The sequence below is a fragment of the Crassostrea angulata genome, chromosome 6 (assembly GCF_025612915.1).
Source record: "Crassostrea angulata isolate pt1a10 chromosome 6, ASM2561291v2, whole genome shotgun sequence".
NCBI classification, from domain to species: domain Eukaryota; kingdom Metazoa; phylum Mollusca; class Bivalvia; order Ostreida; family Ostreidae; genus Magallana; species Magallana angulata.
Window position 1 is genome coordinate 1767190 of NC_069116.1, and position 144179 is coordinate 1911368.

General features: G+C 33.3%; 10 protein-coding genes and 1 pseudogene across 15 annotated transcripts in view; 3 read left to right on the forward strand and 8 right to left on the reverse strand.

Annotated features, from left to right (window-relative positions):
- Positions 1-307: 307 nt before the first annotated feature.
- LOC128190184 (sigma intracellular receptor 2-like) lies at positions 308-47641 on the forward strand. The gene is made up of 4 exons (XM_052862121.1): positions 308-311; positions 45174-45287; positions 46350-46494; positions 47197-47641. The coding sequence occupies exons 2-4, from the start codon at positions 45177-45179 to the stop codon at positions 47445-47447; spliced, it is 507 nt and encodes a 168-aa protein (XP_052718081.1). The 5' UTR covers positions 308-311; positions 45174-45176; the 3' UTR covers positions 47448-47641.
- Positions 19409-23493, reverse strand: LOC128190182 (uncharacterized). The gene is made up of 7 exons (XM_052862120.1): positions 23357-23493; positions 23174-23232; positions 21331-21465; positions 20205-20316; positions 20009-20067; positions 19772-19907; positions 19409-19531 (listed from the first exon to the last, which is right to left on the reverse strand). Exons 1-6 carry the CDS (start codon positions 23491-23493, stop codon positions 19783-19785), a joined length of 627 nt encoding a protein of 208 aa, XP_052718080.1. The 3' UTR covers positions 19409-19531; positions 19772-19782.
- On the reverse strand, positions 31390-33143 carry LOC128190183 (uncharacterized; annotated as a pseudogene).
- On the reverse strand, positions 37425-42220 carry LOC128190181 (uncharacterized). 2 transcript variants are annotated; one of them, XM_052862119.1, is made up of 7 exons: positions 41852-42220; positions 41668-41720; positions 41180-41308; positions 40797-40908; positions 40310-40462; positions 39707-39859; positions 37425-38995 (listed from the first exon to the last, which is right to left on the reverse strand). In XM_052862119.1, exons 1-7 carry the CDS (start codon positions 41950-41952, stop codon positions 38593-38595), a joined length of 1104 nt encoding a protein of 367 aa, XP_052718079.1. In that variant the 5' UTR covers positions 41953-42220; the 3' UTR covers positions 37425-38592. The 2 variants fall into 2 exon arrangements, with proteins under 2 accessions (XP_052718079.1, XP_052718078.1); XM_052862118.1 differs by having other exon boundaries at positions 40782-40908; positions 41852-42218.
- Positions 42686-44470, reverse strand: LOC128190678 (uncharacterized). The gene is made up of 4 exons (XM_052862810.1): positions 44420-44470; positions 44040-44131; positions 43422-43586; positions 42686-43154 (listed from the first exon to the last, which is right to left on the reverse strand). The coding sequence occupies exons 1-4, from the start codon at positions 44468-44470 to the stop codon at positions 43016-43018; spliced, it is 447 nt and encodes a 148-aa protein (XP_052718770.1). The 3' UTR covers positions 42686-43015.
- A 3584-nt stretch (positions 47642-51225) lies between the features above and the next one.
- LOC128188353 (uncharacterized) lies at positions 51226-53276 on the reverse strand. Its single transcript, XM_052859342.1, has 2 exons — positions 53170-53276; positions 51226-52632 (listed from the first exon to the last, which is right to left on the reverse strand). The coding sequence occupies exon 2, from the start codon at positions 52630-52632 to the stop codon at positions 51943-51945; it is 690 nt and encodes a 229-aa protein (XP_052715302.1). The 5' UTR covers positions 53170-53276; the 3' UTR covers positions 51226-51942.
- A 7767-nt stretch (positions 53277-61043) lies between these two features.
- Positions 61044-74164, forward strand: LOC128190422 (probable 18S rRNA (guanine-N(7))-methyltransferase). The gene is made up of 11 exons (XM_052862464.1): positions 61044-61127; positions 62242-62279; positions 62415-62507; positions 64008-64090; positions 65625-65721; positions 67776-67872; positions 68119-68169; positions 71150-71235; positions 72265-72366; positions 72954-73043; positions 73899-74164. Exons 1-11 carry the CDS (start codon positions 61083-61085, stop codon positions 73951-73953), a joined length of 837 nt encoding a protein of 278 aa, XP_052718424.1. The 5' UTR covers positions 61044-61082; the 3' UTR covers positions 73954-74164.
- Positions 74165-75995: 1831 nt separating this feature from the next.
- LOC128187696 (apoptosis-inducing factor 3-like) lies at positions 75996-103197 on the reverse strand. 4 transcript variants are annotated; one of them, XM_052858127.1, is made up of 18 exons: positions 103040-103197; positions 93766-93887; positions 86663-87366; positions 84987-85186; positions 84478-84697; positions 84259-84385; positions 83876-83988; positions 83514-83600; positions 83113-83204; positions 82714-82844; positions 80238-80353; positions 78894-79029; positions 78732-78808; positions 78365-78482; positions 78061-78159; positions 77416-77491; positions 76575-76679; positions 75996-76405 (listed from the first exon to the last, which is right to left on the reverse strand). In XM_052858127.1, the coding sequence occupies exons 2-18, from the start codon at positions 93797-93799 to the stop codon at positions 76351-76353; spliced, it is 2490 nt and encodes an 829-aa protein (XP_052714087.1). In that variant the 5' UTR covers positions 93800-93887; positions 103040-103197; the 3' UTR covers positions 75996-76350. The 4 variants fall into 4 exon arrangements, with proteins under 4 accessions (XP_052714087.1, XP_052714086.1, XP_052714088.1 ...); XM_052858126.1 differs by lacking the exon at positions 80238-80353 and adding an exon at positions 81622-81737; XM_052858128.1 differs by lacking the exons at positions 80238-80353; positions 103040-103197 and adding exons at positions 81622-81737; positions 98998-99122.
- Positions 103198-103491: 294 nt separating this feature from the next.
- LOC128187695 (integrator complex subunit 2-like) lies at positions 103492-116265 on the reverse strand. Its single transcript, XM_052858125.1, has 21 exons — positions 115897-116265; positions 115546-115684; positions 114859-115075; positions 114407-114537; positions 114007-114201; positions 113436-113602; positions 112958-113083; positions 112798-112869; positions 112587-112701; positions 112384-112452; positions 112169-112303; positions 111593-111899; positions 110968-111094; positions 110502-110635; positions 109908-110109; positions 109464-109592; positions 108277-108502; positions 107228-107338; positions 104567-104674; positions 104267-104372; positions 103492-103871 (listed from the first exon to the last, which is right to left on the reverse strand). Exons 1-21 carry the CDS (start codon positions 116181-116183, stop codon positions 103537-103539), a joined length of 3438 nt encoding a protein of 1145 aa, XP_052714085.1. The 5' UTR covers positions 116184-116265; the 3' UTR covers positions 103492-103536.
- Positions 116229-121129, forward strand: LOC128187697 (mediator of RNA polymerase II transcription subunit 31-like). Its single transcript, XM_052858131.1, has 4 exons — positions 116229-116357; positions 116548-116628; positions 120385-120481; positions 120629-121129. The coding sequence occupies exons 1-4, from the start codon at positions 116318-116320 to the stop codon at positions 120831-120833; spliced, it is 423 nt and encodes a 140-aa protein (XP_052714091.1). The 5' UTR covers positions 116229-116317; the 3' UTR covers positions 120834-121129.
- Positions 121130-138599: 17470 nt separating this feature from the next.
- Positions 138600-144179, reverse strand: part of LOC128187843 (uncharacterized) — a 16058-nt gene continuing 10478 nt past the window's right edge. For both annotated transcript variants that reach the window (XM_052858470.1, XM_052858469.1), the window contains exons 2-3: positions 141495-144179; positions 138600-141406 (exon numbers count right to left, since the gene is read on the reverse strand). The exon at positions 141495-144179 is cut by the window's right edge and continues 2309 nt beyond it. In XM_052858470.1, coding sequence (XP_052714430.1) covers positions 139381-141406; positions 141495-144179 — 4711 coding nt within the window. In that variant the 3' untranslated portion in view covers positions 138600-139380. The remainder of the gene's footprint in view (positions 141407-141494) is intronic.

Sequence of the window (144179 nt, forward strand, 5' to 3'; positions counted from 1 at the left end):
TTAGTGGAATTGATTAGAATCATCAATGCAAACATTTTCTTTTCTACATTGCCTAACAAAATATGTCTCCTTCTCTAGATATATTGCATCAAAGTTTAAGTACTTTGGCCCCTTAAAATCCCTAATTGCGTCATAAATGGGTGTGAAAATGATTTTATCTGATAAATATTGCTACAATCAACAACTTTGCTTCTATATTGCATTACAAAATTTTGATCGTTTTTAAGTTATTTGCAATAGAGTTTACGAGTGTCTAGGCCCCTAATTTAAGGGGCTATCCCCTTTTTCTTGATTTTGTTAGAAAGAACGTTTAATTATCTACTATTTTTGTTATATATGTCTTAACAAAATATCAACTGATAAAAAGATACAGATGAAAACGTATGAAGAATTTGAATGAAAATTCGTACCCAATTTTCGTGCCTAGGCGAGCTCCAAAAAATGGCGCCACTGGCGTAAAACAAAATAATAGTGCACAACTTCAGACTATAGACTACCTATCCTGAAAATTTCATAGTCATATCTCTGATAGTTTCTGAGATCAGCTCTGCACAAAATAGGTCGTAAAAATGTACAAAATGGCCGATAAATCGGTACCGAAAGTGCCGACAGGAAAAGTCTCAAAAACGTATGAAGTTTACATCAAGACTCATCTTCTCTGAAAAAATGGTCGAAATCGGTCGAATAGTTTTCGAGAAATCTCGTGCACAAAATTTGTGGAAAAAAATAATAATAATAACTAGATACGATCTCGTTACGAGTAACGAGTAGGTCTTCCGTTCAATTTTTTAAACGATTCGATCAAAATATCAATGAAATTTCAGAATTCTCCCTCAACCACCTCCTTTTAGATAATGTATACGATTGTCAATATCCTTTAAAATGATTAACAAAGAGTTTTGCTTTTTAACATACAGCACATTAAAGATTTAAGATTATAGTCCCCTAAAATCTCTAATTACGTCATCAATGGGTTTGGAAATGAGTTTTACAAACAGATATTGCTGCTATCAACAACTTTGCTTCTATAATGCATTACAAAATCTTGATCATTTTTAAGGTATGAGTAATAGAGTTTAATTTAAGCGGCCATCCCCTTTTTCTTGATTTTATACGAAAGGTCTCATGAATACTAACTTTTTATTCTTACATCCATCTAAAATTGTTGATCACTTTTGAGATACAAATGATTGAATATTTTAGGGGCCAGCCCTCTAGATCCTTAATGGGGACAGAAATTCGTGTTTTGATAAGTGGAATCACTTTAAATCATTTATTCAAACATTTTCTCTTCTATGATGTCTAACAAAATTTGTATACTTCTCTAGTTATTTTTCGTCAAAGTTTAAGTACTTTGGCCCCTAAAAATCCCTAATTACGTAATAAATGGGCGTGGCAATCATTTTTTCTAATAGATATTGGTACGATCAACAACTTTGCTTCTATAATGCATTACAAAATCTTTATCGTTTTTAAGTTACTTGTAATAGAGTTTACGAGTGCCTTGGCCCCTAAATAAAGGGGCCAACCCCTTTTTCCTGATTTCTTTGAAAAGGTCTTAAGAATACAAATATTTTTTGTTCTTACACCCATCTAAAATTGTTGATCATTTTTGAGATACAAATGATTGAATATTTTAGGGGCCAGCCCTCTAGATCCTTAAAGGGGACAGAAATTAGTGTTTTGATAAGTGGAATCAATTTAAATCATTTATTCAAACATTTTCTCTTCTATGATGTCTTACAAAATATGTATACTTCTCTAGTTATTTTTCGTCAAAGTTTAAGTACTTTGGCCCCTAAAAATCCCTAATTACGTAATAAATGGGCGTGGCAATCATTTTTTCTAATAGATATTGGTACGATCAACAACTTTGCTTCTATAATGCATTACAAAATCTTTATCGTTTTAAAGTTACTTGTAATAGAGTTTAAGAGTGCCTTGGCCCCTAAATAAAGGGGCCAGCCCCTTTTTCTTGATTTTCTTGGAAAGAACTTTTGATTCTCTACCACTTTTGTTATATATATCTTAACAAAATATCAACTGATAAAAAGATATAAATCAAAAGGTGTGAAAATTTTGAATAGAAATTCGTACCCAATTTTCATGCCCAGGCGAGCTCCAAGAAATAGCGCCACTGGCGTAAAACAACATAATAGTGCACAACTTCAAACTATAGACTACCTATCCTGAAAATTTCATAGTCATATCTCTGATAGTTTCTGAGATCAGCTCTGCACAAAAAAGGTCGTAAAAATGTACAAAATGGCCGATAAATCGGTACCGGAAGCGATGACAGGAAAAATCTCAAAAATGTATGAAGTTTAAATCAAGTCCCATCTTCTGTGAAAAAATGGTTGAAATCGGTTGAACAATTTTTGAGAAATCTCGTGCACAAAATTTGGAAAAAAAAAATAATAAGAAACAGTACGAAAACTATAAGGTCTTCCGTTGGAAACGGAAGACCTTAACTAGACTCGATCTCGTTGCGAGCAACGAGGAGGTCTTCCTTCCGATTTTTAGAAGAGGAAATGACCTTGCCTTTTATCTTCATCAACGAAACATATCAGGAAATGCAGATGTGATCTAAAAGAGCGATGGATGAAGGATTATTCACCCCGTTGGATCCCTTATTTAAAGGACCAGCTCCATTTTATTTCATATTAAATAAGAGGTCTTTTGACCTGATAACAGGTCTAATAAAAAGAAACCGAAGAAAAAAAGAGGGTCTGCCTTTGTAAACGGAAGACCCTAATAACAATAAGAATAGAAGGGTCGTCCGCTGAAGACGGAAGACCCTAATAATAAAAGACTGTTTTGGTCTAAATCTTAATTGAAGAATGTTTTTCAACTTGTACTACAGTCCAACGACCCTTTTATGTTGAATATTTTAGTTAGAAAATTAAATAAAAAGGAGAGAAAGAACAAATCTTGGCTCCGGCGAGATTAGAACACACAGCCTTTGCAGGGGTCTCAAAACATGGCCGACGCGAAATAATTCCCGAATTTGTCTTTGAATTTGGGGCGTGTCCGCCCGGGATAGGAGCCGAGTTTTTGTATGAGATGATAAACAACCTGTAAGATGTCTGCCTATTCAGGTATGGTAACAGTGCGAGGTCATTTGAAATATTGATGCTGTGTTTGTGTCTGGAGGGGGGTGAAAAGACCCAAGCTTGATTTTCGTCTTAAATAAATCGAAAATAGAATTTTGAGGTGTGGATCTCGGATTCGGTTAACAACAATTAGGGGAAGTCCTAAAACAATGACTGATGCATTTTACCCTGCTGAGAATATTTTTTTGTGTCGTTTACTATTATGTTTGACTGTTTTATTTGAGCAGGATTGATAAAATCTTTATAAATGTAGAAAGAACGAAATCAGCAACACGTAAATTTATTCCGTAAAAATTTGATGACAGCAATTTCCACAACATTCATAAGTAGTTCACACGCTATCGTAGATACAGACTAAACGGAAAACAAGAAATATACATGCAACAGAAATATTACGCGGCTGCTTACATCCCTTGTACTCTGTAAATTTTAAGTCCCCGTACAGGCTATACTCGCCGTTTGATCTCAGGAATTTCTTCTTAATTATTCAATCCGCTGCATATTTGGCAGACAATAAGAATGGGGTCCGAGGTACATTTACACAAAATGTCATTAGGATTGAGTAAGGGGCTCGGGAGTTAGAATTTTTTTCTACAGTACATGTCAAGCATGCCAATCGAAACTAGAATGCCCAAAAATTCATATCCCTCTTAAAAATGAACGAATAGGTCTGGTCATTAGTACAGTAATCTAGACTTGAACTAGGTTAAAAAAAAGGTTCAAGATGAAAGATCCAGTAAAATCAGGCAAGAAAAACTTAATGATTTTGTGAATAGGAAGGGGGGGGGGTGGTCGGTGGGTGTACTGTGTAAATTTGATTTCCACGAATAGGCAATAAGCGCCGTTTAATCTCAGGAATTTCGTCTTAATTGTTCAATCCGCTGCATATTTCACAAACAATAAGAATGGGGTCCGAGGTTCATTTTCACGAATTTTCATTAGGATGGAGTGAAGGGCTTGGGAGTTAGAATTTTTTTATAGTTCATGTCAAACACGACAATTGAAACTCAAATACCAAAACCTTCATAACTCTTTTATTAATGAACGAATTGGTCTGGTAATTAGTACAGTAATCTAAAATGGTAATTAGTTGAAATTAAAGGCCCAAGATCAAAGATCAAGTAAAATCGGGCCAGAAAAACTAAATGATTTTATGAAATGGGGGGGGGGGGGGTCGGTCGGTGACTTCTATGTTAAACGTAGAATATTAAATTCTAAATATCACATATTACACAATTTCTAAATAAAATACATATGTTAGAACAATGTATAAGCGTTGTTTGAAAGATGTTACTATTGATTTTTTATGTTTATTCTTATGCTCAAACACTCATTAACGGATGGTCAGTTTTCAAACCTTGTCGCAGTCACCCGTTCGTTTGTATAGTTACGTGTATAAACTTTGGAGGTTTTTCTTAATCCCAGACAGGCAACAGATTTGTATCAGTATATAGACATGCACAAAAAAGGAAAAAGTCCACCATCTTTAATAAAAATGACTTTTTAGCGTTGACTTCCAATCAGTATGAAGACAATCATTAAACAATGAATTTCAAATTATTTGAATCCATAGACATTTACCCGTAACTTGAAATAAATACATGTATAATTTTTGGACGCCTATGTACATTTAGCCTCTATCCAATTGACTGCATGTTACCTGAACTAGTTCTTATTCAAATGCTAAAACATTTGTACTTGAGAGAGAGAGAGAGAGAGAGAGAGAGAGAGAGAGAGAGAGAGAGAGATTTTCTAGTTTTTATAGTGTTTAGGGAATCAGTATATCAGCAACGTATGACAATAAACAAATTTATATACATGCATGCGTGTTTCTATATATGTGAATAAATACTAATCAGTCCTCTTTTTAAGTTCATGTAGAATACTTACTTAAACGTGGGTGCATTGCTAAATATTGTGTGTGTCATTGAGATGGCGGCATTTCTTTGATGCCGACAAATAACCCAGCATACTGCAGGGGTACGTCGGCGGCATGTCTTTGATGCCTGCGATGCGACGAGCGTTTGAATTTAACGAACTGCTGACAGAAACAAGCTATCTATTTGTAATGGAAAAAAAGCTGCTAATAAATAAATATAAAACGGAAAACATTAAAATCCATCATTTTAAAGATAAAATTGTTAAACAAACCTCAATTAAGAAAGAAAAAAACGTTCGACATATGGGGACTGAACCCGGGTCGCCTGGGCCCAAGTCCACAACTTTAGCGACTGAGCTACGCGGACTCTCGCTTCAAGACTTTGAAGCCTAAAATCTCGAGAATGCGTGGATCGATTTTAAAACGGATTTCATATTCTGAAGTTATTTATGTGTCTCTATCGCATAGCAACAAAAAAAAATTTCAAAACAAAAAAGTTAAAAAATGACCTTTTTTTTGTTTCCTTCCGGTGACGACCGGAAGTGACGGCGGACGTTCGGATATGCGTAGTACATTGCGGCTGGACACTTTCTACCATCCCTGAAAATTTTAAAGTTCTATCATAAATACTTTTGGAGAAAACTCGTGAACAAGCAAAAACATAAAATCTTCAATATCTCGGGACCGGAAGTGACGACCAAAAAAATCCCACGTACTTTTCTTACAAATTTTGTCATGAACAAGATCTGAAAGTTTTATCAAAATCGGCTGAAGCGTTTTTGAGAAAACGTGGGAGAAAAAAAAAAAGAATAATAACTAGACACGATCTCGTTGCGAGCAACGAAGAGGTCTTCCGTCCGATTTTTAGAAGAGGAAATGACCTTGCCTTTTATCTTCATCAACGAAACATATCAGGAAATGCAGATGTGATCTTAAAGAGCGATGGATGAAGAATTATACACCCCGTTGGATCCCTAATTTGAAGGGCCAGCCCCATTTTATTTCATATTAAATAAGAGATCTTTTGACCTAATAACACGTCTAATAACCTGTTATAAAAAGAAACCGAAGGAAAAAAAGAGGGTCTTCCTTTGTAAACGGAAGACCCTAATAACAATAAGAATTTAAGGGTCTTCCGCTGAAGACGGATGACCCTAATAATAAAAGACTGTTTTTGTCAAAATCTTAATTGAAAAGTGTTTTCAACTTGAACTTTAGTCCAACAACCCTTTTATGTTGAATATTTTAGTAAGAAAATTAAATAAAAAGGAGAGAAAGAAATAGAGAGAAAGAACAAATCTTGGCTCCGGCGAGATTAGAACACACAGTCTTTGCAGGTGTCTCAAAACATGGCTGACGCAAAATAATTCCCGAATTTGTCTTTGAATTTGGGGCGTTTCCGCTCGGGAGAAGAGCTGAGTTTTTGTATGAGATGAAAAACAAAGTGTAAGATGTCTGACTATTCAGGTTTGGTAACAGTGCGAGGTCATTTGAAATATTGATGCGTGTTTGTGTCTGGAGGGGGATGAAAAGACCTGAGCTTGATTTTCGTCGTAAATAAATCGAAAATAAAATTTTGAGGTGTGGATCTCGGATTCGGTCATTACATGTAGTACAGTAATCTAGAATTGAACTAGATTGAAAATAAAGGTTCAAGATGAAAGATCCAGTAAAATCAGGCCAAAAAAACTAAATTGTTTTGTGAATAGGAGAGGGGGGGGGGTCGGTGCGTGACTGTATAAATTTAATTTCCCAGTATAGGCAATAAGCGCCGTTTAATCTCAGGAATTTCGTCTTGATTGTTCAATCCGCTGCATATTAAGCAGAAAATAAGAATGGTGTCCGAGGTTCATTTACACGAATTTTCATTAGGATTGAGTGAAGGGCTTGGGAGTTATGATTTTTTTTACAGTACATGTCAATCACGACAATTGAATCTCAAATGCCAAAAACTTCATAACTCTGTTAATAATGAACGAATTGGTCTGGTAATAAGTACAGTAATCTAAAATGGTACTTAGTTGAAATTAAAGGCCCAAGATCAAAGATCAAGGAAAATCGGGCCAGAAAAACTAAATGATTATATGAATTGAGGAGAGGGGGGGGGGGGGGGGTCGATCGGTGACTTCTATATTAAACGTAAAATATTAAATTCTAAATATCACAAATAACACAATTTCTAAACAAAATACATATGTTAGAACAATGTATAAGCGTTGTTTGAAAGATGTAACTATTGATTTTTTAACATCTGTTTATCTTAGGCTCAAACATTCATAAACTGCTGGTCAGTTTTCAAACCTTGTCGCAGTCACCCGTTCGTCTGTATAGTTACGCGTATAAACTTTGGAGGTTTTTCTTAATCCCATACAGGCAACAGATTTGTATCAGTATAAAGACATGCAAAAAAAGGGAAAAGACCACCATCTTTAATAAAAATGACTTTTTAGCGTTGACTTCCAATCAGTATGAAGACAATCATTAAACAACGAATTTCAAATCATTTGAATCCATAGAAATTATTCCGTAACTTGAAATAAATACATGTATAATTTTTGGACGCTAATGTACATTTAGCCTCTATCCAATTTACTGCATGTTACCTGTACTAGTTCTTATTTAAATGCTAAAACATTGTACTTTAGAGAGAGAGAGAGAGAGAGAGAGAGAGGGAGAGAGAGAGAGAGAGAGAGAGAGAGAGAGAGATTTTCTATTTTTTTTATATAGTGTTTAGGGAATCAGTATATTAGCAACGTATGTCAATAAGCACATTTATATACATGCATGCGGGTATCTATATATGTGAATAAATACTAATCAGTCCTCTTTTTAAGGTAATGTTGAATACTTATTTAAACGTGGGTGCATTGCTAAATATTGTGTGTCATTGAGATGGCGGCATTTCTTTGATGCTGGCAAAGCCACCCAGCGTACTGCAGGGGTACTTTGGCGGCACGTCTTTGATGCCTGCGATGCGACGAGCGTTTGAATTTAGCGAACTGCTGACAGAAACAAGCTATCTATTTGTAATTAAAAAAAGCGGCTATTATTTCTATATATAATAAATATAAAACGAAAAAATTTAAATCCATCATTTTAAAGATAAAATCGTTAAACAAAACAAAATTAGGCATGTCTTTGATACCGGCAATGCGACGAGCGTCTATTTAAAGAGCTGCTGACAGAAAAGAGCTCCATATTTGTACTGAAAAAAGCCGCTATTAAATTTAATTATGACAAAAACAAAACGAAAAACATTCAAATCCATCATTTTAAAGACGAAATCATTAATCAAAACATAAATAAGAGAGAAAAAACATTCGGCACTCAGGGATTGAACCCGGGTCGTCTGAGCACATGTCCAACACTCTAACGACTGAGCTACGCGGACCTTCGCTTCAGGATTTTGGGGTCCAAAATCTCAAGAATGCGTGGATCGATTTTAAAACAAATTTCATATTTAGAAGTTTTGAGGGCGTCTCTATCGAATGAAATAATAAAAAAAATTCAAATCCCAAATATTGAAAAATTAAGGTTTTTCATTTCCTTCCGGTGACGACCGGAAGTGACGGCAGACGTTCGGATATGTGTAGTACACTGCGGCTGGACACTTTCTATCATCCCTGAAAATTTAAAAGTTCTATCTTGAATACTTTTGGAGAAAACTTGTGAACAAGCAAAAACATAAAATCCTTAATATCTCGGGACCGGAAGTGACGACCAAAAAAATCCCACGTATTTTTCTTACAAATTTTGTCATAAACAAGATCTGAAAGTTTTATTAAAATCGGCTGAAGCGTTTTTGAGAAAACGTGGGAGAAAAAAAAAAGAATAATAATAATAGAGGAAAAGAAACAAAGCAATAACAATAAGGTCTTCCGTTGGAAACGGAAGACCTTAATAATAGAGGAAAAGAAACAAAGCAAAAACAATAAGGTCTTCCGTTTCCAACGGAAGACCTTAATTAATGTGACAATCATATCAGCTAAAACGTACCATTTGCAATATGCCTCGCGTATTTGCTCTAAATTGTTGACACTACAATTTCATTCGGTTTAACACGACTCAATGAATAACAGCAATTTGACAACAGTGTAAAGCAATCAAAAAGACGACTTTGTTGATCAATTAAATGAAACTGTGTACAGTTGTTTAGAAAACACTTGTAGATAATTGCTTGTCAATATTGCCAAACTTTCTGTATAATATGCACAGTACAATTAGGAAAAGGAATCAAAAGGAAAAAATATTGAAAATAAATAAATACTAAAATCTTAAACGGCGAATGTATATAGAAAAAACTTAAACAATGAATGTTTGCAGAATTTTCATTGACCATTTATAAATTTAAAAATAATTTTTCTTCGCATAAAAGATGTTATCTACTAACATGGTGCATGCATTTTTTCCCAGTAGTTATACATCCAAACGTTTCATCACATGCGTCAGCATCACAAGTATAGGTTGCAATACACTGTTCTTCATAATATCCCCAGGTACACGTATGTGTACATGAACGTCCAGCACAAGCTAGATTAGAACAAATGGTTATATAACCAAGGATTTCGGGTTTCTATATGTAAAACATTCTCTAAAATATTGCATTGTGCTGAATTTTATTATCTCGGCATAATATATCTTTATAGGAGTCATACATACTGCTGCATATTCTCATAATTGTTTTATTTTTGTAAATACTGTCCAAATCGTCACTACAACACGTTGATAAAAATCTGAAAAAATAATAAAGCCCAGTGAACTTTTAATAAGAATACGTTATTGTGATTGAAAAGTAAAAGCAATCATTAACATAGGTAGATCTTTAACATACACTTTATAGTCACAACCCCAATATTCCTGTTTGTCAGCAAATACAAAGATGATTCCACTAAAACCCACAAACACGTACAGTGCGATAGTCTTCATTTCAAAGAGAAGGAAAAATTTAGTAGTCTCACTTTATCTCATCCTTATTGACATTTGGACGTCTAGAATTCACACTTTAGTTGTAGCTGTGTAGTTCCGTCCTGTTTGATCTCGTAGTTTTCGGTTAATTATTATCAAATTTCACCAAAATACCGATCATTATATAGTTATTGTCTTAAAATATTATGATAAATTTATCGAAGAAAGAATGACAGTGAATCCGGTAGAACAATTCATCTCTTTATCACCCCTAATTGAAAAACAATCTTGAATCATTACACTAAATATGTTTGCATTGTTAAGAGTATCTGTATCTGAAATATTTAAAAATATTCTTTTTTAACTAACATCCTTTATTGAAGTAAACGATCTAATGAATAAAGAAAAAATCAAAATGATTAAATGATAATCTAGTCGTATTCGAAAACATCGATAAAAATGCCTGCAAGTCAGTGCAAGACCTTATAGTATGTTCACGCGTTACCTCTACACTGGATTACGTTAATGCATTGCTATATGGGTCGAGCTCAAGCTCCCTTTTTTTTACTGCAGATAATTCAAAAAACAGCGGCCATGTTTAACAAGGACAAAGAAGCCTGATTATATATATATATATATATATATATATATATATCTATATATCTATATATATATATATATATATATATATATATATATATATATATATATATATATATATATATATATATATATATATATTCCCTTTGCTTGTGTCTTTCCATTAACTGCAACTGGAATTTCGAATCTGGAATAAGTTACTATCTACGGGATTTCACCAACATACCTACAGGACCTTAAAAACTAATATGGAGATTGGCAGTTTGACGTTAGTGCTGCTGCACTGTGGAACGGTCTCCTGGCAAATTCAAAACAACATCTGTGCGGTTTTAAAACGTCACTTAAGAGTAATTTTATTTAGATTAGCTCTTTCCAAATTGACATTGTAACGATTTTTATATATCTGTGTAGATGACTCAATTTTTTAATTTTTCAAAGTAACGAAAGTCTTATCACTGTTTAGACTACTTTTAATCATATATTTTGTCTGTTTATTATAATCTTAGTTATGTGTTTTATAGTAATTTTTGTTATATTTAGCGCTATATAAAGTTTTATAATAACAATAAATGATAAATAACTATATTCTTGCAGAAATTGATACTTTTCAGGTTATGGTTATCTAAAATAGTATACGTTAGCAAACTTTGAAATTCATAAAATCTGTTGAACTTTGCTCCAAAGTGTATTATTTTTTTTAGTAGTATCGACCTTGTGTACATTGGTATAAGTAGTTTCCAAGTTGACATAGCAAAATGTATAAAATCAAAAATACTAAAGAACATTGCAAGTGGTACCTATTCAAAGGTTTGTCTATAATATATTTATATTACAATAAAGAAAAATGACAATAACAAACTGTCAACCATCTCAAAAATCCATAAAACGAAGTACAAATTCAAAGCAGAGGAACAAGGACCTCTACAAAGATAGAAGTAGGTCAGGTGCCTAGGACGAGTAAGCATCCTCTGCTGACCGGTCACATCCGCCGTGTGCTCTTTGTCGTATTCGGGAAAAAACGGAAAAGTCCGTATAGACAATTAGATGATTAATTTTGGTCTAACAATTAGCATGAAAAACGTCAGTCAGCATGCGACCCAGCGAAAGACTGTATTTGCTGACAAGGTCGTTGTATCGATGCAAAAAGGGGAAATGTTGGACAATGTGATAAAACATTATCCGCAACTGGTCTTGTGTTCGTGTTTACATTCTCGTGATTGGATGAAACATGTTTGAATCGTGAAACTAATGACTTGCAGAAAGTAAGGAATCTACAGTATGCAAGACTTAATATATTGTTATCAATTTTTCTGTTTGAAAATATTAATTATAGCTGAACTCTATGCAAGAATTGGTCAATACCCTAACAATAGTTGTACAATTCTATATCGCGAATCTCACGAAGTTCTTTTCCACTGACTTAAAAATAAGGCAATACATGATATATCTCACAAATTTTTAATGTAACTTGGCATGTTTAATTCGTTAGGGATGCAAACAATGAAAATGCTTATTCACTTATATACTGTAATGTTTACGAAAACATAATTAGACAAGACGTGGATTACAAACACTGGTTAGTTGTTTGATTGTTATTTAACATCTTTTGTCCAAAAAAGGAAAAGGACAATCAATTTATGTAAAGCGCAGATTTTAATAAATTGATGTTTTGAAGCAAAATATGGGTGTTTTCCGATGGTTTTTCGACTGGGAAACATTGAGCGCAGGCTTGCTCAAGTACCACCTTTTAGTATAATGTGTATAATTATCTGAAGAAAAACATATGTTAAAATCTTACTTAAGCAGACTTGCGCTCAATACTTCCAAATGCAAAATTTAAAGCAAAAATGAGAATATTTTCATCCGTTTGCAAATTTGCGGGAATATGGTCATAAAGTTGACGTCATAGATAAATAGCCAATGAGCAATGGTGGTTAAAATCAAGATTAAAGTGATAGGCATCCACTGTACAATGATTTATGAAGATTTTATTTTGATACGACACTATTTTTAAAAAATTGGTTAAAATTGGGGGCAGATATTAGACCATACCGCACATAGTCCTTTCTGTTTCACAGTGAATGGATATAAAAGTATACATTTTGTGAATTCAAAGAGAATATTTGCATATACATGAGAGAATTAATAGCTCGTTCACTTCACAGTTATATTAACTGAAGAAGAGGGCGCTAAAATTAGATTAAGCAAATATAAGCAAGAGAAGTTTTAAAGAAATATTCAACAGAATCTTTAGGATTACCATGTCCTTTGGAAATTTCTTCTACTGATGTAGACGTTTTCTCTTGAAAACAATCAATGAATATGTTAAACATTTTATCTAAATAAAGTAAATGAGCAGTATAACTGCGTTTTGATCTGAATCAGACCTATAACTGAATAAAGATTTGTAAAAAATCAAAAACGTTTTATTTTCAAATCATAAACATCTCTTTTTAGAAGCATTTGCGAAGTTAAAATCAAGAATGGATTGCACATATCAACTTTTTTTTTGATGATCAAAAGTATACTTTAACTCTGTTATGCAAGTCGCATGCAATAAATTCAATTTGACGTTAGTACGGATTAGAAAAATAAAAATGTCGAAACAAATTTCGTATTGAATTGAAAACTCAATTGTTTCACATAAAAATGATTAAGCAATTAAAAATTAAAACCATCTGCATCATATTTATAATACACAAATAGAGAAAGAAAACGTAACGAACAGCCTCCGAAAAAAATCTACCAACCTTATGAAGCAGATCGTATATCACAAACATATAAAAACAATAAGTTGTTTTCACTATAAAAGGTCTTTTTTCTAATAAAAACGTATTGGGTTCTGTGCTGAATAATGACGTTAGTTATTCATTGCAACACGGAGATATTTTATGCATCCACTTACCAGTAGACATACATCCAGACACATCATCGCATTGGTCAGCATCACAGGGACAGGATTGACTGCAATGCTCTCCATAATATCCTTGGGGACACTTTGATCTACATAAACGTCCAATACAGGCTATAATATAAAAAAACAACTAATGGTACATTTAATAATTTATTTTTATGAAAAATATAGTTTCGTAAATATTGAGACCAAAACATCTCTGTAAAAGATGTTAATTTAGAATAAATATAAGATAAAAGACCTTGGCATATCTTTACATTGGCCTCATCCCAGTGTGTTCCATTAAGGTCATTACCGCAACACTTTAAGAAAAATCTGATTGCAAAAAGGAAAAATCTAGTGATGACCTTTTTAATATGATTAATTATATCTGGAAACAAAATATAAACGATGAAATTGTACATACGTTTTATAGTTACAACTTTCATCCGCCGGTTCATCAGAAAGAACAAATATATTTACACAAAGACTTACAAACACATACAATGCAATGCTTTTCATTTTCGAAAAGATCTAAAAGGAAGAGCTCGATGGTATTCCTTTCTATTATTCTCTCTGACTTTTGGACTTTTAGAAGTAGACAATTTAAACAGTCAAGTTATTTCCTATTAAGTGTTTTTATTTATTATCAATTAAATGTATATATCTAAATATTTGTAAATAACACTTTTTTTACTTTTACTTAAATAATCTTGTTTTTTCACATTTATTCTATTTTTGTTTTAACTTTTTGACCGGTTTCTCCCATATTAACAATATAAAAAATTGACGGTCTTTAATGTAATAATGATTTCAACTATAGTTATACCCCATGAATTTTTAATCAAACCATCGCTAATTAAAGTTATAACAATACAATACATCAGCTGAACTCAGATTTACATAATTCTCACACATTTTTCATTTGGTTGCAGTTTATTCATGCTTTTAGGGGTTTCAGATGGGTAATCGATATGATAAATTTTTACAGTTGCTGTTGCAAGACTAAATAGAGTATATGCTATGTAAAATATAAAGTAATTAAACTTTATGTAGATACATTTTTAAAACGTGTTCCTCGATATGTATTTGGTATGAAACTTGAGTATGGGGTCTCTAAAGAATGTTGTCCTCATATTCTTGACATTAGATAGCAAACTATACAAAACCTTTAAAAATTCATTATAACGATAAAAAGAGGAATGTGAGGAAAGAAAAGAAACATAACAAACCATTTGATGCACTTCTTTCAATGGATACTTCTGAGTATCGGGTGTTATTTTTTCTCGCTCTGTAATTTACCACTGAAAATATCTTTGTCTTTTATATCTTTTCTTTTTTCAGATATAGGCCACATGAAAACCATCTATCCTTCTGTTTTCAATAAAACAGAAGTGAGAAAAGAACTAGATAGATTGCATGATCAGTATGTACTGGTCCCTGCTAGACAAGGCATGTGCCAACATTGTCTTTGTTTGCAAGGCACATTATATTCATTGCGTTTTTAAAGAACTGGGTTTCAATTCTACGTCTGGTAATTTTACTAACTAAAATTCTTACAGTAGTGAAGGAGAAACTTTAAAAGTACTGTGTAACATTGTACTACAGAGGCGGTGTAAATCAGATGTGGAAACTTTAGAAACTTTGAGGTCACATAATCTTACCAAAATCAATAACATCAAAACATACGATTTATACAACTATTACCCATGACAAATTTAAATCTAAATTTTTATGTCATCGACAGTTGTTTCTTTTTTTAATTATTTTTTAATATTCTTGCCTTGTCATTTGAAATCTTAAACATTATTTTGTTAAAAGCCATTCTAATTACTCACACACTCACACAAGTACTCTAATGTTAACATATTAAAGATGCTTGAATTTTTGATAGACAACATCTATGTAGTTTTTGGAGACCAGGTCTTCCAACAATAAATCGGAATTCCCATGGGCACAAAATGTGCTTCTTTATTGGCTGACTTATTTTCATATTCATACGAAGCAGAATTCATGGAAAAGCATGTGCAAGAAAAGCCGTGGCATTCATCTCCCCATATAGATATATATTGATGATGTTTTATTCATTAACAACTGTTACTTTTACTCTTATGTCAACTCAAAATACCCAAGTGAGCTTGAAATAAAAGATACCATAGATTCCCAAACATCTGTTTTATATCTGGATTTTTACTAGAAAAAGACGTTAATGGTAACCTAACAACACTTTATGATAAACGTTTTTTTTTTATCATCGTCAACTTCCCTTACGTATGTAGCAATATAATCACATCTTTATTGGGTTTATGTCTAAAAGCTTATTCATTTTGCAAGATCATGCTCTGTAAACAATCAATTTATTAAACGAGTCATGCTTCTTACAAACCAAATTGTGTGAACAAGAATATCAAGAACCTCGATTAAAATCATCTTTACGCGAGTTCTTTAGTTGATACATTGACCTTGTCAGCAAGTACAATGTTTCAATAGGATACACGTTGACTGCCGTTTTTCCTACTTGTTAGACATTATTTATACACCGGACAGACTACGGTTTCTTCCGTTTTTCATTATCTTGACAATGAGAACACTGCGGGTGCGACCGGTCGGCAGTGGAAGCTTACTCCTACTAGGCACCTAATCCCACCTCTATCTTTTTAGAGGTATGTGTTGCTCTGCTTTAAATTCGTATTTCGCTTTATGGATTTGTTAGATGGTTGACAGTTTGTTATTGCTTTTTTCACTTTGCATGCAGTTTACAAAGTTTTTACAAAAATATGAGGAAAGCAATAACACGTTAAATCTGTTTTCATGTAAAATGAATAAATGAACTAGGAAGGTGCTAAATATATGGTAAAGCAAATATAGGAGAATGTGGTATTTTTTTAAAAAGATGCTTTTGATAACAATTTACCTGTGTTCTTTTCATTTACGGATGTTAAAGTTTTCTCTGGAAAAATGAATAAATTATGCAGCATTTTTTTTAACAAAGTATTTTTAAGGAGTATGATTATGTTATTTGAACTGTTTATAACATACTGTAAAAAAAGGAATTGTAAAATAAAAAAAACATTTTGAAAATTAATATCTAGAATGGGTTGGATACATCAACGTGTTGTGATAATAAAAAGTATTCCTTTACTTAATGATGCAGAACGCTGTGCAATAAACCCAGTTCGACCTTGGTACATGTCTTGAAATGTGTTGATACATTTGTTGACGACAATAAATGAGGGAAAACCTTTACCTTAACAGATATTTGTTTTTATTTACCAAGCCTACTTAAAAAAAAGCGTCCTGCACCTGTTCAGAAAATTACTCAAGAGGGATAGCCTTAGCGGGTGAGGTAAGGCTGCATAGGGGCAATTTCCTGCAAATGACCTACTTCAAATGCATGAATGAGTTGTTTCATTCATACCGATGTATTTTGTGGAGTTTATCCTATGCACGTGTTCGATGATACATTTAGTGCATATAGTCACTATGATGTCATATTATGACGTCATTATTCTTTACAACTCCGAAAAGTAAACGACATTCGATAAACGGCACTGGTGCCACAAGGGGATACCCAATGACCCATAATATTCCAAACGTTGATGATATAAGTGCAACAATGTTAGCGACTCAATCGGTAAGAGTTTATTATTAAATTTTGACAAGAAATGCAAGGAAAATGCAGAGGATAGTATCTGTTTGTGCTTTTTGTGTTTTTTTTTATCAAATAGATCTTTGTGTAGAAATTTTGTAGCAGTTATATAATAATCTATTTCGTGTTATAGTCTATCCCAAAATATTCCTGCTGCACATTTTCGATAAAAATAGACATATTTGAGAAAGTAAAGCAATTGAAATCGATAAAATGGAATTTTTTAAAGATATTTTTATTGACACATCATTTTTCACTCGAAAAAATTCATAGGAACGAAAACAAATTTCTTATGGAGATTTACAATAGGGAATGTTCACATCTTTTCCCCATTCAAAAGTCATTTGAAATACCCTGCGTAATATTTCAACGTTATTATCCGGGTCCGCTGCATTACATAATCCCGTTAGAAATCACATTTTTAGCCATGTATCGAAATCTGACAAGCTATACGGGTCGTTTCAACCAAAAATCTTGGAAATCGTTTATACTTTTTAATGTACATCATTAAATTATTGAGGTATACATAGCTATCACGTAATTAGGCAAACGTTAAAAAGAGGATATCTTGGGACAGTGTATACATAATATCTAATTTGTTTGCGAATTTTTAATTGCATGACTCTGCGCCAAACCAATAAACTTTTACATTCATTGAATACTATGTCCTTGTGACGTCACCAGGTATGATTTTGTCTACATGTTTTAATGATATACTTCTCATAAAATCATTGATTCAACTTAAACTCTAAATATCTGGCAAGGAAATTGAGAGAATATTGCTTGGCAATGCCGCAACACTCTACGAAATATTCACATTACAGATTCGTGTATTTTTGGGTTTTTTATGTTTCATATATTGAGACAATGAATCTCTCCGCACTTTTAAGATGCTAAATACTATAATTATATGCATATGTACCTTCTCATAATTTTATAATTGTATCATCATAAAGGGTACAACCAAGATTTTAATCAATGCAACATTTTGAAATAATTCTGTGAAAAGGGCAAAATATAGTGATTACTATATATGTTTAATTGTATTTGAAAATAATGAGCAGATTAGTTCAACTGTTGAAATTGTACATTCGCTCGATAGTTACAACCCCTCTCCCTCTGTGCGTCAGCAGTAACAAAGATATGATTCAACAAAACCCTTCAACCATATACGGTGCAATGTTCTTTATTTTTTGAAAAGAAGAATAGAGTCATGCTTTCTCTTATTATTGTTGACTTTTATAATCTTCGAATTAGACAATATTTTAAAGCTGTCTTGATTCGTCTTCTTTGAGCACGTAGTAAGCGATGGTGAAAAATTGAATATAAGAAAAAACAAATCATTATTTAGTTCAATTATTGTCTTAAATGTTTGTTGACGAGAATAACCTGTGAAAATATATACCCAAACAGAGAAGACTTGCTAGAATCTACAATATTAAACATCATTATAACTGACAATTGTTTATTTGTTAACGGTTTCACAAATGTATAACCTATTACATGTATAATACTTGATACAAACAGGTGTTATTATTGCTTATGTAAAATACCATATGCCGGTAATCGAACTTTGTAATTTCAAACATTTTGGATTTTGCTCCATTGTGTATTGCTTGGGTTTCAAGTCAAATCGAAATATTGATTAAAATATCAATCTGACATTCTTGTTGTTCTTGCTGTTTATAATGTAGATTTTGGACCACACGTTAAGTTACATTTGTTATAATTTACAGTTCTTTCTGCTGTTTCCCAAAACAAAAAAATAACTATGTAAATCCGGTGTATATCCACATTATATGTAATGTTACATGTTAATAAATTGGGTTCAATCATTTAAATTTCCACGCGTAAACATGTATAATGCTGTCTATTGCTATATACTGCAATATGCAGGACAGTTTAAGTTTGCATTAACGTTGATGTTGACGGCATGTTCTCTTTCGAATAAAAAAAAATCCCGATAAATCCACTCTTTTCAGGTAATGATTTTAACATAAGAAAACATAGAAGTTGAACTTCATATTTATATAATATATTCAAATGAGTACAAATGCACTTCTCCAGGATTACCTATAATTATCATATATATTTTCAGCAAAACATAATTGAAAATCTTAGAACAAACAGTGTTTAATTACGGTTTCATTTTATTTTGTTAGTCTTTAATTTCATACAACATGTAGTACTTAAGTATGGCAAAAACATTATCTTTATAATAAACAATATATTTTTAAATAGAAAGTAAGAACATAAATTGGATGTAAATTATATTTCAATTAAATCAGTATAATACGTTTTTCAACATTCAAACTCACAATTATGAAACAAACATAATAATGACATTTTCATAATACCTTATTTCCACCAAAAAAAGTATTTTTTTTACGCAAAACAGAACACATGTAATATTAAGCTTCATAGGTCCTACGGAACATATGTTCAGTTTTAGTCATTCACACAGGAAAAATCACCAGCTTCAATCCTGTCCTCTGCAAAAATTAACAATACAGGTCATTGTTTACGAACACCCAAATATCACAACTTAATGAATATGAAAGTATGAGAAAGACAAATGTCGTAATATTATTGTAGTTAACGAATCTTACAAGATATTATTACAATCTTTATAATTTAGGGGAGGGGGGGTCTGAAGGTTAAACATCTAGATTTCTAAAGTCATATAGAATGATTAAAATGCTACAAACAGTCTTCAACGTTTTCACACTTACCTTTTGTTATTTCATTTTTGAAGCATCGTCATATTTACGTATATAACGTCTTTTTGTTCTACAATTAGTTCCGGTGGCGTCATTGGGTGACCAACATCAGAGTATCTAACCAAGGAACTGGCCATCATGCCCTCATCTAAAATTATGTCAACGGCAAAATGGATAAAGCGTTTGAGTTGGACGTTATAATGAGACAGACAGACAGAGAAGTAAATAGAGAGGGTTTGTTTGTAGTACAATTCGTTTTATTCCGTGAACTATTGCCATCACCAAATCTTTTTGATTGCAATCTGCAATGGAAAATTATAATGTTATTGCAATATTTGAAGGTGAAACCACAGATGCACTGTTTCTTTTATTCAGTTTAAATAAACCCATTTGAATAACACATAGTAAAACATTTCGTTTGATCGACTATAAAGTTCTTTCTTACCCGTAAATAACTCTCAAAATTATGATCATCAGCACAACTATGACGATTGCTAGACCAGACAACGCGAGCTGTTTAAACAGTCCTAACGATGGTCTTCCGTCTTTGTCCAAATCTATGAATTATTCATTTGATAACAATATTAGCGGAAACGTACCGACTAAAACATATGCCTCACGTATTTTTACACAAACCGTTTTGTGCAATTGTCCATATTAATATATATATATATATATATATATATATATATATATATATATATATATATATATATATATATATATATATATATATAATATAAAGGGATAACACAGTGAGAAAAACACCTTGAGTTGAAAATTTCATAAAAAATCTCTTTTTAGAAATGTATTTCATTTCATCTACTGCACAATATAGTGTGCATCGTCAAATTGCAAAAGCACGTTAAATAATTATTTACTTACCATCTTAAACTTTAAGTTTGCATTTAAATTAAATTGGTTTTCAAAAGATCGGCCCAAATCATTGTATACATTGTGAATTTTATAGCTATATCTTGAAATTCAGGCTTTAACCACTATCTCTAGAATTTAGCTGTACGTATTAATGCTTGTCAAGATTATGGATAGACCTGGATCATTAGCAGTTTATTTGCAAAAAGGTTTAATAGAGGAACCATGTAAAAAAACATGCATTTGTTTTTACAATTACTTTTTTTAAGCACAAGATACAAATCATGTTTCAAAACTGTTTGTAGGATATGTGTTTTCTTACAGAATTGTAATTATCACATTTCGTACTTAAAAAAATTTAAATTTAAACATTAGTATGAGGAAAAATATTATTAAAATTCCACTACAGTTAATACATAAACACCGTAACTTTCTTATTTAGTTTCCAATTTAAAACAATCATAATTAAAGGGGCACAAAAGACCGAATAATAGAATTACTTTCATTTAAATATTAATTTTAAATTATTTCAAATCATGCCCATATCAAAATAAAGTTTGTTGTAACTCATTTAATTTAATTTTTAAAATCAAAATAGTATTTAATTGCATTGATTAGATCTTTTGAAAATATATTTTAAAGAAATTGCAAATTGATTGTTGCGTTCAAACCGACATCTAATTCATACAGCCACCTACCCGATGCAGCTTCCGGACATCCTAAAGCATTGTCACACATGGTTATATTACAGGAACAGGTTTCCATACACCGTCTTCCATAATACCCCTGAGGACAACTTTGACTGCAATTTATACCAAACCCTCCGACACAGACTGGAATGGAAAATTCGAAATTTTGGGTAGATTAATATCTCTAACTCAGCTTTTATGTGAGAAAAATAACGGTAATGGCAAACGGCAGCCACGTACAGCAATTTGCTATTCAATATCAAGCTGTCACATCCTAAAGTATTAAAGAGGTTCGCTCCTTTGGTTATGGTAGCCATTTTTGGTCACCTCTGCTCTTAAAATTCTGCATCACATGTTAATTCTAGTTGTAAGTCTATATTTTACAATGCAAAAATAGACTATATTAAATAAAATCGTTTTTAAAAAATTACATTTTGACAGAGTTTAGTAAGGGACTTTATTTTGTGCCGGAAGATTTTCAAGAAGGTAATAAACATTTTCCATAACTCGATAGTTTTAGAGTACTGTTACTTTAGCTTCCTAATTCTCAGCGCAGACCAAACTTCTAGATAGTTTGTGTATTACGAAATATTCGGGATGTTCTAAAAACATATTTTTACAATATTTTGATATTTCTATTGATATTTTTGGCATATTTAGTTTATATTTTATAGAAGATAAGAAAAAATTAACTCTAATATTGGCCTAAAAATAGCTTAATTCATACTATATCTCAAATCCTTGAGATGTGGCCCCTACTTGTTTTACTTTTAAATGAGACATTAAATGTATGTCTATGGGTATGCAAAGTTTTAGAAAGATGACATTACTATAATTATTTTAATTTGCGTTCACAGGATGAATCTCTGCCATTCAGTCAACTGAATGTTAACGGAATGGTCTGGAAATGTGACTGAATGGCATAGCTATGCCATTCAGTCACCTTTCAGTTACCTTTCAGTCACATTTCAGTTGACTGAATGGCAGAGATTAATCCTGTGGTTATAATTAGATTACTCCAAAATTATGTAACATCTGTTGTTGTGTTCATTATGAACTGGCCTTTTAAACTACCTGTAAAGCAGGAATTTTTAAACTTTGACTTAGATTTTACTTTTATAGTCACTACATGTGTTCAACTTCATACGGTATCAAAATCATTACTAATTAATAGTTCAAACTATAAATAATTGCTTGATTTCTTCAAATTATGAATTTCTATGTTAAATTTTAGCACAAAATTCAGGAAAGTTATCATTTTTTGTTAGGGGCCCTATATTTCCAAAAAATGGCATGTGACAATGGTCACAAATAAAATAAATGAACATTATAGATCCGCATCTTTATATCCAAGTGGTTTTCGGATTATTGACTTAAGACACCATTTCTTTTACCCTTCAAGATGTGATTCTTTTTTAAAACGTTAAACTGCTTAATCATACAAGCAAAAAACGTCTGTAATGAACAAATGACAATAACAAACCGTGAACCATCTCAAAAATCCATAAAACGAAATACAAATTCAAAACAGAGGAACACGGACCTCCAAAAAGATTGAGGTAGGATCAGGTGCCTTGGAGGAGTGAGCATCCTCGGTCACACCCGCTGTGTGATCTTTGTCGTAATCGGGGGGAAAAATCGGAAAAGTCCGTAGACAATTAAATGTATATAGAGGTCAGTACTTCGATCTTCGCTTTTGCCCCATATTGAATTTATGAACCAATTAAAAACCATGTAAGGTAACTACAAACCATGTTATTAACAAAATCTACACTGTTTTAACAGTAAAGATATTACTGCGTTTATGTTTCACATTGACAGTAAAAAAAACAATGTTTATGCATGTACTTACCAATGCACTGCATTAAAGTATCGTTGTAAACAAAGTCTGTACAGCATTCTGGAATAATTCTGAAAAACATCATTGTTCATTTCACACTAATTTACTCATACTCTAATTTTTTAGGAAATTCTAACAGATAGAATGTGATCAATTTTAGCGTACACAGAATACAACAAATTTATTTTAACGCACGTGCTCCGATTGCAAATTCCGTCATCTAAATCTTCAGCAGAACTACAAATATTTGTAAATAGGTCTGCAATCAGGAGCAGTACAAGACAGATCAAAACCATTTTGGATAAAAGGAAGAACTTTCGAGGTTTGATCATTTTATATCATTATCTCGTTGAACTTTGTTTTATTTAATAATTTCTAATTGTCCGTACCCTTTTCTAGTAAGCCGGTACGTGTCAGCTAACTAGATAATATTTTTTGCAGATTTTAAAACAGTCTGCGATGCATTTTCAAAATTTGAAATTTGCTGCTGCAAAAAGAGGATCTTTTGAGAGTTCTAAATGTAATTTACTTCTGTGCAAAAAAAGACGAAAACATGTGTTACATTTCTTTGATCAGAAAAATTACTTCCCTGTTAATAGCAGATCAAGGCCGACAATTATGCAATTATTCTAAATTTGGATTTCCGCGAATACACGTTTCTTTTAAAAGTTTCTAGTCTGTATACGAAACACAAGAAATATTTATTAAAAAATTATCTATTTTTGGGAGCTGATTTGAATCAACTCTCCTATGCAGTTACTCTGGCAAACCGAAAGTGAAACAGCGTTTGGACCTAAGCACAAATCATCACAGCTGACAAGTTCTTGAAAATAATAGAAAATTTCGATGTAATTTATGCTGAAGCATTGTTTTTCAAGGAAACTTATCTATAAACACTTTGAAAATAGTCAGATTTTATTAAATACGAACAATTCAGATATTTTTGTGGTCTCATGTGTTCCTATGCCAGAGTTTAATAAAGTCTCGTTCAACAAGACGCTCGGCTGTCTCCGTAAATTTCAGACAAGCGGAGAGGTCCTCTTGCTTGTCGCAGATTAACGGAAACAGTCGAGCGTCCGGTTCAACGAGACTAGAGTTCGACATCAATAGTGCTTGGATCCATACGATTTTTAGAATTGTTTCGATTACTAATACATAGATTGAAATCTATCTTTAAATATTACACAACATGATTCATATGGGGTTTCTCGAAATTCTTGTCGGAAAAGTCTAAATATTCATTTAATTAAAAAGTGCGTAATTCAAATACAGACTAGAAACTAATTGCCATGCAAGATAAGTTGATTTTTAAATAAATGATAATCGATAAAATCAACTCCTGTCAGTACGTCAGTACTCTGATTACTCTTGTAATTACGATGTATGATAGAAGCCAAGTTTGTATAGTTTTTTGGGAGAAAAATATGTTCTTGGGTGCTCTTTTTTCAGCCCATGTGCAAATGTTACAATGGAAACTCATTTTATTTCATAAAGGATTTAAGATCCATACAATTAAAAATTGACAAATCTTGAACCATCTCAAAAATCCATAAAACGAAACACAAATTCAAAGCAGAGAAACACGGACCTTAAAATAGATAGAAGTAGGGTCAGGTGCCTAGGAGTAGTGAGCATCCTCTGCTGAACGATCACACCCGCCGGGTGCTATTTGTCAATTGTTCTCAACTATCAAGAACTTTAATGCTAGAAATAAAGAATGCAATAAGCATGATTAATTACCTAATCAAAGGGATTTTGTTGTTTTATTACAAATTAATTATTTTCGTCTATTTTGTATGCGTATTCAGATTTGAAAGTGATCTATTAGACTGCCGGTCAATAGACTGCGATCTATTAGACTGCCGGTCAATAGACTGTGAACTATTGGACCGCCGGTCAATAGACTGCGATCTATTGGACCGGTAACTTATTTTAGGAAAAGTGAAATTGCTGCAAGATTAAAAGATAACTTTATTATGTTTATTTTACTATTGTTCTTAAAATTTATCTTCATGGTTTGAAAACCTTCTGTAATTTATAATTGTAAACACAAAATACTAAACACGGAATAAGTTTAAAAAAATTATTTAATGCCTGAACAGTCAATAGACCCTATTTTTTTCCCTTGGTGCAGGGAACAGCTCAGTATGATCTATTGCCCTCGGTCGTTGGCATCTGGCAATAGATCATACTGAGCTGTTCCCTGCACCTCAGGATAAATATTCGACTCCTCAAGCATTAAATAATTGTATACTGTCTTATTCATGTACTTTTGAATTTTCCTTTTATGCTGAAATACGTGTGTAATGATTCAATGATAGTAACATGCAATTGAATGTTAACCGTTTACGTATTCTTTTTTGTGACTGAATAATAAGTTTATTTTAGTTTTAAGGATTATGTTTACTCAGAATGAAAAAAAAATCCACTGATGATATTGAAAAACCATCTATTGCGTGTTATGGACCTTAATTTTAGTGTTAAATTTCACTTTAAAAAAAATAAGGTCAATGACCTACTTTTAGAGTTAATGGCCATTGAATATTTTTTGAAAAATTAAGAAAAATCACTAAAAATTGTACTCAGTGATTGAGATTTTCTTGATTGTGAAAACAATACAAATGGCTAAACTCTTTTAATAATGAAATATATATGTAGTTTATGAATGGCAGTGACACTAATAAGATTCAAAGCAATAAATTTTCATCGACAATTTTTATGAATATTCCAGTCAGAATTTCCTCTATCAGTTTTCAATTCCCTATCCATTTTTTACTTCGATTAACAAAATTTTATATGAGTTCAATGATCCAAATTTTTAGATATGGTATCTTGCATCGCTTTAAGCATTATTCACCATTTTTGTACCGTGTGCAATACAAAAATGTATATAAAAAAATAAGATAAAACCAAAAGAAATATGCAAACTTATGTTGGATAACGTTACTATTTATCAGATTTTTGTTTACATATTGAAAATAGAATACAAGTAGACAGATGCAGTATGAGCATGTACAAAACAGAATCGCAAAATGTTTTAAACAAATAAGATACAGTGTATAATCGATATAATCCAATGTCATTTTCTGTATTAGCCGAACTTTGAAGCTCCTTCTCAAAACAAATCATTTTTAATTTCACTTTAAAGAGTATAGTTTCTAAATGCTTTAAAGTGTTACTTGAACGTTCATACAAACAAAATATCTTCCTGATAGTCATTCCAAGAGTTCACAAATTCTATATGTATGAAGAATAGATATTACAAAACACTTGTCATAATGAAATTTGTTTTGCATATTAAACAGATTTTCAAATATTTGAGTCTAAAATTCAATAGGATTATCAATTTTTTCATGAATCTGGACTGCTAATCAACTGAAATTTGCTGTATATTATTCCTGGTATTTGATTTCTAGATATTTTTGCGTTATATTACACATTTTGGATTATAATTTTCTTCTTTTTTTCGTAAAGTTATTTATCAAAACTACATTTTATAAAGATGCCTAACCGTTTATATTTTTTTCCTGTGATTTATGTTTACATTAACGTTCTATGACTTAAAGCTAGAACACCGAATAGGATAATAAATAAATACTAGAAAAGAGAGAGAAAATGTTACTTGAAAAGACGTTGAACAAATAATCTCCACCAACATGTGTCAGGGACATTCTGTTATACCTTCTATATATGAGGCTCATTAATAAATCATATGCATGTGTTTGCATGGTTCGCCATTCCTTATTTCATTAAATAATATAAAAAGATAAACCAATTTATACTAAAAACGATATTCAGAACTACGAATAACGTATATTGTTTTCAATAGAACAATCTCTTAAAAATTCATGATCAAATATCATAAACCTCTTTTTAAGAATAATTGTATGATTAATTTTACTCCAAATGACATGGTTTATATCTGTTTACAAGTTTTTATGAATATCACTGCTAACGATAATGACTTCTTGGTTGTTATTGTAAATTAAAACTTAATAGATATATTTTAGATCAAGAAAACATAAACACTTTTTATATACGTTTACAAGTGTTCATAAATTTTCACTCTAGTTATAATTGCATCCTGGTTGTTATAAAAAAAATTTATATATAATTAATAAATTAGTTTATTTAAAAAAAATGATGACACTGTAAGAAATGATAAAATCCAAGAATACCATGTCTTATCTTAAAATTAATTTCTCTTAACAGACCGAATGTTCTATGTGTGTATGTAGATATCTGCAATGTTTTTATAATACAGGTGCATAATAGTTTACTTCACTTTAACATATGGATGTTTCATTGCAAACCAGTACGAAAGCCGAGAAGGATCATTCGAGATTCGAGATTCAAAATACGAGATTCGAAATACGAGATTCAAGATTCGAAATTCGAGATTCAATATCTAAATTAACCAATCAAATAAAGGATCTGAAAACCTGTATCCTAGCGACACCAAACTGTTCTAATTAAAGATCATTCATACATGCTCTTATATAAAAATTAATTTAAATGCTATGTTTACTTCTCTCTAGCTAACTAAATAATTATTTGTATTTATTTTTACACAGAATATTTAAGTAGACTAGTAATAATGCAGTGTGCTTCGCGGATCTAAGTGATTTTGTTTGCCCTGGTGCATTTCCACCTGATGCGTTTGAACCCTGGGGTATCTCACCACCAATAATAGTTTAAACCCCAGGTTTATTGACCCCTTTTGTGTAAAAATGCGGTTATGGTAGAAAACTTCATATGCGGAGTTAATTTTAAATAATTTTACTATGTAAATTTGATTAGCTCCAATTTTCCCGAGGAGGGGGTTCAGACCCCCTGATCCCCTCCTTTCTAAATCCGCGCATGAAGATTAGTATCTTAATAATCTAAATATAAATAATCAGTCCGTTTTTACCAATAAATATAAGCATTACTTATCGTTTTTATGTATGTATACAGGCATACACTAGTACTATGATCATAAACTAATCATTGAGATATTATCACATCATACGGAATTATTAATACATTTTTTTCCTTTTCTTGAGTAAACAATTTATTATGAGTCTTACTTTTGGCATCGTTTTCAATATAGTAGGATACATACTCTCTACAATTCAAGGTAGGGATGATAGGGTTCCAATTTGTTCACATTGCCGATTTCTTGCGCAGAGAACAGTAAAACTTTTAAAAAATTTGATTGTGCATGAATTTTTCAAAATTAATTGTTGTATTTTTTATATAATTCATTCATTGATATATCAATAAGAAAGAATAGAAGGTATATGTATCATCACAGCCAAGTTAAGTTTCTCTGTAGTTTCCTACCCCCCCCCCCCGCACCAAACTTGACAATAATTACATATACGTCATACAAATGTTTACTTTGTATGTAAGTAACTCTCTAAAGATGTAAATAAGCACTGCAAAGATGTGTGCACTTAATTTACTACTACATTACACTTAGTCAGATAAAATGAATCAGGGTGAAGCTACAAGGGGCGAGTGGTGCAACTTTACCAATTTGTCGCCATACACACAGAACACCAAATAAAGAAACTGTGAGTGGTGTGGGGAATGCATAAAAGATGGCGGCGAATTATCTCAAATAATCAGTGCAAAAACCAACAAATAGGCTGTTATTTGTTACCTATCCTGCAAATACATTGATAAAAAATGTTATCACATAACACATGTCACATAACACAACCGATTAAGTTAATGTGTACATATGGTCAACGTACATGTTATTATAATATACAAGGAGGCGGACGTATCAGGCGGGGATCCAGAAAAATAAATTCCAAAAATGATCGGTTAAATTACATTAAATGCTTTGAAAATTGTTTTAAACTATCGCACGGGTCAAAATGCATGATAGAAGCTATGTACAGTGTAATTGGAAACCTTCATTTTATATCAGTATGTAGTATTACCTACTATAACAAATGAGAGTATAGCACAACTGCCACAAGCAATACATGTCCTTTACTGGCACCACCCCCCTCCCCATAAAAAATGAAACAATTGTCGTTTTGTTTGCTAAACATGTGTGTGGTTCAAGCTTTTTCTAAAGGACATACCCGATTGGAATTGAAAAATGGGTCGTTTAAAACTAATTTTGTCAACATTTTTAGATTCATTTGGTTATATTTTGGTCCATTTTGGTAAATAGATGCACCAGCGCAGCTCTAATTTAAATATAATCAGGCCATAAATTCGAAATATTTTCAAAAATTAATAGCTTTAAAACCAGTGGATAAAAAAAGGAAAGCAAGTCGAACTCGACGAGTGCTAATACCTGTGTTGAATGAATGGTACAGTAGGATATGCGCGAACAATTCCCGTCTACTCTTTCCTACCCTATATTTATTGGAACATTAAATCCGATTATAAGAGTCAAATCCAAAGACAAATACGGATATATACCTGTTTATCAAAAGTAAAACTACTTCCAATTTATCTGTAGTGCATCGTTATGGAGCTACACAGAAAGTTTGAAATTAATTCGCCGAACCAAAACGAAAAAAAGCCTGGAAAACGAAGAGAAAACAAAGTGGGGACAGAATAACTGAAAATTAAATTAGGACTATAGCCCCCCCCCCCCTCCCTCCCCCCCCCCCCCCCCCCCCCCTGAAATTTATATACTGAAAAGAGATTTTGAGTCCGCACACAATTTAAAGAAAATTTCACGGTTTTTTTTTCATCATTTTCGCTAGCTAATGTAAGACATCACAAATACCCCAAACCCCCTCACGGAAAAGAAAATGCTAGGTGATGAGAGAGAGAGAGAGAGAGAGAGAGAGAGAGAGAGAGAGAGAGAGAGAGAGAGAGAGAGAGAGAGAGAGAGTCGATGTAAATCACAGGTGCGATAACACCGTTAAAATTAAAGCTTGCTAGTTGGTCTGCCCTACCCTAGCTACCTCCTCTCTTTTCTCCTTTAAGAGGCTTAATTATTGTCTATATATGCTTGTATCAAATCAATTCAATTTCAAATTCTAAATCAAAATTGAATTTGACACTACAAAACTCTCTCTCTCTCTCTCTCTCTCTCTCTCTCTCTCTCTCTCTCTCTCTCTCTCTCTCTCTCTCTCATATCGACAATGACATTGATACCCTACAATACACTTTTCCTATCTGGATTGTTGTCCTTGAGATTGTAAATCATTATATCTTCTATGGTTTAAAACTTTATCATAACCTATATTTTGACATGTCGATTATTTCATTGAATTTCGTTTCATAGCTAAACCACACTCAGTTTTAATTATTTAGATTAAACCGATCTCTTTTCGCGAGCCGATTTTTACACAGTTGGGGCGAATACACAACGGGTTAAAATGGTCCGGGGGAAAAATACATACAGGCCAAACAAAATCAAATATATTCGCAAAGCCCACAGTGTTATCACTAATTTAATTGTTTATACTGTGTGGGGTTAATTTATCAATGTTAATTTAACCATTTTATAACCACTATATAAGAGCTATTAAGACATTTATTTGTAGGAAAGAGCATGTATGAATGATCTTTATTTAGAAGTTTGGTGTCGCTAGGATACAGGTTTTCAGATCCTTTATTTGATTGGTTAATTTAGATATTGAATCTCGAATTTCGTATTTCGAATTTCGTATTTCGAATCTCGTATTTTGAATCTCGAATCTCGAATGATCCTCCTCGGCTTTCGTAAACCAGTGCTTTTGCAGCGAACAAAGAAGTTTCCACGGTCTCGTATGAGTAAAATGAAAGTTGCATGTTTTAAGCATCAATTGTGTCATTTTGTTTCAGGTTAACCAAAAAAAGTGGGCACTGTCTTGAAATAAAAGCGATATTTAGGCTAATGTCGATGACGTGAAAGGACGGGGTATCTTTCAAGTTCTCCTATCTTGCTTTGAGTTTAAGACAGTTAACGTTTACAGTCAATGCTTAAACAATTTGACTATCTTTAATAACGTTTATACAATATTTTATTTTATTTTTTGTGTATGGTCTATGAATACACTTCCAATCGTTTACTTGCTTCAACACTTTTCCAGTTCACATAGAATAGCCTGCTGGACTTTGAAATACTTCTTATTCCCTAACGGTTCATGAGTATGTTGAAGTGCAAATTTGATGATAAGATAAAGAATTGTTAATTTCAAGACGGATTAAAAACAAAGACATTGCATAGCTATATATTTTATTTATAAGTCATCAACAGCATAAACATACTTTTTAAAATATAGTGTACTTATTGGTAATTAGAATACTATTTCAAAATAAAATTATTGGCATGTTTGGTAACTAAAATGCCTGTGATTATCATGTCAGGCAGCTACTTTACTAAATGAGACGAAAATAAACACCAAAAGTCAGATTACAATGCATGCCAGCATATGGAAAGCGTCTATCAAATATAAAAAATAATTGCATATTGAAACTCTTTCAATATACATGTAATCATTAATAGATAGCTAATAATCTCTTGTAATTTTGCAAAATATAGCATATAGCTGATAAAAATCGTTTCTCTTACAAGTTGGTATTTTCAAGTTCAACATTGAACATTTATTGTATCATAGAAGAATTATGTCACAATTGCTAGAATCAAAACTCAAGCAAAGTTTACAAAATATAACGCGTTGTCTAAAATCAAACCCAAACTAATATTGTAATCCGAATTTTTTAAAGACAATGCTATTCAGATATTGTACGTTAAGTATGGTTTCCTAGATTTTGCTTCTCTTTTCTTTCTGTAGCAGATATATGAATAAGTGTTATATAAAATAGTACGAAGGTCACTTTGCTTAAATGTCACGTGCTACTCTCCTATTGGTTTATTTAATGTTTTCCATTTTGTTCATGTAGCATTATAATATTTCCATACATTTCATCGTTTTGTTGCACACCCTGTATCGGTGTTCTATTTGTACACACTACTGCAGCGTATACTGCCGAGGAATCGGCCATAATCATGTTTCCAACTGTAAATAAATCGATGTGAAATCTTGACAGATAGCGATAGCCAAACTACATGCGGACGGACACAAAAATACAGACAGACAAACAAGCAAGAAATAATAAATAAAAATGTTATACCATTTGTTCCAATGCTTCTGTCGTTTCTTGTCCCCTCGCCTCTTTTTAATCTTAAATGTTGTTTTGAAAATATTGTTAAACTATCTGTTATAGTATATATATATATATATATATATATATATATATATATATATATATATATATATATATATATATATATATATATATATATATATATATAAAAGTTCATTATAGTAATGTGTTCATGTTCAACCATACCTGTAAGCTATCTTTAAAAGTACGCCCACCAAAACAACAGTGATAATTGCTGATAATGACAATGCGAGATGTAGAATCATTCTCAAATATCGTCTTTTTTTGTCAATGACTGAAAAAAGTTGCCATTCTCTTAAAAAATGCACGTAAGTCAAGTTGCAAGTTCGTGAACAGTATTTTAATGTTAAAAACAATGTTAATTATTAACATAGGAAATTGTTTTCAAGCAATAATTGATGTACAGATTTTAAATTGGGACAGAACCATAAACAAGATAGATTAGTGAAAGTCTGGTTAATATGAATGGTTCAAGAAATTCAAATACATGTACGCCATATAATATATTTACATGATTTGTATTTCTTCACGCTTGCCTAAATGGGGGCATTATAACATATGATTAAATGTAAGTAAAATATATCAATGCAAACAAAATGATGGCTTTAGATCGTTTAAGTTGTGTACCGGTTGCATTTATCGGACATCCTAAAACTTTGTCACACAAGTTGTTATCGCAAGCACATTTGTTGATACAACCAATCCCATAATGACCTTCAGGACAAGTGTTGTTGCAGTGGGCACCGAACCCTCCGACACAGGCTAGAACAGAGAACACATCTTCTGTAAACGTTAAAGTGAGGTTTGTTGTTACAGTTTTGTGAAGTTTAAAGGTTAACTAAACAACCATACTAGCCTTTACATTGCTTCATAATATCGTCGTAGATATAATTCGTGCAGCATGTTGGAATAGTCCTTAAAAATAAGATATTTAACGCCCGATAAAATCATACAGATAGATAGATAGATAGATAGATAGATAGATAGATAGATAGATAGATAGATAGATAGATAGATAGATAGATAGATAGATAGATAAAAGCGTAGACTTTATTAAATTGAGATTTGAGTAAAAAAAAATTAGCATACGTGCTGTAGTTACAAATTCCATCCTCCTGTTTATCAGCAAAACAAAAGATACTTCCAGCAAAAATTACGATCAAATGCAATACCGTGCATTTCGAATTCATTTTGGAAAAGAAGGAAGAAACGTAATAGTTAGATGGTTTTGATCTCTATTTTGAACTTTGAGAGTTAGAGAGTTTAACCTGATAATGATTGTTGGTTCATCTGTTTTCAAAACTTTCAAATATATCAATTATTTTAATATTTTGTTATTTTCTGCATGGTAAAAATGGGTAAGGCTGGGGAAAGGGTTTTGGGGATGTTTATGCGTTTATTGTAATGATCTTTGATGATTTGTTTCTTTAATGACAGAAATGAAATCAATGTGTTTATTTGTACAAGAGGCCAAAATAAATCATTTGAAATTAATGTTTTGTTACATCAATTGATTCCGCTTAAATTACTATCTAGTTTTTTTTATCTCACATCTTTGCTTCAACAAGAATTATTTATAATTATTGGAATAATATTTTGTAATGCATATTACAAATAATAAAGACGTAAATAAATTTGTGCTTCAAAATTTTGTATTACAATTATATTTGTAGTTGAAGATTAATGACCTTTTAATAGTTAGCACATGTTCGTCATCAAATTGTAAATCCCCTTTCACAATTGGCGCTCGACCACTTTACACCACTTTGCGATCGAAATTTTTGAGCTTTGCACGAGCTCTCGCATACGTTGCACGAGATTTCGCTTAAGTTGTACGAGCTCTCGCAGTCGTTGCATACGTTTTACTGGTCGCATTAAGTCTCCTCTGAATAGTGGACATGCACACTATTCAGACGTGACCGAACGCGATCCAAATCATCGCAGTGCAACGCACTAACATTAGTTCGAATGTTTTACAACGTTTTGTGTACTCGCAAGAGTAAGATAAATCGCTGGTGTTTATGCGTCTGTTTTGCGACCGTGAGACTGTTGTTCAACGTGTCTCATGTAATCTTGCAACGTTTTACTATCATTGCACGACTTATCAGCCTCAATATGCCATGATTTGCTACTAGTATATACACCATGTATAAGTATCTCTGTTTCAGAACAAAATTTACAATATACATTTATTGCATGATAGTGAGGGAAATACATGCATGAAAGATTTATTCCCTCAAGAAAAATCAAATTTTCTGAGGGCTCCGCCCGAGAGAAATTTGTTTTTATTACATATTCCCTGAACATTAATGCAGTAAACGTTTTATTATACCAAGCAACATATAATTACACAAAATACGTTGATTTTTAATAATGTTTTTCTTTTCAACAGTCGCAACATTAATGTCGTGATTGTTTGATTTCCCATGTAACTGTCTCACTTTTCTTTCATAAATCATAGATAGTTAAGTTGGTTCTGAGATATAAAGAGAATTATAATGATTAAAAAATTTTGATTTAATAATAGTTGTCTACATCGTATGCTCATATCGGCTTTTTCATTCCCATGACATCGCCCTGTCACGTGACTTTCTAAACCAATGAGATATAATAGAATAATCGTATTGAGGTATAATATTAAATGCTGCTGCATATCTGTATCTTCTTGGGCAGCATCTTTTCTCGCTTTCAACTATGTCTACTGAATATTGGCGGTGTATATACCCCCTCTGACTCGCACGATCATTCGTATCATGGAACCCATAATCGCACGTCCAATCACATTGGCGTACGTTCAATCGTCCGATCACCTAGTCTATCGCTTGTTCCTATCGTATTATCTTTCAACAGATGCTTTCATTGTACAACAGTCGCATACAGGCGCAAGATATATCGCAAGATTCAATGCGTTTACATCGCACAACGCTCGCTTAGATCGTGCGAAATTCATACGAATACTTTTTTCATATGCCATTATTTCGGCAACAATTAACGATTCATATCTAATTTTTTCGGTCGCAAGAATATTTGGTCGCTTCTGCTCGTGCGTCAATTGTGAAAGGGGCTTTATAAATAAATACATTGTACATCCTGGTCTCCACGGAAAAAATGTGCTATCGTTAGGCAAACACATTCAGTAAATAGACGGTTGCATATATCAATTTTATTTCATTTTAACCTCTTTGCTCCCTAAAATAGGGCTAACATTTGTTTTTGGGAGTTGATTTTAATCAACTCTCCTATGCAGTTACTCTGGCAAACCGAAAGCGAAACAGTGTTTGGACCTAAGCACAAATCATCACCGCTGACAAGACTTAGATCTTGAAAATCATATATAAATTCGGTGTACTGTATGCTGTACCATTGTTTTTTAAGGATACCTTGAAAATAGTCAGATTTAAATAGTACGAACAATTATTTTTTTTGTAGTCGTATGTATTCCTACGCCAGAGTTCAATATAGTCTTGTTCAACCAGACGATTGGCTGTCTCCGTAAATCTCCGACAAGCAGAGAGTCTCTCTTGGTAGCCGGAGATTAACGGAGACAGCCGAACGTCTGATTGAACGAGACTAGAGTTAAATCTTGCTTGGATCCAGACGTTTACAATTTTTGTTCTAAACATTTCGATTACAAATACACAGTTTGATGGAATTAATTCTATCTTTAAATATTACACAACATGATTCATATGAGGTTTTCTCGGAATTCCTGTCGGAAAAGTTCGAGAATTCATATTATAAATTTGCGTAATTTAAATACATGTGCTTAATTTAAATACAGATTAGAAACTACATGCCATGCAAAATAACATAAATCGTTGATTTTAAAATTGATAATAATCGATAAAATCAACTCCCGACAGTACTTCAGTACTTTGATTTATCCAATGCAACTGAATTACTTCATTGATTTAGTTTGGAATTCTCACGCATTGGACAACAGTTTTACAAGTATTACATGTGGACATTTTAATTCTTTTCCTGATCGCTTTGTGAAGAATTTAAATCATGCACGGAAATATTTAAGTCTATATATAACCAACAAAATTACAAATTTATCAAATTCAAAATTATTGATCCCAAACGGGAAAACTATTATTTAATAAATTACCAATGCAGGGTTTCCTCTTATCCCTCATAAAACATGTTTTGTAATTGCTCTCATTAAATATCGTAATCCATCGTCATACTTGTTTGATAATATGATGCACATATGTTTGATAATATTGATGATGATGATGATGATGCTGATGCTGATGATGATGATGATGATGATGATTCAGTTTCAAAAGCGAATACAGTTTCTTTAACTGAGCTCAACTCAAGCGGCGGACATTCTGAGTTTCGGTGTGTTTATGTCTTTGATAAGCCTTTTGGGATATTCAACTTTCAACTTTCTTTATTGCGTAAGACTTACATCTTATTGCATGAAATGTCTTTAACAGAATATGTGCAGCACATTGCATGGATTTACTAACAAACTGGTAAAAACAACAATGAATATGTAGTACAGTAATAATAACATTGGAGAATGTAAAATTCAACACATTGATTAAATTACAACAATTGTTGAATAGTATATCAATCAACATGTAGTTTGAAGGCATGATGCAAGAACTTCCCTAAGTTACAGAGTTCTCTAACATTGGTTACACATAATAGCAGTATAAATTTATACATTGATTGTTTTTCCAATAGTATTTTTTTTGACATTTTTGGCTAGTAATTGCTGGTGGACACAATTTAGACAAAGTGATATTCATTCTCAATTACGGATCTACAAAATTCACATATTCTATTATTTTGCAAAATATTGTTATGGCGTTCAGTTTCTATGGATAGATTATGAAATGGCATTCTGATTTTACTGAGATCTTTTTGTAAATACAGGGAATGGGTTTAACCAAATAATATTGCAGTGAAAAATATTCAATAATGTTTCTATATAACATACATATAGATGAACTATTTATATCTGCAAAAAAAATTTGCATGAAAGTTTCAATTATTCTTTGCTTTATACGTGTTTTTTACTAATTAACAATTTTTAATTGCCAATGAGTCCATGACTAATTAATTAGTCATGGACTCATTGGCAATTAAAAATTGTTAATTAGTAAAAGACATACGTAAAAAAAATTGCTTTTGTAACATATTTTGTCTTGGTCAACCCAGATGTAGCCTAAACTAATTTAAAACAATTTGTCTTTGATATTTGACACCCGGTTTGATACATTTTTCCATTTGTGTTCACACTCTTCTAACATTTTGCCATAGCATGACCTTATGATACAGTTTTCACTTTGTAGTGCTTTAAACCAAAACTTAAAAATCCGAAAATAGCGTACAGTCTTCAAAGGCATCCTGCCGGTTTCAAAATACACCATAGACGTATTTGTATTTTTTGTAACACAGAGAACATTTTTATGAATTCTAAATGTATTTTCTCAATGTCGCACGGACTGTGGTTTCAAACAGCTCAAATTTCATCTTTAGATTAAGATTTCTCTTCTCGCGTTTGATCTTAATTTCGGAAATAACTTACCTCCGAATACAATAATTAAATCAGTGAACTTTGAAGTATGTCATCTTGGTGGGCTTTGATTTCATTGTTAATTTGATTTTTACTAAATTTCTCTAAATTAAGCTCAACCTTACATAAGCGGATCGAAGCAAAATTACTTTATGTAAACAAATGATCAAGAAATAATTTTTATACAGAGATTAAAAACAAATATTTGGCACAAACATCGAGTTGAAAAAGTTGAAATGTTCCTAAAAGTAAATGAAAAAATGATATGTGGTGATAAGTTTTGTTTTGTTATAATGTTTAATGATAATGTTTTTAACTAAAGACACCAAATATCATGACTGTTTTAATGGAATTTTAAAAGAAGTGAAGATTGTTATAAAAGGGACAACTTCGCATGTAATTCATGCATGTACCTGGTAATTTTGCAAGTGAGGCTATCAATTTATTAGAATTTTTAATTAGATTAAATTATGTATTGAATTTCAGCTGTTTAAATAAATCAAAATGTTCCTTATTGAATTAGGGAAAAGCTTAATTGCTTTAATAAATCAAATCTAATTATCTCAATTTATAAACAATTCATTTATTTTAATCGCATGATACATAAAACTTATACGTACTTAACCTTATTATCTGAATACACCAACCATTGAATAAACTAAACCAACTGATACTCAAATCTACTAGGATGAACACACATCGCTCTCAGTCATTTGAAGGTGACAGGCACTAAATACACAACCCAATTTTTATCTACTTATTCACGTCACTGTAAATTCATTTCTACGTAGACTAGTTCCTGATCATCGTCAATATCCTCCTCCTCGTCATCTTCCTCCTCTCGCCCTGTGAAATGGTGGGCCGTTTCCTTTGGTGGAGCTGTGGACATGCGCATTACAAAGTAGTCTTCTTTTGACGTGTCTGTTGTATTATCTGTGTCAGTCTGTACTTGTTCTTTCTTAACGTGTTTATTTTGTGTGTCTACGTATAGATTCAACACCCCGCCTCTATTTGAACTTTCTAATCTACTTAGATCTTGCTCAACGTCCTCTACATCAGAATGATCAGAAGATCTTTTCCAACATTTAAAGAGTCCATTCAACGAAACATTTGGCCATTTTATCCTATGAAACACGTTCTCTCGTATAACAGTTTCATGATCCGTGTTGCTGTAAAGAATAAAAGCAAAAAGTACCTTAGGTTTCAATTTTATAACTTATTGTCACAAAAGAATAATAAGATAGACAGAATAATCATCTCATTACAGTATCTTTTCTTGTAATTAGAGAATCTTTTTTATAGTTATTAAGATACCTGTTTTTCGTAATTACAAAATAATAATGTTTTATTACAAGTCTTTTTTCTCATGATCTAAAGATATGATTCTTTATCCTGCAGCTACCCCTTGCATTGAACAAATAACGAAATCCCAATAAACAAAAGCTATAGTCGGTCAATGGCCCAATATAATCTCATGCATGGTGACATTTATTTTTATTTTTTTATTTTTTATTTTTTTTTATTCATTTTTATGCTTCGTTTACGCCACAGTGTTGTGGTTTCAACAACTGATATGATGCAAAAATGGTTTAAAATAGCTTGCTTGCTAAAATGTGATATTATGAAACGGGATAAACAAAATGGATGGGTTTTTTAATCTTGAAATATAAGCGATGTATAGGCTCGGGTTGAGAACTTTTTTTTTAACCCTCGCCAAGTATAGCATATTTATCAATACCATTTGTATTTTGCAAATCTTGATGAGGTTTTCTTATTGTTTCTTATATTAAGAAAACATCATGAGAAATACTATTATATGCGTTGAATGTGAGGCACGGTTTACTCTGTCTAAAAATGAAATGTTTTCAAATGATTCAAACCTCAATCGTTGATCTTGCTTTTCGTTCTCCACGGCAGAGTTATCAGAGGGCGAACTTTTCCAACACCTTAAGAAACCATTTCTGAAACCATTTGGCCATTTCATTCTCGAGGGTACGTTCTCGTTACTGATTTCAGTACCGTGTTTCTTGGTTCTGTAAAATAAAATGATTGTAATGTTGTTTGGGGTATCTGTGTTAATCTTTCATTTGGGATTTATCATTGAAAACACCTATAGTTTATAGCATGTGAGAATAAAGACCGATAGGTTACAGTATTGGAACTATTGGATAATCAAATTGCCCAAACTATGTCGCATAAATGTCCTACAGAATATCCAATCACATATTATATAAAATCCATTTTGATCTTAAAACGGCGTGTGAAATCAACCTTTTTTCGTGTACTACATTGCCAGGCATTCGTCTACATGTAGATATTTGCTTTAACCTTATGTTTGTTGTATCTTTAAATAGAAGTTTTCTCAAAACTGATTGAAGTTTGGAAATATTTTTTGTTAACAGATAGTACTAGTTGACAACTTTGAAATGTAAACAAAAGAACCTTTCTGATGTAGAACTAAAATGTGTTTATATAATTCAGACCTCAATCTGAGGCCTTGTTTCACGTCCTCTACATCAGAATCATCAGGAGGTGGACGTTTCCAACACTTTGAGAAGGAATCCAAAGACACACTTGACCATTTTATCCTACAGAACACGTTACCTCGACAGATTTTGGTATCTCCTTCCGTTTCTCTATCAACAATAAATGTTTGGAGTTTGTTTAAATTACTTTTCAGTTCAATTCTTTGATTAAACATATTAAAGTCTTATCTAAAAATGCTAATGTAATTCAGGGTGAAAATAACCATTGAAGTATTTGAATCGTCACGCTTGATTTGGTAATACTCCAGACAGGGGTTCTGGCTTTTAACTGCTGTACTTTTGCACAAATCATAAAAATATATAATCATATTCAAATTATTGATAAAAGGATTAAACAAGTAAAGACATATAAAACATTGTCAACAGTAAGGAAAAATGGGGGTAGATTGCAGGGTTCATTTCCACGTACTTGCATGTTTCAGACCTGTGTTCATTGGTGATAAATCCACTAAATGCTATGACAATGGGAATGCTGTTGAGAGCCAGCACCCCTAATATGATGAACAGCCAGTAGTGGTGCACTTGATGTCCGTAATCTGTCAATAAAGATAACACCAGTGGATTTGTATCAAAATACATTACTGTGTGAAATTTGGAAAAGTTCTGTACATAGTTTCCTTTGACGAAGTGATTATACAAAACTTTCGTTGTTACTTAATATCTTTTTATGTTTTACGGAAATAAAATACTTTGATCAATGACAGAAAACAGTTACATACATTTTCATTCCACTGTCGTTAGTCTACGTTAATTTTCATTATCCCCAACCTCTTCGAAAGGAAATTCCCAAAAGCCATAAGTCCATACCTTTTGGACACCCATGTTCTGGATCACAAAGCACCGTTCCACATGGGCATTTATCATTGCAGCCATGTCCAAAGTACCCGGGTGAACAAACTCCACTAGAGCAATTGATGCCGTAGGAGCCAATACAAGCTTAAAAGGAAACGGATATCAAATTAAATAAATACAATTATTATCTAACCATCCAATCTTTGAAATAGGGGTAACTACAATAACGTTATACTCTTAATAAAGTAAACAAGCTGTAAAATAGGAGCAACAACTACACAGCTCAGTAAGGAGTTATTGCCAATATATAGTCTTTTAAAACCAGACGGATTACGAAAAACTCAATAGATTGTATTCTTAATAAAATCTATAACATCGGTAAATCAATAATTCAGATTTTTTACTTTAAGATGCGATTGACTTACCTAAGACTAAAGGATGATAATAAATGTTTAATTTTTTTTTTTAAACGACTAGAGGATTAAGATAAGCGTTCGACTTACGTTTACATAGACCGCCATCCTGGTAGTAATCCTTGCAGCACCTCGGAGGGGTCCTTACAATGAAAAAGCAACAAGCAACAACTATCTTGTTTCTTATCAGAAACATTTGCATTTTGCAAGGAAAAGGTAACTTCTTTCAATGTTGCTGTAAATCATTTTTTTAAAACACACTATGATGTGTTACCTGTTAATGCAGTCATTGAGTTCCTGACATTTGATGCAAATAATGCAACCCAAAAGAAAAACATAAAAACTGGTTATACAAAAATGGCAGGTGTTCTTCATGACTTCGAATCCATCGGACTAATCTAAACAAGTTTTCATTTGAATATAACATACCTCGTTACTCCAGTACTATTGGAATATTGCTTCCGTGAGCTATTCTCGATTTTTCCTCAAACCATAAGGAAATATCCTATCAAATTACATAAGTGTCGTTCCGGCATTAATTAATATATGACGCTGAGTGAAATCAAATGGTCGATTTATTTTTAGAACAAATATAGATTTTCATGCTCTTTAAAAAAATCTAAGATGCTCTGTTGTCTGCATGAACTGGGGCAGCATAATTTATACTTCTCCCTCTCTTTTTTTTTTTTAATTTCATTAGTTTTTAAGGGTGATATAAACTAAATAATGTAAAAAAAAAATAACATGATTAAACTTCCTTCATCCGTCGTTGGAATTGAATAACCATACAAAAGTTGCTCAAACCAACAAAATAGAATTAATTTCTAAAAAAAAAAAAAAAAAAAAAAAAATGGTTCTAAGAGAAATACGTTTTCTTATACTTTCTGAGTCTGAACACAATTGTTGTACAATAAAATTATCAAACATCAAATATTGCCATTTTAATGAAACCTATTAATTAATCTAACATACTGTAGTAATTAAATTAATTACGATGAACTGATGAACTGAATCATCCATTCCATGCAAATGGCTCATACATTATTTATCACATTAAAAGGGAGGGATGCAGTGGGGAAGGGCTGGTCTAACACAACAAGGCAATAACGATTTGAACATTTTATTCTGAATTTTGCACGATAAAATATCTAATAAAAAAAAATTCCGTCCATTAAAATTATTCATTAAGTGTCTTCACGCTTACTTTCAAACTGTTCCGTCTAGTAAAATTCTTTATGAAGTGTTTTTACGTCTACCTTTTATACAACTGTTGCTGTCTCTCACAACTTTTCATTAGTACATGTCACACTATCACAATCAGACCAACAGGCATATTTGATTATTGTTATCTTCCGAGCACAAATTCCTGTAAACACACACTCTCACATTTTCTAGATCAAAAAAAGTCAGATTCTCTAATAGCAATGTCGTGGTCACTCTAACTGCGTGTATCCACGTGCAAGTAAACATGGTCATTTCTGGACTGAATCACCGTTGTAGAACTCAAATCCTGCTCCTCATATGTAGGATTCACAACGGGCTTTGTCTTTTTACCTAGTCTACCTCTAATTGTTTTACTGAAAAATATAACAAAACAAATAACAATCTACATGTAATTAAAATCAGACTTGTAATAGCACCAATACTTCAATAGCGTATCAAAGAGGAGCGGTTGTAAAAGTCTAATTTTAATTAAATTGGGACAAAAAATTTAAAGGTTTAAGTCACATCACAATAACAATATAAAAGTCTATAATGATACTGACTTTACCAAAACAACGATTTATTTTTTTTTGGCAAGAAAATGATAAAAATACCAATAATTGAATATTAATTGAATATACCATAGAAAATCTTTGAGCTTGGAGACGCCACCAATGTATTTGTGTTTGTGAAGAAGACTTGATAGAACACAGACCAACAGGAGCACGCAGACTCCGAGGAAGGAACAGAGCGTGATCAGGAGGCGGTCCATCTTCTCACCACTGCAGGCAGCCATTGCTACGGCCCTGCAGTCAACACCTGTATCACACAATAATTCCTATATTACATTCTCTGCAATAAACATCCAACATATAACAAGGTGTGTAATATAAATTTTTATAAACAAGATCTGTTATACACAACAGTCCATTCCATACACAACAATTTCCTCAATACACACCAAGATATGTTATAGTTACACAGTCTGTGTAATATTCAACAGTCTCTGTTATACACACAGTCTAATAATGTTCAACAGTCTCTGTTTATACTCAAGTTATGTGTAATGTTTAACAATGTCTGCTGTACAAAAAGTTCTTGCAATACCTGAAATACTCAATCGCAAGAAATTACTGCAAGAAACAACCCAGCTGCAATGAAATGATTTCTATTCATTTCAATAGACAAAACTACATGTGAGTTTAATTTTAGACTCCCTGTTAATTATATATAAAACTAGTTGAAAAGTCATTTCTCACCTTTTTAGAATCATGCATCGAGAACAGTTCCTGATGAACATGTACAGAACATTTTTAGGTTTTGTTCGAAATCGACTTTTGGCCGCAGGAATCTTTTTTTTTTTTCCACGGAAGTTGGGTTAGTGGCAAAAGTATACATTTTGTATTTTTAAACCCCAAGATATATATGGGAAAATTATGACATTGAAAACACCAAAAATACCGGGAACTGCAGTACATATTCTAAATTATCCACAATTAAATTACTCACCTGTTCCCCCTGCTTTAAATTATAAATCGAAATCCCATGATATCCGTGACAGAGTGTTGCTACATGTAAATCATTAGTTTGAGTATTTTCTATAAATTTCCTTACGACAGTGCGATGCTTTGAAACATACAATATCAATATTTGTTATGGGGACATAGAATACTCGCGTTTCCTTCTCCATAGTTCCGTTTCGACGAATCCAGCATGTGTTTTTTGCACATTAGCTTTCAAGTGACTCTTTCGTATATCCTTATTTTTCCTTTACACAATTCAATAATTTGACAATTATTCTTGAAAACTCGTGTTGCCAAAATTTATAATTCGATGATAAATTTCTTTCTTTTCCGCCTATAACAGCGCTTTAAATTTTTATTGGTATTTTAATACCCTTGATAAATTACAAGTGGAAAAAAAAATCCTTGATTGGAAAAAAATAGAGTTATTTAATAAATCTAGGCGATAAAGTGATTATTTTTAGACAAAGACTTGGACAAAGAAAGATACATTTTACATGTATGTTTAAATAGTGAAATACATACTATTTTAAATATTACTGTTAAATTCATTAATGACTGCTTTGAACACAGATGTCAATTAGTCTAAGGAAATGTTATTGTAATTGTGTTTGTGCCAATAAAATATTTGTATTGTATTTGTATTTGTATTGTATTTTTAGAATAAAAGAACTCTTTAATTATATTCAAAATAGCTAAACTTTTTGTAAGTCCGCGGAAATCTCTAAACTGAAATTTCAAATACCTCATTGACTGTTAACCATTATTAGCAAGAATTTCAAATTCGAGGGGGGGGGGGGGGGGGGGGGCTATGCGGATTTAATTTCGACACCAGTTTGATTTTTATATTCCTGAAAGTGAAAGTAAAGAACGATGTTTCGAATTGCAGACTTTGTGTTTTTGTTTTATTTCGTATCACACATCCCTATCACCATTTTGTTTGATTCACAAGTGATATTTCCATCATGGATTTATCCCAAAATGGTTTGTATTTATTTTGCTATCAAAACAAAAAAGAGACATTATATTAATTTGAAGTGCATGGGCGTCTCCGATGAGCTTGCTTGTTGTGGGATATGCATTTTAAAACCGTCAACAACAACAAAAATTCTAAGAAAAACAGCATTTAGAAAGATTATTTTATAAAATATGTTCATGATGTTTTTGGAATCCAATTTAATGGATATAGAAAAAAACCCTTGCAGTGTGTGTTTATTTAAGAAATAAACACCAAGTTAAGGTGTTCGAATCACTGGAATATAATTTATTTTCTGGTTGTAACGCGGAATTCGATTGGATTGAAAAATTTAGTTAAATTTGTATAACCTGGTTTGCACGTCACAATGCACCAACGTCAAAAACGTACAAATCCGCTTGACGTTATGTTTGAATTTTGAACAGATTAATATCATTTTTAAAAGTTAAACGGACTCAATTTGTACAGCAAATTACAGAAAATTAAATTATAAGGAATGAACTCAATATCTATCGAAATTATACTTGTGTAACGTCCTGGGTTGGAGCAATTTACGCTTTTTTATAATCCGCTTCGCGGATAATAAAGCATAAATTGCCCCAACCCAGGTTATACTTGTATAACTTGGGTAGACATTGAGTTCATTTCTTATGAACTTGGTTGGTGACGTGATCAAATCCTATGAAGCCGAAGGGCTTCTCAGAAGATTTGATGCGTGCAATGATCATTGTGACGTCATGATAAAAGACATACAGAATTGAACAGTTTCGCTATTATATAGGTTTATATAAAATAAAAATTAAAAAAATGAATCATTTCTTAATGCAAAAAATCATGGCCATATAATGACACCTGTCTCAAATCTTAATCATGCATTGGACAGTTTCAAATTACGTTTTTGGGAAGATTACAGTTGAAATTCCAACAATGAAACAGCTAATTGCTCTACCAATGTTCTTAAGATGGATGAACTGGATTATTCTAAAACTGTCATAGAGATTATCATTAGATGGACATAATCTGACCAGTAATTCTCACTCAGTTTCAATTCACTTTTGTCATGTTTGTAGCTGGTGGATGTGAAGAACAACTATTGTGAGAGTTTTAAAGATGTCCTGATGGCTGACCCCCCTCCTTGGTTTAAATCCTTTTGCCTGTGTGAAATCCTTGTACAGTTTCCTTTTTTCTTTGTGGCAACATATGCTCTATGGAAAGGTTAGTCTTTTGATGATTTTAGGTACCTGGAAATATAAGTCTGTCCCAAGATATTTTAGTATGCCACACATTTTCTTAATATAGCATTGAATCATGATTTTTTGAAGTATACACTCTCATAACTGCAGCGGTGTGTGCATACAAATTGAGTAACGCACGTTATTATAAATCTATCTCCCCTTCCCTCCATTATGACTCAAACTTCCATATAGTAAAAATGTAAACAGTGCCTTACAGAGAAAAACTTTTCTTCATATAAATTGTCCTCTCCAAAAGGAGTCTTCTAAATCACTGTCCCTTTAGCAATATACTAGATGGGGGAGAGGGACGACGACCCAAGGACCAAATTTTCATGCTACCACAGATATGGTCACCTTTTATAAAATCAAGTTTCAAGGAGGCCTTACGGTTGCTAGTGTAATGAGTATGAGTATAGACTCAGTACTGCCACATCCATCCTAGAACTCCCTAGGTGATTATATATAACTCTCTAGCTCATTCATTGGACTCCAAACTCTTGATCAAGATGAAGCAAACTAATGTGGTCTTCATTTGATAGACTGGCTATGATGAGTTTGTTTTGTTTTATTCTGTATGGATCCCAGACCCCCTTTGAATGTTAAGGTCATTGTGTTCCAACAGATGTTTGATCTAATTGATGTGATAGGAATGTGTTCCAACAGATGTCTGATGTACTTGCAGGTGTACAAAATTGTCAGTGGATACGAGTGCCATTTATTGTGTATTCCACTCATGTTGCCACGACAACCATAGCCATCTGCTTTCACATTCTGATGGAGTCCTTTAACCATCCAAAATATCCAGGGCCGGATACTCTCAAGGAGAGACTTTCATTGCTGGCCGTGTATGCTCCTTACCTCATCGTACCGTTCCTGATGCTTCTGGACTCGCTCTTTAGTGGAGTGTATACAAAGAAAGTGAAAAGGTCCTAGAGCCTGACAGTCAATATAATTCTGATACGGGGGACATCTTGTATTTACTGATTTGCCTGTAAAATCAACTGCCAGTAGTTGTAACTTTTTTTCATAATGTGAACATCAATTGAATTGAACAATATACTAGTATACTATTCAGCTTATGTTATCTACTTGGTATTCCATTACAATAATATAAGAGAAAAATTTTATACATTTTGTATAAATTTTTATAAAACCAAAAATATTTACAGGTACCCGTGATTAACAAAGGATACCGTGGGGAAAACAATAGTTCATTGTCAGGCCACAAAAACCTGGATCCAGATCAAAGAGAGAACTAGCATTACAGTGCCATACTATATATATTAGCTTGATAATTGATGTGCAAGAGTTCACATGTACAGATCTGTAGGTATACTCTATTATACCCCCGAAAACGAAGATTGTATCAAAGTGAGGAAATTTTTAATTTAAAGAACTAATTGCATATCTTTCAAGACTCAGAAACATATTATTCAAGGTTTTATCCACAAAAAAACCCAGTGTATGGTAATTTACATTTACTGCAAAGAGAAGGGTTATTTATTTATTAATGTATTACAAACCGTAATCATTCAGTTGTATATATTTTGATTACTTTGAATTCATTAAATTCATATTTGTCCCATCTTAAATTAGTCTTGCAGTGGTATTAGTCCAACAGATCTAGTTAAATATTGATAATATACATGTTAGGAAGCATGCAGACTTACAAACATTGGATTCCACACTTTTAGCAAAAAACAAAAATAAGAAAGTTATTGAGGTCTCTTCGAGGGTCCATTTATCTGTCACTTTGTCTGTGATCTCCACGAATCAGATGGTACAGTACCAATCAGACCCAACCTAACACCAGAGTAAACCCCAACTAAACCCTGGGTTGACTATCAGGTTTTACTTTGGGTTTACTTTTTGAAAACTTGGGTCCACTCGGGGTTTACTTTGGGTTTACTTGGATATTGCTATTGAGGTCAACAGTATGCATTGAAGTGTGAAGCAGACCTGTCTTCTATCTTACCATCCCACTACTTGTACATGTAATTCCTGACTCTTGTATATTCCTAATACACAGTTAGGGTGTGCTTTCAGGGGTATACTTCTGAAAGGGTTTACTCTCTGTGTCCACTCTGGGTTTATATTGGATTTACTCAGGGTCCACTCTAGTAATCCCAAAGTAAACCCCGAGTAAACCCAGAAAGTAAACCCAGGGTTTAGTTGGGGTTTACTTTCTGTTAGGTTGGGTCTGATCGGTACTGTACATATCTCAAAAATCCTTTAGAAGTTTTTGCTGTGAAATTTAATCATGATGACTTTTTATGGCATATAAAGAATATCCTTACGATTTCTGAAGGCAATTATGTCAATTGCCAAAGTCATAATATTATTTGGTTGGTTTTTTTTGGTGTGAAATTCAGCCTCAATATAACTAGATCTTAGATCCGCTCACTAGGATCGCGATCGTAGTGAGCGGATCCAAGATCTAATTTTAATTAGATTGTTGTGAAATTGTTACTTGAAGATTTGATTTCCCTTCATTTCCACATTATAACTAATAGCAAGAGGCCCTTGGGCCTTACTGCTAACCTTATAAATCATATAATTATGCTATATGACTGTGTGGAATGTTATATTTATACCAATGTATATACTCAATGAAAACTGCAAAAAATGATTAATCATGCAGTAGAGAGACTTTGTGAATCATTTGCATTTAAAGCTGACATGAATTCATAAATACGCATTATTTCCCTTTTTATCTCCGACTACCGCCATATTAGTTGTGGATTTCTATTGTTCTGCTCATCGATATACACCCCCTATATAAGGCCGAGAGCACTATTCAAGCTTCACCGCATTCAGGTATTTCATACACCCGAACACGTTTATACTTTGACGAAAAGACGTGCTGAGACGCGTTTTGAACAAAAATTATATGACAACCACTGCACTGGCAAGGAATATCCAATGAACGACAAAACAAGACCGACTGAAATCCAGGCACATGTACTTAAAAAATCCTCGATAATTGTAGACTGCTTTCCTGTGTCTGTTATAACATCGCAAATGTGCAAACCACATACTGTGGCAGATCAAGCAATGTCGCATGGATTTTAGAAACGGAACGTTTTTGTAGAAACTGATGGAAACGATACCAGGTTGTTACTATCTTGGATTTATTATCATTTTGTTACTGTGAAGCGACACACATGTTTGATGTACATGGGAAGTACCGGTAAGACAGCACTATCTGTGCAAAAGTATACGGGTGCCTTGGAAATTCTTTCTACAAATAAATATATTTTGAGTTTTATTTATTGTTGTTTCCTTTATTCTTTATTACAAACACTGCTATGTGTAGTTCAAGCATTTAGAAGTCTGTGCAACATGAATGCCTCGATCGGAAAGCAACCAACCGTAACTTTCTCAACCTGTATACCCCAGTGGCAGTAGAGGAGCGATCGAATCTAATATGGCGACCCAATGCTTTTATGACTTCATGTCAGCTTAATAAAGCTCCCTTCATAATTATACATGCAAGATAACAACAATCAAATTTTCTATCTGTATACAGTAAAACATGCTTAGAACACAGGTGCTTAAGGACAATCGACCCCCCGACCCCCCCCCCCCCCCCCCCCCCCCAGTATATAGACCCCCGGGACTTAATTCTTTTTTTTTTTATTAAATTATCCTTTTAGGACATATTTCTAATCTAATTTATTCATTCATTGCCCAAAAATACCTAAAACAAACATTTTTAACAAATCAGACCCTCTGTGAATACAACATCTAGAATCAACGGAAGTAAGGGTTTATCTCAAGGAAGATAACTCATAACATTAATTTTTTTATTTTCTCTTTTATGTCTTCCATTGTAATACACTCAGTATGAGTGCCTTCTTTCAGATTTTCCAGTACCCAAGACGATAAAGAAGTTTTCATGTCTTCGTGGCTTGATAAGAATTCATACTTCTAATGAATTGTACTTTTTTCGAGTTTGCCATGCAATTGCTCTGTTTAAGAGTGGAGTTATCTTCCTTGCGATAAACCCTCCCTTCCGTTGATTCTAAATGGATGGTTCAAAACTTGCAACTTGTCGGTGAAAATTGTCCTAATTTACCCAATAAATGTATTTACACGGGCATGGCATGCAGATATTCGGTGAAGGGAATTATTGGACTACTACATATAGTCACCGTTTTTACTGGTAGATGTAGTTTGATAGTACATTTCAACAAATATTCATCAGCAGTGCCTTGCTGGCAGACGAAGTTAGCAACCTTCTTGTATTATATATGTAGAGGGTCTGATTTTTAAAAAAATGTTTGCTTTAGGTAATTTTATGCATTGAATGTATAAATTAGGTTAGAAATATGTCCTAAAAGGATAATTTAATTTAAAAAAAAATGAATAAAGTCCCGGAGGTCTGTATACTTGGGGGGGGGGGGGGTGGAAGTGGGGGTCGATCCTGTCCTCAAGCACCTGAGGCTTAGAAGTGCCAGAGCAGGGCGGTTTTACTTCTTTATAAGCGTAATTCCTTATATCTTCAAGTTTACAATAGATAAAAAAGTCTCCAGGAATAAAAATCACTTCGCAGTAAGCGTCAATTCATTATAAGCATGTTTGCTATAACCATGTTATACTGTATTTACGGTACCGGTAATGGATATGAAATATGGTCAATATGAAATGAATACTTCTGCTTGAAATTTTTTTTTTCAAGAACATGCAGAAATAAGCATGAACTCAGATAAATTTTTTTTAACTTTTAATAGTGTATTTTACAGTTGCATTTAGAATACACATATCAATATATGTTTCACAGAAATTATTAACTGGACTTTCTCATAGTTCAGTAGTCTTCCCAATGCATGATGAAATCAATCAATCAAATAATGATGACAAATATCATCAACAAATGAAATTATCGGAATTAAACAATCAATCAAATGATGATGATAGATATTATCAACAAATTAAATTACTTGAATGATGCAATCAATCTACAGTATATTGATTACACTTACAATGACTAAAATGAGTCACTTCAATCACAAGACAAAATTCACCGAGCAAAAGAAGCATGTATTGGTAACTACAGAAATTAACGTGCTATACAGATCATCTCAATTATTATCCACTGATCTAGAAGGGGTTTTTTGCTGTGAAAAATAAGGAAGATCTGTAATTAAAAATAATCTGTCAAGACATTTTCAATGAAATATGGTATACCAAACAAAGAAAAGCAAATTTCCAGGCAGATAATAAAGAGGTTAAAGTACTATAGGAGTGCCCTGGATAGAAGACAGCCTACTGTTAACCCCTCAGATTTAATTATAACTGATCATTTCTATAGTGGGATATTAGTATTTTACTGAAATTCCTAATCTCATTTCATAATAATACAAGTTCTTAACCCGTTGCTTTCATCTCATCAACTCAGAACAAACACATTCCATAAAGTGTGTACTTAATATAGAGTTTTAGGAACTGACCCCCTTTGAGCTTCCTTATCATATCCCATTTGTTTTGCATCTATATCTTTAAGAAAGTATCCATGGTATCCAACCTTGAACATTACAACACCAACTAAAAACACGAAAGCAAATGTTAAACCTGACTCAATATTCATCAATTTTTCGCGTTTTCTTTTCAGTTGGAGTGTTCCATACCCAATATGACTAAAATTGTCTGAGTCATGATCCTTTGCTTTTTCTTTTTCTTTTACAGCCACACCTAACTGCTTTTCCCGTCGTCTTTGGACTGATATATCTTGGTATTTTTGCAGAACTTCTTTGTCTAAATCGCTTTTCACTGGCTTTGGTGGTAACTTGAATGGATTGTATACCTCCTCCTCGGGTTTTGCTAGCGGGGCTGAAGTAGCCTCTGATATCAGGCCTCTGTCATACATTCTCCGGGAGTGAACGTTGCCTAGGATGGCGTAGGCATCAGCTATCAGATGAAACTGTAGTTTAGAATCCTCGCTGTCGCTGACATCTGGGTGATGTATTTTGGACAATTTAAAGAATGCTTCCTTGATTTGTGTTTGGCTGGCGGTAGATGGAAGTTTCAGAACATCATAGTAAAAAGAATTCCGCGTGTGGCGATGTTTGGTGGCGAACAAACGGGATTGCAGGAAACGAAAGCTTCTTGACAGCATCTGGAAAAGAAATGGTTGCCCACTGATCACTGAAAACATCTGCAGTGTGTTTCTACACATTTCCTTAACTATATGCTGGTTCCAAACCTGATCTATACGCTGTCCCAAGATATTCTGGATTTACATTTTGCTTAATTGTATTATATTTATAAATACCCCAGGGTTCAAACGATGTTCATTCAAATATATGAAAAAGTTTCCAAGATTTCTCAGTCGAAACGCCCCTGTTAGCTTATCAGTTTTCAATGCAATGCTAAAAAAGTGATGTCTACGGGGATTTTGTATTGCAGCAAGCCCGGATGATAACATTGTAAAATTGCGCGATGTAATCCGAGTGCATTTCGAATGGAGAAAAGATGTTAAGATGATAATGTGTAAATGAAATTATCTTGGAAATTATCCCTTTCAACTAGGCCCTATTTCAATTGCACTTCTTTCACAGATATATGTATTTTTTATTAAAAATCGTTCAAATGTGCTGCATAAATATCTTGGGACAGCCTAAAGCGGTACTAATCTGAATCTGCCAACGCTTACCTTTTCAGCATAAGCGATAACCCCAACGTCCTCTATGAATTTTCGATCACTCGGAACTACTCGGATGTCTCGCGCACACGATATTCCGGGTGATACTAAAACAAGTCCCAAGGAGAAAACAAGTCCCACGTAAGTCCCGCGGCAAATGCGGCTATATATCAATATAATTATGATTGATTATGATTAAATGTGATAAAATAATCATAATTAACACAACAAAATATTTTTATAAGTTTTTATTACGGATTTATCGACGAAAAATCAAAGATGTTGGTAAAGATAGATAACTCGTACGTAGAATTCATACGACAGCAGAAGAAATCTGTATGCCCGCCGTTTATTGATGGATAATTCAAATTTTCTTTAACAAAATAAAATCTAATAGCAATAAAAAAAAATGACTTTATATTCATTAAATAACACAAACTAAGTAAAAGTTGGGTAAGTAGACAACTCCTACGCAGAATGCATTCGCCGCCGAGAAAAGAGCACACCTGCCGCTTACCTGATGGGCGATCTTAATGTTTTACTTTTATTTTCTAACTTAAAAAATGATCATATTAATATTGATAAAAAAAAAATACCACATGTATTGATAAGCACTCACTAAATTAGTAAAAATCATGAAAGTAAAAAAAAAAAAATTTAAATATTTTTATCTGTATTTTGTTTATTGTGTTCAATTTTATAAATGATATCGAAAAAAATTCATCAGAAGTATAAATCAACTGTATTATATTAGAATGCGCAATAACATGCGCAATGCAAACTAATTTTTATTTTTAACACGATTTTTACGTTGTGCGGTAGGGGAGCATTGCCATTTCGCTTTTATGACGTTATGATAAAATGAAGCTTTGTAGGAGTACGTTATAAGAAATAACATAAAAGAAAAAGTAAAAATTGTACGCTGTTGAAATTTTATATACAGAATGATGCTATCCTCGGGGACATTTTCCTCATTTTTTAAAAATGAATCCATTATACCAATCATCATTCGTGATGGTCCAAATATATAGCAAAATTTGGTGCGTTTTAATATTTTGAGATGGCCCCACAAAAAACCAGACGGTAGAATTTTGTGCTTTTTACATAAAAGGTAGGAAATGATATTACTAATCATATATAACAATTTGAGAAAAAAAGCTATTGTAGTATTTTTTTAAACTGCTTTGATGTGCGGAAAATGACAGTTTCCAATATATTCTTATAGTAAATGTACCTCTATTTTGAGATGGTCCCTAAAAAGAACCAGACGGTCGATTTTCTTGAACTTTCGCAAATAAACTAGAGTTGGTTCAAATTACATATGGTTAAAAAATAAAGAGTTATGCTTTTGTAGTTTTTCCGCAAAAAAACCCAAATCGGCCACCTTAAAATGACAAAAAACGCGACTGGCCACGAACTTTTTGGACAACCCTCGTACACCCACCCAGTAAATTCAAAATTTACAACAGGACAGAACCATGCGTTCATTCAGAGTATTTTATTTTTTTGGGGGGGGGGGGGTAGGGGGGGTATTCAGGTTTGTCGGCGGAGGGATATTTTTGGTCATTTTACGATGAAAATTTACGAAATTTGATTTTTTTTCCGGGGGGGGGGGGGGATTCCACCCCATCCTTCGAATCCCATCTAGATCAGCTCATGAAAAGTCTGTTAGTGGTGAAAATCTTCCTAAAAGTCAAAGAAAAAATCTTGCATCTACTCCAAAAGAAAAAAAAGAAAAAAAAAAGAATGATGACTGAAAAAAATATTTGATGGAAGTTCATGAGTTATACTAACATATACATGTATTGTTATTAAATTGTTATTGTCAGCAAGAACATTCTAGTCTACGGCAGCTTACCGTTCACGAGACTGTTCCACGATCTTTGGGTCTAAAGACCAACTCTGTTTTAAATGTTTTTTTTCTACATAATGAATGAAAAATCGTGTTTCAAAAATAGAAACCAGCGGAGATCGTCATATTTTTCGAAACCCGTATGATTAAAGAGAAGGCTTTGAAAACAGGTATAAATATATAGTTGTTTGCTTGTCAATTTTCAGCAAGGAATCAAGCTGTTTTCTCGAGATTTCCATTATATTCCCCCAAATTATTCGGAAACCTATGGAAATCTATACATATGTTAAAAGTAACTTTCTACTGAAATAAATGTTTTCGACTTCTTATTTTATCGAATTATTCATAATAACTGCTAGAATCACACAAGCGTATATGTATACAAGTATGTATATTTATAAACATGCATTTCTTTCTCTCTTTCTCTGTCTTCCCTCCTTCTTTCACTTCATCTCTTTCTCGTCTTCTCCATCCATCTCTCTCTCTTTCTTTTCCTCTTCATGAACGGAAAAACCATTCAAACATCGAGAGAGAAACATACTTATATATATATGTAGTTGAACCAGCGTTTAACTGTTCTAGTACATGTATTTTTTCAATCCAATTAAAATACATGTATAGGGAAAATTATCAAGCAAACGGGATTGAATGTGTAGGAAAATAAATAAATAAATAAATAGCTATAGGACATGCACAAAAAATCTGTGCCAATATATCAATCATTTTCAAACTGATAGACATATTTTAATATTTTTGTAGCGAGTCGGTAAGAGTTCCACTGCAACATTCACATTCTAAATGTTCGAAAAGCAAAATGTCATTCCGACAATTTTAATGAATCACACTGAACAGAATGAATCGAAGGTCGAGAAATGTTTTAATTTGATAAAAACAGGGACGTATATACTAAGAATATACGTCCCTGATAAAAAGAAAGTCAAGAATAATGCAAATATTATTGATTTTTTAATGTATATACATGTATATTTATTGACATGTGCATATGCTTTTCATACGAAAAACAATCATTCACTTCACTTTCCCTCAAACGGTTACAGGCAGAGTTTTGTATAAAAAAAAAAAAAGAAGCGGGACCATTGTCACAATCTGAACACGAACACGTTGATTGATGTATTTTTTTATCTTTCTATAAATCATGTACTAATTACAAAATAACTTGCTCATTATTCCCTTTACTACTTTACTATAATATTTGGGGCTAGTGGAGGGGGGGGGGGGGGGAGGGGACTACATGTCCAAAGATGATTGGTGATCGTTGGCTCTACCTATACACGTGTATATATACACGTGTTAGTTTCTTGTATATTCTGTGTGAATTGAACGGTTTTTTTGTCGCTTAAGAAACAATAGACCTTCACCTACCTGTATATTGGGAGACGACCGTGAAGCACACCGTGTACACAACCCCCACTCTCTCTCTCTCTCTCTCTCTCTCTCTCTCTCTCTCTCTCTCTCTCTCTCTCTCTCTCTCTCTCAAATGTTTTAGGTGACTAGGAAAAATAACAGTTATGAACGAGTAGATCTACGAAACACAAAAAAGTTATGTTTCAAAATACTATGCAGTCCACTTTTATTATTCCCGTTGATAGAGCAAGGTCGCTACATGCAACACAATTATCAGAGTTTCTGACACCCAATTAAAACTTATATGTAATCTTTATGTAATCTATATGAAATTGACGACGAATAACACTCAATCCTTATATATCTCATGTACACTTACACTGAACACTTAATCAAAAAATATTATAAGTCATCAGTGTTTTAACTAGTCAAACTTAAGTATAATTTCTATAGTACATTCATAACCATGAACATTTAAACGTGTGTTACTATCTTCGAGAAGCTTATAAAATACAGAAAAACAAAATTGTTTTTGTAAAGGAAAGTATAATTCATTATTATTTACGAAACAGACCAGACATATAATAACCAAGAAGATTGCCATGTCATTGAGTTGAATCATTTTACAACGTTAAACATTGAACCGGGTGCTTTTTTTTTCCTCCATTGAAAATTGAAACCAAAATATACCCGGTTACATTCGTTACACTGATATCATGTAAAATTTTGCTACAATCTTATGAATGGCGTATGTAATATTTGTTTTTAGAAACAAAATCAGGACTTGAAGATTTACATTTAGTTTGGTGAACTAGGCAATGAAAGTCTTAGATCTAGATATGAAAAAGAACAGGCTAACGTACTTGTGTAAGCATTCCAGTTTATAATTATTTGTTCTCCAAAATTCATAATTTTAGTAAATTTATACGGAGAAAGAATATACGTTTAAAGCAAAGTGCACGAACATTTTCGTATATACACAATCAGTTCTGTACAATGTTAGTAACTGTTTACATTTTGAAAAATTGGAGAAGATGTAAGAATTTTTCTTTGGCTTTGTAGATGATTTTCGATTACATACTTTTCATGAGCTGAATCTAGATGGGATTCGGGGGTGGGGGAGGGGGGGTTGGAGTTCCGCCCCCCGTGGAACAAATCAAAGTTCTTAAACTTCCTCGATCCCCTCCCTTAACAAACCTGAATATACCCCTCAAAAATATTCTGGATGAACGGATGGTTTTTATTACGTTTTAATATTAATAATAATCATGTATACGAGGGTTTATTAGAAAAGTTCGCGGACAAGTTGACTTGTGAGCGGACTATTTACATGATACTAGCGAAACTTTTCAGATTTAACTTTTATTTTCTAAGAAATATGAAACGATTTGTTTGTTTTAAATGCACCATAAAAAATATACAGCTTAATTATTTGATGAATATGCTTCACGGAGCATGTCAATTTTTTTTTGTTTTTTTAAATTTTTTATATTTTGTACGCATTTTTCCTTCTTAAGAAAATGTACCGTTGAAGTGCATAAAAATAAACGATATTTCATATGACATCACAATAACTTCTGAGGGTCATTTTATGAAAGTTTTAAGTTGAAGAATTTCTGACCGTTTTATCGCCGAACTTGGACGAACAACGCTTGAAAAATGAGTCAAAAACTTTGACGTCTGTTATATTTATGGACATCTTGGAGCACCGGGCCGTCATTTAATTTTGTGTGCACGCAGGAAAATCTTCGATGGAGACCAAAGGGTTCTTATATGAATGCTACTATTTTTTTTTTATAGGAAAAACGTTTACAACTTGAATCACAGAGATTTCAAATGGTAGTCATTTAATAAAACATGCGCCATCCTACAAAGTTCACAGTAATTTTGCCGTAAATCACTGTCCGCGAAGTTTTCTAACAACCCTCGTACGTACAGTTGATTAAAAAAAACAAAACTAAGGTAATGAAAAAATCATATCCATTAATATAGGTACATGTAGGTATTCGACAAGGGTAATTTAAGCGTACACGTGTACATTCCTTCAGGCTTGTGTGTTTCGTATAGACTAGTTATTAAATCTTTCACTGTACTATAATTTATCATAAAAGCCTCGGTGACAGGCATAATAAAAAAATTGTATTAATATGATCATTTTTAAGTTAAAAAATATAAAACATTAAAATAACCCATCAGGTAAGCGGCAAGAGTGCTTTTTTCTCGGCGGGCGAATGCATTCTGCGTATGAGTTGTCTACTTACCTGATTTTTACTTAGTTTGTGTTTATTAATGAATATAAATTCAACTTTTTACTGCTATTAGATTTTATTTTGTTGGAGAAAATTAAAATTATCCATCAATTAAACGGCGGGGATATAGATTTCTTCTGCTACCGTATGAATTCTACGTACGAGTTATCTACCTTTACCAACATCTTTGATTTTTCGTCGATAAATCCGTAATAAAAGCTTATAAAAATATTTTGTTGTGTGAATTAATATTATTTTATCACATTTATTCATAATCAATCATAATTATATCGATATATAGCCGCATTTGCCGTGGGACTTACGTGGGACTTACGTGGGACTTGTTTTCTCCATGGGACATGTTTTAGTATCAGCGCGATATTCCTTCACCAATCACATCCGAGGTTTGTATGGAGCGGAATCAGCCGAGGCTACAATCGCAACTTCTGAGAAGTAGCGATTGTAATATTACCTACACCAAACCAAAAAAATACAAGTTTTTAAAATCATTATATTGTAACATTCTTCCATTAACTTTCTATTATGTAACGTGTTACGAATGTAATATATTAATCTTTAATTTAATAAGTTTTGCTCGTCGGAGATTTACGGAGACAGCCGAGCGTCTGGTTGAACGATAGACTCGTCCTCTGTCTCTATCGTCTATCGTGCATATCAGACCATTCTCTCACCAAAGGTTGTGTAGCACGACCTCTGGTGAGAAGATGATATCAGACAGGCATATATATCAGCCAGTCTAGTTGAACGAGACTAAATTTTGCAATCGTAACTACTCGGCCATTTCCGCTGGCGAAAAATAAGCCAGGTAGTTATTTCGATGTTGGCATCGGTAGCAGGACTTTTAGGCCCCATGATGTTTAGGCCCTTAATTGATAAGATGTTTAGGCCCCAAGATGTTTAGGCACCTGTCTTAAGATGTTTAAGCACCAACCTCTTTTTTTTTTTTATATGTTTAACATTATTGACTAATTTAATAGACTGAGATTGAGATTTATCTCTTGACAAATATTTTATTTATAATTGTTTGTATATCAATTTAAAAATATTTTTTTTCTTACTTAATTTTTATTAATAAAATCTACATTAAAAAGTCCATATTATGTGTTTAATATTTAATTAATTATCAATTTTTTTTAAATTCAGAATCTTAATTTTATTAGATCTTAATTCCAGTCAAAGGGTATATTTGAATATTGCATCATTTTTATTCAACAAAGATAAAATAATGAGCATTTCTTTACCATATAGTGTTAAACCACCATTACCATTAATTAAATTGTTAAAACAACATCCACCTTAATATCCTGCCCCCTCTCTGGACAGCTGGATAGGCGCTAATAAGGAGAGATAATGAAGAGCCGATCCTGCAATACAATGGGGGTTTCAAACCACTCTTGAGAAGTAAATTATGAAGAATCTTTACACAATGATTTATCTAAATCTGTTAAAAATATCACATATTCTATACATGTATGGATATTTTCATTGAAAATAATAAATTAACTCAAACAGTAATTAAATGTGAATTTGTTTTGCATGCCTTTTAATTAGAACCATTTTAACAAGACCTTGGACTTTCAGTAGGATGCAACGATCTATTCCTTGCGTCAAAACAAGTTAAAATGACGCTGGTTTCAAGCGAAATATACACCGATTGCGTAGTCTTCGCTCAAAATCCAGACTGTTGTTGACAAATCTTTTTCATTTCAAAGAGCCATGCCTGAGTGGCCTACAAAGAAATAGACAGGCCTATAAGTCACATTGCTACCCAAAGTCCAAGCTCTTGTTAAAATGGTTCTAAATTTCATTAAAAGAATATTCCAAAAATATCTCTAAGAAATAAATATTCATCACCTGCATCTACAGTTAAGAATAAGCGTAATTATAACAGCCAAGTTGTATAATATTGTCGAGATATCTTTCTACTGGAATGATTACAGAAATAACTTGTGTTTGAGTAGAGAGTTGCTTCAGGGATTTTATTCTTAGTTATATATCGGTAATTCTGCTGCTGTGTGAAGAATATCAATGATAAAAGATTGTTTTTTTAAATATTCAAACTTTGTATAATTTTAATGATGTTAGGCAACAAACCAATTTTCAAATATGAATGCTATAATGCATACCCTCATATATGTGTTCTAGTCACGAATCTCATAATGGCAATATATTATTAATTTATTATATATATAATTAATTTTCTCCAGATTTAACAAAAAAGCATTTATTTGCTTAAAACTGCTCAAGAGATACACAATGAACTATAGTATATTAAAAACAACAGGTGCCTAAATATTTTGAAATTGGTGCCTAAACATCTTGGGGTCTAAACATATGTAATTCGACGCTTGCATGCTTTGGTTGTCCGAATATTCCGGATTGTAAAGAAATTAACTAATTTTAGTGTGCAATATCAAGTTCCTGTTACATTTAGAAGCATGGCATCAGGAGGAAGACCTGAAAGACAAGCTCCCCCTGAATTTGTATGTTCTTTGCTTGCTTAATCGTATAGATACATGTATACTGGTGTCTCATAATATCGCGGTACTTATTTTTTCCCTTAGAAAATATATTTCAAGTTATCATTTTCTCATTATTGCTGTTCAAAAAACTTGTATTAGACTAGCTTTTCTGAAAAACATCGATTTCCCAACTTACTTTGGTTTTTTTTGTGTGCTATTTTTAAATCACAAGTCTTATTCACCTTAAAAATTAGAGAGTTCCTTTGTATCGCGGCATTGGAAATCTGGAAGCCTGGTTCAGTTATAACGGGACAGTTTTTATTTTTTTTTAAATAAAATATGATTCTTCATGAAAGCAAAGTCACTTAAACTGGTAAGGGAATAAAATATACATTTTATTATGCTTTTTATTTAGTTATTTAGAGTTCTCTTGCTTGTTCATATTTAACAATTAATCATTGTTAAATAATGTAATTAAGAAGTTAAAATATTTAAAGAGTTAAACAAGTTTTATATAAAACAAAACAACCAAAACAGTTTTTGAAGTTTTTAAATAAACAATAGACTAGTTCAAAGTAAATAAAAATTGGCAAGCCAAAAATACTGCAGTGTGGTATGTGTACAATAATTTTTGATTAAATACCAGATGGTGTCATGTTACTTTGGGGTTGTTGTTTTTGATAAATGTTAAGCATGGCTGTATATTAGCCACCTTTAGTTGATCTATGAAAACATATAAACATAAAAGCTATCTTGAAAATTAACAAAAAAATGGGACAATTATATCATATCAATGTCCTTGTAAGATTTCAGGTAGGAAGGTGGTAATCATGACCATATTTTAGGGTTTGTTTTGAACTCCAGGATGAAGCTTAATTTAATGCATATATTAGAATCCTCAAAAGGTCTTTGTATGGGCTCTGGTACTCAGGTGACCATTAAGGTCTGTTAGCCTCTTATTTTTTATTATCAAGATTATTGGGTTGTTTGTGTGTAACCTGACTAACCTCCATATATACAAGTTGATTCAGATGTTTGAGAGCGGTAGCATAGCCAAACAGCTGATTAATAATCAGATTGCCTCCAAATGGTCACACTGTCAAACATATTATGATTAGATATATTATCTTTTCAGTTTTATAATGAAGATGAAGCAAAGAAGTATTCATCAAAGTAAGAAATTTCACAATACATGTATTTCTAATAGTGAGATACTTTAAGCCATTGAAATAAGGATACTGTGGTAGATTGACTGTGCACGATATGAAAGTGAGGCACTAGCTCTTTATACTGTGATTATCGTTTCAGTACGCGTATGATAGAGATACAGAGTCATCTGTCAGAGCGAGCCCTGGAGATTCTTAAGCTTCCTGATCAACCATGCTTTGTCTTAGATATTGGGTATGAATTGATTGGTTACTTATACATATTCTTGTTCCTACTAAACGAGTTTTATTGTAATACATGTAATGAATTTGGATTTATTGAATGGTTACTTATATTAATGAATAAGGATTTATTGATTGGTTACTTATATTTTAAGGAATGTGGATTTATTGAATTACTTACTTACTTAGGCCTCTTCATGCCAGGTGGCACATAAGGCAGCCACACAGTCTCTCCACCCAGTCCGATTCTTTGCTTTTGCCACCACTGTTTTCCATGTTAGCTCTATCTTTTTCAGCTCACTCTCTGCTGTTCTTCGCCATGTTGTTTTAGGCCTACCCCTTTTCCTTTTCCCATCAGCTGTCCAGAAGATGCTTTCTCTGGTAATGTCGTGCTGGTCTTTTCTGAGCACATGGCCGATCCATCTCCACTTCCTTCTAGCGATTTCCACGGCTATGTCTTCTTGACCTTCCATATCTCTGAGTTCGTTATTAGATATTACTTTTGGCCATCTGATCTTGAATATGGACCGTAAGCATCGGTTTACAAATACTCTCAGTTTCTTTGTGAGGTCTTTCCGGAGCTTCCAGCATTTTGAGCCATATAGCAATACTGATTTTACATTGCTGTTGAAAATCCTGAGTTTTGTTCTTGTGGTCATATAGGAGGATGTTCATACTGGATTTAAGATGGCAAACACATGACGGGCTTTATTAATTCTTGATGTAATATCCTCGTCCGTACCTCCTGATGTTGTTATAATGCTGCCCAGGTATGTAAAGGTGTCTACATCTTCCAAAGGCTCTCCATTTACTTGTACTGAGTTCTTGTTCCGTGCATTTATTCTCATTATTTTGGTCTTCTTTAAATTGATGTTAAGTCCTAGGCTTGTAGATGTTGTGTGCAGTTTGGTTGTTTTTTCCTGAATATGCTGATGAGTGGAAGAGATAAGGCATAGGTCATCGGCATAATCTAGGTCATCCAGTTTGTTTCCCATATACCATATCATGCCATTATTCTGGTCTCTGGTGGATACACGATATGGATTTATTGAATGGTTACTTATATTTTAAGGAATGTTGATTTATTGATTGGTTACTTATATTAATGAATGTGGATGTATTGATTGGTTACTTATATTAATGAATGTGGATTTATTGAATGGTTACTTATATTAATGAATGTCCCTTTGCTTATGATTTTTTGATATACGACTCGTTAAGCTGACTTGAGCAATAGCGTTACATGTATTGAAATCTGATATTGATTACGTTTCGAGAAACATATTTTTTGAGAGGAGGAACAAGACTCATTAGTAAAGGTTTCAGTCACAGTTTAGATGATAAAAGGCAATATCTAATACCAGAGTGGCTGCTAAAGCAGGCTAATGTTGTAAGTACACCTTGGTACAGACACTGTTGATGCGTGCAGAGATTAACGTGTACTTGTTTTTGGTGCTTAAACCCATTATGTGCTTTTTTTGGTTTTATTTTGACACTTTTTTTTGTTGGACAGGTGTGGGTCTGGTTTGAGTGGGGAGAGCATCACAGAGCAAGGCCATTACTGGGTCGGTATGGACATCAGCTCACACATGCTGGGTTAGTCAATCACTTCTTTCTCTGTGTCTGTAATCAAACACCTATTTGTCAAATATAACACTGTGGAATCATTAGCATATTCATTGGGGTCAATTTATAAAAAGTTTTTGATACCCCACACAACTTGTTGCGAAAGGTATTACATGTACCGCTATAATTATATGTTTACCTATCAGTCAGTCAGTTCTGTTTTTTTACAACCTCTCTTAAACTGCTGCTCAGAATTTCCCAAAGCTTTGCAAGGAATTAGGACACATTGAGTAAATTTGCATATTACCAGAAAATTCTGCTTTCATCATTTTCTTGGAATTTAGACTCTTTTCCACTTAAGCTTTTGGCCATATTTTGAATGTATATGTAGTAATGAACAGTTTTAAGGTGGCTCTATACACCCACAGTTTATTCCAATTTTCAATAGAAGACCACAAAACATATACTTATCAAATATTAAAATGATGATAGGGATACGATAAGTATTTTTAAAGAATATTTTAATGTTTTTTCGAGTTTTCGTAAAATAATTTTTAAAAAGTTAACTACTAACAAATTGAGAGAATATTTTTTGTCGTATGATGGATATTTCCTTCGGACATCTAAAAAAATATATAACACTTCTTAACATTCAAAAATGATTTTATTGCAATTTCTTTTTAGTATTTCCCCAAAACATAATTGTTCATATTTTCTTACTTTGTTCACAAATCATCTGAAAAAGCTGATTGATGTTATAAGGATATGTATTTTAATAAATGTGACCTAAAAAAAATTGAATGAAAATCATTGCAAATAAACACTTTCCAATTATGAAAATCAATCTATTCATTTAACAAATTTTTCAAAAGAGCGGTCCCCACACAATTCGCCTCAGTTTAAATCAGCCAGTACCGGAATTGCATGCTTCCAGATTTACTTTTTTGCGTACTGCGTCATCAAAAAGTGGTGTATAGAGCCAACTTAAGTGTAACTTTTCAACTTCTGCACAAAAATTTACCTAAACTTTGTAGGGAATTAAGACACAATATATAGATGTGCATATTAAGAGGAAATTCTGGTTTCTTAATTGTTTCCAGGAATTTTGGCACTTTAGATTTTAGAATTTTATTGTTGTTTTGGGAGAAATTCTCTCTCATTCAATTACTTTTAATTATGCAGTTCAACTCATTATGTGTAGTATTTTCAAGTATTGGAGGAGCGCGGGGTATGTAAGCTTGCTCACTTTTTCGTTCAAATTCATTTTACAAGCAGAAAAATATTTTTATTGAATAAAACATTCTGTAGTGAATAAACAGAATGAGTTTAGTAAGGGGGCAAGGGGACATACCCTGGAATAATGTTCCCCTCAAAAATACTTGGTATGATGACTCCACAGATCATTTGTTGATCATCTTGATAAAATGTTTATTCTTGTTGACTTTGGTGGCCCATTTTACCATCTATTGTTTACAGCATTTTGTGCCGACAAAAATTATAATCACTGCCAGTGTCTGCTTGTCCTTATGAGTAAATTGTACATTAATTTCTTTTGTTCGCCTAGATGTGGCTGTTGACCGGGAAGTGGAAGGAGACTTAATTCTGGGGGACATGGGTTACGGCATCCCGTTCAAACCCGGCACCTTTGATGGAGTAATCAGGTAAAACAAGGTGTGGTAATCGTCATGGAAAACAACTTCCCAAGTCAAGGGATTCTGATACTCACCTCTCCTAGGTGAGAATCCGAAACCCTTGACGTGTTGGGACCACGCATGGAAAACAGATCCAATTACTAAAAAAAACCCAGATACAGTTGAACTTCGATATCTTGAACACTGATAACTCGAAAAAAATGGATCTGTCGAAGTGACTTATAAGTCCCAACCACTTATTTTTTAAGTATTTAACCATTGATATCTCGAATACTCGGATATATCAAAGTTTTTAAACAGTCCCATCTAGTTCAAGGTAATGAAGTTTGACTGTATTGGCCTTGAAGCAAAATGTATCCATGCAAAAAACAAAGAAGTAAAGGATTATTATGTATATATAGGGAATGAAATTTTAAGATGAAGATATATTTTAAATCATGCTGATAACAGTGTGCACCTCTTGTTTTTATATTTTAATTCTTTCACAAAGCAGTACACAAAATTGTATATCTCATTTTACAATGTGTGTACATCTTTATTAATTTATTTTTTTCACAGTGCAAAAGTAGTACATGTAGCTTGTTGTAGTTCAGTGATTTTGTGTTTATGAATTACTCAAATAAGTTCCTGATTACCCATGAACATGACCCCCATAAAATAAAATGATTCAGCTGTAAAAATTTGCTCCGCTATTTGCTTTGTTTGTGTGTATGTGTTTACAGCATCTTGTATCTACCGTGGCTCTGTAATTATTGTATGTGCGTGATTACTGTATATTGGCTCAACAGTGTATGTGTGTGTTTACATAGTCACTCTGTAATGGTTGAATGTGAGTGTTTACAGCATTTTGGCTATACTGTAGCTCTGTGATGATTGTACTGTGTGTTTACAATATATTGGCTCTACAGTGGCTTGTAACAATTGTATGTGTTTGTTTACATGATTTTGATTCTACAGTAACTCTACAGTAACTCTTTTATGATTGTATGTGTGTGTTTACAGTATCTCAGCATTACAATGGCTCTGTAATGGTTGTATGTGAGTGTTTACAACATTTTGGTTCTACAGTAGCACTGTAATGGTTGTATGTGCATGTTTACAGTATCTCAGCTCCACAGTGGCTCTGTAATGGTTGTATGTGAGTGTTTACAACATTTTGATTCTACAGTAGCACTGTAATGGTTGTATGTGTGTGTTTACAGTATCTCAGCTCCACAGTGGCTCTGTAATGGTTGTATGTGAGTGTTTACAACATTTTGGTTCTACAGTAGCACTGTATGGTTGTATGTGTGTGTTTACAGTATCTCAGCTCCACAGTGGTTCTGTAATGTTTGTAAGTGAGTGTTTACATCATTTGGTTCTACAGTAAAACTGTAATAGTTGTATGTGTGTGTTTACAGTATGTTGGCTCTACAGTAGCTCTGTAGTGGTTGTATGTGAGTGTTTACAGTATCTCAGTTCCACAGTGGCTCTGTAATGGTTGTATGTGAGTGTTTACCTCATTTTGGTTCTACAGTAGCTCTGTAATGATTGAATGCATGTGTTTTACAGTATCTTGGCTTCACAATGATTGTATATGGGTGTTTAACAGTATCTTGGCTTCACAATGATTGTATATGTGTGTTTTACAGTATCTTGGCTTCACAATGATTGTATGTGTGTGTTTACAGTATCTTGGCTTCACAATGATTGTATGTGTGTGTTTACAGTATCTTGGCTTCACAATGATTGTATATGTGTGTTTTACAGTATCTTGGCTTCACAATGATTGTATATGTGTGTTTTACAGTATCTTGGCTTCACAATGATTGTATATGAGTGTTTTACAGTATCTTGGCTTCACAATGATTGTTTGTGTGTTTTACAGTATCTTGGCTTCACAATGATTGTATGTGTGTGTTTTACAGTATCTTGGCTTCACAATGATTGTTTGTGTGTTTTACAGTATCTTGGCTTCACAATGATTGTATGTGTGTGTTTTACAGTATCTTGGCTTCACAATGATTGTATATGTGTGTTTTCTGTATCTTGGCTTCACAATGATTGTATGTGTGTGTTTACAGTATATCAGCTCTACAGTGGCTTTGTAATGCAGACAAGAAATACCACCATCCTCCAAAGAGACTGCTCAAGTTCTTCACCTCGCTCTATGCTGCAGTGGTGAGTCAATTGTAATCATTAACATTTCATAACAGCAAAGTTCTATTTCAAGAGTCTGTAGAATTTTTAAAGTACTGGTTGTTAATTGTATTTTTTGGAGAACGTGCAAAAAATTTCAAAATGGCACCTGTGTTTTTTGTGTTTTTTTATGAGAGAGCTTTTAAATCTGAAGATTTTTAAATACTAACTGTAATATGTATTACTTTGAGAGCAATATATTTATTAATAAGACATTCTTTTTTGTAGGCTAGAGGAGGTAAAGCAGTGTTTCAGTTTTATCCAGAGAACAGCTCCCAGGTACGGTACATATCTGTTAGAACATTCAGTGTTGCTGAGTAGCAAATTCATGCTGTAAACAGATGATTCTGGGTTTTATTTGGAGTGTAAAACCTGTCTTTTGAAAAAAATCTGCTTTTTTGGCAACATTATTGAATTCTTAGCTCACCTGAGCGGAAAGTTCAAGTGAGCTTTCCTGATCACTTTTCGTCCGGCGTCGGTCTGTCTGTAAACTTTTTACATTTTTGAATTCTTCTCCAGAACCACTGGGCCGATTTCAACCAAACTTAGCACATTGCATCCTTAGCTAAAGAGGATTCAAGTTTGTTAAAATGAAGGGCCACACCCATTTTCAAGGGGGGATACCGCTTACTAAAAATCATTGAAAATTTGTTAGTACTGTATTTAAAAAAAAAAATCTTCTCTAAAACCATATGACAAGAAAAGCTGTAACTTGTGTGGTAACATCCTCAGGTAGTGTAGATTCAAACTTGTTCAAATCATGATCCTCAGGGTAGGTTGGGGCCACAATGGAGGGTCAAAATTTTTACATAGGAATATATATAGTAAATCTTTAAACATCTTCTCAGAAACTCAAATCATGCCAGGGGTAGGGTGAGGCCACAATGGTGGGTCGAATTTTTACATTGGAAAATAAAGAGAAAAATCTTGAAAAATTTTCTTCTCAGAAGCTGCTCAGCCAGAAAAGCTGTAACTTGTGTGGAAGCATCCTCAGGTAGTGTAGATTTAAGTTTTTTTCAAATCAGTGTTGTCTCAAAAAATTTGAAGTAGAAGGAAGAAATAAAAAAGTAGAAGGGGGTCTGGGTTCTTGCATATAGTTACATTGTGTTTGAAATGCAAAAATAGCCAGGTAATAAAGACATTATAGGCAGGAAATTCCCCGCCCCAAGGGTCTTAGAGACAACCCTGGTCAAATCATGATCCCCATAGTAGGGTGGGACCACAATGGGGGGTGGGGATGGAATTTTTAATAGGAATATATAAGGAAAAATCTTGAACAACTGATCAGCCAGAAAAGCTATAACTTGTGTGGAGGCATCCTCAGGTAGTTAGATTTAATTTTGTTCAAATCGCTATCCCAAAGGTAAAGGGTGGGGCCACGTTGGAATTTTTACATGAGAACATCTAGAGAAAAATCTGAAAAATTTTCTTCTCCGAAACTGATCAGCCAGAAAAGCTGTAACTAGTGTGGAAGCATACTCAGGTAGTGTAGATTCAAGTTCATTCAAATCATGATCACCATAAGTAGGGTGGGGCCAGAATGGGGGGGGGGGGGTTGAATTTTTACATAGAAATTATATATAGAGAAAAATCTTTTAAAATCTTCTTTCAGAAACTTATTGGGCAGAAGAGCTGTAAGTTGTGCGGAAGCATCCTCAGGTAAATAAGATTTAAGTCTGTTCAAATCATAACCCCTGTGGGTAGGGTGGGGCGGCAATGGGGGGGGGGGGGGGTGTTCAAATTTTTACATAGGAGTATAAGGGGAAAATCTTTAAAATTAAACTTCTAAACCACAATTTGCCTAGAAAATCTCTAAATTTAGTCAGTTCAGATAGTGTAGATTAAAATTTGTCAAAATCATAATATTCAGGAGTAGGGTGAGGCCAAATAGGGGTCCAATTTTACAAAGGAAAAAATTGAAATTATTCACAAAAACTTAAATATTATTATGCCCCCCTTTGAAGAAGGGAGGGCATATTGCTTTGCTGCTGTATGTCGGTCTGTCGGTCGGTCGGTCCACCAAAAGTGTCCGTTAAAATGAAATTTGGTATACCGGTTTTATCATGATAATATCTAGGTCAAGTTCGATATTGGGTACGATCAAGCAATTTTCAACAGAGTTATGGCCCTTGGACGTAGAAAAATTCCAGTTATTTGCAGTTTCCGTTCATTTTCTTCGCAGAGGATGAACATATTTAAATGAAATTTGGTATACAGGTTTTATCATGATAATATCTAGGTCAAGTTCGATATTGGGTACAATCGAGCAATTCTCGACAGAGTTATGGCCCTTGGACGTAGAAAAATTCCAGTTATTTGCAGGATCCGCTCATTTTCTTCGCAGAGGATGAACATATTTGAATGAAATTTGGTATACAGATTTATCTAGATAATATCTAGGTCAATTTGATTTTGGGTATGAGCAATTTTTGACATAGTTATGGCCCCTGGACGTTGAAAAATTCCAGTTATTTTGCAGTTTGTGTTCATTTTCTTTGAGGAGGTTTCCAAAGTGAGGGGGGCATAAGTGTTTTACAAACATCTCTTGTTTATATGATTTTACTTACTTGTAAACATTTTGAGATATCGTTGATTCTTTAAAATTGTTAAGACTCTGGCCCCTAAACAATTCATGGGCCTCATGAGGAGTTGAAAGCTTGAAGTAGGTTTATAAACCTTATATAAACAGTTGTTTAAGTCTGATCATCTTCTCGAGCACTGCAATGCTATGTATAATATGATTGAAAAATCATCCTTTTACAAAGGGGCTCAATGATAAACATAAGAATGTGGAGGGAAATATTTTTTTTTTACAGGATCTATTGTATGACATTGTGCAGATATTTTGTATATGATTCCGTCTATTGTTGCTCAGGTGAGCGATGTGGCCCATGGGCCTCTTGTTTCTTTTAAATGTTTATATCACAATTACAAATTCTATCTATAGTTGAGCAGCATCAAAACCATAATCACTTCTCAATAGTTCAACATTTGGCAAATTACATAACAAACAAGAACATTTTCATTGAAATGCTAAAGTTGATAACTATGACCTGACGACCTTCAAGGGAACTAACTCTGGATTATTGTTGTTTCCAAAATGATTTGAATTTTTCACATGTGTGAAGCCAGATGGATCACTTATCAGGCCCATACATACGTGGATCACTCTTACTCTGGTCTTGAAGTCTTGCACTGTTAGGCATGTGAACAATTGTACATATTCTGTTGATTCCTTATAACAATAGCTTCTTTACAGCTGGAGCTAATTACCCAACAAGCCATGAAGGCAGGGTGGACCGGAGGACTAGTCGTGGACTACCCTAACAGTACCAAGGCCAAAAAGTGAGTCACTCTGTAGCACTGGCTTACTGGTCAGAAGTTAAAATGTGTTCCACTTCAATGTAACATACGGTCATAAGAAGAGACATAAACAGTTTGATATCGATATATCATGCATGTGTTCTTGCTGAAACTTATACAGTTGTGTTACATTTACAAAGTTACTCTAAAATCCACAAGACAGCATCTGTTCCATTAGTTTTGGGGTGTCTTGTGTGAATGATGATATTGAAAAGATGTTAGAAAAAAATTTAAGTATATTTTTTTTAAGACTGTAAAATGTTTGTGTGTTTATGTGCTACTAACAGTTAATCAAAGTACCGAAGTACTGAAAGCCGGGCTCTTTTGGTGTGTCTTTATGCATATTGAGTAGTAAAGACTGAAAATATCTCTCTCTCTCTCTCTCTCTCTCTCTCTCTCTCTCTCATGCTTTTAATGTCGGCAAAGCATCAAAGAGCGACAAAATTTTGTAAGCGGCTATAAACAAAAAATATGTCTGTCTAGTAGAAGTTAAACAGTTAAAACAGTTGCTGCCTTGAATTTTGCAACAAGCATTATATATTCAATCCCCGTTTCTTCATCGCGCAGCAAAGTAGTTCATGGAAATTCATGCGCATTGTTTGTGTCCAAATGTATAGTAATGTTTTAAAAATATGTTATTTATAAGAAAACTAAAAAAGATAGACAATTCATTCGAAATTTAAGAAAAAGAAACAAAATGCCAACACTTTTGACAAAACGTGGCTTTTTGTGTAACTATTTGGTATAGCGGAAGCTTTACCTTGACGCTGTTTGGTTTTTTGTTTATTTGTGCTATTTATAGTAACATTGGCGATTTGCCTGCCTATAGCCAGGACTCTGCTTTCAGCAGAGCCCGGCTAAAAATGTAGTTTTATTTGAAATTACCTGGTAATTTGAAAAATGAATGGTTTCGTTTATCAAAAATTTACCTGATGAACACAAATCACATGTAGATTGTAGTTTGTATTTTACTAACTTAGTCACTAGGTTAATCTGAGGAATTGTTTGTAGGATGTTTCTGTGTTTGTTCGCCGGTGGTCAGCCACAGCAGCTACCCAAGGGCCTGGGGGAGGAGCAGTCATCGTCCAGTCACGTCTCTTTCACAGACAAAAGGTAACACCTGTACAGAAAGGTAACACCTGTACTGTACAGAGAGGTAACACCTGTAAAGAAAGGTAACACCTGTACTGTACAGAGAGGTAACACCTGTAAAGAAAGGTAACACCTGTACTGTACAGAGAGGTAACACCTGTACAGAGAGGTAACACCTGTACAGAGAGGTAACACCCGTACAGAAAGGTAACAGGTAACACCTGTACAGAAAGGTAACACCTGTACAGAGAGGTAACACCTGTACCAAGATGTCCCCTCATACACTTGGAGAGAAGGAATCTTGTCTGTCTGATGGTGTATCCAGTAATAAATCCAATACTTCTGTTATTTTTCTGCTCCACTATGGCAGATTCATCTAATTGTCATAATGTTTACATGCAAAGACAGTGAAATTTATTTCAATTAAATTATTAATTCATCTGATTCAGTTAATTTATTCCATTCAACAGAAATACATATTATTGTGAAAACTTTAATTATATGAATTCCTTTCGTGTCTGCTTTCATTTTATAAAAACAGTTTGCTGTGAGGTATAGTAACCTGCTGCTTTATACTTTTGCTCAGAGATTTTTATTTATCTTTATAGAGAGAGAATGAAAAACATGAGAGGGAAAAATCCCAAGACAAACAAGGACTGGATATTGTCCAAAAAAGAGCGGAGACGGCGCCAGGGAAAGTGAGTGTCCCTACGTACATGTACCTAATGGTTCAATATTAACTATATTCTACAGCATCTGGGTATTATTAGTTACATAGTCATACATAGTCTCCGCCTCCCCAGGTATCAGCCCCTACCCAGTTACTACATGACGTAGACTACGTAACGATTTTATCTTACTGACTGCCTTTGTGTAAATGACATAAAGATGATCAAGCGTTTTATAACAAAGTTACAAGTTTCAATTTGGGTACAAAACCTGACATCACAATACTCTAAGAATGACGTCATAATGCTCAAAGGGAGATATATTTCGTATTTACTATGCATGAAATATACATATTCTCCACGTAACTGCTGGTAACCAATGAATTCCTTACAAATTAGCGGGAGGTAAGATATTGCTTTATATTGTAACACAATAAAACTGTTGTGACACGGCAGTGGATCATTGGGCTCACCTGTAGTAGGAGCAGGGCTCACAGGGGACTGAGGTCTCTTCTCCTAAATTTCTTACCAATAAAAGGGGGTGAGTGGGATTCCAAGGTTAAATTTTACACATGGAATGGCATTGCCAGTAAAATTTCGAGGTTTCATGACTAGATAGTATGAACGTTGATGAACCTGAAGACCGCAAGTCCAAACTTCAATGTTTTCATAAATTTGAATTAACTATTAGCAAACAAAATTAAGTCAAATCTATCAACTTATTGACACAGTAACAAAAAAGTACATACTATGTAAAATATTACAAGGGGTTCTCTATATCTTCAATTTGTTCATGTTTCATTTAAGCAATAATTAAATGCTTTTCTTTAAAGAATGATCATAATCTCCTTTAAAAACTAATTCTTGTGTGGTCATTAATTTCAGGGAAGTTAGAGCAGACTCAAAGTATACTGGAAGGAAGAGAAAGGACAAGTTCTGAGTGGTGTCGTTGTGACCCCTACAGAGAACGCTAGTATTTGTACCCAGACAAACAAACTGTTACCTGTAAAAGACAGGAAAACATTTCAGACGAGTGATGTGATCCACTTGTAATGGGTTGTGGTGAAGTGTGAACTGGAGAGAATGAGTCAATAATGTGGATGTTATGTGCTTTTTGTTAAGTTTTAAAATAAAATGTCAAATCTTTTAAACCTCCTTTTTATAAATGATTTTAGAATAAGAATGGCTTATCCAGACATCATACAGTCATTATTTTAAGATGGAAAAGATAAGTGCTCTGAAGCAAATACACTTTCTATTCTTTATGGGTCAGGTTTGAACATGCAACATGAAAGACCATGATTTTAAAGGAAGATTTGTGGTCAATTTTTGGTTTATAATGATTACAGCATTTTTGTTATATTTTTGTTAAGATACCTTATTTAAGCACTGAATGCTTATTTTTGGATGTCGTCGGTCCTGTAACACACCAAGCGGTGCAGACAAATTGAATACTGCGCATTAGCGTGGTATGATAATTTATCTGCATCACTTGATGTGTTACAGGACCAACGAAATCCAGAAATAAGCATTCAGTGCTTATATTTATATTCATACTGATGTATATTTGAATGAAATATATTATTGGGAATTGTGGCTGTAAAGCCAATATATACGCTCTCAGCCATATTAACATGTTAATATAGTTCGTTTTTGCAACTAAAAATATAGTACCAGAGACTTTGTAGAGAAAAAAAATTTTTTAAGGATAGTGGACCCAATTCACTTTTACAATAGCGATTTTTATGAAATTTTATATGAGTTACAGTTACTAAAGATATATCAAAATCAATAAAAAAATAACAAGAAAATCGAATTAGATTTTTAGTAGGGACCATTACAAAAATTGTGTGTATTACTTTTCTTCTTCAATTGAACATAATGGGGAAAATAGTTCTTGTAAGAGAAAAAATGATTTTGAAAAAATCCTGCAATTTTAAATTTTCTATCCAAATTGAAATATGATACTTATATGATAATTTTGATATTAATATCATTTAAAAAATGACCATGTCATCAAATTTTTTATTTGAGAGCACAGGTCAAAGTGCGATGCAACGTGAATTTTCTTCAATTTTTTATGAAAAGTACTGCACAAACTCTAAGAAAAAGGCTTTGTACATCATTTTGAAGTTGATTTATGAAAGCAAAGAACTCTAAGAGTTTGCTATACATTTTTTTTAAGTAAAATATATTTTTTTGTTACAAGTATTGATGCAGATCGAAATGTAAATGATTTGTTCATTGGCTCAAACTCTATGAAATAATCTATGTAGATGCTTATAAATATCTAATATAAAACTCACTACAGAACTTTAACATTCCCTAGCAAAATTTGTGCATGTTAAAAAATGTTGAAAAGCGTATTTCAGCATTTCTAATGAAAGCAAGATCGCTATCTACATGCAATATTAAAGTGAGTACTGATGACGATGAACAGCTATACATTGCGTCATAAGCGATTTTTCATCGAGTTTTAGTGATTGTGACGTAATATTTCGATGTTCGTAACAATCACTCCTTTTAGGTGTGCAATATATCTGCGCAAAGCGAATTAGGTCCTTTGTCCTTAAGGAGTAGATATGATTTAATGATTATTTTCAAAAGTACATACCAAGATGGTTATGTAAGATGGAAAGTTTCATGGTACATGTACTTACAAAAATAAATATACTCAAAACATGTGAGGACGTTTATATTTGTGCTCATGGCGCATGAATTAGCAAAGTGTATTGAATTCATAGAAAGTTGAACGCCGCAGATGTCCAATGCAAACATAAAGGGGAAATATACACTGTATGTAAATATATTCTGGTTAAGATACCTTTTACTCTGGTTAAGGTACCACACATTCTGATTAGAATACCTTATATATAACCTGAAGTCTGTCCCACTCCAACACAACAGAATTTAAAGGAGACGAATCAAATAAGAAACAGCTCTTGCATTTATGGAAATGTGTATATAAAGAAACTCTTCTGGTTTATTTGTATAAATTTATTGAATAACATATTCTATGATATATAGCTATATTACAAATAGAAAACATTGCAATGTGTACTAATAGATGCATACATGTGCTCACAGTCTACATGTATAAAACAGTCTGATCCCACGAACCATGCACAACTCTTTCTACAATATTTGAAAAATAAGCTCTTTCTAATATGTTGAAAATTCATAGAATTCTAAAACAGAAGTTTCCAAAAACAAAATCAATGGATGAGGAATTTTCTTCTTGCAGCAAACTTTGAGGCCCGCAAGAATATATGCGCAGTCACACTGGATGTAACATGATACAGTCCAACAGTATATGTCTGTTTATGTAACACTTTCTTCAAGCTTTTATGGTTAATTTTTCAAACTTGGACATCCATCCATCTGCACTTGATCTAAAAGACAATAATAGTATTGGAACTTTCATTATATCTTTTCAATGATGAAACAAATTAACTGTAAAAGAAGTTAAAATATCAATGAAAGGTAAATTTGCATTGATCTGAAACCCAATAAACCTAATAAACCTAATAATGTTGGATTGCAACATAATAAGACACTTACTGGACTTCACTTTTCAGGACTTTTTCTCCTGCCAACATCACGTCAGCCAATCGGGCTACATAGGGGTCAAAGTTCAGGCTGGCAGCAGCTATGACCTCGTCTCCTCTACAAAGCAATGGAGAGGTTGTGTTTAGATTGTTTGAAAACTTCAACACATTTTTAAGTATCTTAAAAGTCTTCGTTATTCAACGAAGTTAGTGAACCTAATATTCACAGCTTCAGATACATTTACTAACAAGTAAACTCTAACCTTGGTAAGTCATAAATTTGAACTTTAATGCACTTATGATTAATTGAGCTGATATTTGGCTGTTACCCACACTTTTTATATGAAACTATTACATGTACATGATACCTGTACATTCCTTTTCTTTGTAATCTTTATACAGTATATTGGTATAACATACACCAGGGCTGTTATTTCCCTATTGCAGGTACTTATATCAATCAGGCCAATTTCAGTAATATATCCTGCAACTACCCCTTGCATTGATCGAAGAAAGGTAAACCCAATAAACCTATATTCGGTCAATGCCCCAATATAGCCTCGTGCATTAATCCAACATTCAAATTTTATGCGTTGTGATGTCATCATGGCTTCATGATGTGCACCATAATTTGTCAAAATTATGAAGCTTCTATCATGAAATTTTGTTACAAGATAAACTAAATACAATCATATTAACTGTCTTGAAATATAATGTAAGTGATATTTGGGCTCAGGTCATAAACATGAAAAGGGCTCAGCAAGCCTCACCCACTTGGATGTTTTCTTACCCTCGCCTAAATACCACTTATATTTCAAGACAGTGACCATGTATTTTATAAATATGACCCTTACTTTGTGTAGTAGGCGATGAATTTGGGAGCCTCTAGGTCACCATGTACGATGATGTCATCATAGCCGGGGCCGTAACCTACAAACAAGCACGCACACATAGGAGCAAATACAGTAAAAACAGCTTAAGACAAAGTACCAGGGATTGGCGATTTTGATTCATTATAAGCGTAATTTGTTTTATCCATCAAGTTTACAACATGTAATTAAATCACAGTGAATGAAAAATCAGTTAGCTGTAACTGTCAATTCATTTTAAGAATGTTTGCTATAATCATGTTTTACTGTAATACCAACCAAGTCTTATTTGTTAGTGACATCGAATTAACCTCCTTGTATCAAATATACCCCACAGTAAACCATGAATCTTTTACTGTTTAATCCCACATAGTCCCTGTTTTGAAGATTAGTTGCAGTGACCCAGTCATAGATAAATTGCAATATGCTTTATTTTAATTATGATAACTTCTTCTTGACGTAAATACATACATGTTGTTTTCCATATTTATTTGTCCTTTTGTAATTTGTCACAGTAGAAAATAGATTTTCTATATATAGACATACAATCTATCAGATTATTCTGTATTTATCCTTCTTGCATCTTTAACTTGGCCAACTCTGATAAATGTATATTAGCAGATTAATTACCTGTGTAACGTATACTTTTCTTGTATTGCACTGTCCAAAAAAAGGGAACACTTCTGATTGGCTCATCTTTACCTAGGATTCCAAGAGCTGCAGTTTTTCCTATATTACAAAAAAAATAGTATTTTTAGGTATTAAAAATTAATAGCAAAATGAGGCAAATGCTATCATGATTTTAAAAAAAGACTGAAGGAAACAAAAACAATAAAGTCAAATATTCCACACGACAAAAGAATTAAGGCTTTTATACATGTATGTGTACATGAAATATTATTTAAGAAAGCATACGATACAAGTTATTATGTACCATGAGCATGTGCCATCTGCCAATGCTGGATGTTAACATTTTTGTCTCCAACACTGAAGAGTGGGAACTCTACAATGTCCCCAGTTGCATACACATCAGGTTGGTTAGTTTGCATCATCTGTAAAAATTTAGATTTTTAAAAGAATGGTCAGTAAAACAATTGTTGTCAGAATGTGCAAAGATGATTTTAAATGAAGACCAGGCAACTTGCAATGCTTAACAAAACCAGCATGTTTTTATCTTTAACTTAATATTAATGTACCTGGTATATGCATGATATGCACTTGTGTTTAGAAAACTATGGACTTGCAATGTGATTCAATGATTTTAACAAATTGAACCATTTGACCCACTTTTGAGGACTTACTTTATTTACAGGAAGGAATCCTCTATCGGTCATTTCTACACCAGATCCCTTGATAAAGTCGGTAGCCGGAACAACTCCTATAAAAATGCTTATATTTTAAATATTTGTTGCATTATTTTATAGAAGAAAAGGGTCATTTTTTGAGAGAGTTATTTCCCTTACCAACTCCCATAATGCACAAATCTGCCGGCAGGCGGGTGTCGTCGGAGAGAACAGCCTCCGTGACCTTCCCATCACTCCCCACAAACTCCTTGATTCCCCGCTCAAAATAAAACTTGACTCCATTGTCTTCATGCATCTATAGAAAAATGATTCTCAAATGAAACCCAATTAAGTATATATACTAACACATGGTACATATCACCATTTATTATATAATATATTAATCAGCTCCCAAGTGACAATTGAAATAAAGCAATTCATAAACATATAATTATTGTATTTTTATGTTTTGTAGTTTTTGCAAACAGTATACTGTAGATAATTATGTATAACAACATTCTATATATATGAAGATACAAAATAGAAATTCAGATGAGTTGTTAGTCACTTTAACAGAGAATTAAATTTATTAATCCCATATATCAGCTTTTTAAAGGGACTTGGACACGATTTGACTTAAAATTTTAAAATTTCATTTTTCCATTTTCAATGTTTATACTGATAACTATAGAAGTTTTTAATTCTATATAATTTAATTCTGGTTGTAACGCACTTTCTGATTGGCTAAAAAATTATTTTATATCGTATAAAGAATGTTGCCTACGTCATAGTAAGACTAACGTCAAAAACATATCAATACGCCTGACGTTACGTTTGAATTTTGTACAATTTTACATTATTTTAAAAGTCAAATGACGTTTTCATCTACACTGAAGAGACGAAAAATTAAATTATAAGCAATGAATTCAATATTTATTAGTTTTATATGATATAAAATGGTTTGAAACAGTTTACGCTTTTCTATAAACCGCTTCATGGTTTATAAAGCGTAAACTGCCCCAAACCATTTTATATCATATAAAACAAATAAATATTGAATTCATTCCTTTAATCAAAATTTGAAAGTCAAATATCAAGTTATAAGCAAGATACAGAGTTAATAATTCTATGTAAACAAAACTGATCGAATACAATGTATTGTAACTTTTTACATATGTGTTGTATTGGTGTAAGTTTCAATCAAATGTATCTTTTTCTGTTGATACCAGTATATGAAGATATTGAGTTAGTTTAAATTATTTTTTACATGTCATTTGTCTAAGAATTAAATGGTAAATCTCCACATTTCATCTTTTGTAAACAACTATAAGAATCGAGCTTTGTTTACATAACAACCAATTTTTACCTCTGTATCACGTTTATAACTTGACTTTAACATTCAATATTTTGGCCAATCAATTAAAATGCACCAGTAAACCATTTTTAATATACGTAAAAAAAAAAAAAAATGTTGATCTCAAATTGTGTCCAAGTCGATCCCTTTAACAAGAAGTAACTGTTTACCTTCTTTAGCACTGCACCAAGTTTAAGTCCTAGAATATTTTGAAATGGGACTTTCCCTCTAACTAAGACCGAGACAGATCTAGCGGTTTCTACTAAACAAGCGGCTACCTCCATTCCTACACATAAGAGGTGGTGCACGGTCAGAATTAGGTCAAAAGCAAGGAACATGAATGCAAGGAAACTCTAACCGTCCAGTATTTTATGGATGGATATACTGTAAACGTATTACATTTGGCTGTGTATTATATTAATAATCTTATGTGGAAAGCTATCCCCGCTAAATCAGGCATATCACGAATTGCATTGCATACTTGTATAAAAATAGGTACATGTACTTTAAAATATATGTTACCTCAAATCAACCAGTACACTAACTTGTTGAAAAATAATTTCTACCAAATATATGCTAAATATCATACCGGTATGTTTATAGTATATACTACGGTACATATAATATTTTGCGTGTACAATATTTTGCAGAAATATTTTGCAACAGGTGAATGTGAATTTGATTTAGCTCATTATTGAATATACCTATTTATCTATATATGTTTGACATCTGGCATTGTATTTTGTTTGGGATCAGTTTACATTTGTGACTGCATTCTGCCATAAACACTAAACAGAATACAAGGCCAAAACTGACACTAGGCTGGTCTTCTTTTTAATGTTATCCAATCTGTAATAAATCAAGATGCACTGCATGCTACATGTACATAAAATTGTTCCAGGAATGTAGTATATATAGCTAGCTGTTAGTGAAGAAACGAAACAACTGTTATAATACCAGTGCAGGGTATTTTTATTTTGTGCAACCACAAACACGATAAATACATCTTAGTGGCAGTGTTAAACATCTACTGAAGGACTTGTGCTCATGAACATTCAGTGTTAGATGATACTCTGTCTACAATGATTATAGTACATGTAACAGCTACAGGATATGTACAGGAGTGAGACTGTATGATGAACAGAGACCAGAGCCCAAGCCATACAAGCGTATATAGAGTCCACCACCAAGTATCAAAACCTCAGTGACAGGGTTAGGGATAAAATATCTATGGTGTCATTAATCCTAGTTAAGGTTGTTTTTTTGCCCATTATAACTTACTAGTTATAAATCGATATATCATAAGTTTCAAATTGGATATATATTAACAACTGCAAAATTTAGTTTTCTCATGCAATCAAAATAAGATGAAAGTTTGATTACAATATGCTTTTTTTATTGGATCAAGTTCAGTTATAAAAGATTTCTATCAGAGAAAGGGAAATAAAATTTTGTCATAGTTTTAGTACAATGTATTTGGTATATTACTGTAATAAGTGACACCCTGTCTCTGAGGTCATGACCTTTAACCCCTACAAACAAGCAGTGGGTTACCTTTTGTAACACTGATCCTACTTTCTCGCCCAGAACCAGTTGGAAGGGGACCTTGATAATGTCCACCACCGACACCGAGGTCGCGGTGCCAGCAAGAGCGGAGGCCACCTCCATCCCTGTACAACAGAGTCAACCCAGATTGTAGCCATAGCATTAAATAACCTCTCTATATAACCAGACTCAAGGTTACACAATGTGAACCAAACTAAAGGTTACACAAAGTGAACCAGACTAAAGGTTACACAATGTGAACCAGACTAAAGGTTACACAATGTGAACCAGACTCAAGGTTACACAATGTGAACCAGACTAAAGGTTACACAATGTGATCCAAACTAAAGGTTACACAATGTGAACCAGACTAAAGGTTACACAATGTGAACCAGACTAAAGGTTACACAATGTGAACCAAACTAAAGGTTACACAATGTGAACCAGACTAAAGGTTACACAATGTGAACCAGACTAAATGTTACACAATGTGAACATCTCTATCAGGATATCCTCTCTCGCACCTCTCTAGAACTCTACTGAAAGGTAGGCAATGTCAACATCTTCATCATTCTCAAAAGCATCTACTCTATTTTCTCTGAGTTCCCCAATATGCATTTTTCACCCATAAAATGAATTTCCTAGAATCTACATGATGATGTTCTACTTTTACTTAAAGCCACATGATTCTATCGAAAATGATGTCAACAACTGAAATAATACCCGTGTATAACCAGTGTAAGTAATAGGTAGGTACAATTATGAAATTGGTTGCTAGAATAACATTTATCATAATCTCATGTTATATACTAAAAGTAATTTTAAAAATCCAAGGAACAGTGACCATTAATACACCAAGCAGCTTAAACAAAGGTGTATTTTCAAATATTCGTATAATCCAAATACAAGTAAATGCATTGATAAATTATCAGCATGTATTCTTTGTTTCCTTGCATTCATTTCTTTAAAGATGATTCAAGTATAATATATTGTAAACAATCAAACAATTCAGACACTTGTAGATGTAGTACATTATGTTACGTAAGTTCATCAAATTCTCATCAAGATTTATAATTTGTTATGATACTATAAATAACCAACCAATGAATGAGGACCCAATGATGACCACGTTTTTTCCGGCAGCTCGTTCTGCGATCTGATTCGCGTCTTCTGGAGTTCTGAGCTGATACACGTTTTGTAGATCAGTGCCTGGGATAGGCAACATTCTGGGACTGTAGAAAACATGGAGGATAAATAAGGGAAATACAGCAAATTTATCCAAGTTGAAAGTAGTTGATGAAGTTTATGACCAGAAAATTTTGACAAAATATTAAAAACTAAAAGGTATTTAGTTATAAGAATAAAGTTGCAAACATTAAACTTTCAATAACATTTACAAGATATTCTTACATTTGTAGAGTATCATTTGATAAATTGAACAGCGATGGTTACAAAAATATGTCGTTTTTTTTTTAACGGGTATTACTATTACAAACATACCGTCCTCCAGTGGCAATGACTAATGAAGTATAAGGTACAGAGCTGCCATCTTGGAAAGTCACTGTTTTGTTGGAAACATCTACTGCAGTAGCCTTAAAAATAAATTCAAGGATAACTTAATACAGTTGATTATCAAAGCCAGCTAGTATAGTTAATTCAAGGCCAAATAACCCCGGAATACTGTACATCTAAAATTGTGTTCCATTTTTTACATCTTAAATACTGTCCATGTGGTTATGAATTATAAATGCAGTTATATGGACATATATTCTGTATCACAAATGACCTGTGTTACAAAATCTGGTCAAAGATATAAAGCTGTCATTTAGGTCATAACAAATAAGACATTAAGTCTCTGTGCATAATGTCAACATATCGTGCTATAATGGCAGAGTTCCTACCTGTTTTTGCTTTAGAATGGTGATGTCTGCCTTGGAATAGAAATCAGCACTTCTGAGAGCTATCTTGTCAGCTGTGATATCCATTGCCTGTGTAAGATACAGTGTCGTCTAAATGCTAATATTTCAGTAAACACGGATTACAAATAGCCCAACTTATTTAAATAAGTAAGTCTAACATGCCAAGAATTGACTTTTCTCTTGAAAAAGTGGAATGTCTACGTGCTATGCCATAAAATTGTGATGACAATCCATACACAACTTGGGATTAAATGTTAAATTAGAGACAGACAAAAAAAGGTTCATCCAGAAAAAAACACCTATATTATAATCTTGAGCATCAAGTCAAGAACTCTATGGCAAACCTTGCTAAGTTTGGGTCTATCATAAGGAAGGTTGTTTTCTTGTGTCGCTATGGTGATTTCCCCTGTGAATCCTTCCTGTCGCAGCGTTTCTGCGCATTTAACTGAGGACGGCCCTGAAACAAATACCAAAGGTGATGGTAATGAAAATCACCAAAAACAATTACTGTATAACCTTATTTAGTTGAAAATAGTAGGTCTATAATAATATACTTAATATTTATCGAACAAAAATGTTCAAATTATTAAGACATCAGTCAAAATATTTTTGACAAGGTGAATTAGATAGAATGAATACACAAATTTCATATCAATTTGATTTTTCCTTGTATGTCTTAAAATTATTGAACTGAATGATGTTTGTAAGTAGATGCTATCTTATATACCTCCTCCAATGATCAAGACTTTCTTGTTGCTAGACTTCGAGGCTTTACACATAGTACGCTGAACTTTAGGGTCAGCCAGTGCAGACTTCTTAGCTGTGACCTTAACCTTACCACCATCAACTTCAACCTATAATGACATCATAACATCAACATCACAAAGAAGCCCATTAAACCAAAGGAATTTTATTTGATCATGCTTTGAGTTCTGCTGTATTTGACCTTGAACTTTGGAATGCTATCCAGGCCAGGAAAGTCCTCAATGTCCCCCGTCTTCACACTAAAGCAGGCTCCATGCCAGGGACAGCGAACTCTGCCCTTGCAGTGACTCCCGTTGACCAGTGGCGCCCCATAGTGTGAACACTTTGTACCAAGGGCATAGAACTCTGACCCTTCCCTGACAATTAGTACTTTTCCTTCACCGAGATCAAACTCCTTCATACTGCAATGAGATACATAATATAGAGAAAATATGATAAAAGTTCAACACCTAGGATATTAGGATGTTTAGAAGTCATAATGTGGACATTTTATAGTATTTTTCACCTCTGAACAAATAATAACTTAAGTTTATGAACTATGTGTAATAAAATTAATAATCAAATAGAATGCCTGTGATTTTTACTTGATGATTTTCTGTACCAGTTATTGACAACTTCCCCACTGATGAAAGTTTTCATTTTTAACCCAGGAACCCCAGGCAATACAGAGAGTAATTAATGGTAACTTACTCCCCGTCCTTGAGATCGGACTCGTTACAGACCACCCCTGACACTATGTCGGCCATGTCTTCCTCGGGTTCTGGTTCAGGTTCGTCCTCAGGTTTATCCACAGATTCTTCTGGATTCTGCTCACTCTCTACACTGACAGCGGCTTGCTGAACTAGTTCCCCTGTTCTGTTGTCTGGTTCCTCTTTGTCACTGTCTTCAGTCTGAAGGAAAAATGTCATCTCATCATTGACAAAAACATTAAAAACTTCAATGCATTGAAAATAAGCTAGGTTTGGTTGTCCTAGATTTAGAACAAGGACCCTATAACCCTGTTAACCTGCAAGGTCTGGTCATTCTGAACATGTGTATGCCAATATTGATGTCACAGGTACAAAACAACCTTCAAACAATGAATGATACCACCTGACTCCTCTACAGGTGCAGTAACTCACACACTGATGTTGAAAATGAGATCCAGGGACACAAACTCCTCTACAGCAGGATGCTCCTTCCCAGATCACACATGTACTTGTATTGATGTTTTATGACCTTTTTGTCGAGATGACAATGTTAACATGATGTAAAGTAATGGCGTCTCTTTGATCATCAAACATGCATTCAAGTGATAACACACACATTGTCCTACAGTGCACATAGACCAGACTGCACAGTACAGTCAGGGAGTGACAGATAGCCTTGCTGAAGTGACAGGAGTTTAACCACGGTTTTCAGAATACATTGATATTGCTCTGTGAATGGACAACTCTTCCACATTAATTACTCTCTGGGTTTATCATCTGCATAAACATCATCAAAGCTTAGTACATTGACCAGGAACCCTATTCATGTTTGGTAATTTTAGTGCATGTTAATGAACCTGCATGTTATGACTTTGATATTTCTGTAAACCTCCTAACACTGATCACACCTGCTTGATGCATAGACATATCTGTCGGTGAAGAAGTCTTTGCATAATTGAGTATCTGGCTCCAATTTCTCAAAAAAAGTTAAGTTTTTACTTAAGTTTTGATCTCAAATCCTGAGAATTTACTCAGCCGAGAATTTCCTAAAAAATACATCTCTTGAATCAAACTACATTTTCAATGAAAAAAATCATCTAATTATGTTTTAAACAGAGGAAAATCAGATTAAGATGAGTTATAAAATGTTGATCAGTATTGAAATTTAACACTCTGTTATGTTAAACATACATTACATAACGGTATCTTACAATTATATATCCCATATAACAATCAAAAACATTTTAAAAACATCATTACTACCTCAAAAATCGTTAAAAAGTAGAATCAGAGCACATGCAGTTGTTCCTTCTAACACAGACATATATGAATTAGTTCCCTTTGTCAAGGGAGATAACTCCCCAAAGTTTATTATTTGTTTATGAAAAAATCATTTATCAAACCTCCACAGAATATTGCATTTACACTGAGTATTGAGTTGAATAGATCTAAGTAAAGAAATGAATATTACAGACAATATAATTTACTGTATTAATGATGTTTAAATTATGTCATATTCATATTTGAGATTTGCTATGGAGGTAGCTTATATTTTCTCAATTTGAGTAAAAATTATGACTAAGATTTCTTTGAGAAATGCAGAGAGAAAGACGCGAACAATAAGGAATAAATCTACAGTATTTGGTGTTTTTAGCACAGAAGGTTTAATTCAATTACCTGTTCAGGTTTAGTTTCCTCAGCAGTAACTTCTTCCTCTACTGTGTTTTGTGCTGGCTCCTCAGTATGATCCTCAATCTGGTCCTCTGGTTGTTCCTCAGTGTGGTCCTCTGCTGGCTCCTCTAAGCTTTCCTTTGGTGGTTCCTCTGAAGTGTCTTTCTCTAAAGCTGATTCTTCCTCCTTTGTAACAAGCTCCTCTGACTCCTCAATCTGGTTCTCCTTCAAATCCTCAGCCTCTTTTTGGGATTCCTCAGCCTCTTTTTGGATCTTTTCATCAAGGTCCTCTTCTTCTAGGGGACCTTGTGTCGTGGATTCTGGTTTTTGCTCCTCCTCTGTGTTGTCCTCTTCTACAGGAGGATCAGATGTTTGCTGAGTATTCTCCTCAGAGTTAACAACTTGACTGCTGTCAGACTTCTCAACAGTCTCTGTCACAGATTCCTGGGGAGTGTCATTGGACCCCTGCAACTGTTTGTTATCTGTGGGGGATTGTTCACTATTTACTGCACTGTCGTCAGCACTAGTGTCTTTTGTAGGTTCTTCCTTGGTCACTGGAAGACTGGTTCTTGTCGGGGACTGGCCGTTCCCGTTCTCTGCCTTCCCGGATTGCGGGGAATTTATTGTATCCGGGTCAAAAGTTTTGGACGTCCGTGCTTCGACTCCGTTGGACTTCTTACTTCCTGACCTTTTCTTCACTGACTCCCCAGCTGTAACAAGGTAATGGTATTAATGAATGAACAAACCACTGACCAGATACATATATTTACATCAATAGCCTGATACAGTTATTACAAATACATCCAACTTAATGTATATTACAATGTGATCAACTATTAATAAGTGTAAAAAGATTATTTATCAGAGAGTAGGTGTGAGACTTCTATAGCAACTAGTAATAAAACAGCTATACTGGTGCACATAGCTGAGCCTTGCACTCAATATACTAATGCAATTACTGTAATTAAGATATGCTGCTCAAATCAATTACTGGAATGTATATAAACTTCATAAAAAGTTTCTCTTTTGAAACTTTGTTCTGTTCTCGCCTTATGTTTATAACTGTAATGTAACAAGGTCTTTTAAATGCCTTTTTATCCATTAACTAATCAATACTTAAATGCTTTCTCTCTGAGCAAAAATGAATTTGAAAAAAAAACTTCAGCAAATATTTGCCTACTTGTGAAATATCAATGTTTCATCTGTTATATAGTTAGTGTGGAAATGGCATACCACAACAGCTAGGTTCACCGTGAGACTTCAGATTTGATAAAATTTCAACATTTCATAATTAACTACATTCAGCATTTCTTGCAGAGGTATTTAAAAACAAAATTTTTAAAAGAGCAACAGCCACTATGTGTATATCAGGCAATATCACAATATCTATATATACATTTCTAACTGTAAAAATTCTATAGCTACACATTTAGATTAGTACCTGCAGAAAATAAATCCCTTTGAGCACAGCGTACACTAGAGAGTGTAAGATACCAGTGATCCTGGGGAGGGTAATCTTTAAATACCCGGCCGTATACAAACACGGCCAGTCACATGGCTAAATATGATATAGAGTCACACAACCAGGGGACATAAATTAGAACATTCAAGTTCCTCTTGATTGATATATATATATATATACAGCAGTATGTTCTGTTCAAACATCAGTAAATCAGTCACGTTTTGTGTATCAAGTCTCTATATGGAAACTTTGAAATTTAAAATCCCATGCAAGTATTTACTTGTAAACTGATAATACGTATATATGAAAATATTTAGTTGCATATAATTTATATCTGAAATATCTTTCACAGCAAACTCACCTGTTATGAACCAAATATTGATTATGACTTGTAATTATTCAATCAATATACTGTTATTAAGTTTCTTGAAATATTTATCAAGAATATAGGAACCAAATATATTCACATATATTATTGATAAATTTAAATTATTCTTTAAGAGCAAATTAAAACAAGCAAATGGATAAAACAGGTGCTCAGGGAGAATCAGCTAGTGCTGGGCGGACTTATCTTATCTCTCTCCTCTTTGAGATGTAGGGGTCGTTAGGGAAGTGAACATATGACATGTAATTTCCATATCACTGCTTTAAGGTTAAAAGTTTATTTGTCAAATGCCACATACCAAACAAAAACTTAACTTGTAAATTTTCTCAGAAATACTAAATATGGTTTGGACACAGTTTGTAGCAGAATTTATTTTTTAAAAAGTAGGTAAAAATTCTTTGGATGGAGATATTTGACCATACGTATAGTACACTCAGCGTTTCCCTGAATCACACCCGAGGTGTTCAGATGGACTTGTCCGGGGGGGGGGGGGGGGGGGGGGGGGGATGATGGGATGTTGAATCAGTAATATCTCCTGTACAGGTCTGGAGCTGATAAACAGTACTTGTTGTCCCGGCTGTGATATAGGGGCCTGTGTGGCCTTGGGCTGGAGAGTCCCACCACTTGGAGTAGACAGGAACCACTCGGGCACCTCGCAGGGACCGTGATTTATTTAATGCTCGTCCCTCTCCGTCGATCATAAAACTGACAGTTCCTCCAGGTATCAAAGACTCATAAACAACAACCTCTCCCGAGAACCAGGGGGCTATTCTTAGTAACATAACATGTCTCCCAGAGTATATTTGTCAATTCCTCTACGATTAAGTGTCAAGGTCTTGGAATGTTGGACCTGTTTTTGTTGTCTGTATTGAACACTTTTTGGGGGTTTTATCAATAATATATGTTGGTTTGTTCATTGGGGCACATTACCACATACCATTAACAGTGAACCTTTGATAGTTTTTATCTATTAAATAGAGGACAGAGAGCATTACACTTGTCCTTACACCACAAAGTTCTGTAGGAGATTTTTTTACTGTGATCCTATGAGCCTTACAGTTATAACTTAGAGGGATCTTTAGCATCATAACACAGCAAGGTTTCTCTGTGCCAAAGAAAACTTCCCAACATCTCATTAAAATCTGTAAAGACTGCTATGAAATGATAAACAAATAATTATAAAATGATAGAAAAGTGATATGAATTAAGAATTTGTATGTGTAAACCCAAATTTTGCCTGTTTGTATTTACTACAAAATATTTCTATCTTATAAATTGCTGCTCCAGCATTTTGCAGTAAAATTTAAAATGCTGAACATCCCTTACAAAACATGTCTGTTGAAGATAAATATGTAAAAGATGAAACAAGAAATCATATTGACGCAAGCGTCAAATGGGCCGCAAAAAATATAATTGCTGTATGAATCATTGATTGTTTACATAAAACACACCACAAAAGAAGAAAATAAGAGTTGATTATACAAATTTTTATGGTAAATTTTGATATACATTTAGCAACTTGTTTTGATTCAGAAGTTTAACATTTTACTATTATCATAGAGAATCGATTTCGTTACTGTAAGCATTTCTAATTTGAAATTGTATGATCATTGCCATAGTATGAAGTAATAGAGAACACACATTGATTTGTACATTACTCTAATACAAAATTCAACTCATCATTTTTCTCTTGGAGATTATGTATTTCAAACCATTTTGGGTTTTTTGCTGTTGCATTGTATTGAATGAAAACTTTAATGCATTAGTTTAAAATATGATTTCAAAGGACCTCATAATAAAATAAAAATTGGTTAGTTCAAATTTTCCTGTCAATTCAAATTTTCATTTCTGTCATATTCTTGCGTAAATAATTGATATAATGTTATTTCATGATATTTTCTACCACATTTTACATGGAAATATAATAAATACACACGCAGAGTCATTTTATTTGACACGGCACATAGAAATTCAAATGTATTATTTATATAAAATTAAATGACATTCATGTCTTTAATATTTCAGGTCTTTAGTATGTCCCGCATACCTGATGCATTGTTTTGAAAAGAATGAAGAACTCAGAAATTTTCCAAATAGATTATAGTCTCGATAAAAACGCGCCAAATACGACAATCTACTAAGTATGACCTACTTTTCATTTACGAGTAAAACAAAAAATATGTGATATTTTCTATAAGGCATAAAACATATTTCTACATGCAAATTTACTTTTAATTCATAAAAATAAGCATAGTATTAATTCTATTAAAAAAAGAACTATCCCGCAGAAACGCAGTAACAATATTTAAATGTGTATCAAATAACGACCGCCTTCCGGCGGCCCGTAAAAAGATGTGAACTTTTTTCTGTTGGCTGTGCCTTTGAAAATAAATTGGTCATGCAGTTTATGCATACTAACTTAAAATTCAGAAGAAATTTAGGAGAAAATAGCTTGAAACTATTCCTTAACCATTAGTAAGGAGGAAACATTTTGAAAAAGTAAATAAGTTAAAATTGTACAGTTAATTAAGTAAAAAACAAACTTTTCTTTCATTTACAAATCATTAACGAAAAGAAAAAAATCTTATTACCCATATTGATTTAGACGATAGCAAAGGGTATCGGTAACTTGTATTAGCATTAAAAATCTTAATTTTTTTCCTAAATCCTAGTCTTTTCCAAGTTCAATACAGTCATTGAAAAACCAAGAATTTAAAAACAATTTAAGTACCAGTAACAGTTGCCATTATTTTACCTGCTTCAGCTGATGCACAAGTCCCCATTACTTAGCTGTATGTAGTAACTCGCCTTACGATCACAACTGTAGTAGGATTATTTGTAAATACAGAATAGCATCGATGTACATATAGAGGGTGGGGTAGATTTTACTATGGTTTATCTTCCAAGACAAAAGTATAATGTCATAAACTGGAGGATTCCTATAAAATCATTAACTAGATAACACTAGCCAGGGGTAAATATAATTCCGGGGTCAGTACGATCACCCTTACCTCTTTTTAATGATCTTAAAATGAGTGACCTTGCAGTGTGTATAACCAAGTCTTATAGAATGCCATGATGATTTTAAAATTATTTGTATCTAAAGGTTATAACTGTATATTCATTCTATAAGAATCTAAAACAAGAATACAGTGTACTTTTCTTAAAAGTTTTATTTATAATTCAAGACAATTTTGAGACTTGTTTAAGTTTTTCTTGTCAATGACTATGTATAATGATAACTGATAAATCTTTTTAAAAAAATTTTGAACGAAAAGTTACTAAAAATGTATTATTTTAAAAATCATCAGGAGAAAATAACAGTTCTAGAGTTGTCCCCCCTAACGCAGTGTCTATGAAGTTTCTCAATTGAATTCTAAGAATTTACAAAATAATTGAAAAATGTCATGAGAAATTTTGGGGGAGTCAAACATTAGCATAAGCCTGTGTATCAGCTTCCCCATCTCTACAGCTGATCTTTAAATCTCGGCCTATGGCATGTATTATCAACTGCTTCAATGACCAGATCTGTATCACCCCCTCCCAAGGACATTTCTGTCAAATCCTTGTTGTCCTATTCAGTTAGTACATAACTACATTGTACTTTAATTTCATGCTTCAAAATTACAGTGTTCATAATTACAGCAAGTTTCTGTATATAGGCTGGTGACTGACAAATTATCCGTCACAGTTTTGGTCTAATTTCATTGTGTTACTGTATAATTATAATCACATGTAATTTTTTTTAAGATGGTACAATATTGATTGTTTGCAATGATTTAAAGCTTTATTTGCTGCATTTTTTACCTTTAAGATAAACACATACAAAAACCTAGAGTTGAAACAATCCAATGAATACATGTGACAACTTGGAGTTCACTTCCTTAATTTTTATGTATATAGAAATTTATCACTGTAGAAATATCTTTAGTAAACACAGGAAGAACCAAAAACTTGCTCCTGGAATGTTAAATGTTAAAACTAGTCAAGGAAAGGAGAAAGTTGACAGTAAAATTCAGAGATTATAAAAGTTAAGAGATTAAACATTCAAATTGACAATGAATGCATTCCACACTAATTAAGGAAGTGATATGATACCCACACTTTATTTTCTCAGAAATCATTGTACAAAAAAATATAAATCTACATGACCACTTTTCTTTTAAAGTTTTATCACCTTTTTTTAATACTTATAAGCAGAGACAATTGGTTAACACAGCTAGTGTTTTAAGCTCTGTACAGGGAAGGATGAGTGAAAAAGACAGTCACCTTGGAAAGTGTCCCACTCACGAAAACACCCTCATTACATCAAAAACCTTTTAGCGGAGGACATTTCTGGAGCCTAACACATCTAATCATAATGATTCATTATTGATCACTTTCAAATGATAATTTATTTGGATGCACGAAAAATGATCATTATAATTAGAAGTGAAAAATATTTGAGTAGGACCACGCCCCCACTTTCCCATGTACAGACCAAGCGGCAGTCTATATCAGTATCAGTCTACACAAGTATCCCCGACCAGGTGAGGCTACAGGTGTTAATTGCGATATGCTTGACCACTCTTCACTTTACAGGATTTCAATATTTGAGAGATCATTTAAGACATCAAGGGTTTGAGCATCTTGAATACAATAAGAGGGAGTCGATCTGAAAGATTTACATAGGGGAGTTATCAGCCCCATCGTCTATAGCTTTATTTATAGCTGTCTACCTGCATGATATTTTACTTCTCTTCAGTTGTATGCTAGATTAACCGAATGTAATAAATTCAAAGATGCAAATGAACCTTGAACAAGAAAACCTTTGCAGATGAGCGACTTGGAATACTGTATGACTGTCTTAATATTGAAATGCTACGAAACCTGTAATAACTCATGCAGTCTTAAATTGAGTCTGTTTTTTTACGCAGCCAAATTTTCACTTAATGCAGCTGTCATGCTGACAGCTCAGTGAATAGTTCATTCAGTGCTTGATGGCCAGACAGGGAGAACTTCCCTCCCCAGTGAATTCAAAATTCAGTAGCATCACAATTACAATATTTATTCTCTCTAATTATGACTTAGACTTGGGATCACATTTTAGTACTGAATTGTAAACACGGTAAATAGAGATACATTTCTATAATTAAAATCTACAGAGGAAACTCGATATTATTCCATGATTATATGAGCCTTATACAGATATTTGAACAAACTTGTGATCTGGAGAGAGAGAGAGAGAGAGAGAGAGAGAGAGAGAGAGTGTTAATAACTTACTGAAGTCATAAGACTTGGACTGCCCCTTGCCCATCCTGCGGTGTTTGTATTGAGTACTCCTCTAAATCAACAAATCACTGGATCCAATGCTTCTCTCATCTCAATGATTGCTTCACAGTCATCTAAATACAGAAAAAAATCCAGAGTGATGCCTCAGCACTTTATAATGGTTGCATAATCACCACGTCGTAAGTCAAGCTGACAAAATTAAGAACCTCAAAATATTCTGTTTTTCTCCTTGAGGAAACAGTTTAACAAGAACGCGATCAAGAAATCCAAATAAACTTCCTCTGTAAACTCTTTTGTCCTGCTTGATCAAGATACATGTGGTCAAGATATTTATTGTTTGCTTTTTAAAGAAGGAAAGCTAACGATATATTAATCAGATTATTAAATAACACATCTTTTGTGAGCTCCACGGCTAAAAGTATGTCTATTCTAACAGACAACAGTGCAGTGAATAAAAATAAAAAGCTAGACTAATGAATCATCCAGGCTTCTGAAAGGCTTTAAAATCAACAGGTATTAAAACTGATCAGGCAGAATAACAAAGGCTAAAAAAAGTAACTGGACTGTCCACCAAAACGCCCAGTCCATTAAGTGTGACACCCTCCGCTGACAACCTCTGTAGATAGAGTCCCCGCAAGTCGGCCAGTCGGACTGGTTGATTGAAAACAACACGAGGTCTCAGCGAGAATCACAACTGTGACTGCCCCAAGTCATTCCATCAATACACACCTAATATACACCTACTGCAGCACACACTTATATTGTTTTACCTTCCTCACTACAGTAATGGAGTTATCAAATGCTCAGATTGAAATAAAACTTCCTCAACAGTCCATTAGTTTGGAGGAAAAAAAACCCACCCATATATCTTAATTACTTACAAATTGTCTTGAAAAGATATACATCATAGGTAAGTCTTGGGCAATACACAAATGCATAGCACACCTGAGCCAGGTGAGAATTGTGAAGGGAAATGGATGCACTCCTACGTGGAGTGTCTGCAAGTTGTCAGCTGTCAGGCCGAGCGACTACCAGACAGGTCGTTAATGTTCAGCCCTCACTGTCAAATTATTATTCCTGTTAAAACTAATGATTACGCTTAAAATAATGACCTGCTATTCCAGGATATTCAGTGGCTATGTGTACCATTTACAAACAAACACACAACAAGATACATGTAATTAGTGTAAATCTGAGGACCAAGGCTGGTGGTATACCTTATTGTGTAAATGATGGAGAACCCAGCCCAGGTGTATAAAGAGTACAATGTCTGACTCAGCATCAAGGGTTTTATTACTGGTAATTTTGATGCTGTCTGATCCGTCTATCTGTATATCTGATTCCGAAATAAACTTCCCTGTGCACTGCCAATGAATGATCTTGTCCTTGCACAGTAAACAATATTAACATGCATGCTCTTTAACCATGTTCTTCTTTAGACTATATATGGCCAGACCTGCCCAGTATTATGTGAGAACAGACAGATAGAGACAACAGTTAGGATCACCACACAACACCCTCTGTCACTGACCGGTGAGAAATAGTCCCCACCACACACCACCACATCCTCTGTACATTGACCAGTCATGTGAATGGTCCCCCCCCCCACCCCCAGGTACAAAAAATAATCTAAAGGTCACTAAGTTCAAACTTGTCATAGCTACATGGAGACAAATAAAACATTACTGGAGGAGTCTGAGATGCCAACACACCTGTCCTAATTCCAGATTGTTTGAAAGAATGTTACATCATTTGTATCTCTTGTACGAGAGTGACTAAAATGGGTAGCGAAACCCGGGCCGGGCCGGGATTTTCGAAACTGATAACCGGGTTTTTGTTGATATCTTACAAAATACTTATTAGTTCTGCAAGAAATTTGCAGAAATACTTTATTACAACTTGTTTTGTCTTCGCTGAAGTTTTTATTATCACAGAATGAGTTTTTCAATATTAATTACACATTTTCATTTTTCAGGTGACTAAAATGGGTAGCGAGCCCGGGTTACACATTTTGGCGATATTCAGCGAATTACATTGTTGAATTTGGGAACTTGTGTATTTTATCATTGCTATTTAAGTTTAAATACTTAGATAATTCAACATTTCCGTCAAAAAATATCATTTAATAGAATTATGGACAAATATTACAAACCCGGGACGGAACAAAACCGGACACGTTTACCCGGGACAAACCTTTTATTTCCGAAAAAAGCGACGAGAACAAAAACAGAATATATAACATAAAAAGAAAATTAATATGATAACCGGCAAGATTAGAACTAATCACTGAATTATTGTAAAACTCATTATTGAACATTTATTTTTTAAACCGATTAAAAGGATGAATTCTTCTCAGCTAGTTTCAGTAGTGTTATTGTTTTAATTAACCGTAATTACTTGTTAATACTGGTAAAATCTGCACTGCTAGCTTGAGAACTGCTCTAATTAGAATCAGAATGTACCTATTAGTATGATGATATCACAATTGCTGGCTTACTACACGAGTATCAAATATATGTTTCAATTAGTTTAATTATAGGAATTTGTGCTCATCATTCAGCTTCTATTAAGATGAAAGTGAAATGAATTCATTTATAAAATTATTGTAATTGATTGAGCTTATTTTACAGGTCTTCTATATATATAGTGCCTAATATTACAGATGCCTCATTTTAGTACCCGATCGTGTGATGTGCACACGTTGGCTATCTTAAGTTTCTCACGAATCTAATTTAGTAGGTATGCTGATTTGTTTTTTAATAAAATAAAATGCACAAAAAATACATGTATGTTGACTTTCAACTCATCGCTCGGGAAACATCGAATTAATATGCTGTTATAATTTTTAATGATTGAATATAAGGTCTATATAAAAAGTCTTCATGTGTCCATCATGCGCTGACTAGGCCGAAGAAATAAAGAATATGAAAAAACGCATGTCTTAGTTTTCATTTGTTTTTAATGGGTTTTCTAGTGCTTATTCAGGGTAAAAATACATGAAAATCGAGTCTGGGTCCTGGTAGGGTGTTGCTGACAATGCAATAAGAACGGTTTTCTTGTAACTTTGTAAATATTTTGTACAAATACTTTTAAAATAATAGATAGTGCTTATAGATAGTTAGTTTTATTTTCAGTAAACAGGTTAAATCATTAAGATACAAACCGAGTCTGGGCCCTGGTAGGGCGTTGTGTTTTACACAATAAGAACGGTTTTTCATCGTGATTTGCTGTTTGCATCCTTTATATTTGTATTTAAAAGGGGGGGAGAAGGCTCAAATGAGGATACCTCCGCGTGGTTTGGGCTGGGCAATGTCACATGAGTGATAGCTAACATCCTCTGGTCGCTTTTTCGGAAATAAAAAGTTTGTCCCGGGTAAACGTGTCCGGTTTTGTTCCGTCCCGGGTTTATAATATTAGGCCATAATTCTATTAAATGATATTTTTTGACGGAATTGTTGGATTATCTAAGTGTTTAAACTAAAATAGCAATGATTAAACACAATAATTTACCAAAAAATCAATGTAATTCTCTTAATATCGCCAAAATGTGTAACCCGGGTTCGCTACCCATTTTAGTCACCTGAAAAATGAGAATCGGTAATAAATATTGAAAAACTCATTTTGTAATAATAAAAATTTCAGCGAAGACAAAAAAAGATGTTTTAAAGTTGTCCTGCAAATTTCGTACAAAACACATGAGTATTTTGTAAGAAATCAACAAAACCCGGTTTTCAGTTTCGAAAATCCCGGCCCGGCCCGGGTTTCGCTACCCATTTTAGTCACTCTCCTCTTGTACCATTTGGTTTGGGGAGAAAGAATAAATTGAATTTTATCTATGCACATCTTTTTATGAATTTTGACAAAAACACCTGAATTCTTTTAAAAGCAAGAGCAACTAAAACAATGTACCCAGACTACCTGATGTCTGTGTGTTAGTTTGTCTGTGTGTTAGTTTGTCTGTGTGTTAGTTTGTCTGTGTGTTAGTTTGTCTGTGTGTTAGTTTGTCTGTGTGTTAGTTTGTCTGTGGGTTAGTTTGTTAGTTTGTCTGTGTGTTAGTTTGTCTGTGTGTTACTTTGTCTGTGGGTTAGTTTGTCTGTGGGTTAGTTTGTCTGTGTGTTAGTTTGTCTGTGTGTTAGTTTGTGTGTGGGTTAGTTTGCCTGTGTGTTAGTTTGTCTGTGGGTTAGTTTGTCTGTGTGTTAGTTTGTCTGTGTGTTAGTTTGTCTGTGGGTTAGTTTGTGTGTGGGTTTGACTCAGCTCTCTGATAAATAAATTGGGGTATTTATTAAGAAGTATTTTCTAGGGACCCCTGCTCAGAAACAAAGTCCTTGAAATATATTATAATTTGGAAAGCGGGGACAAATGAACTTGTTCACATTCTCCCACATTTGACTGTTCTTGCGGTTTATAACAAATAGATCTCCCACAAATACCATCCACTATCCTACCACAAAAACAAAGTGCTTGTCCCTTTTTATCATTTCTCTTGTGGCAATAAATTCTGAGTCAAAATAGACTCAAATTAAAAATGTATGCTAATGGCTATATATTCTTGGCTAATTAATTCTTTACATTTCGGCATGAATTTTTCAATGAGATTCATCCACTGATAATATGCTAAACAGTTTTGACATCTAAATTTCTAAGGTAACAATCATCTAATTCTTAAGAATCATGAAAAATTTATGCTTAAAAAAGAGCTAAGAGTGACATTCTTTTCATTGCTAGATTCACAGAAATCACCCTAATTGACTTCTTATTCACCTGGACCAGGTATGTTAATCAGAGGGCGCCTCCCACTCACCTCTCACACCAGACACACCTGTAGTGGAGGCCATGATACACAGGTAGACATGATTACAGGGAAATGTTTGAGTAAAAACTTGTCGTTACTCCGGAGGTGAGAGTTGTCACATGGACATCTAACAGGCAGCTTACTTGTCACTCCAAGGTCATGCAGTTAGTTAACACAAAACACCACTTCTTTAATTCTCTCCAACCCCCCCCCCCCCCCCCCCTCTTAAAACTAAGATACCACTGCAATTTACAAGAGAATGCTAATAACACAAATAAAGTTACAAAATGACACACCTCTTCCCCCTCCTGCAAATTCAAACTATAAACAAATTACATAATTGTAATCGTTCCATTTGTGATCTCACATGTTTTACATGCTGATTCCCCATACCAGTACAATGTGATACACACCTTTAGGAAGAGTCTCACCTGACAATTGGTCTGTAAGCACAATATACATGTACAGACTGCTAGGGCTGAGTGATGTTCATAGGACTACAGACACCCTGGTCTCCAGTATTACTGGTTTTGAACACCTCTTTATAACAGACAGAACAAAAGTAGGTATACCACATTCCATTACACAATTATCCAAAGAGAAGCCAACCAGCTCTGTCAGTTCTTGGTACATGTGATTTACAAATAGGCAATCAGAAACTTTTTGTGCACCATTTAGTAAATATCCGAACATAAATTTGACAAGTCAACAACATTAAGTTTATAAGGAGATTTTGGATTTCTTAATAGACCATAATTATCAAGTAGTATATTTTTACCCAAATTAAAGAGAGTATTACATGACTGAAACTTGCAGTAATAAAAAACTTCTCTCCGCTAAATGTCACTATAATATTTATCAGGATAATGATTTAAATTAAAAAAAAAACCAAGTGTCCTCTACATCCACACACATGTCTAGTTACATGTACACAGAATTGTAAACTTACAGTGTCCTCTACATCCACACACACGTCTAGTTACATGTACACAGAATTGTAAACTTACAGTGTCCTCTACATCCACACACACGTCTAGTTACATGTACACAGAATTGTAAACTTACAGTCTCCTCTACATCCACACACACGTCTAGTTACATGTACACAGAATTGTAAACTTACAGACTCCTTTACATCCACACACAGGTCTAGTTACATGTACACAGAATTGTAAACTTATAGTCTTCTCTACATCCACACACAGGTCTAGTTACATGTACACAGAATTGTAAACTTACAGTCTCCTCTACATCCACACACAGGTCTAGTTACATGTACACAGAATTGTAACATACAGTCTCCTCTACATCCACACACAGATCTAGTAACATGTACACAGAATTGTAAACTTACAGTGTCCTCTACATCCACACACAAGTCTAGTTACATGTAGTACCGGTACACAGAATTGTAAACTTACAGACTCCTCTACATCCACACACAGGTCTGGTTACATGTACACAGAATTGTAAACTTACAGACTCCTCAACATATACACACAGGTCTAGTTACATGTACACAGAATTGTAAACTTACAGTGTCCTCTACATCCACACACATGTCTAGTTACATGTACACAGAATTGTAAACTTACAGTGTCCTCTACATCCACACACACGTCTAGTTACATGTACACAGAATTGTAAACTTACAGTGTCCTCTACATCCACACACATGTCTAGTTACATGTACACAGAATTGTAAACTTACAGTGTCCTCTACATCCACACACAGGTCTAGTTACATGTACACAGAATTGTAAACTTACAGTCTCCTCTACATCCACACACAGGTCTAGTTACATGTACACAGAATTGTAAACTTACAGTCTCCTCTACATCCACACACAGGTTTAGTAACATGTACACAGAATTGTAACATACAGTCTCCTCTACATCCACACACATGTCTAGTTACATGTAGTACCGGTACACAGAATTGTAAACTTACAGTCTCCTCTACATCCACACACAGATCTAGTTACATGTACACAGAATTGTAAACTTACAGTGTCCTCTACATCCACACACATGTCTAGTTACATGTAGTTCCGGTACACAGAATTGTAAACTTACAGTCTCCTCTACATCCACACACAGATCTAGTAACATGTACACAGAATGGTAAACTTACAGATTCCTCTACATCCACACACATTTCTAGTTACATGTAGTACACAGAATTGTAAACTTACAGTCTCCTCTACATCCACACACAGGTCTAGTTACATGTACACAGAATGGTTAACTTACAGTCTCCTTTACATCCACACACAGGTCTAGTTACATGTACACAGAATGGTAAACTTACAGATTCCTCTACATCCACACACAGGTCTAGTTACATGTACACAGAATTGTAAACTTACAGTCTCCTCTACATCCACACACAGGTCTAGTTACATGTACTCAGAATTGTAGCATACTGAAGTAATCAGGACCCCTGTAGCATGCATATCTGTGACATAACATGTCATCAAATTTATGACACCTGTACAGGTAAGCCTGTCAATCACGAACAGCAAAACTTGGGACCCTTTATTCCAAAGAAAATTCCATCATCATAAAGAGGAGAATATTTCATTTCAAGAATATCCATTAGTATCTTGTGAGAAAATAAAATAGACAGGATTGATGAAAAGCTCAAAACCAAGTTTTGGTAAATTTAATGTACGGAGCAGCTGATCCCATGCCTGAGGGATATGTTGCACTGAGAAGCAGAAAGTGAATTTATAATCATTTTAGAACTGATGTTGCAGCCCAGAGAGGTTTAAAAAAAAGAAATATGTATTATTCATAACTAATTATAAATAACATGCTTCAATAGTTAAATCCAATATATATTCATTTCTAAACCAACTCAACATTGTCAGAAAATGGAGACCCACAATAAAACAAACTCAACATTGTCAGAAAATGGAGACCCACAATAAAACAAACTCACCAGTGATTACCACACAAATATCCTTGAAGCGGGAATACCTGTTGACCACAGAATTTACTACTTACCGACGAGTGCAAAACAACATAATATGCTTGAACACTCTGTGACAGTCTGTGGTAATCGCCTTGTACCAGATCAACACCAGCGAGGTGTCGTCACATCTACATGTAGCCGTGGAATCCTTGAGCTGTCCCCTTTACTATCATTGTAAGCATCCAATACAACCTCTTGTCTATCCTATCTACACTGTAAATGGTGGGGCCCAAGTGTTGTCCCCTTTTTACAAGCACCCTCTACCATCCAGTACATAAATGTACATACAACCAGAAATCATGTATTTATCTAACACTAATAACTGACAGAAAAAGTTTGCTTTTTCAAAGTGGTTATCCAGATTTTTTAAATCTTTTAATTTTCTTCTCATTTGATTTGATTGCCAAAATAGGATTATTTCCGTTATGTACTGCCAGTAAGTGCCAACAAAATGAGACAAATGTATGAAAATATATTTTAAGTAACTCCTCTACAAATTAACAGAATTAACCAAAGGACCTGAAACTTTTTATAATCATTGATTTACGAAGACCAAAAATGACTCTTACCAATTATTACACTGGTATATAGTCCTTTGACAAAATTTTCCTGACACCAAATTACATGAAGTGTACATGATGTATATCACACATTCCTTGATCTCCCTATATTTTACTCCTCGTAACCCTCACCCACACCCCCTGTTCCCATGGGTGACTGATTGACCAGTTCCTACCCCTCAGACTCACTCTGTCCTTGTATTTGCTTGCATCCATAGTGTATATATAGTACAGGTATACTCAGGTGTTGTATGGACTGCCGTGTACCTCGGGGTCTGCATCACCTGAACAAACACTGCCACCACATCTGTGTTACACAGAGACCTAGGAATGGGGGATCCACTCCACACCTGACATCAGCACCCGTCCTACCTAGTGATGCCTCTACAACTAACAACCCAGCTATCTTTCTCTTTTGTCCTATTTTTTATGAATAGGTTAAAAAAAATGTTGGTGTCACTTAACTTTAACTTGTCAAAAACCATGTTTACTTATGTCTTCATTAATGCAATTCAATAGGTCAATTCTACTATCAATATCAGTTTAAGGGCTATTTCATAGTAACAAGATGTGCTTAAGAAACTATGCCTCTGACAATCAGAAAGTCCAATCTAACAAATATGACCTTTGACCTCTATTAGTGACCTTGACCCTCTACTGACATTGACATATGTCAGTATATGCACAATCTGATAAATGAATAGAGATGAAAGAGATGAATTTGATTTTCTGAATGCATTGAAATAATAACAGTACATGTAACTAACTCTCAGGTACAGGTCATTTCTTGGAGAAAAAATATTAACCGTAAACATAAATGGTTGAAATAATACTAACACCTATTGCTTCACATTAAAGTCAAATAGTGAGCAACATACATTTACAGTGGTTTGATCTGATTGATCCGATAGACAGTTGGCTGTATAACACACTCACCTTATTGCTTCCTTTGGTCTGTTGTAACTGACCGTCATCCCACTGGAACATCCAGTCATCACTTTCCCGTACAGTGTTTATCCAGTAATCACTTCCTTCTGGCTCCAGAGCTTGTTCAGTAATCACTTCCTGCTAACTCGAGTGCCTGTCAAGCGCCACCAACTTCTGTACGAGTGTAGCTCGCTGCATCCTTCCATCAAATCTTCATATCACTTCCTCCACACTCAAATAAATCCCCGCTAACACACAACATGTTTCCTCTCCATTTTCTTACCAAATACTAATCATCTTGCACAAATAAAAATATATACTAAAACTGATTCAATTATTATTCAATGCCCATTAACACAGCTGGAAGCAGCCATTACTGTAGATACTCAAGCCCTGATTGCTGTGCTATAATGATGCTTTAGTTAAAATCTTAGATACAGACGAATACAATGAAAACAAAACTAGATGATTTATTTTATTCTGAGTGAAATGTTGATCCTTTCTCATTATGCATAAATATTTTTCGTTACAAGTGATTTGACAATGACACGGGCAAAGGTCTGCTGCACACTCCGATAAAGAGATTGATATTTCATTGTCAACTCTTGCGTTGAAGTGTCTACTTTCACTTTCTTTTTCAATGGCACATAAGTTTTGTCTATATCCGAGAGTTCGGTCTCCCTCAGGTTGCTTGCGGATGTCAGGTGGGACATGCACACACGGCCGATCTGATGGAGAAACGAGGTCACGTCCTCACACAGCGGGGGGAATGCCTGACACACTTTGGTCAGACACGGAACCGTCTCCAGGAAAAAATTAACTCTCTCCTTGTTCTCCAGCACTGTAAGAAATTAAACATCTTTGGTTTATTTTCATCACAATATGTAAGCAAGGTTAAGCTTTATGATTATCAAAAAAAACAAATGAAAACCACTTGTTGGACTATTATCAGCTTGATCACTGATACCAATACTGATCCAGATACCAAGGTGACAACATTGGTAAAATTGGACCTTGACCGTGACAAATGACCTTTAACATCAAATAATTTGATAAATTCTTTTCACTTTGACCTTGCAATGTATCTAACTTATAAAGTTCTAAATCAATGAGAAAAATTATTTATAATTTTTTTAAGAAGGATAGACAAAAGTCATACAAATATTCCTAACATACTTTACTACAATCTGAATGAGTTACCCTCCATGACTATAATGGTATATATGGCACTCTTACCTCCGATCATGGTAAACATGACATTGATGCACAGCTTGGCCACACTGAGAGATCTGGGTAGGGCGTACTGACAGCACAGGTGAGACATCAGTTTGATGGCAAAGATCTGTCGGGACAGAAGCCTACTAATTATTTAGCTCAACAGTTCTGTTTACTATTGTAAGACCATGAATAAGTTTAGATATAACTTTATAAAATATTGTACATATAATGTTACTAAAGTAGTGTACATGTATGTCATGTAACTCTATAAAACACTCTAAAATTCTGGGGTTGTGAGAATTAAGACAGAAGCCTGACCTGTTTCTCTGACTGTGGTTGACTGAGGATTTCTGGGATGTAATCCAGACAGATGTGTATGGAGGGGATTCCCGTGGTGGTTATAGGCAGCAGGGAGTCGGGGTATCCCTAAAAACAACAAAGATATCATCTAATGAACAAAACAGAGGGGGATTCCTGTGGTGGTTATATGAAGCAGGGAGTTGGGGTATCCCTAAAAACAACAAAGATATCATCTTTTGAACAAAACAATGATGTCATCTAATGAACATACAGAGGGGGATTCCCATGGTGGTTATATGAAGCAGGGAGTCGGGGTATTCCTAAAAACAACAGAGCTTAACCCTTGAAAAGCATGTGACGGTTCAAGGACACTTTAAGGTGGAATAACACATTAACACAAAATGGCAGACCTCTGACTGAAACAACATTAACTTACTCCATAGCCTAGTAGATAAAGTGTATGGCTTGTGTTCCGTACATTTTGAGTTCGAATCCCGGAGGGGTTTTGTAGTTACTTACTGAATTGAATTTTTGAGATAGATTGTCCCTAATGCATCAAATTAACCATATGATAATTTAAACTGTACAACATATTTACCTCCCTCATTTCTCACAATCATGAAACACATTAAATATTTGATCACATTTGTCACGGAAAAGCAATACATACATTTCTATGGAAACTTTTACAGATCAAAAGGTCATATTAATGACACAATATGATCATCACACAAGTTTTAAAATAGTTTGCTTTATCTATACTACTATATTAAAATAATAGACTCTAATATTTGAGCTTAATAATACCGATAAATCAGAAGAGTTCTGTCTTTTGTTTTATATATTTATCATTGGTACTTGAAGATTACCAGTTTGTTTTTATTTTTTCTCAATCAAGGGAAAATATCTCAAAAAATTCCGGAAATCATCTGGATTTTTTGGTTTTTACAATCTTGCGCATGCGCATTACATTCACGCTAAATCACGGGAGGCTCTTTATTTTATGTTTCCACAATATCACATTTGCATGGATTAACTTGGAAAAGATAAAACAAATGCATGCTAATTTCCATTGGAAATTTTTCTGTTCATCAAAGAAAATACGGAAGATAACTCTAACACAGTGCATTTACTATAAAAAATCCCCCGAGTTTCGAATGTCAACATGGTGTGTAAAAAACGTTGATGAAATATGTTGAATTCTGCAATTATAGAATTAAACTTATTGAAGAAAGGTATTAACAGCTTCAAAATGGTTTGTTGTGAACGATTTGACTGTTATTTTCAATGCAACTTTATTAATTTTCTCCAAAATCGTTTTGGAGCGATTCTGCAATTTTCTGCTACATTACGGGTATATGGGAGGCATTTCAACTGTGTGATGGCCTTTCCCGAGACACAGTTAGATTATTCTAACTAAGCAGAGTGTAGTGAAATTAATAGCATTATTGTAGGCTTGAAGATTGGTTATGCAAATGTCAACAATATACAGTGTTTCGTTGTATCTATTTTGTACATGCCCGATACCATATGCAATGTCAACCCGTGTACACACGGATCAAAGTCTAGTAAGTATATAAAAGCAGATTCATGATTCATTATGATCTTTCATTCTCAAATATTTGGGGCCTCACAGAATTTAATTACTTCATGATTTTCATGTAAATAAACATAAAGTCATAGTGCTGATAACTGATTTTCTATTGGTCCAAAGTTATTTTAACTAAACTGTACAGTAGTTTAAAGATTTACGAAATATAAATGAAATCAATTTTCATTAAAAAAAAAAAAATTGCCTGTCATTGTGTTACAGAATACCTAGACAAGGTGTGATTGTGTTACAGAATACCTAGACAAGGTGTGATTGTGTTACAGAATACCTAGACAAGGTGTGCTTGTGTTACAGAATACCTACACAAGGTGTGATTGTGTTACAGAATACCTAGACAAGGTGTGCTTGTGTTACAGAATACCTAGACAAGGTGTGATTGTGTTACAGAATACCTAGACAAGGTGTGATTGTGTTACAGAATACCTAGACAAGGTGTGCTTGTGTTACAGAATACCTAGACAAGGTGTGCTTGTGTTACAGAATACCTAGACAAGGTGTGATTGTGTTACAGAATACCTAGACAAGGTGTGCTTGTGTTACAGAATACCTAGACAAGGTGTGATTGTGTTACAGAATACCTAGACAAGGTGTGATTGTGTTACAGAATACCTAGACAAGGTGTGCTTGTGTTACAGAATACCTAGACAAGGTGTGCTTGTGTTACAGAATACCTAGACAAGGTGTGATTGTGTTACAGAATACCTAGACAAGGTGTGCTTGTGTTACAGAATACCTAGACAAGGTGTGATTGTGTTACAGAATACCTAGACAAGGTGTGATTGTGTTACAGAATACCTAGACAAGGTGTGCTTGTGTTACAGAATACCTACACAAGGTGTGATTGTGTTACAGAATACCTAGACAAGGTGTGCTTGTGTTACAGAATACCTAGACAAGGTGTGATTGTGTTACAGAATACCTAGACAAGGTGTGCTTGTGTTACAGAATACCTACACAAGGTGTGATTGTGTTACAGAATACCTAGACAAGGTGTGATTGTGTTACAGAATACCTACACAAGGTGTGATTGTGTTACAGAATACCTAGACAAGGTGTGCTTGTGTTACCTGGAAGTGGACCAGCTTGGCCAGGTGAGGCTCGGTGATGAACAGCTGGTGGATGAAGGAACAGATGATGCAGTGAACCTCACGCAGGTTGTTCAGTAGGCCTTCTTCTCCCTGTCAATCAAATCATTGATTCTTACACTCACTTCACCATAAGTGTTCAGATCTTGAAATAACACCACAAATACACAAACCATACATGCATTCAATTTTGAATGGAAATGTTTTTTCATAATAAATATTAATAGATTCTTTATGCAAATATAATACCCTATATAAACACTTTATAATAAATTAACTCTAAACTTTTTCTCTGAACAAGAATAGAATTCCTGGGTCCCCCGTCGGTCAAGCAGTATACTAGTATTGACCAAGGCTGATTAAGGAACTTGACCAAGGTAATAGTGGTATAAACATTTGGTATAAATTTCATGTAAATCCGTCAAAATTTGTAGGCATGAGAGTGCTTACAAGGTCAATTTTTGGATAAAACAGAGTCATTATTGTGGTCAAAGTCCCATAACTCCAACAAAAAGTATCGACCAATGCTGATTTTCAAACTTGACCAAAGTATTAGTGGTATAAACATTTGGTATAAATTTAATGAAAATCTGTCAAACTTTGTAGGCATGAGAGCGCTTACAAGGTCAATTTTTGGATAAAACGGAGTCATTATTTTGGTCAAAGTCCCATAACTCCAACAAAAACTATCGGCCATAGCTGATTTTCTAACTTGACCAAGGTAATAGTGGTATAAACATTTGGTATAAATTCAATGAAAATCCGTCAAAACTTGTAGGAATGAGAGCGCTTACAAAAAAAGTGTGACGAACGGACGCATGGACACACGGGCCCACGGACGGACGCCCGGCATTTCTATGTCCCCGCTCCGGGTTGCGGCGGGGGACAAAAATTTTTTACATATTAGATAACTTCCGTAAGTGGTTCACCACAGCATGAGAGAGAGCAGGACAGCTTTGGTACAATGTAACCGGAAACAATCCACACATATTCCTTTATCATTAGAGATATAAAGCTTTGTGAGTGTTTACCTCCCTCTGTTCGTCCTCCCTGGGTAGACAACACTCCAGTAGGATCTGTATGATGGCACTCTCCTGTGCGGCAATCAGCGCACTCTTCAGGTCGTGGCGCTCTCGCTCAGCCTGTGCAGCATTCTCCAGGATCGGGTTAGACAGCATGTGGTTGTGTAAAAACACGCGACTCGCCTGGAGGTAGGCTGATAGCACTCGTAACACAATGTCTAGGATTGGGGGGCACCTGTCAGAAAGTAACAGTCAACATATGTAACACAATGTTCACCATTAGGGGCACCATGAAGTTAACTATCAAAGATGGTGTCTTCTTCTTTGTAACTGATGCTGGAAAACCTAAGACACTGTTGGCAAAATCTCACACAGGTCAATGTTTATCAAAACAGATGTCCAATCCCATTTCAATACTATGGTGGCATATCTCTGCCCCTTGTGTGCAAGTTATTTTTCTATTAATTATGTCGACATGCAAGATAAAGATGTTGACATGCAAGATAGATATGTCAACATGCAACATAACTATGTTGACATGCAAGAAAACTGCAATCAAATAAGAGTTAAAAAATCTCAAATATCGCCAACATGTGACATCCAAGAGGCTAGATACGCTACATCTTGATGTCAACATGCAGGATAAATATGTTGACATGCAACATATTTATGTCGACATGCAACTTAGTTATGTTGACATACAACTTATAAGTTGCATGTCAACATATTTATCTCGCATGTAAACATAACTAAGTTGCATGTCAACACATTTATCTCGCATGTCAACATAACTAAGTTACATGTTGACATAACTAAGTTGCATGTCGACATAAATAAGTTGCATGTCGACATAAATAAGTTGCATGTTGACATTTATAAGTTGCATGTCAGCATATTTATCTTGCATGTTAACATAAATAAGTTGCATGTCGACATGAAAAGGTAGCATCTAGCATCCTCGATGTCACAGGTGGGTGATATTTGAGATTTTTTGAGATTTTGTATAATTCTTATCTGATTGTAATTTTCTTGCATGTCAACAAGGGGCAGAGATATGCCACCATACAATATAGAGTATAACCTTGTTATTTCAAACTCAATGGGGCAAAAAGAAATACCTCGGCACTCTTTCATCACACCTGGGTATGACCACTGACCTGAACACTCTTTCATCACACCTGAGGATGACCACTCACCTGAACACTCTTTCATCACACCTGAGGATGACCAGGGGATCCACTGTGATGTCGTTCTCCGTGTAAGGAGTCATTTTAAAGGTTGTTCTCTCCGTAAGTCGCAAAGAGTTCACTGTGGCAAGTCGTAAACTGCAATCAAAAGACAAAATACATATAACTAGATATCTATCAACATGCACCCATTTATTGATATTCCATTAGTTCACGGATGAATTAAAATATATAAATTCAATTCATAGCTAGGAAGCTTTTAAACTGTTTAGGTTTTAAATATAAACTTGACATTTTACACCGGATGAAAAGATCATAGAAGTTTGTTCATAATGTACTAAGAAAACATAGCCTTGTCACTTTATTGATACATAAAATCCTTGTTATTAAAGATGGAAATAGAGACATCAGATTCTTTTTACTGATATTGGAAAACAATCTTTAAAGCTTTACCTTCTTGGCGAGACACTGTGAAGAAGAAACCAGACCTTCTTGACAAGGTCTACGATTTTCCTGGGGACCGCCTCATCAAGCATGATGGGAAGGGAGGAGACGATTGGCTCAGAGAATTGTAGGAGGTCTGGGGCAGACATCTTGAGCATTGACTGAAGCTGTGAAATCATTTTCATTGGACAGCTGGTCAGATTCCTCAGAGCTGTAAAACAATCAACATTCAGTAGTGCCTCAATGTTCGTTCTTAACTTTGTATACCTAATACAGGTACACAATACATGCTCACTACAACTCCTGTCAATAAAAGGAGGGATTTTAAGCTATACATAATAATTGTATTCATTACATATTGCAATGTCAATAACATTTAAAGATTACATATTATCAAACATGTATATCAAATGTTTATTTAATTAATATTTAGTAGAATAAAACATTGAATTTTACTTTCCCTCGCATGATATACATGTACATAAAAATACTGTATATAGCTTCCCCCTCTCTCTCTCTCCCTCTCTCTCTCTCTCTCTCTCTCTCTCTCTCTCTCTCTCTCTCTCTCTCTCTCTCTCTCTCTCTCTCTCTCTCTCCACTAACCGTCATTGAGATTCTCTATGGTACACGGTACACTGTAAATCACGGAGGTCTCGGCCACCAGTGAGTCTTGCACCAGACTCGCCTCCAGCCAGTCCTCCACCGCACACAGGTGGGGGTAGTGGGTCACCAGTAACCTGTCAATACACAAAACAGACTATGGTCACCACACAATACATCTCATTCAGCTGGATCACAAGTCTCAGTGTATCTTACAATGTTTATCAAGTAATTTCTTGCATCACAACTGATTAAATAGCTTTATGAGTCAATAACTGAAAAGATAATAAAGTTCATCCCATTCACAAGTCATTAAGTATTCATCTTTTTATATGAAAAAATTACTGGTAACATAATTGATTAACAACTTTTAATACATTTCATGAAAAGACCAGTAAAAAAGTTCATATTTAAAGTTTTGTTGGATAAACATGCATTCATTCAAATATCATAAAATACCACTCCTTACTTCAGTAGCGGGGAGAAGAGCCCGGCAAACTTCTCTTGGTCACGCTGGGCAGTCTGTAACAGGAAGTTGATGGGGATCTGGGCCAGTAGGGTGTCTGGGTAAGACTTTACTTGCCTGTTTGCCATCACTGGAAACAAGAAACATCTCAAATCAGTCTTGAATTTGGCTTTGATAAATAATCCAGAGTTTTACCAAATTTTGACACTTACTATCTGCATAACTTAGAATAATGTCTCTATCATGCTATTCTCAGGTAAATAGAAATGTTAAAGCTGTAGACAGAAATTGATAAAATAAAAAAAAAATCCGGAAAGTTTAAAAAAATAAAGAATTTGATTCTTTTTTAAAATATAACAGCTACGGTACTTAAACAATGTACTACAAAACTCATTTTTAGCCAATTTCAGGGGACCACAGAAAACACAATGTACATGTATTAAGAATATCAAATACATATGAAATATGATCTTACAAATATGGAAATCAATTCCATTACCTGCACTTTCATACAAATTAAAGAATCCTTTGCCATTTTTTTTTATTCTTTTTTACTTAATTAGAACAAGAGACTTGTCCAACTTATTTCTTACAAACTACAAGTGTAAATTCAATCATAGATGCATACTAAGAGATTTCATGTGTGACAACACTGTGTCTTCATAATGGAGTAGGTAGTACAGCATAAGTAGCTGGGGTGCTAGCTCCGATGCTGGTATTTGATTGGATGATTCTCCTTCTTCTGATTTATCTTTAGACCAATGAAATACTGAGGATTTGTAAACATGGAGAATTTCCTCCTCTGTGATTGGTTCATTCAGATGATCAGTCTTTGTACTTTTGATGACAACAGAGGTGACAAAAACATCAATAAGGGAGGTAACTAGAGGATGGAGCGGCGTCGAACAGTTACAAATCTGTTTGTAGATCCAGTCCTACAAACAACAAAACAATCAATGAAAGGATCAGAAATAATTCTCTTGTAAACTAACCATTTAATGAAAAAATCAGAAAAAGATTGACCATCATTAATTGAATTTCAAAATAAAGTGCGCCTTTTAATTTAAAATCAATGTAATGATACAAATTTATCAATGGGTACTTTGTGTATTCATTCTGTATTGTTATCTTTATGGGTACTTTGTGCATTGATTCTGTAGTGTTACCTTTAGGAATACTTTGTTCTTTAATTATCTAGTGTTACCTTTATGGGTACTTTGTGCTTGGAGAAGGAGCGGCTTTTGAGTAGTTGGTAGATACTGTTGATAGGTAGATACCCAGTCATGTTGGCATTCAGCCCTGAGGTCACTGCAACCTTCACTGCATGGGAGGTAATCACCTGAAGTTAGATACAAAGTGAGACAACTCTTGTCATGGTCCCATATTTGTTGAGCCTGTTATGTTGATATTACCGTTTACCTGTTCTGTAAAGATCTCATAGGTAAATATCTGTCTTATTCTGGCTAAAGCATTGGCTTTCACAAGATTCTGAAAAACAAAATCCATATTTTTAATGATTAGAAAATCTTGAATCATAACTTAGTTAGAAGACCTGGAATTTTTACTATTACATTATATGATCATGAGCTAGTGACATTGCAATGGTCATACAGGATAAATACCTTCAGTCCCAAGGTCAGATACACAAGGTCACCTATAGCTGTCATGTTGTTGCTATGGAAATGAATGGCGATCAGGAACAACATTTCACCAAAAGAGCAATTACTGGAAACCTCTCTAAAAAGAACAAAAAATGCACTTAAACTGAATTGAAAAAAGACCAGCGTTATAATGACTGACTGAAGCCTTGTGCTGTGTGAGTCCTCCACTCACTGTTTGAACTCTTTCTCCACGCTCATGGTCCACCGGATCCACTCCACTGCCACCCTCTCTTGGTCACTGTTCCTGTCCAAAGAAAAAACTTGTCTGAATAATTGGACCTAAAGGCATAAAAATATGTTATATCCATTGAATACCATTAGTTTCCTCTTACCCTAATAAATACGGACAAGCTATCAGCATGCACAACCCAAGGGAGACAAATCTAGCACCAGCTTTACAAATAGGAGGGCGGGATGTGATGAGTTTTAGTAGAATCTTCATCTCTTCATCTGTAAACCTGTAACAGGATAACTGAATGCTTTAAAACTCTGAGACTGTAAATGTGGAAATCTTTACTTTGGGAAAATTTTGAAAAATTTATGATGATAATGTTTCACAAAATTAATGACCCTAAAAAAAGTTTCATCAAGAAATATCAGAAAACAATATAAATGACACATCTTTAATTTTCTTAAGATTTACTCCATAAAATATTTACCTTTACAGTACACATCAGAGAGTCATAGTTTTGTTGTGTATACTTTCAGTTTTGTACCACAATTATCATCTACAACTCTATTTTGTATATCATGGTATCCAGAAAAATTAAAATAACACAGTGATGGTTTCCTAGTACAAACAACTCTTACTTGAATGCTGCCAGACTCTTGAGGGCGCAGTATAGCCTGATGAATGCGCTGCCCTTGATGGCGCGACCCTCCGAAGGGGTGTGTCCCTGGTCCAACATCAGGATCATCTGCTCCAGCAGGCACTGACGCAGCCTGTGTAACTGGGTCACAGACGACTCACGCTTCAACTGAAGTCCAAAAAATAGAATGGAATAGAATAAAGAATAGAACAGGCAATGGCATAGTCTGTGTAACTGGGTCACTGACCACTCTCACTTCAACTGAAGCAAACATAGAGTAGAAGTGAATAGAATATAGAATAAAAGAGAATAAAATAAAATATAATATAATGACATAAAATAGAATAAAATAAAACAGAATATAATACAATGGACCATAATGGAATTCAACAGAAGAGAGAAGAATAAATAAACAGAACAAAACAGAATGAATAGAGCAAAAAAAATGGACCCACTGGTGGCATAACATTTCAATTCTTATTCTATATTCTATAATAACATAACACAATGATACTGTAAGGGTACTTAACAAGCCTGAAGGACATAACACCTGTACATGTGCTAGTATTCACCTTTTGTCCTATCTTGACATAATGTGAGAACCATTCCTTTACCCCGATGTCATTTCCCAGCAGCATCCCACTAACAAACCCCACCACATCTGTGTCACTACCCCCCTCCTCCCCCGGGGGGTCTGACATCAGGGAATCATTGTACATCTCCAGGGTCAAAGCAACAGCCAGCCCGGGCATCTTACATTTCTCTACCTGTAATAAATAATCCAAGCAATTTACATTTTTTTTATACAGTAATAAATAGCATCTCAATAAAACCAAGGCATCTTACTTTTCCCTTTCTGTAATAAAAACACTTTCAATACAAGGTTTAACATTTCATTATTTGCTTTAATAAATACTGTTTGGACAACTCTGTAAAATGTCTTAATATTGTAAATTTCTGTAAGGTACTTACACACAGTGCCCTGATGTTGTAGATTTCCTTTGGATTCATTCTGGCCAGAGCCATCAACACCTTCAGCCGTCTACGACCGCCGACCGTCTCCTCATCCTGTCGGTCACCATTGGACACCAAGCTGTTGCACACTGTGAAGGAATAAAGATCTTACTATAGTCAGTTCAAGACAATGAAACACACACAAAGCAAGATGTATAATTAGATAGAGGAAAATAAAAAAATCTGGGTTTTATCTACTAAAATGATTATGGTCCCCATAGACCAGTATCTGCAATATGAACTTATCATTGTAAACAATCACGGGCACTTTTTAAATACATCGTCGCAAACAATGGTTTTGAGTACACAAGCTCCTGGAGAGAATCGATGTGAGTCACACTTCGGTTACAGATGATGTTTTAAATACAAATTCAATTATTTAGTAATCAAATAGTGAGGATAAACAATACCTTCTTTGTAGCAGTCAGGAGAGTTGGCCACTAAACGACACAACATCCATCCCCCATTAGGGACGTGGAGCAATGTTTCCGCTACCTCAGTGATCGGCAGCAGGGAAGGTAACTCTGCCTGAGCTATACACAGAACATCTGCCACCTCTTCCAAATAAACAAGGCTTTCAAACATCTCCGATCTCTTCTGGTAAAACTCAGTCTTAGACTCTCTCATCTGAAAAAAGGTGTAAATAGCAGTTGATTTGATAATGCATCATACAAGCCAAACTATACTCAACAATTTCCATGATATATATTGAATGAAACATGAGATTATTTTTTTTATGTAACAGTGTAAGACAATGTCATGGCTGTGATTGAACAATATAATACCTAAATGTAAACAGAAGAAGTAAACCAGTGAAGCTACAATGTATTAAATGAGATCTGATTGAAGTAATATCTCAGAGCAGACAAAGACAATGTAATATTTGTGTGAACACAATGTAATACCTGCAAGAAGTCAATGTTTTATAGTAAAGACACTTGCTTTTCTCAGTTATGAAACAATAGAGAAAATGCACTCATTTAATTTGTTTGATTGAGCCAATGTTTTGCCTGTGAGGAGGCAATGTAATCCACTGAGGAGACAAAGCAATGATTGTCAGAAATGACGTGATGATTGTGTTTGGATCAATGTGATACCTGTGAGGAGACAAACAGGAGTTCACTCAGCAACAGGCGGAGTCTCCTTGGGGGGTCGCTCCTCTCAAACTCCAGGGCCACCCCGTTCTGTAGCTGAGAGATCAAGATGCTCTCCGACTGGTTCCCACCAAGCTTTGTTCTGTAAAACAATTGATACATTATCAATTGTTTATAACAGAGATGGTTATTGTCTTTGCCGGCTTTTGAACCCGGTCCTCTGGCATACAATTCCAGCAGTATACTTATCATGCTAAAGGGTAAACTCACAAGCCAGAGCAGGGAAGAATGCATTATAATCAGCATTCAGTAGGAAATGCAATAAATTGTGTACAAAATGAATAACATGATCACCTGAGTTGTTGTTCCTTGTTGACATCTTGCTCTAAAGCATGGAAATCTATCGACAGTAACGCTACAATGCTATTGACAACTTCAATTCCCGACAGAATTTTTAGGACCTCCTTCTTGGACGCTGACCAGGATTCACTTTCATCCAGAGGTTTACAGAGAGCCATTCGGACCAAACATGGGAGCACTGGTCGTAAATCCTTATCCGGCAACTTATTCAACGCCGCGACATCAACATTTTGCATGGCATGGAACACCTCGCACTTTACAAAACTTTTCAATCTACTCATTTTGCTGCAATTTGTCGTATGACTTTTTTTTATCGTCAACTGATCAATTTGATGTCTGTGGCCATGGGCGCCGCCATTTTTTTATTTGTCTTAGATTAAAAAGTTTATTCCGGATATAAACGAATGGAGTAAATATGGCGAGCATCAGGCAGAGTGCGGTTCCCGGCTCACAAGGTTTTGAGTCATTATTAGATCAATAGGCAATCAAATTGTTATGATAATGGAGTACATGTGGTTTTCTTTCAAGAAAAGAGAATGGCACGATTTCAAATTAAGACATAGCAGTGGGAATTTGTTTCTAGTGTACATTGTCTGAGGAAATTCAAGTTTACTATCGTTAACACAAACATTTTATTTCTTTCAGAATCTGAGGAGCAACAAAGAATCAGATTTCAAACAGAACTAGAATTTGTGCAGTGTTTGGCCAATCCTAATTATCTCAACTGTAAGTAGTTGTACAATTATCAGATTAAGATGATAAAGTTCTGAGCAAATAGTCCAATTCAAAACTGCAATTCAGATGTTTAACTGCAATTGAAACTGCAATTCAGATATATTCATGATGTTAAGAAATGTAAGGTAACACTGGCAAACTCTGTGATGCCAGTAAAGTGGAAAGCACCCTTGATTCGTGGGCACTAAACATTTCTTTTTTAAAGAACTATATATGATATGAGTCGAATTTGGCCCCCATAATTCCAGTTGCCATTTTTTAAAGTGTTTTGGGAACAATAAAATGTTGTTATTTTTTTAGAAGAGTTGATATAAAAAATACTTTTCACCCATTTATTTCATTTATTTGCACTCATTTGCCGTATATGATGTCAGAAGTGACACTATTTCTAATATGTTTTACGGTGCTACCGTTCTGGCGAGCGCAGCAAGATTTTCACATACTGTACCTTGCATCATTGTCAACTTATAGTTTTATTTAGGTATCAACGAACGTCAAAGAATTTTTGAGAATTTTAATGGTTATGATACATACAGCGCAACCCCCTACCCAGAGAGAGAGAGAGAGAGACAGAGAGAGAGAGAGAGAGAGAGAGAGAAAAAGAGAGAGACCCCGGTACCTGTTTGTAGGTGTGTAATTTCCCACTTTTAAATTAAATGGTCTGACTATATGCAATATCTACATAATTTTTTTACCTGTTTATTTTTTCATTTTATTTCTTTTTATTTAGTTCAAAATGTCCCATTGTTTATGATTTCCTCCCTACTCATATACTTACCTGCCTACTGTACATGCATGCACAATTAGTTTAAAAATGGATCGATGTGACATTAAAGTATGGCTCTTGCTAGTATATATATATTTATCTCATACGTGTGGTGTATATTACCCGTGTGATAAACCTTTGCTATATCACACGGGTGATGCTATATCAAATACTTCCGGTCGGAACTACTTTTGACACAGCCCCTCGCTTCAATGCTTCAGTGACCTATTTTCGAAGATTTGCTAGTACTTTCACCCCCCCCCCCCCCACACACACCATATTTGCAAAGTTATTCATATCTGTAGCCACAAGACCCATCTTGTTTGTCAAGATTTTTGATAAATTTAGCCCACTTCCAACTTTCAATTTGCTTTGTGAAGTTTATAAAACTACAAATTACGTTAATTAGCCTATCAAGGAGTTTATCCTGACGACGCGATGAAAACAGAGCACTCTGATTGTGTTAATATACAAGAACTTACCGAAATAATGTTTCATGAGACCTTTATTCCACCACCAGTAAGCATCCTTATTCACTATTTTCAATTTTGAATCATAAGGCTAGCCTAGTGTTTGTTTTATTAAACATCATGCATCAACAACTGTTCCTCGTTCGAGTCAATTCAAACTAACGAGCATTCGCAACTTTGAGTATGTCAACAAAAACTGATTATTCAAGTCTTCTAATCGGAATTTCCATTTAATCAAGTGAATAAGCTCTTAGAAAAATTATCTAGAGCTAAAAAATTATTTTAAGGTTTATTTCAGTGAAACTTTACATTAAAATAGTTAGATTTATCTCAGGAATGACGTACTAAATTGTATTGTGCAAGGTCACAATAGCCGCATAACACAACGTTGCATCATCGTTTTTAATCTTTGAAAAAAAAACCAATTTGGGTCACACAAGGGACAGTCTCAAAAGCTTCATAATATAAATCAAATTGTATGAGATAAATAGAACATCTATAATTGTGTGATTTTATATTTGCTTTATCCAACTTGTTGAAATGGTTATATTCGCTCGGCAAGCCTCGCGAATATATACACCATTTCAACTCGTTGGATAAAGCAAATATAAATCACACAATATAGATATCCTCTATCTATATATATATATATATATATATATATATATATATATATATATATATATATATATATATATATATATATATATATATATATATATATATATATATATATATATATATTAAAAACAAATCATATGTCAATGAGGCAGGTATCGCAGACTACTGAAATAGCCAGTACACTCATTACAGATGTTTGATCCACCTCTAAATTTATCGCGGGAAATATAGCGCGAGTGCACTGTGACATCATCCATGACTTTGTTAGTCTTTGTTTACGTTTCTCGACTCAATACGGAGGTATGGAAGCATGTAACAAATCTTTTGAGTCTCGCCAAAGCATATGCGGTATTCAACACGTGTCTTCAAACTTTAAGTCACCGTAAATTACGAGTTAAAAATCGGCCATTATTGGCATAGCACCACGGGTGAAATCATTAGAGAGCATTATGGGACGTAGACAAAAAATTTTGTTTGATGAACTGTAGGTTTAGCTCGTTCTTTTTCCCGCGCACACTGGTTCTTAGAGCTCGCTTCGCTAGTCGGCGCTGCGCGCCGGCGAGCTGCGCTCGCTATAATTAATTCAATCAAAATCAATCAAAAATTGACATTTTTCTTATCTTTTAACGAATGGGAAACATAGAGCGCATGCTTGAACAAGGAAATTTTTATTGTCAGTTATTAGTCTTGGCTAGTTACATCTCTGATTAAAATATTTTGTTTGTTCAAGCATGCGCTCTATGTTTTCTGAAAGAAAAACTGCTTGAAAACAAGCTGTTTTATGCTAAAAATGCAAATTTGGCGGGGAAAAGGTTGTCTTTATGATATCATATTTCTAAATTGTGGGCATCTGAATCAAAATGAACATAATGTAAAAACATCACACACATATGTATATATCTGTACGAAGAAAACACAGAATTAAAGTAAAATGCTGATGTTCATTTTAGGGGTCCGTTTTAGGCCCATATCATATATAGTCCTTTTATATACTATGAACTGTCAAAAAAAAAACAACTCAAGATTTTAAAATTGTTGAAGATGCTTTTTTGCAGTTTAACAGTGGCAAATTCAGGAAATTGAAAGGATCAGATCACAGGGGCGAAGCCCGTTTTAACATTAATTTCAATGTAACCATTTATGGTTACATTGAAATTAATGTTAAAACGGGCTTGGCCCCTGTGGATCAGATAAAAAATAGAATACCAATATCTAACTTTGATTCAAAACCTTATAGTATTTTATTGATAAACAAATGGATAAGATAGCAGGCTAAACCTGTATAAACTATTTCCCAAATATCGATTGAAGTATTGGAACTACAAGCTTTCTCTATAGAATTAAGTTTATTACTGTTATTTTGTGTACATCAGATAAGGGAAAATTAAATTATAAGTTATCTTAACATAAATTGTATTTAAAACAGTTGTAGACCTTTTACAGGAGGTAAAGAGGCTTGAAAAAGCTCTCTTGGTTTTGATTTATAGCTTGTGTGATACTCAAATATAGCTTGTGTGATACTCAAGATAACGTTTATTTTACTGTAAATAAATCATTTATTGGATTGGACAACTGGAAGTAAAGGAATTCTGGGATGCAATCAAAAAATATTTTTGTCCAAAGCATAGCTATAGGTGTTTTTTTCTCTGCACATACGTCCATACAGCTCACTTTGCTCAATACAAACTTATGACAATATCTATTTTTCATAGCTCCAAAAATTTTGGTCTCTCATCGGTAGAGTGAGAACCATTAACATTCATGAAAATAAAAGAAGATCATTGAGTTGGCCCACAGTATTTAGCCTATGCAAGACTGTTGGCTTCTGACATGGTGAACTGTGCATATAAATACTGTAACATTGTACATGTATACATCATTTTTTTTCAGTTTTAGCCCAAAGAGGATATTTTAAGGATCCAACTTTTGTCAACTACTTGAAATATTTGCAGTATTGGAAAGAACCCAAGTATGCTAAATATCTGAAGTAAGGAGGTTATTTATCTATTTGTTTGTGTTACTTACGAATAACTGCTCTTTTCAATACTGTCCTTTAGAAGATAAATTTTCCACATACTTTGCAAAAAATTCAACGATGTATTATAGACCTTGGTTCTTATATTTTCTTTTACAGATACCCCCAGTGTCTGTTTTTCCTTGAACTGTTACAGTATGAACATTTTCGTAAGGAGCTTGTCAACGCTCAGTGTGCTAAGTTTATTGACGATCAGCAACTGTTGCACTGGCAGCACTACCAGAGGAAGAGACTGACTTTGTTACAGGAGGAGATGGCCTCTCAGCGGGCCCTACAGCAGCCACCCAAGGAGAAACCTGGATAATGCATCATGATTATTGCAGCAACCAAATTCAAGCCGGGTGAAACTAGTTCACTTGCCAGACAGGATGTGCAAGTCTCTGCATCAGAGATCTGCCATTTTATTGTTAAGTGTTGTGTTCCATCACTGGTGTCTACTTCCTATCAACAATGTGTCAACAGTGCATTTTATGTTCATGGTGGAAATTCATAAAACTCTGAAGTATATTTTTGTATCAAATCAAAATACACTGTACCAAAATATTACTTTATATGTATTCTGTATGAAAATAAGAATAAACTGTCCTTATATTAAATTGCTATTATTTTTTTCTCTTAAATGCAATAAGTTGGTAGTTTTAACATTTTCCCGTGGTAAAAATGCCAAATATCTCCAGACTAATTGGAGAGATTGATGCAGTAGTGAATCACTAGAAGTTTAGAAATTGTGTTTTATGCAGATTTTTGCATTTTCAAATTTAAGTAAATAATAATAATTGTTTAAGTCTCACTATCATGTTTAAGCTTATTTCAATCATCTTCAAGTAAAATGTACATGTTTATTCATACAGTAAAACGTGATTATAGCAAACAAGAAGATAACAAATTTATTCTTACAGCAAAGACGGTTACATGTTCATTCACTTTTTAACTGATTTAGTATTTAAAAATTTATAATGCATCAAATTCGCTCACCAATATCATTTTGCTATAACTATTTTTCTGCTGAGGCTTGGCTCTAAATATGCTATTTTATGATAATACCAATCAGTTGAAGATTAAACTAAAATGTGAGTTATTGCTTCCTTTGTCAATCAGATTTCATATTTGGCACTGAATCATCATTGGTCTAATTTATAAGTAGATACAGGTCTGTAGCTTCTGGCCTGAAAAAAATTCGGATGGACAACCACGTACAATTCAAGATTGTACTGGCGTGCGACCAGTTCTCGCCAAGTACCATTTCTCGCCAGTGCAATGTTACGTCATTTTTCGTTTATTATTTTATGTGTCGATAAAATGACGTTACAATGCACTGGCTAGAAATGGTACTCGGCGAGAACTGATCGCACGCCAGTATTCCTGATACTTAATTTAGTCTTGTTACTGATGATATAGAAATATATCGTAAAGTTAACGTTTTGCACTACTAGTTTGTAAAGTACAAAAAAACCACATTACAGTATAAACTTGTAAAGACGCTGCAGAATATATTTTGAACATTTTTCTAAAAAAAAAAATGGAATTAATGCATTAATGATTGTTTTGCTAAAACATCAATTGGATGTAGATCTGCTTTTAAATATTTAAAAATATTCTACATGTATATGCAAAGAGTATGGGACAAGGAGGAAAACAATTTTCTTTTCAACATTCAAGAGAGAATACTTTTGAAAAAGAAACTATATAAGATCGAAAAATGCTTTAAATTCTCAAAATGACTTGTATAATCATAATCAAGAAATTACATGTATGTTTTTCATACAACAAAAATTGAAAAAGCAGATGACTTGATAATATAAAAAAAATAAATAATTAAGAGAAAATGAAACCTTCTACTACAATTTTAACTAAAACGAAAATTACTAAAAACACAACATACAATATATTAATGAAGTATGTCTTTCGCAAAACTGAAAACAGACGAAATATACTAAGGAGACTTGATGGTCAACAACTTACACATCAGATAGAACTTCACCTTTTCAGTGGGATACGTTTGGCTATAAACTATTATTTGGTAAAAAAAAAAAAAAATCAAATGTTTTGGCTTGAGCATTTAAATATTTTTTTGTATTTCTGTATACATATACAGAACTTTTCGTCTCAAGAAGGAGATTGATTTAAACTAAAAATGGCCACGGCCAGCCTCTTAAATCAGAAGGCCCAAAATAATTGATATACGTGTACGCTACTTTTAATATTGAAAAAAAGAAACGACAAAGGTCCAGGGTCCGATAGTTATACAATTTTTAACAGATAGATTCGATCTTATTATACGAGCTATAAACAACTCCAATCACCAAGCTTTGTTGAATCTTATAAACTAGGAATTCTTACATCGATAATAATACCGAAATCGGGAAAGCCAAAACAATTTGGTTTTAATATTGGCGACAAGCAGTATGATTACGTTTAGTTACAAGGAAGCATATGACGCATTTGCAGAACATAAAAAAATTAAGATAAGTTACTTCATAAGAAAAATTTAAATGAAAACAAGAACGGTAAAAGATATAATTCATTGTATTTTTTTTTCAACTCAAACACACAATCATTATAACATCATAGTTAAAGTATTAAACTCTGAAACATCCAAAACACTGTTACAAACATGTAAACTTTACTCACACACTGACACATTCAACCCTAAACACTGCAAGTTAGTGGTTAGTGGCTACCTTGTAAACGTAGAAAACAGAAAAATTCAAAAAAAGTATACATGTATGACCAAAAAGAGTCATGAAATATTCAAAAAATAATTTTTCATCTGACCCATAGTTTTTCGAAAGTGTACAGTTTTTGTTTTTAAATAGCTGAATATTATCTTTCTCTTATTTCATTTTTAGATAACAAAATAATCCAGCAATATTTGGCAATTTTCTTTGCATCAAGCAAGTAAACGTATTGGCTGGCATATAAAATGATACTATTACTAACTTTGTTACATTGGAAGTTCACCAACAATGATATTAGACACATTTAAACCACTTCATAAAGTCTGCAATTTAACACATGACAAAAAATATGTAAAACTGGTTCTACCTTTTCCATACAAAAACTGCATAAATCAGAGGTTTTGATGTTGATTTTCTTAAAATAATTTCCAATAAGAAGAATTCTATGTAATATTCTGAAAAGGAGTCATTTGAAGTTATTTTAAAACAAATTTAAAAACTTCAGGAACTGAAATAACATTTGTTTAATATGGAGTTAGTTCTGCCTCTCCTTTGATAATTGAAGTTGGGATAAATTATTAGACTCATTATCATTCAACGATTTATAAATGCCTCTCGTTCACTTTTTAGCTAAATAGATATATTAAAAAATAATGAAGGAATATTTGGATTAAGAAATCTTTTGAAAAAAGTCTTACCAATAGACAATTTTTTCAAGGTTTTCGAAATTGCTGTTATAATGCTAGTGTAATGCAAATACACATAACTGAGATTGTGTGTACTTTAAAAAATATTAACAATATTCATAAACAAGTCTTGCACTACCTTTAATTCTTTATTGACGAACACACGTTTGTTGGCTTTTGTTATTGGAAATCATAGTGGAAAAAGAGGAAATTTGGTAGCAATATTTGAAAGACTGAAAATTGACTTCATAAGCCCAACAAATAAAACATCTTTCCAAAATGCATTGTTTTCTTTGATCAGGCATTCCAATATAAACCTGTCTCCAAAATTATACATTTTCTGTAAAATATCATGTTTATTGACAGCAAAACTCTGAAACATCCAAAGCACTGTTACATACATGTAAACTTTACTTACATACTGACACATTTTACCCTAAGCACTGTGAGTGGTTAGTGGTTACCTTGTCCATCCAAGGTTAATGAGAAATAGTCAACCTTTTAATCCATGAACACTTGACATATGTAAAAAAAAGTTCATGACATCAACCATTTCCATTCCTCCTAAACAATATTCTTGTGTTATAACAAACCAGTTGCTCCTCATTTATTTTTTTAAACGTGCGGAAATTCTTCCAAGGTATAAAAGGCAGGCATTCTCATAAATAACAAAGAGCATTACAAACCACAACATTTTATTCCAGCTTTTCTGATTTTAAGATAAATGCTTCTAAGAAAAAAATGTGTGGATTGGTTAAAAAAAATTCAGACCACATTTTTCACCAAACTACATAGAAATTGGATTGAAAATCAACAACATTTAATTTTTTTGAGAGCTCAGTTTTCTGACGAAATTGATAAAATCGTTGACATAAACTTTGGCCTTCAAATCCAATGAGTCGTGATACTGTTATTTAAACTTGCTTATTTCGAAATTGACCCATTTATTTATATCACTTCCTTCCTCTACAAAGAAAACGATTATATTCTTAAATATTTTTGAATTTTCATTGAAATATAGAACAGATAAAGTGAAGAGAAAGGAGATCATAATTAACTCTAAAGTTGGCATTTTTAAAATTAAAGTTGGAAATTTTCACTATTATGTTGGAAAAATCAACTTTAAATATGAAAAATCAACTTTGAAATTCAAGTAAGAATTTCTGAGGTTTAAGTTGGAAATTTTAACCCTAAAGTCGGAATTTTAAAGGAAAAAAAATCACAACGTGGCACAAATATGCTTCCGTATTGATACTTTTATTTCATATGACAATAAATCCTTTTTTCGATGGCATATATTTTAAAATATTTTAATGGAATGACAGGAAATGTTTTAAGAATAAATATAAAGTTCATATTAACCTGGATAGAAATTAATTTTCATCGACAAATAAAACAAATACTGACATAATAAGTACCTTGTTTTACATATGAAAATGCAAGTAAAATGAGGGACTACAAGCTTAGATGTAAATAGTTGGAAATACTATTAAAAAGTGGTTCATTTTTTAAACAAACGTTCTTTAATCAAAGAATTGTTAATATGTTGAATGTAAATAAAAAACAAAAAACAAAAAAAACACTAGAGCAAAGCTCGTTGCAAAGCAACGAGTGGGTCTTCCGTTAATGTCGGAAGTAAAGCTGGAAGTTCCTGTTAGAAGAGCTCTTAAACCAACAACAAGAGTAACTAAAATAAAAAGATGAAAAAAATCGAATTATTCCTGGTACGATTTAACAAAATCCGAATGATTTTAAGTACGAATTAACAAAAACCTTTCTGATTTCAAGAACGACTTGACAAAAAAAATCTGAATGTGTTCAAGCACGACTTAACAATTATTTTTGGTACGAATTAATTTTACTTTGAACATTACGCTATTTTTTAAACCAAGGACGCGGAATCAAAATTTCCGGAAAAAATCAATTTTTGAACCCCGATATCTCTTTAATGCATTGTTTGATTTTCAAACGGATTTCAGATTTGAATTCACCATGGCAAGTTCTATAAGACTGTAGTATTGTCTTATTTTGTTCAAAAAAATGAAAATTTCCAAAAATTGGAACTGCTTCCGGTTTTGAGCAAAATTGATGAACACAATTTTAAACCCCCCAGTACATTATAGAATTGATACATCTATCACCAGTAAAAATTTCAAAGCGATATCTTTAAAGTTAAAGGAGATTTCTTCCGGACAAAATCACTTTTTGTAAATTTAAAAATGGCCGCCAAATTCGAACGGAAGTGACGTAAATGCTGAAATTTTTATATCTTTGAGGCACGGTAACTTTACAAACGCTCTGAAAATTTCGTTGAAATCGGATGAAAACTTTTTGAGATATAAAGCCGAGAAGGAGTCAGAAAAAAAATAAAAAATAAAATAATAACTAGAGCAAAGCTCGTTGCAAAGCAACGAGTGGGTCTTCCGTTAATATCGGAAGTAAAGCTGGAAGTTCCTGTATGAAGCAGAGCCCTTAAACCAATAACAAGAGTAACTAAAATAAAAAGATGAAAAAAATCGAATTATTCCTGGTACGACTTAACAAAATACGAATGATTTTACGTACGACTTAACAAAAACCTTTCTGATTTCAAGAACGACTTAACAAAAAAATCCGAATGTGTTCAAGTACGACTTAGCGATTATTTTTGGTACGAGTTAATTTTACTTTGAACATTACGCTATTTTTTAAACCAAGGATGAGGAATCAAAATTTCCGGAAAAATCAATTTTTAAACCCCGATATCTCTGTAATGCATCGTCCGATTTTCAAACGGATTTCAGATTTGAATTCACCATGGCAAGTTCTATAAGACTGATGTATTGTCTTATTTTGTACAAAAAAATGAAAATTTCCAAAAATTGGAACTGCTTCCGGTTTTGAGCAAAATTGATGAACAAAATTTTAAACCCCCCAGTACATTATAGAATTGATACATTTATCATCAGTAAAAATTTCAAAGCGATATCTTTAAAGTTTACGGAGATTTCTTCCGGACAAAATCACTTTTTTTAAATTTAAAAATGGCGGCCAAATTTGAACGGAAGTGACATAAATGCTGAAACTTTAACATCTTTTAGGCACGGTAACTTTACAAAAGCTCTGAAAATTTCATTGAAATCGGATGAAAACTTTTTGAGATATAAAGCCGAGAAGGAGTCAGAAAAAAAATAAAAAATAAAATAATAATAAAAAGAAACCAAAGAAAAACAAGAGGGTCTTCCGTTGGAAACGGAAGACCCTAATAAAAAGAAACCGAAGAAAAACAAGAGGGTCTTCCGTTGGAAACGGAAGACCCTAAAAACACCCCTCCCCCCAAAAAAGGACAGATAATTACAAAAATCATGAAACTTAGTGGACAAAACTATAAGTTTAATTGACTCTATGCATTTTCTCTTTGTTCTTTTTTCAGCATAAAGTCCTTTGTTATAAATTTAAGAAAAATCCATCGCATGCACATCTATCGGGGTAAAGAGATTTAGAATTTATCTACAAAAATGATGCTATTTGCTTTTAAATTTTTAAATTTGAACTTTAAGGAAAAAAACTCACATTTCCGATGTGACCTTCATTTTACGTATGCCATCAAGTTTTATATGACGCAAAATTGACTCCAGTTATTTAGTTTTGTAGTTTTGTAGTTTATCGTGAAAATATTAGAAGCATTCTATTAATTCCTATAGAAAGCGATGTCTAAAATATATGGTTTTAAACAGTGTTTCAGAAACACTAGATAAAATATACTATAAGAATTTTTTTTATGAAATAGGTGAACTTGGAAAACGTTTGAATTAAGATGTATTTGTTTACACGAAAGTAGTCCAAAATTTTTAATTGTGGTACATTTTTTTAAGATTCATTAGAAGTTAATGAGAAGAATTTTGAGATAAATAGTGACAGTTTTTGAACATTTCTAACATAAAAAGCCTCAACAAAAGCAACAAATAAAAGGTACAGTCATATTTTTACGAAATGGTTTTTACGTTTCATTAAAATGAAAGTTTGAATTCATAAATTTCGACTTTTTATAGTAATAAAACGGTAGGGCAAAATCATTTTATTTTCAAAATAAGAATATGTAATTTTTTGTAGCTTCCAAAAAAAAAAAATAGAAACGCAGGCCGCAAACCTTATTTTGATAATAACCATATCAAACTTATTTACCTTGTTATAAATATTGAGAGCCTTCCAAATATCCAGATTTGTATTTATACTTCTTAAAATATTGCATTATACTCACGGGTTCTCTACACTTTGTGTAAATGTATGACAGTAATGAACTAAATTGGAAGTGTACTAGTGAACTCATTTTATCGATGGATATCTACGGTGCATGTCCAAAGTCGTAGTTCAGTTGGTGTGACATCAGGCAAATCAACGGTAGATCCCTAGTTCGAAGGCAATTTTATTTACACAAATCAAAAATGTTTGAAAATAATTTTCCATTCAATTTTACACATGAAAAATATTTCAAATCTCAAATTTCATCTAAACAGTTGCGGCAATTAAAAATATTATACCAAAGGTGTGCAAATGATTTTTTTCTTGCAATAAATAATTGACTGTGTATGTTTAATGATAAAAATTTAATTCTGATTGGCTTAACAAATTAATATATATTTTAAGGTGGAATAACACACCTCGGAAAAGTCACTCAAATTAACAGTAAGCTATTTGATTATGAAAGATACAATGATAAATAAACTATACATATGTAAAATAAGCAAAAAATTTGCAAATTGGGGATAAAAATGAATATTAAAAAATTCAATTAAGTAAGTAACAACAAAAGATCTTGCAGGATTCGAACTCGGGATGTACGGATCAAAAGTCCGACACGTTATCCTCTCGACTATGGAATAATTTATCTGTTTCGTCGATAAAATCCTTTAAATAAAACAAAATGTCGTTTCGATCAGAGGTCAGCCATTTTGTGACGATGTGTTATTCCACCTTAAATCATAACTTGTCTTCGTCGCAATACGACACGCGTCCAAAACGTATTAATCCGCTTGACGTTTAACATATAATTTTTTTTTTATAGATAAATGTCAATTTATGAAATGATAGTCCTTCTAGTTTTATTTAATGTAACCGAGCAGTAAGGAAATCCATATGACAGCCGTTTCATTCAAAAGATTTTTAAATCTTTTTAAAGCATTGACCTATAAATAAAGATAAAATACTTTAGACTTAATATACAGTGTAAAATTCACGTTTAATATTTTAAGTTTATATAAATCTTTGACAATAAGAACCGTTACTCCAATATTCATTTATAAGATAAAAATAAGTTTTGTAATTTGATTTCTGAACTTACAAACAAGTTTTTAAAATCACTTTTGCATGTTTAACTGCAAAAATACGATAATATATAAACTTTGCAAAGCAATATGACCTAATCACTATTATTGTTGTAAAGAAGTATATAAGTAAATGTAATATCAACTTACCACAAGATGCAGCAGTTATTCGATGTTGAAAATGAAGTACCGCACAATTATCCTAAGTTTGAACGGTTACTTATACTAATAGGGAATCAAATTTATTGGATAATAAATTTAGCCAATAAAATTCAAGTTGACCATACGCGCGTAACAGAACTTCAGATAAATAATATTAAAGAATATACTGCACAAAACGAAAATAGAAATATCCAGAAATGAATAAATACATATAAAAAAAATGGAAATAAATCTGTTCTACCACATTAAAATCATATTATATGAAAGAAAAAAATCAATTTCCACCTTTGTATGGAGTATAAAAAAAACTTTGGACAGTTTACGCTTTTTAATAGATTGCTTTGTAATTTATAAACCGTAAAAAGTTTTGTTGTATAACATAAGTAGAAATTAAATGATAAATTATTGTTTTATGGAAACACTAAATCACAAACAAGGACATCAGAAAATTTAGAACATAACGTCGATGAATATTAAAGAGTAATAAATAATTACTAGTAATCAAGTAACTCTCTATTAACAGTATAAAGAATTTGTTTCATCATAAATTAAAAAGAAAACTAGCAGATTTTATTTTTGCAATTGGATTAAAACTGTTTCTTATTTGAAATATGAGCATGTAATTTTTATTCTAATATTTTTTAATTGCGTTTTTATACAATAACATATTTGAATATTTGTTAAACTAAGTACATTTCCATACATTCTTTGCTTTGTTTGCAAATAAATTGAGAGAAATCGGAATGAAAAGTCCATATTCTACCTTATTTTTATTTGAGGTTTTCAGTCTTTCCAAAATTGCTTCTTTTAAACTTATATATGCTGGAAAAATTTGTCTTAACATTTGCTTTACTCAGCGATTCATGCTTACAAATTGCCTTCAACATCAGTTAATCTTCCCACTGCCGTGAGCTATCTTAATTTTAATTGCATTAGTAAATGGCTTATTTCAGAAATTTTCACGAGGAGTTTTGTTCAACCATTTCATTTAAATAAACAGAGAATTTAAAATCAAGTAGATTAAAAGAGGGGTTGTTTCAATTCAGCTTCCACCGCCAGTGGTAAAAAATTCTTTTGAAGATGTTTTTCTTCCAATTCATTCCATTTTAGTTTAAAAAAGAACATAATTTTTAGACCAGATATGCATGCAAAATAACCGAGTTCTCCAAATTTACCATCCATGGACAAAGGCGATCAGTAAAAAATTATCGAAAGGTCATTAGGATATTGCAAAAGTTTTTATTCTACACCATCAATTATTATTCCCTGAATGTCTTTATTGATCTAAATTAAAATTCCTAAAACCTCAACACAAAGTAAAAAAGATATGGGGAAATTGGGTCACCCTGCTTACAACCTATTTTATCAATTCAATTTTGTATAATATAGGATTTTAATATCATTGTAAGAAGTTCGGAACCACTTTTTGATCAAAGTCCCAAAACACATTTAATGTTTCCTAAATAAATTTCCAAGAAATAGTATCAAAAACATTTTCAAAATCAATTAACATTAAAAGGGCAGGTATCTGGTTTTGTTCGGTAGTTGCATTGTAAATGTATTATATATCATTTTTACGTTCTCTTCAATAAATCTACCATTTAAAAACCCAGAGTGGACTACATTAATTAATTCATACAACACAGGTTTTTTTCTAATAGCCTGAAGTAATTTTTATATTATACATCAAAAAGGCTAATTGGGCACCAGGTTTTTCTTTAAATTGATTTGCTCTTCCTGCTTTTGGTAAGCAGGTAATAATACCTAGTTTATTTGATTCTGTAAAGTGAAGTCACTCATAATAATTGTTTATAGCTCTTGTTATGAATATGCCAATGTCTTGGAAAAAAACCATATTCTTCAAAAAGGCATAGAGATATAAATAAGTTAATGGGCCTTTATGAAGATCAGACACTTTTTTTATTTGGGAATATCATACATGCATGGTTAACAGTTTTTCTTATAACATTCTTAATTCATTTGGTATTTCAAAATGATTAACAACAGAAGGCACATATTCTTTTTCAACGTTTGGTATAATTTTGCTTCAAAAACGTATTGATTCAAGAATACTGATATACCGGTATTTTAATGTTTTTCACCTTCTTCTATCCATTTAAATTTTGATCTAATGTACATGTATTGACCTTAAAATCTATTTTTTTCGTAACAAGTTCTATTTATTTTTGTTTATTTGATAATTCTGTTAAAGAACCAAACTCTCTTGTTTTAATTGATACTCTAGTTCTATTTTATTCTTTTCACATAAGTTGAATAGGAAATTGTATTTCCACTGATTTCAATTAGCAATTTATTTACAAATGATTGGTCACTTATTGTAAATTACACTGGATAAATTAGATAGTATTATCATCTATTATTTCGATATTTTCAAAACTATATACTGCACGGGCAGGCATACCGTAGTTTTACATACTTTATCTTTTCTTATATCAGATTTGCATATTTTTTATCCTTAAGAAGAGAATTATTAAATTCCAAAAATCTTTCTCTTTTTAAAAATTAATTTGTTTTAACATAAAAGACTATTGTACAGTGGTCTGAGCGGTAACTGTTTTTATAGTTTACACAGAGAGATATACTAAGTAATGATTCTGATAAAGAAATCAGGTCTGCCTGTTTTTTCCGGCCTTTAAGTGATTTTTTTTTTAAATTTAGGTTATATTCCAAAAATACAACTTTTAAATTAGATTCATTAATTATCTTTAAGACTTTGAGTCTTAATTTAGCATTATTTTGGCTTTTATAATTTTATCAAAATTTAATTAAAAACATAAGCGATAACTATGATATATATAATTATATGAGTATATACTGCTTTAAATTAATATCCTGAATCTTGTTTAGAAGGTTTATGTAAAATGTTGGTGATTATAAATTTGGTTCATATATATTCATTAATAAAAAAGGAAGATTATTTATGTATACCATTATTTTTTTTATGTTCATCAGGTATTTTAATATTACATTTATCATTAATAAGCATAACTACTCTAATAAAATTTGATTTGTGCTTGTTAAAGTAAGCCTTATAAACCCATAGCACCTTTATTATGCTTCTTTCTTTTCAACAAAGTGTGTGTCTTAAAAAACATTGGTTGCGTTCCTATGTATTCTTTAAAAAATTAGATATTCCAAAAATTATTAAAGAAAACTGTTCTTAGATTTACACAGACACACAAAGAAATATTAGTGAAAGGGAAATAAAATAAAAAATGAAGAACAAATTGAGGAGGAAAAAGTTGTATAAATTCTAGGATTAACTGGTAAGTTGATTTTATATTTTCTTTTGTGTCTTAGAATGCAGATGTTCAAAAGAATAAGACTACTTTCATAAGTTTTTTTTCCCAAGATTTAAAACAAACCTTAAGGTTCTCCAATCCTCATCCTCAAAGTATTTTTATCATCGTAAAAATGTTATTATTCCTTCAAACTTTACAAATGAAATAAAATATAAGAATTTTTTATGGTATCCATGCATTTTACGAAGTTATTGCAATTTCGGCCAAAATGGATATAATGGAATAAAAAAAATATTCAAGCAGAGATTTAATAAGAAAAAAAAGTTGTTTCGGTACATCGGTGGCTTACCCCCCCCCCTTCCTTTTTGGGAGTAGGTCTCCGTGGAACCACTAAGCCAAGCTGTTCGTTGAACAGCTGTGTGTAATATAATACATTGCAAGACTTATTAAATTGGTCTATATAAAGGCAGATTTATGGAACAAATTTTAAAAAAACCTGAACATTCATGAAGATCGAAGATCGTTAAATTGATAATAATCTTTTTTAAATAAAATATTAAATAGCATGTAGAAATATATACTTGGAAAAAATAAAGTCGATTAAACATTGTTTCATTAAATTTCAGATTTTAATCGACTGAACATTGTTTTCTAACACAAATGTTATATTGTTCTACATACATCAGAAAAAAGTATTCAGAAATTCAATTATTTTGGGTCTTGTTTTACTTTTTATAAATTAAGAAGGTTGAAATATTTTTCACGATGTTTTATCATGATGATTTGTAAATTTTGATTATTTAAGAGAAAAAAGGTTAAGAATTTACAAATTGATAACTTGTAAAATGCATTATCAAAAGAAAAACAGCTCTTTCACAATATGAATAATTCTATCAATAGATAATTTTTTTCATTCTTCCTTTCTTCCTCTAATCTATCTGTTTATGATTTTGTTTAATAAAAGAAGTATAGAAACATACTATTAAAGGCCCTCTTGGAAAAAATATAAGAATTAAAATATGCTTTTGATTACATGCGTATGAGTTATTTGTAGAAAACATATTTATTATATCAAGTAAAATATTTATATGTTTATTTGTTACAGTGTCAACTTTTTACAGGTCAAAAGGTCATATTTATATGGTCACAATGATTAATGCACGAGCTTATGTTTTGACAATTGCATCAAAATAAGCATAAAAATAAGGTTAAGTTTATGAATATGAAAGCATATTCTGGCTTCACAGGATTTGATCACGTGACCAGCCATGTTAATACTCTTGTGGACTTTTTATTTTTTCTTTATAAATCGTCACATAGAAACGATTTTTTAAACTCTATAAATACATGCAATAAAAAAATGTAAAACTCTTGCTTTCACAATGTTGTCATTTTTTATAAAAACAAGCCCAAATACATATTATTTGTCAATATTTTTAAAGTAAATGGTTACATTTATTACAATATTTACAACACATTATCGCTTGATATTGTCCTAGAATTTTTGCAACGATACAAGTGGTAATATTTTCAATATCACAAAATATCTTTTGTTAATTTATATAAATTAAAATGTTATATCTGAGGTTTGCCAGATTCATTAAACCCAGCCGATTTATAGCATGGATTACCCAATTATAAAGAAAGGTAAAAGAAGAACAGTCATTTAATAAATAGAATAAAATCAAAATTATTCTCTATGTAATAAGTATTTAATTTTTATAGAGAAAATTGCAAGTATCTTCTATATATTTGGGAAATGTAACATAAGTTATTGTTTTCAATCGAGCAATAGCTCTGAGAAATGTCTTAAAACACTACTATTTTAAAGGTTCCTGCAGTCTGATGTATTGAATGTGATACACAATGATGAAGAGATACAGAAAACATTAATTTTTATAATTTACAATAAAATAAAATTTCAAATTGTGATTTTTTAAGGAATATATTTAAGCCATTTTACATCTTCAACATGCACATTTTATTTACTTTATAAAGTTTTTAAAGTGACGTATAAGTCCATTGGGCCAGGTGCATGATTGTATTTTTATAAAAGGAATTTTGTGATTACATGTACCTGTACTATGTAATATACATGTCATTAATAAATATTTACTTACTTACTTTAATGAATTAGTTGAAAATATTGATTATGATATGATGACTCTAAAATCTACGTGAAAAATGTAGATAAATATTTTTTTTTACAGAAAAAGTAATCATTCAAATAGTTAAAAAAAATTTGTAGATAAGCAACAATCGAAATCAGAATTTGTGAAACAAAGAAAATAATAAAAACAAGATAAAACACCAAATAAGTCAATGTGTATGCAACTTTCAAGAAAAATTAAACTTATTTTTTAAAGAATATTTTATATCTTGATCACTTCACTATTTATGAATTTATTTTAGATATCAATTACATCGTGCAGATATTGATTTCATTGGTTCCCTTATTTGCATGCAGATCAAAACTTTTTCTTGACTTGTAAAATAATTATTTCAATGATTACAATATTTATTAAAACATTTTTCCTTTGTGTTTTAAAAAATAACAGTTCATAATGAGAAATTGATATCAAATTTACATTAATATGATGTCTGACGGTTTGCTATTTAGTAAGCCCTTTATAATACTTCAGCAATATTTAAAAAATAGGTTAAGTAAAAGTTGTTCATTCAAACTTTGTTCTTAATCTAAAAAACATAATTATTCCGATAAACTTATGAGCAATATTTAGATGAGCATACTTTATGTATAAATCAGTTTTTATTTACCGGGTACAAGTCAATCCTTTTTTCCGTTTTAATCTGTTACTACTTATGTTTACCATTTGAGTCCATGATCTAATTCTTTTTTAGATAACAAAAATTAATTTAGACAATTATTTATAGCAATCTTGTTTTAAGAATATTAAATTAACTTAAAATTCATTTTACAAATGTCTTTTATTTGTAATTTAAAAATTTTTTTTTTCAATAAAAATAAAATGAACCCTGTCTAAATGCCAAGAAAAATTAAAATTTAACAACATTTCTGCAGTTACAGCCGTGATATAAATTCATTTAATCAAGCATTGAATGCTTACTTTTGGGTGTCGCCAGTCCTATAACACACCTGGTCGTGCAGACAAATGAACACACCGCGCGTTAGCGAGGTATGATAATTTGTCTGCACGATATAGTATAGCGCGGTACGATAATCTGTCTGCACGGCCTGGTATGTTATAAGACCGGCGACATCCTAATGTAAGCAGTCAATGTTTAAGATATTCTTTATTTCCTCCAAATTAATGGAGAGTATTCCATAATCGAATCATAAACTCATGTGAAAACAGAACAGAAACAAAACATATTTATATAATTACATATTTCGATAGACATTTATTGATAACGGCAATTTATTGCCAAGAATCCTTTGTTTTTATACAACATAGATGCATTAATTAACATAATCTGTTTCCATTTTGTATACGATATATTTTCAAAACTTGTACCATTGACACATCACATAAAGAATAAAAACTGTAATTCTGTATCTTGATTTTCAAACAATATATATTCGTTGACATAAGAAATTGAATTCTAAATTGTTTTCAAGCATAATTTCTCTGTCTTCTAAAAGGTTATAATAGCTTAAAACATGGTACATATTATAGCTATTTGTATCCTTATAACATAAAGAACAAGTTTTATATACAGTTTTCATTGATGAAAATTGAACTAAAAAGTTGATCAACAATCGTTTTGAAGGATCCTCTTTAGCAATCTGCCACAGCTTATTAGGGCTCAAATTCGTATGTATTCTACTAAAAAAAGAGAGTTCCGGGTTAACACAGAGAGAGTCATGCCATTGTTTTTCTTCCTCTGTCCATATTATTTTGATAACCAATTTCGAATATTCTTTTTGTTAAAAACAATATTACAGCCATTAAAAATCACATTGAAAAACTTATACTTTTAAGCTGTTCGTAACAAGTTTTTAGTTGCAAAAATTTTTCAGTTGCATGAACATTAAAAATAAACCTATAAATCCGATTTTGTAAAGAGTTTTGGTCTAATTGGTGTAGTCTGCCTAAAAACAATAAGTTGTATTCGTCAATCTAGCCTTGCATGGTCCACAGTCCAATATTTGAGATATTGGAGAGCGACGGAGAAAATTTGGAAAATCCTTGAATGATTCTGGAGAAGTGTCTTAATTTGTTCATACTCCAGGAGTTTCATGTCGGAGTTGCATGAACAACTACAAAAACATGTTATGTAGTTCGCTTCTGTTAAATTCAATGTTTCATTTAATATTACAATAATGAGTATATCCAAAACCATATATAGAAATCTTAGTTATCGCATGAAATTATGTATTTTCATTTTCTTTCAAGTAACTAGGTAAGAATGTAGGTAAGAAAGTAAGTAACCAATTGTTTACTAGTATTTTAGAGACTTTGTGTAATAAACTAAACTGCACCAGGTCAATTGGACCTTTTAGTAACTTTTCCCATTTAATTATAAAAATTTTCACATGTAGAAGATTTATTCTATGGTTAAAGTCTGTATGAACAAATTTGGCTGATCTTATTTTGAAATCTTGATTTAACCGTTAAATCCATAATATTCAAATTATCCAAATAACCAGTACCTTATTATTTGGATGATCATTATATTACCTATCAAAAATATGTTTCCCTTTTATAATCATAAATTTGACAGTCTAATAGGAAGTGTTTTTCGTCTTCGAAAGGAGAGTTTGAACAGAAAACACACGTCTATTATTAGAATCGTGATCAGCTTGATTTTAATCTGGTGATTAATTTTGAAAATGAGCAAATGTTCTAAAAATGATTGTAATATATTTCATTTCATTTTCTATTTCAAAAATGATTGCCTAACATTTCTTCTCTTTACGATACATTTTTAAAATATTTTATTCATAGATAAAAAAAAATATGAAAAGATTTGTTTATTCTTTTTCATAAATCATATTTAATTAAAAAGCTAAAACATTTAATTGCCATTGATTGATGTTTCATTAGATATTTACATTGTGTATTTATTAACAACACATCTTTAATTCTACAGAGTTTTACTTGCAAATAAAACCTTTTTTTCGATTTTCTTAAAAAACATTCAATAATATGTACAAAATAATTAAAATAATGTATATTTTTGTATATCTAGATATTATGCAAATTATAACTAGATATTATTATGATGAACCTGTATACCAAATTTCATTTCAATATGTGCCTCCTACGCGAAGAAAATAAACGGAAACTGTTTATAATTGGAATTTTTCTACGTCCAAGGCACATAACTCTGTCAAAAAATACTTGACCGTAATCCAAAATCGAACTTGATATAGATATTATTATGATGAACTTGTATACCAAATTTCATTTCAATATGTGCCTCTTACGCGAAGAAAAGGAACTGAAACTGCAAATAATTGGAATTTTTCTACGTCCAAGGGGCACAACTCTGTCGAAAATTGCCCGATCGTACCCAAAATCTAACTTGACCTAGATATCATTATGATTAATCAGTATACTAAATGTCATTTCAATATGTGCATCCTAGGTGAAGAAAATGAACGGAAACTGTAGGTGGACCGACCGACGGCAGCAAAGCAATATGACCTCCCTTCTTAAAAGGGGGCATAATTTATTTTGAGGTTACTAGATTGACACCGATTTATACTTTTTACCTTCATAGAAATAATTTCTATTTTTCGAAATTTACTGAATAGCATACACTGGAAAATCAATATTTTGAGCTTAACTCTACATCCTTTGTAATTTCAGAAGTGAGACATCTAATATCATTTACTTTCGATTATTTCCAGATATAAACGACTGGAATAAATTTGAAAAAGATCACACGATATTTTGAATTCATAGAATAAAATTATATATATCGCAACTTGAAACATTCATTATCAAATATACATTCCTTTTTTTACATAAGAAAAATAAATTCAAAAGGAAACTTTTAACAATTTTATTCTTTGAAAATTATGTTATTAAAATGAAAAACAATAAAGTAGTGAAAATATGTTACACGCACAGTATGTACAAATAATGAATAAAGAAGTGGTCCACTGGATGAAATGGAGAAAATAAATAATGCCACTGATAATTCTTTTAATATGCAATTCTGGGTTCAATTGCATAATAGTTAATACACCTTACACATACACACGAAAATAAGTGAAAAATTAATTGGACAATTATCAGGATACAAATTCATTCAGAGATAAGTAAATCAATTTATCTTATTAAACTTTATTAATAAATCTAATTTTGGTCTTAAAATTTGATTTTAAATTTTTAATATAACTTAAGGTGCCTACATTTGTATCTTACATCAATAACTTAAGTGAACACATGACAATGGAGATCATTAAAACATTTCCTGAATTCTTCAGTACCAATAGCTACATGTACTGTCCTCCTAACCAAACCCACCTACCACTGAAAACAAATGCATACAGATATGGATTCATTATACCTTACAAAGGGCATCATCACTCAATACGCCCTATACAATTTCATGAGGGATTTTACATACACAAAAAACCACGACAATACATAATTTGCAAAATTCATTCTTTTAAATAAAATGTTAACATTACAGAACAATACTCTTAAAGCATATTTCCTTCCGACAAAAAGGAAAAATCGCTAAAAACGTCAAGTCTCTGAAAACGTTTAATTTAAATTCAATATCCATTTCACAATCTGACACTGCAGAGTTTTTATACATTTATATTCTATGGAAAACGATAGAAGAACCAGGATGTTTCTGCTCAATATGTCCAGCGACTTCAGAAATCAATAAGGGAATTATTTGTGGACAATAGGGACATTTGAAAATTCTACCCTCTATTGGCAAATTGTTATCACCCACAACTACGTTTGGCGAAGCAAATCCTTGTCTAGGTAAAAACTGTCTCTGTGGAATAATTCCTTTTACAGTTTGTAGACGCTGACTGAGCGCCTGCATTCTTGGACTTGATTGCATACCAACAAGCATTCTTGGATTTAGAGCACTAGTTGGTCTCACCTGAAACTGGTTATATTTGTTAATGTTTGGGTCGGACTGTGGAGTACCTGGTCTAATGTTAAATATCTGGAATGCGTCAGGAGAGACGTCTTCGCCGTCGGGAGTAGTTCTACTTGTCGATCTGATACCAGGATTAGCCATTTGGCGTGACAAATCAAGAACATTTGCTGTATGACCTCGGGCGTTTACAGCAACCGAATATGGCGGAGGTGGGGAGGAAATGGTAGAAGACAAACTATGACGAACATTTGGAATCTTCAATACGGGACGACTAGTAATGGGCGGGGAACTGGCAGCTGGTGGTAACGGAGAGCCAATTCTACTCGAGTTTGGACTATGTAACCTTTGTAATCGATCTGTCATTCCAAAGGACGTGCCACGGACTGATGTATCACCTTGGGGAGATTGAGTTCGAATATCCTGTGAGGGATGTAATGACTTTCCAAACTGCGTTTGCTGAAATTTAATGAGAGGAGGGGGAGCTCTCATCAGGGGAGGGGGTTCCGAAGCATTACCAGGTCCTGGTTGATTGATATCTGCATCTACTCTTGATGAATATAAACGAGGGGAATCCCTGTGTACAGGCCGTGATTTGCGCAGTGATGATTTACTTGGAAATGGTGTTTGCTGAGGACTAGACACAACTGATGTTGAAGCCGGGACAGAAGACCGAATAAATGAGACAGGTGGGATGTTTGATCTGCCAACGGAATAATGTGGAAATTGGTTTTGGAAATGATCGGGTGGTAAAGAAGTTGTTTTTGAAACATTAGCACTTTGAACTGGGACATTTGTCGACTGTGGCCTTGACGGTACTACTTTCCCTTTTGTCAAACATTGCACTCTTGTGAAAAGATTTTCTTCAATGGCCACAGAAAGGGTAATATTTTCTGTGCTTTTTCCGTGAACATCTCTTATGTGTTGAAACACAACCTGCTCATCTTTATGCCTAAACCTTTTGCATTCAGGACATGCATTAACGAAAAACTCGTTGTGCTGCTTTTCTAGATGCGAATAAATAAAATCAAGTGAAGGCATATGGCCATTGCATTTTAGGCATTTATAAATATCTTTTTCCATTACTACTTTCTCTGTTGATGTATAACCATCTCCTAATGCAACTTGAATTGTTCTAAGATGTTGTTTTGCAGCGCTAGATAAAGCAACGGGTGGACTCTTTTGTTGCATCGTTTGATTGTGGAACTGTTTAATGTGTCGATGTATGTCTGGTTCTGTCGCTCCTTCATACTGTCTGCAGTACGGGCATAAGAAAAGTTTTTCAATATCTTTATGGCTAAGACGTAAATGCTCCACCATAGTAGCTAGAACTGGTGCATGTACATTACACTTTTCACATTTGTATGTCGTGCAAGTTTTTCCATCACTCTTCTTTCTTGGCATAGATGACTGGGATGAAGGCGTTTGATTTCTCTGAGGTAAAATTGCTTGAGGACCTAAACCATGTCTTTGTTGCAGGTTTTGCGTGAAGTTGTGTGGATATTGTCGGGGCGTACTTAAGGCAGACACAATACTAACATTGCTTTGAGCAATACTTTGATGATTTAATGTTTGCATCTGCGCAAAAGGATAGTTTCCAGTAACTGTTTGCGACAGTGGTAAAGATGGAGGAGTTTCAGGCCAATCAATGTTTGATTGATCTCGCAAACTCACAACATCCACGATCTTCAAGCCCATATCATTTGACTCTTCGATGTCTGTACCGGCACTAAAAAGACAAATAAGATTTTTTAATCTATGGCAATATTGTTGTCAAAATTTCATTAATTAATAAACAAAAAATAAGCTTAACATACCTTTTATCGCCTGTAGTTTGATCCTCATTTCCAATTCTCTCCTCAGTAGTTTCTTTTCCATATTCTTTTGCCAAAGCTTCGATTCCGTCTTCCACTGGTTCCAAGTCACTAGCGTGGGTAGGCACTTCACTTTCTTTGCTTCCTTTCTGGCTTTCATCTGACCCTTTATGTAAATCATCGTGTTCCGCTGTCGTGCTGTCAGCTTCCGCCGACGTTTTTTCTAGCCACCGTGTCCTATCCGCTTTTGAGAACCGGTCGATATTTTGTTTGTCACGAGGAAACATGTCCGAAAATTTCTCAAATATATTTCCTTTATCAGTTGACCCCAGAGATAGACTTTGTTCCACACCTTTACTTGCATCATAAAAATCAGGCATAGATTTGAAGGAAATTGGATCGTTTGGATGTTCGGTTTTGAAATGCTCAGCGATACCGTCCTTGCTTCCAATAAATCGCTGTTCACAAATTGAACAGGTATATTGAATATCTGGTCTGTGATTTTCATTGATGTGATCAAGAATATCTTGCTGCAATGATGACGAGAAATCACAGTAGCTGCAACAGTAACAACCTTTTCCATGGCGACTGCCTGGGAGCACAACTTTAATTATGACTCCTTCAGGGGACTGTTCAACTTGCGGAATTATTTGATTTGTAGCGGATGTAATCGCAGGTAAATGTACCTTGTAATACTGTTTGATGTCACATTTTTCAGCAGGTTCTATCAGTACCTCTTCATTTGGATGTTCTTTTCCCGAATGTGCGTATGCTGTACTACTGTTCTTGAAAGTCATTCTGCATTTCAGACATGTCATTTTTGTGCCTTTAAGATGACGATAAATATGCTTCTCAATATTTTTACGATCTGATTGGAATCCACATTGATTATAGATACATTCACACATTTCCGAATCATTAACGTCCCCAGAACTTTGTAAGTCGAATTGAGTAGAATCGGTGTTGTTCTGAATGGTTTGGCTTTCCGAGGAAAGGATTGGTCGGCGGTAACTTGCATTGTTCGCTCGTTTTCTAGGACTCATACTTTTTCTAGCTTTTCTCTTTGCTGGACGACCAGGTTTCAGTTTTTTCTTTGGTTCATAAATAAGGTTTTGTTTTATTTTCAGTCTTAGAGGGGGTACAACAAAATCTGATTGCGGTGTTCGTTCGTCCTCAGGATAACGAACGATTTCTGCAGTAAGTTTTCTATTAAAGATATAGCCTGTAGCTTGTTTACGAGCTGATGGCCTGCGCTTTTTCTTTGTTTCAGTTTCCTTGGCTGCTTCTTTGGTTTCGTCATCTTTTTGTTCGTTTTCTTCTGCTGCTGTCTCTAAAGATTGGGAAGCGATATCTTCTGGAACTGGCGATTTTTCGCCTTGTAGATCATCAGCATCAGGGTCTAACTTTTCGGTCACATTCAAATACCTCATAAAATCGATAAGAATAACCTTACAAGGCTTGCATTGATGCTCCAGATCTTCAATGTTTGTATGCTTGTCTGCATCATTGCTGTGTGTACTTTCTTCAACAGAAATGTCTGCTTGGCCACTTGCAGTCATCTTTTCATCTGTATCGGATGCATCTTTCAGATCAGCATCTAATGGGTTACCTTGATCAAAATTGTGTTCAAGCCGTTGTTGCTTTGTTCTCATTCGTCTTTGTTTCTCTTCCCTTTTAAATGCTTTTTGAGATTGTTCCAGCAAGTATTCTCTCTCCTCTTTACTTTGTCTCATCGCAATTATTTCAAGTGGTGATCTTGATGCTTTCTGACGTAGTTGAAATACTCTTTGGGTAGGTGAAACTTTTTTATTTCCTTTCCGTTTCCATGTCTTTTCAGCTTGTTCAGGGCTTGATTCTTCTGTTAGTTTCGAATAATCATCCTTTAGTGAGGTAAAGCTCCCGCTGTTATTAAGACTAAGATCTGAGGAACTTGAGTTCTCATCCTTCTCAATATTCGGGTCTGGCTTGTCATCGAATGAACTATCAAGATTCATTTTGTCTGAAGTCTCGGTCTCGTCTTTATGCAGAAGATTCTGTTCTTGATCCAAAATTTCAGATTCCTTTTCGATATTTCTAAAATAATGTCCAGGAATTTCAGTTTCCTCTAGTGGCGTTTCAGATGTTTCAAGGCATTCAGTTTTTTCATCCTCTGTCTTAGAATCCTTGCTCTCGCTCCTCAATGACTCTGTTAGGCGAACTGTTGCTAAATCGCTTGTTCTTGAGACATCCAAATCGTTGCTTTCATTTTCAGACATTTTATTTTTATCCTCTTCTTCCACGGTAGAGGTGTTTGGTTCTGTAACGATTTCTGCGTTTTCAACCACTTCTGAATGATCCTTCAATTCATTTTCATTTTCTTCATGGATTGTATTTTGAAGAGCTATGTTTGCAACGTTTTGTTCACCATTCTCGGCGTTATTTTCACTACCTGCCACCTTCAAATTTTCCTTTTTCTCCACTGTTTCGTTTCCCTGCTTTTCTTGATTTTCAGTCTTTTCAGTAAAATTATTTTCAAAAACTTGATTTTCCGATGTAGTTTCGACATGTCTTTTTATGTTATCCTCTAGCGGAATAAGTTGTTTTATGTGACTTTCAACAGAATCTTTACTTGTTACTTCTTCTTCAATCTCAATATCGTCCTTACTTGGAACTGAAGTTTTTTCATCCAAGTTTTCTGATACTAATGAG

Coding starts and splice junctions, on each gene's coding strand:
- LOC128190181 (XM_052862118.1), bottom strand. CDS start 41,952: ATGAAGAACACCTGCCATTTTTGTATAACCAGTTTTTATGTTTTTCTT. Junction 41,721..41,851: donor CTCAATGACTGCATTAACAG/GTAACACATCAT, acceptor TTTCATTGTAAG/GACCCCTCCGAGGTGCTGCA. Junction 38,996..39,706: donor AAGCAAGATCAACGATTGAG/GTTTGAATCATT, acceptor TATTCTTTACAG/CAACACGGATCATGAAACTG.
- LOC128187697 (XM_052858131.1), top strand. CDS start 116,318: ATGGCGAGCATCAGGCAGAGTGCGGTTCCCGGCTCACAAG. Junction 116,629..120,384: donor CAATCCTAATTATCTCAACT/GTAAGTAGTTGT, acceptor ATTTTTTTTCAG/TTTTAGCCCAAAGAGGATAT. Junction 120,482..120,628: donor AAGTATGCTAAATATCTGAA/GTAAGGAGGTTA, acceptor TTTCTTTTACAG/ATACCCCCAGTGTCTGTTTT.
- LOC128188353 (XM_052859342.1), bottom strand. CDS start 52,632: ATGCTGTCAAGAAGCTTTCGTTTCCTGCAATCCCGTTTGTTCGCCACC.
- LOC128187696 (XM_052858127.1), bottom strand. CDS start 93,799: ATGGGCAAGGGGCAGTCCAAGTCTTATGACTTCA. Junction 84,698..84,986: donor TCCGATCTCAAGGACGGGGA/GTAAGTTACCAT, acceptor ATCTCATTGCAG/TATGAAGGAGTTTGATCTCG. Junction 79,030..80,237: donor TTGGTGCAGTGCTAAAGAAG/GTAAACAGTTAC, acceptor ATTTTTCTATAG/ATGCATGAAGACAATGGAGT.
- LOC128190184 (XM_052862121.1), top strand. CDS start 45,177: ATGTTTCGAATTGCAGACTTTGTGTTTTTGTTTTATTTCGTATCACAC. Junction 45,288..46,349: donor CATGGATTTATCCCAAAATG/GTTTGTATTTAT, acceptor TCATGTTTGTAG/CTGGTGGATGTGAAGAACAA. Junction 46,495..47,196: donor AACATATGCTCTATGGAAAG/GTTAGTCTTTTG, acceptor ATGTACTTGCAG/GTGTACAAAATTGTCAGTGG.
- LOC128190182 (XM_052862120.1), bottom strand. CDS start 23,493: ATGATCAAACCTCGAAAGTTCTTCCTTTTATCCAAAATGGTTTTGATC. Junction 20,317..21,330: donor ATGTCCGGAAGCTGCATCGG/GTAGGTGGCTGT, acceptor AATAATTCATAG/ATTTGGACAAAGACGGAAGA. Junction 19,908..20,008: donor TTCACGGAATAAAACGAATT/GTACTACAAACA, acceptor ACATAATTTTAG/ATGAGGGCATGATGGCCAGT.
- LOC128190678 (XM_052862810.1), bottom strand. CDS start 44,470: ATGGAGAAGGAAACGCGAGTATTCTATGTCCCCATAACAAATATTGAT. Junction 44,132..44,419: donor CCATAACAAATATTGATATT/GTATGTTTCAAA, acceptor AAAAAAAAAAAG/ATTCCTGCGGCCAAAAGTCG. Junction 43,587..44,039: donor CGATGCATGATTCTAAAAAG/GTGAGAAATGAC, acceptor TGTTGACTGCAG/GGCCGTAGCAATGGCTGCCT.
- LOC128190422 (XM_052862464.1), top strand. CDS start 61,083: ATGGCATCAGGAGGAAGACCTGAAAGACAAGCTCCCCCTGAATTT. Junction 62,280..62,414: donor GCAAAGAAGTATTCATCAAA/GTAAGAAATTTC, acceptor TTATCGTTTCAG/TACGCGTATGATAGAGATAC. Junction 68,170..71,149: donor ATCCAGAGAACAGCTCCCAG/GTACGGTACATA, acceptor GCTTCTTTACAG/CTGGAGCTAATTACCCAACA.
- LOC128187695 (XM_052858125.1), bottom strand. CDS start 116,183: ATGAGTAGATTGAAAAGTTTTGTAAAGTGCGAGGTGTTCCATGCCATG. Junction 112,304..112,383: donor ATGAGATCTTTACAGAACAG/GTAAACGGTAAT, acceptor ATCTAACTTCAG/GTGATTACCTCCCATGCAGT. Junction 111,095..111,592: donor GTCACACATGAAATCTCTTA/GTATGCATCTAT, acceptor TCTTGTTTCCAG/TGATGGCAAACAGGCAAGTA.